General features: G+C 43.8%; 3 protein-coding genes across 3 annotated transcripts; 2 read left to right on the top strand and 1 right to left on the bottom strand.

Annotated features, from left to right (window-relative positions):
- The first annotated feature begins 27,275 nt into the window (after positions 1-27,275).
- LOC311241122 (venom protease-like) lies at positions 27,276-36,819 on the top strand. The gene is made up of 6 exons (XM_084329824.1): positions 27,276-27,400; positions 27,591-27,644; positions 29,826-30,000; positions 30,199-30,476; positions 32,055-32,182; positions 36,416-36,819. Exons 1-6 carry the CDS (start codon positions 27,355-27,357, stop codon positions 36,611-36,613), a joined length of 879 nt encoding a protein of 292 aa, XP_084185950.1. The 5' UTR covers positions 27,276-27,354; the 3' UTR covers positions 36,614-36,819.
- Positions 36,820-41,202: 4,383 nt separating this feature from the next.
- On the top strand, positions 41,203-79,581 carry LOC311240191 (serine protease 30-like). The gene is made up of 5 exons (XM_084328735.1): positions 41,203-41,385; positions 44,306-44,477; positions 62,601-62,872; positions 71,701-71,849; positions 78,630-79,581. The coding sequence occupies exons 1-5, from the start codon at positions 41,340-41,342 to the stop codon at positions 78,789-78,791; spliced, it is 801 nt and encodes a 266-aa protein (XP_084184861.1). The 5' UTR covers positions 41,203-41,339; the 3' UTR covers positions 78,792-79,581.
- A 1,288-nt stretch (positions 79,582-80,869) lies between these two features.
- On the bottom strand, positions 80,870-107,061 carry LOC311240990 (fructose-bisphosphate aldolase A-like). Its single transcript, XM_084329633.1, has 8 exons — positions 106,912-107,061; positions 105,968-106,086; positions 102,384-102,647; positions 97,069-97,229; positions 94,810-94,893; positions 86,365-86,539; positions 84,538-84,737; positions 80,870-81,595 (listed from the first exon to the last, which is right to left on the bottom strand). The coding sequence occupies exons 2-8, from the start codon at positions 106,077-106,079 to the stop codon at positions 81,500-81,502; spliced, it is 1,092 nt and encodes a 363-aa protein (XP_084185759.1). The 5' UTR covers positions 106,080-106,086; positions 106,912-107,061; the 3' UTR covers positions 80,870-81,499.
- Positions 107,062-114,079: the final 7,018 nt, after the last annotated feature.

Here is a 114,079-nt window from a genome sequence, read left to right as displayed (position 1 = left end):
GGGCTGTCGCTGCCACGGACTCCGATAACTCTCTGGAACCGATCATGACGCCGGAGTCAGCGTCATTGCCCCCATCATTCAAACTGGCGTCACGCCCTTGTTTTTTTTATTTGCATTCGGACGGTAGGGGCTGTACGCTTACGGGCGTCCTACCGACGCTTACGGGCGTCCTACCGACGCTTACGGGCGTTTAACCGACCTGTAGGAGTCGCTGTCCACAACGCCCGATGCCCACCCATCAGTTTCCCTCCCCCTAATACTGCCAATGTATATTAGTGCGGACGACCAGCTAAACTGAAAGCAATGTGGAGCGCTGGGCTCGAACAGGGAGATGATCTGTTTGAGCCCAGTCTCCAGTATTCGTGGTGAGCGCCTTGCCCACTGCACCACGTAGCCGCCCCGAGGGTCTCTACATTGAAGGAAATGTAGTTGCATTCTTCGAGGGGGAATATGGAGGTTTTTAGGCGTAAGAACTGAAAAACACCAGAGGGAGAGATAAGGAATTAAAGGGGAATACGGCTCACAGCCTGTCCCCCCTACCTGACGGTGTGTAACGCTCGAGATGCATCCAGCTGCCCGTGTATCTCTCTCCCTGGCGTGCTGCGTCCGCCATGAGCTCAGGACACGAGCCTCCTCTCCCGTCCGCTCGCAACTCTTGTGATCGGGGGCCACTCCATTTGGTAGGTGGGGGCTCCCCCGACGCTGCAAGAGCCTCGTCAGACCACCCGCCTAGCCGCTTCACCGCCGATGGTGGGAGCGAGCAGAGGCGGGGGGTTTGCACCTGCAACCATGCGGCGCGCACCCAGCTCTGCACGGAGCTCACCACAAGCGTGGGATTAGGGAGCCCCGTCGCGTATGGAGGAGGTCGTGACGGTGACCGCTGGCGTTTCCCAGGCGGTGGTGATGCCATTTTGACAAAAATAGCAACACAAGAACCTAAACTAAAATAAACTAATTATCACTGCTGACGTGTGCCTGTAGCAAAAACACTTCTGTTGTGAAAGAATAGGGAAGAGCGGAAGTACGGTCACACCCCTCTCTTAGTGCATGGGTGAGAGTGGGCGTGGCTGGACAGGTGCAGGTGCATTGTAGCTAAATTCTTTCAAGTAGCCCTATGCCGGGCGGCTAGGTGGTGCAGTGGGCAAGGCGCTCACCACCAATGCAGGAGACGCTGGGTTCGAGCCCAGCTCTCCGCATTGCTATCAGCTTGGCTGGTCGTTCATACTAATACAATTGGCAGTATTAGGGGATGGGAAGCTGATGGGTGGGGATCGGACGTTGTGGACAGCGACTCCTACAGGTCGGTTGGTGCGCCTGCGCAGCAGAATCAGGAAGCGACGGGGGCGGCGTGCCCTCCAAACGCAGACCCCCGACGCTGTGCAGGTGAAAAGATGCGACTGCTGCTTCCTCGAGTACTGGAGGGGACACATGATGTAAGGCTTAGTCCACATTGCAGCCGGCTTGTGGGAGGCATGGCCTAACAACATTCGAGACAGGGGAGGGTAGAATTGGACGATACGAAATTGGGATGGGAGAAAAATAGAAAATGGGAGAAAAAGTAGATAAAAATAAATAAGTAGTCCTATGCTAAAGGGGGATTTCCCATAGAGCAGAGCGGGAGCTATCTACGGAATATAACTGACAGAATAATATGCCTAAAAAGACAGACGAGAGGAAATGGAATCTGGCTAAAGGAAGCTATTTCAAATTACAATGCAATCTGCCTCCAAACCCTTCACTACATGTTTGAATGTCCTAATAGGAATCAGCTCATCTAGCTGCAAATCTGTCTGCAAGTGGTTCCAGGCTGCAGGGCAGCGAACATAAAGGCCTGTTTGCCAAGTTCAGTGAGAACCTCAGGGACAGACAGTGAGATGGTGTTGTTTGAGCGCAAACCATACTTACTAGTTTTATGTGAGATATACCCACTAACCATATGTAGCACCCTGAATATTCGACTATTATTCAGAAGTGCTGACTTGCCTTTTATCTCCCCTTTGTGCACAAAGACATGTTGACTAGTTTCCATTGATATTCTCTCGAACAATGATGCAAGTTTCTCTTTCTCTCACCGGCTGGAATATGGATTATAAACAGTAAGCTGAATCATATTCAATCCATCCAGTTCTCTTCCTGTTGGGGCTAGGTGGCGGTTCCAGCAGGGGGCGGCAGGTGGCAGGCGGAGCGCACGAGAGAGAGAAGCAAGCAACGAGGAAGAGGGAATCACCTGGAGGTGAGGGGAACAGGAAGCCCTCTTCGGCGTGGGATGTAGCCGTGAACGGTCGCAGCTACAACGGGAGGTGCTTTGGAATAGCCCCGTTAAAGAAGTGAAGCCAGAGAGCCCCGCCGGAGCGAGCGATGGGTGACGAGACATACTTGCTAGTGACGGGTTATCCTAGAAGTATCCGTGATAGCGTGTGAGTAAGAGAAACCGAACCCAAGGACTAACGTCCATAGATAACGTGTTATAGTAGCAGTGTGTGCGGTATATTTAGCATGCTGCTAACGGCTATATTGACTCCAGTATACACCGGGCGCAAGGCGCTGAAGAGACCGGTGGTGTAGCCAGCCACGTTGCGTAACAGTATAACCGAATAGCAGGAGGGCTGTCTGGGACCCACAGAGTAGCTTCAGTTAAGGTAGGGCTAGAGTATTGTCGCGCGTCGACCCAGCGCCGGCCGTCAACAACCAGTCTTCGCCGCGTCCGACATCTGCTCTGCACCGGCTGTCTTCAACCCAGCACGGGAGTTCGTCCCGACCAGCAGAGGTCGCCATCACCCAGCGCGCGCTCTCAGCCCGCTACTGCTCCCTCTGCTCCAGCCCCGCTGGCTGGCGCCCGTGACGAGAGCGTTCGACGCCATCTTGCTACCCGGACAGGGGTGGCGCGGCGAGGCCGCCATCTTGGTTGAGTACAATAGAGCTTCGATGCTCAGGATCTTATTGCACAGTACACAGTGTGATGCGGCCTACGGGTGAAGCTAACGTTGCTAACTACAGTTCATAGGGGTACCCCATAAACATTACATGCCGGCATTAGTATAGGACTTTTGTTTTGGTAAAGTGGGCCCACCTTTTCATTTTCTTTGAGTGTGATAACGTGTTTGTTCTTTAATAATATTTTCCCATCTAATTAACCCTTTCCCTGTGGGGAGGTTACAGACCTGTTGTATCATAAGTAAAGCCTTAGAGAGGTATTATCCCTACCATATAATTAAAGCCTGAGAGAGGTATATTATCCCTGGTACTAACCCAGGCGTGGGTGATGAGTCAAGCACATTGAAGTATATTATCCCTGGTACTAACCCAGAGGTGGGTGTATCATATAAGTGTCTATAAGGTATTGAGTTACAAATTGAGTAATAGTAGGACTTCATTCTATTTGACCCATTCCTATTAAATCTTTGTAACTGAACCGTACAATTAATATAAAGAATTAGATGGGGTTCTGTGTGTGTGTCCCTTCCTGAGCCTATAAACAACTCTTTTGGTGTGGGTAATGTTAATACAATTAACCCCTTCCTATCCAACTTTCCCCTTTTCATTATAAGGTTTCTAGTGGTCATCAAGGGAGGGTACTGCTTGCGGGAGGAACGAATCTATTCATCTATCAGTCACTAGGTGTGGGAGGGTTATGGAGGTATTGGGGGAAGTGAGAGCAAGTTGGGGAGTACTGCTGACCGCCCCGGAGAGGCGAGGAAGACCAGAGTACCAGACCAGGTTGGTAAATCCCGGGCCCCATCCACTCTCACTGCCGGCCTCCAGTTTGACGCTCCAGGCCCAAAGACGAGGGTGCAGTCAGACGGAGCTCTACTGTGTCCTGCTACCCAGTGACGGTGCACACCCGTTCCCACGAAGCAGGGATAATCCACCCTGCTACACATACTTACTAGTTTTATGTGAGATATACCCACAAACCTTACTTACTAGTTTTATGTGAGATATACCCACGAACCATACTTACTAGTATTATGTGAGATATACCCACAAACCATACTTACTAGTTTTATGTGAGATATACCCACAAATCATACTTACTAGTTTTATGTGAGATATACCCACAAACCATACCAATGAACCCTGGCATATAGGGTGCAATGATGAGTGAGAGCTTTACAGCCTGTGACAAACCTCAGAGGAGCACTGTGGTGCACAGTATCCAGCCAATACAAGCATTGAGCAGAGGCGTACAACAGATCACCACAGTTAAGCAAGGGAAGGGATTTTTCCCTGGCAACAAAGGGAGTAATATGTTTATATATATATATATTACTTATTATTACATATACTTATTATAGCTATATATATCATATTATAGCTATAAAGTAACTTATTATAGTGTGAAATTCTCCAGATCTCTCCTGGTGGAGCCTGAGGTGTGGCCAGCACCCAGACATCAGATCAAAACAAAAATGTTTATTAACAAAGTGCAATACCAAGAGGGGAACCATTGCCCAGGGAGCACTGTTTGGTGGCATTATCTTCAACGAATGAATTCACATGGATGCAGATAAAAAGAAAAGGAAAGCCATCATCGGTGTACAGCACCAACACAAAAGACTGATGACAGCTTGATGCTGAAATATATTTAATCTGCCTCTGTGTGATCAGGGGCACAGAAGTGAGGGGAATAGTGCAACTAATGATGTTAAATGCAGACTGAATTCACTACATCCCAAATTTTCCTATAGTATGCCCTTTCACACCGGCAGAGCACCGTGCCGGTTCTCTAACCTAATTTTTAACCGGTCAGCGCCTGAAAAGTTGGTTCTCAGCTGGAACCAAAAAAGAGTTTGTTTTTCCTTGCGAACCATGTCATCATCAGTGGGCGTGTCATATTCTAGGCTGTGAAGACAAGCGAAAGAACAGGAAGCGACAGAAGGAAGGAGACAACAACTGACGATGTCAACAATGTCAGTGGAAAAGAAATATTTGCAGTGGTTTGCCGTGGAAACAAAATGCTTGGTGGCGATATGGGCATCAACATAGTTCCAGGAAAAGCTAGATAGTAGTACCAGAAAGAGCAACCTGTATGCCGAACTTGTGGAAGAGATGGCCATGGCTGGGTTCACTAGAACATCAGACCAAATAATTAATACATTATTACAACTGCTTTGACGCATTTTGCACATCAGAGTTTCAATGTGCAAAACTCTTAACACAGAATGCTATACTGCTAATTTTGGGTTCAAAATGCAATATAGCATGCAAAATAAAAATACCAGTGTCAAATCAGAGAATAGTATATGCAAAAGCTTATAACAGCACCAAAACATTAGATATTTCCAACAATTAAGTGAACAACTGAACCAAATTAGATTATATGTCCTGCAAAAGTGTATCATAGTGTCAGAAGTCAGAACAGTGGATATGTTCATCTTTGAAGTTTAATTATTGGTGCACTTTTCAAATACAATGGTCATTATCAAATAATGCAGTCAAACACAATATACTTGTTACCAAAATAGACTATGCAATGGTCATTTCCTCATAACCCCTGTGATAGACTGCAGTATAGTGCTTGTGTCTTTATGAAAGACAAACAAAATATATGATTACAGTATTTGAAGTTTAATCATTACAGTAAAGAAAAATACATAATGCTCTGTATTGTACAGTAAAAACAAACAGTTACAGTAAACAAACTATTATAAAGTACAGTAAAAAAGGGTTACTTGGTGCTTTTTCAATGTTCACCCAATTGTTGTGAGGCTGATTGACTGGATATTTTCAAAGACTCCGTTATCAGCTATTACAGTAACACAGAATGCTATACTGCAAATTTTGGGTTCAAAATGTAATACAGCATGCAAAATTACCATAAAATACCAGTGTCAAATCAGAGAATAGATTATGCAAAAGTTTACAGTATCACAGCACCAGAACAGTGGATATGTGCATCGTTAAAGTTTACTTATTGGTGCATTTTCAAATACAACGGCCATTATCAAATACAGTAATGCGGTCAAACACAGAATACTTGTTACCAAAATAGACTATGCAATGGTAATTTCCTCATACAGTAACCCCTGTGATAGACTGCAGTATAGTGCTTGTGTTTTTATGAAAGATTATTTGATTTGAAGTTGAATGAATGAATGAAACTTTATTTAACAGATTGCAGAATGGGTACAATACAGTACGGCTCAATACACACAATTGTTAAGGGGATGCAGACCAGAGAAAGAAGTTTGTCTTGTTTACATCATTTTCAATTCATAGTGACATTTATGACATACACAACATATGACATCATGACATTTATGGCATAGGGACATACATGACATACAGGTATATAGTACTGTTACATTTGTGACATACAATATGCAAATATACAGTACTGTTACCCATAGATCCTGACAGAGAGTATATACATATGATGGGGAGGAGACTGTACATTAGGAGGGGGTGGGTGGGTGGGAGAGAAATATACATACGGTGGGGAGAGAATATATACATACGGTGGGGAGGAGACTGTACATTAGGAGGGGGTGGGTGGGTGGGAGAGAGATATACATACGGTGGGGAGAGTATACATACGGTGGGGAGGAGACTGTCTATTAGGAGGGGGTGGGGGGATTTGGACATTTACGGTGGCCATTTTCGAATTGCACCATTTTGCCACTGTTGTTTTTACTTCCATCTAGTAACGCACCCAGTTGATGACAGAGGACGGAGGAACTTTGGTTGTGCTTAAACTGGTGTGAACGCGGGCTGGAAAGCACCAAGGTTCTGAGACTCCAGAACGGAGCCAGAACCAGAAGAGGCCCTGGTCAGAGGCCCTGGAGAACCACTAAGAGGCCCTGGTCAGAGGATCTGGAGAACCACCAAGAGGCCCTGGTCAGAGGCCCTGGAGAACCATCAAGAGGCCCTGGTCAGAGGACCTGGAGAACCACCAAGAGGCCCTGGTCAGAGGACCTGGAGAACCACCAAGAGGCCCTGGTCAGAGGACCTGAGAGACCTTGCAGCACTATAAGGGCACAGCAGCTCAGTAAATAGTGACCATATGAAAATAACTTTCATAAAGATCTTAGAAAAAACTATTTTGTTTCCATTCCATATGCAGAAGACATGCAGTGGTATTAAATGCAATCCACTGTGAGATATACCCACGAACCATACTTACTAGTATTACGTGAGATATACCCACAAACCAATGTGCAATAGTGGATCCCACCTATTGGAAAGTATTTCTACATTAGAGTAAAATCAGCATTGTAGATTATTCATTTTTAGATTGTACTCAGACTTGTGCAGAACTAGACATATGCCTCGATATCCGTGGGTGTGTTATCCTAAAGGCAGATAATATGTCACACAGGAGAATATGTCTTATTTTTTTTTATAAATGTTTTTATTTTAATTTTATACACAGAACAAGACATCACAATACAATAACATTAACAATAACAACATTAGCAATAATAACAACAGTAATGAAAGTGAAAATAATAAAAACAGTATAGACTAAAAATGCATTAACACAGACATGACAAGAGACAAACAAACAAGAATATGGCTCAAGTACATGTTATATAAAACATGTATAGCAAGTGTGGCGTTTAAGGAGTCGGCTCCTGGCCAGTGTTACAACCCATTGGACTACGATAGACTGCGTGTGTGTGGTGTGTGCATGTGTGTTTTATATAATGTGTTTTATATGTGTGTGTGTAGACCTATGTGTGTGTGTTTTATGTGTGCATGTTTTTATGTGTGTGAGTGCATGTGTTGTGTGTGTGTGTGGATGTGTGCGACTGTGCGTGTACATGCATGTACTTTCACATACATTATAATACCCTCTGCAACGACACAAAGCACAGATAAAACAAGGCAGTAGTGATCTATAGGGAGGCTATGGGTAGTGGGGAAACCCACCGAGTACAGTGGCAGACAGTGCAGGTCCGATATGAGACAGATATGGGTCCCATATTTCATAAAAGGTGTCCAGTTTAGAGTGTAACATACACGTGATGTATTCACAGGGAATGCAGTCCATAATAATATTGTGCCACGATCTCTTTGATGGGACCTCGTCCTTGATCCAGAATAAAATAATGTTCTTTCTGGCAGCAAATGTCAACAAGTTGAACAATCTCCTATGTTTGAAGTTAGCAATATGAACATCTGGGAGACCGAGTAAAATGCATAGGGGATCCAGTTCGATGGGGGTTTGGAATATATCAGACAGTTCTTCCACAATGTCGAACCAATAGCTCTGAAGCTTTACACAGGACCAAAAGCATATGGTTTCCCATCTCTATCTTGCATTTAAAGCAGAGTGGGGACGCATTGGCATCCATTTTACTTTTGAGGGCAGGGGTTATATGTATGCGGTGTAAGATTCTGAATTGAATAGATTTGGTGTGGTTGCAAACCGAAATTTTCTTTGCATAAGTCCACGTTTCCTGCCAATCCTCGTCCGTAATCTGTGTGTCTAAATCTTTCTCCCAAGACTGTTTGGTGACAAGGGAGGATAAAGATGAATTGAGATTTAGCGTACTATAGAAAATAGAGATTTGTCTTTTGGAGAGCTGTAAGGAGAGGGCTTTCTCTACCTGCGAGGTGGAGCTATTGGTTAACAGTGAGGTGTCCTTGGTGATAAACTGTCTAATTTGTAAATATTTGAAAAATTCCGTTTTTCAGTAAGCCATAGCGCTGCTGAAGATGTAAGAAGGACATCATGTTCTGGCCATCAAATAAATCACCAAGATTGGTTATGCCCTGCGTATGCCAGATCCTGAAGCCACTGCCAATATGGCCCGGCTTGAAGTCAGGGTTGCCTACGATCGGGGTAAGAGGAGAAGTTAACTTAGCTCAGTCCTACACCTTACGGACGGACCTCCAGGCCTTGATTGAGCATAGCGTGATGGGGTTGGAACATATTTTCCTAACAGACTTAAAGTCTTTGATAAATAGTAGGTTCCACAGGGGGGATTTAGATTGTGAAGATTCAATGTCTAGCCAGATTGAGAGCGGGTCTAGTTTAAGCCAGCCAATAAGCACCCTAAGGTGTGCTGCTAGTTGGTAATGTTTTATATTAGGCAGGTCCAGACCCCCATCAATGCTATCCATCTGTAATTTGGCCATTTTCAGACGTGGTTTCTTCCCATTCCAGATGAACGAGCTTAGCCAGCCTTCTAGGACCTTGATAACCTTATTTGTTAACAGCACCGGAATCATTTGAAGAGGATATAACAGTCTAGGGAGTACATTCATCTTAACTATATCCTACCCAGCCAGGAGATTGGTAAGGGGGCCCATCTAATTAAGTCTGCCCTTATAGTGTCTCTTTAGTGAATCTAGAGCTTTTTTGAAGACCACCGTCGTCATCATCTTCCGGGAAACGGCCCAACTCGTAGTAAAAGACTTGTGAACTGAGAAAGTCTCAGTGGATTAAAGAGCCTAACGACTAACGCTGCAGACGGGGGGACGGGGGGGGGACGGGGGGACGGGGGGGGGGGGGGGGGGGGGGGGGGGCGCTCCGCTGAAAAAACAACCCAGTCGTACTCATCTCCATTCAAAAAGACCCAAACACTGTATTGTTCTACACATCTTATGTAACCACCAGCGCCAGGAAGAAGTTTGATGAAAAACAAACTCCCCTCATTAACCCTTTCACTACCACACTACAGAAGGTTAAGCCTTTCACAACCACACTGCAGAAGGTTAACCCTTTCACTACCACTCCTACAGTAGGTATACAAAACCGGAGGGTGACCAGCGAAATGGGAAGGGCTCGGGCAGGATCGGAATGGATTTCAGCGTCTCAAGTGGCATTGCTTCGGATTTGTGAAGTTAATTTTATACCCTGAGAAGGTTCCAATGTGGAAATTCGAGTCCGAAATTGAAGCTGTCGTATATTATCAAAATGAAACATTACTTTCCCTCAAGGTCTACAATCTACGGGATGATTCGGCTGTAAGCAGTGGTGCAGTCGTAATATGGGAACTGGTAACACGCCACGTGCACGCGCGCGCGCGGGTACATGCATGCGCACAGAACTGATTTACACACACACACACACGCACGCACGCACACACACACGCACACACACACACACACACAAGCGCATATACGCAAGTGCAATCTTTCTATCATACAAGCTCTTCTTGCTCTCTATTTGTGTGAATGTGCACGTGGAAAGCTGGCGCGCAGCACAGACGCTTGATTCAATATCATAAGCAGGTAGACCCCCATCAAGAATTCCGAGCCACATTAGTATTCACCTCCACTGCCTGTGTCACACAGAATGAAGGGGGAGATGCATTCAGATAGCCAACACCCAGACAAGTAGTCTACCTGCGCTTTTTGTTATGTAAAACGGTGGCCGGGTACTTAGTCACAATGAATGGATACAGCGCATTTTTGTGTGCGTGTACACGCGAGTACACATCCGTGCGCGATCGCGCGTACTTCTGCCTCAGTGATCTGGTAACACGGCGTGTAACCGGGTGTGACCACGACTGCACCACTGGCTGTAAGTGGTTATAGGAAACATTTAATCTGTATTTTTATATCTGGCCAAACCATAGGATTAAAGAGTGTAAAACGACTATAAAAGGTTAAATATTCAATAGACTTCGGTTAGAGACAAAAGTAATCACTTAAATTGATTAAGTAAAATGACATAATAACTAAAACATAGGATTGATCAGAGAAAACTGGACAGTAGTCATTTGTATTGAGCCTAGTGTCTGTCTCCTTGAGGACCAAAAGGTCAGTGGGAGCTACACTAGGTTGCATACTGTAGGAAAAAGAGCTGTTAGTAAATGCCTAAAGATAGGGTTATAAACCTTCCCCCACCAATCATACATTCTAAGGAGACGGTCACAAAGGGCCACGCACTATCTTTACACAAAGACACCTGGGCCCTCATTCATCAACGTGTCTTACGCACAGATATGTGCTTAAGCTGTGCGTACAACCATTTCTAAGCAGAGTGTGGGATTCATCAATTTCAACTTGAACTTGACTTCGTGCTTATATTTACGCACAGCTCGGAGCATGCGTAGCTGACGCCCAGTGGTAGAATATGGGGACTGCAGACGGACGGCATAGATCAGTTGCATGCATTAGTTTCAACGCGGAAATAATCTTGACTGACGTGTTCTGTATGACCCCCGTAATTCATTATAGTTCATTGTGAAATAGCGATATTAGTGTAATTATTGTCAAACCCTAAATAGCATGTGGAATAGGTCTTTCTCTCCGAATGAATGCAGGTTTATATATATAGCGTTATCGGGTGCACTGACTGCGCTCGCAGGAACTGTTTTCAGAGATAGCATCAGATAGGGATGAATGAATGAATGAATGAGGGGCAGTCTAATTGCAGAGAGAACATAATATTAACTAGAGTACACTACCCGAGACACCTCCGTCATTTGTACCGCAATTTGGGACCCAAATTGGAGCTATGAGCTTAAAAGCTTTTCCGTGCTTATTTGAGAAGGTCCAGCTGCAGAGCCGGAGAGACAGACAGCAGAGAGACAGACAGACAGACAGATAGACACTGTTCCACAGTGTGTGTGTGTGACCACTAGTCTCCTAGTAGAGACCCCCCCCCTCTGGACCACCTCCCAGTAGAGACCCCCCCCCCCCTCTGGACCACCTCCTAGTAGAGACAAGTTTTCTGAAATTTATGTTTATATATGCAAATGAGGCACTTCCCCATTAAATATGTGGACATTTATGGATGCAATAAGGCAAAATGAAGTAAAATGAACAACTAAATGTGTGTTATTGATGTTTTATTGTCACTAGTTTCATAGAAGACATGTTTAGGAAGCAAAATATAACAAAATCTCAAAATCAACAAAAAAAGTATATTTGCCTATTCACCTGCAGTGTCTCGCCTTAATCCTCATCTTCGTCTTCTTCCTAGAGAAGTCTCTACTAGGAGGTGGTCCAGAGGGGGGGGGGGGGGGCTGAGTCTCTACTATTAGACTAGTAGTCACACACACGCACGCACGCACACACACACACACACACACACACACACACACACACACACACACACACACACACACACACACACACACACACACACACACACACACACACACACACACACACACACACACACACACTGTGGAACAGTGTCTGTCTGTCTGTCTGTCTCTCTGCTGTCTGTCTCTCTGCTGTCTCTCTCAAAATAGTATAAGTGCTATCTTGGCCCTGAGAGTTGCTCTCCGGCTCTGCAGCTGGACCCTCTCAAATCAGCACGAAAAAAGCTATAAGCTTATAAAACGATTTAATATGCTAAACTTCGTTTTAAATTCCTTAATTCACTTTTGTTTATTTCATAAAGATTTTCCCGACATAATGCTACCTGCCCCGACCAGATCCGTGACTCTGTTGCGATACAGATGAATTATCTACTCAGAAAGCTTATAAAACGATTTAATATGCTAAACTTTGTTTTTAAATTCTTTAATTCACTTTTGTTTATTTCATAAGGATTTTCCCGACATAATGCTACCTGCCCCGACCAGATCCGTGACTCTGTTGCGATACAGATGAATTATCTACTCAGAATAGTATTATAAAGTGGCTATCTTTTATGCTGTAGATCACTGCTGGTATATGTGCGTGCAGAACCTTTATTTCAGCGGGGACTGTAGTATTTATTTGACTTTACTGTACAATATATGTGTATTAAAAGACGGAGCTGTCTTTTATTGTATTATAATAATTATTAATATTAAAAATAAATTAAGAAAGGCATTCTTATTCCAGTATGCATTAATGACACTAACGGCAACGGCAAAACAGTGGTTAATGGTCTTTATTAGTGTAATATCCGACAGTGTACAACACCATCGGTTTAGTCCATTCTTCCACATTTCATGGGGGTGTCCATTACCGTAGATGGTTAATCGGGGCGGTTCTGGTATGCAAATACGGTGAAAGTGTGCACGAGCCTCGGCGCAGGGCCAAGGTGATATTTATCATGACAGGTGTGCGTAGAACCTGCGTACGCACGTGTGGTAAATCCCGTTTATTTTGTGCGTGCACTCATTCTAAATTCTGTGCTTACGTGTGGAAATAGAACATTTTCTACGTCACGTTGATGAATGAGGGCCCTGGTGTCCTTCAGGTCTGTTTTTAGCATTTAGACCCTAGGGGTGATAACCACAGGAAAAAGGCTGAATAGGTCTTGTCAGCCAACTGTAGTTTATGATGAGTGATAAGCCAACTGTGTTCTATAGAAAAGTCTTAGAGCCGCCCGAGCTGGGGGGATGTAGGAATCACACCGGTTGCTACAGCAACTTCAAAGAAAGTGTCATGTGACTCTTGCTGGCACAAAATGCCTGTAGGAGGGCCCGCCTGTCTGCTGGGCAGAGAGGGGAATAGTACATTTGGATTTAACTTGGTTTAATACAAATAAGTTACCATAAGTACAGGATATTACCAGAAATATTCAGCCCATAGAATATCAATAATCTTAAGACTAATAACAATGTTTTTGCTATTTGGGAAACTAACTTAGATAAAAAAGATAGGGTTTACATTCGTGTTAAACTATTTAAAGAGATGTAGCAACTACCTAGAGGATAAAGAATAACGGCAAAACAATAAAATAGAAATATAGATTCTCTTTTGTTGATCTTAGAACCAAAAGTAGACAAATTCATGTATACTATGACTAGGAAATTCTGTAAAACAACTGAACTAATATAGATTAAATAATCAGAAAGTAATCTGTAAGTTTTAAATCCTTACAAGTGTAGCAGGGTGGATTATCCCTGCTTCGTGGGAACGGTTGCTGGCAGTCACGAGGTAGCTGGACACAGTAGAACTCTGTCTGACTGCACCCTCGTCTTTGGGCCTGGGGCGTCGACGGGAGGCTGGTAGTGTGAGTGGATGGGGCCCGGGATTTACCAACCTGGTCTGATACTCTGGTCTTCCTTCCCTGCAGCAGGGCGGTCAGCAGTACTCCCCAACACGCTCCCACTCCCCCCAGTTGCTCCTTAAACCCTCCCACACCTAGTGACTGAATTGTAATTAAATACTCTGAGTTCCCCCCGCAAGCAGTACCCTCCCTCAATGACCCTAGAAACCTTACAATGAAGAGGGAAAGGTGGAATAGGAAAGGGTTAATTATATTAACGTTACCCACACCAAAAGGATTGTCAACCGGCCCATGGATAGACACACACACAAATCTCCCATCCGATTCTTTAATGTTATGTACTGGTCAGTTACAATGATCTACTACTAGTGGCCAATTGGACGGAAGTCCCACTATAGTACCGTTGGTAACTCCATACCTCATAAACACGTATATTATACACCCACCTCTGGGTTAATATCAGGGATAATATACTTCACTGTGTTTGACTCATCACCCACGTCTGGGTCTTCACCCTGTATAATACCTTCAAAAGGCTTTAATTATACGGCAAGAATAATACCTCTCTAGGCTTTATTTATAATACACCAGGTCTGTAACTTCTCCACAGAGCAAGGGTTAATTGGATGGGAAAATATTATTAAACACACATGTTATCACACTCAAAGGAAAGGAAAGAAAACAAACGTGTGGGCCCACTAATACCTTGCAAAAGCCCTATTCTAATGCCGGCATATATTGTTTGGGGTCTGTAGTTAGCAACGTTAACTTCGCCCGCAGGCCGCACCACACTGTGTAACGTGCAATAGATCCTGGGCACGAAGCCCTAATGTACTCTACCAAAATGGCGGCCGCGCCGCTCCACCACCGTCCGGGTGGCAAGATGCCGTTGAACGCTCTCGTCGCAGGTGCTAGCAAGCGGGGCTGGAGCAGGGGCAGTGGTGGGTTGAGAGTGCGTGCTGTGTGCTGGCGACCTCTGCTGGACGGGACGACTCCCGTGCTGGCTGCTCCCAGCCGGTGCAGAGCTGATGCAGAACGCCGGTGAAGACAGCTGCTGACGGCTGGAGCAGACTGTTTGTAGGTCCACGCACGTATCTGGGCTCGCACTCTATACCGGCACAGTAACTACTATAACCCGACTACTAAGGACTCAGATATGTTATTAGCCGCACGCTACTTATACCGCACACAGTAACTACTATAACCCGATAGTGTTAGTACCTTGTTCTGTACCGTTTGCTCACACACTATCGCTGGTACTTCTAGGATATCACATCAACTAGCAAGTACTTCCTATCACCCGTCACTATTCCACGGGGCCCTCCAGCTTCACTTCTTCAACGGGGCTATTCCAAAGCACACGCCCGTTGTGGCTGCGACCGTTCACGGTCAAGTCCAAAGCCGAAGAGGCTCATCTTCCGTCTCTCACCTCCATATATCTTCTCCCATCTCTCTCCGACACTCTCTGCCTGCTACTGCCCCCTGCTGGTCCCGCCTACTAGTCACACAGGGGAAAGGATGGTAGAATAGAATCCAGTACTGCCGCTTATAATCCATATTCCAGCGATAGAAGAAGGAGACGCTTGTGTCATTGTTCGTGCGAATATCAATGAAACTAATTAGAATGTCTTGGTGCAGAAAGGGGAGACAAAAAGGCAAGTCAGCAGCTCTGAATAATAAGCAATATCTTCAGGCTGCTACATTTCCCCCCACTTTGAACTTGCTAAGTCCTCTGCAAGTTAACAACAAAACACCAACCAACGCATGCATGAAAACGGTCCTGAGACCAACAATTTCACACATAGATCGACAAGCACACATTATGCTAACAGTTTCACACACTCCTTCATGAGTTGGACACACTGTTCAACAAACACACTCTTGAGCACGTAGTCCTGGCGATACCGAGCGGGTAGCCGACCTCTGGTGCTCCTCTGGGGCCGGGCGGGCTCCACTCTGGGGAGTTCCACCTCTCCCACCTCCGACTCCGTGTCGGATTCTTCAGTGTCCGTCGGCGGGTCATGGACCACAGCCGCGCCCTCCGGGGCCTCTGAGGGGCCGCTCACGGCGCCCTCCTCGCCCCTGTCTCCCCTCCGTCGGCTTCCGGCGAAGCCTCTCGGGTCGTGTCTCGCTCCTGTAGCGCGGCCATGTCCAGAGGTGGCTCGTATCTCTTCCCGGTGACGCCGCGTATCATGCCCCTGCCGGCACCCCCTGTGGGGGGGAGGACCATCTCCTCTTCGGACCAGTCTATCGCCGCCATCATCAATTCGAAAAACGTCCACTCCCCATTCTCCTTTACGGACGTCCTCATTTCCCGTCGCAGCATCCCATCCTTCAGGCCTACCACGAACTGCTCCTGCAGCTGGGCGGCAGGATCTGCGACTCGTTGGGGTTCTCGGCCCTGTATGCGACGCATCTGCTCTTGTAGATCGTAAGCAAACTCCCTCACGGTCTCGCCATCTCTTTGTCGGCAGTCGAGGAACTCTCTCAGGCGGGCACTGACCGAGGTCTTGTCTCCGTACGTCTCCTGCAGCACTCGGAACACGGCGTCCGGCTCCGGGGCGGTCCCTTCTAGCACGAAGCGCACTGTCCGTTTAGCCTCGCCTTTTAGATGCTGTTTTACGAACTCCGCCTGTCCGTCGCCGGGCACTCTGCTGATCCGGAAATGCGCTTTCATGTCCTGGATCCAGTCCTCCACCAGCGGCTCTCCTCTCTCTTTTCCCCCTCCGAACTCGCTGCACTTTCGGTCCCGTTGGACGTACACGGTAGAGGGGCCGGTGCGGGGTTCGCGGCCGTCCCGGTCGAGAGCGGCTTGGGTCTTTTCCAGGGCCAGCGCCTGTCGGTCCAGGAGGCCGGCGTGTGTGTGGGTTCTGTTCTTCAGGGCCTTCACCTGTGCGGTCAGTTCCTCCATGCGTTAGGCCTCCACCTTCTTTACCTCGGCGGCGGCGTCCTCGCCGTCTCGTTGCACCTTTAGGACCGCCTGAGTGTAGCGATTCTCTAGGAGGGCCTGGTTGATCAACTCCGTAATCACTTCGGCTTGCCGCGTCAGTAGTGTCGCCTGCCTCCGACCCTCCTCCTGCAGCTCCTCTAACTCCGCCGCCCTTTCCTGCGCGGCGTGAGTCTCCCCTTTCTGTATCTTGGTGGCGGCGTCCCGGCCCTCTCGTAGCTCCTGTAGGGCCGCCTGAGTGTGGAGGGCCTGGTCAGTCAACTCCTTCATCGCTGCGGCTTGCTGCTTTAGCAGTGCCGCCTGAGTCTGACACTGCTCCTGCAGCTGCTCAAACTTCGCCGCCATCTCTTGCGCTGCGTGGGTCTCCTTCTTTGACATCGTGGGTCTCTCTACGGGTCTCGGTCAAGGGAGTAAGTTAGGATGTTGATCCTGTTCGTGACGCCAAATGTAGCAGGGTGGATTATCCCTGCTTCGTGGGAACGGTTGCTGGCAGTCACGAGGTAGCTGGACACAGTAGAACTCTGTCTGACTGCACCCTCGTCTTTGGGCCTGGGGCGTCGACGGGAGGCTGGTAGTGTGAGTGGATGGGGCCCGGGATTTACCAACCTGGTCTGATACTCTGGTCTTCCTTCCCTGCAGCAGGGCGGTCAGCAGTACTCCCCAACATGCTCCCACTCCCCCCAGTTGCTCCTTAAACCCTCCCACACCTAGTGATTGAATTGTAATTAAATACTCTGAGTTCCCCCCGCAAGCAGTACCCTCCCTCAATGACCCTAGAAACCTTACAATGAAGAGGGAAAGGTGGAATAGGAAAGGGTTAATTATATTAACGTTACCCACACCAAAAGGATTGTCAACCGGCCCATGGATAGACACACACACAAATCTCCCATCCGATTCTTTAATGTTATGTACTGGTCAGTTACAATGATCTACTACTAGTGGCCAATTGGACGGAAGTCCCACTATAGTACCGTTGGTAACTCCATACCTCATAAACACGTATATTATACACCCACCTCTGGGTTAATATCAGGGATAATATACTTCACTGTGTTTGACTCATCACCCACGTCTGGGTCTTCACCCTGTATAATACCTTCAAAAGGCTTTAATTATACGGCAAGAATAATACCTCTCTAGGCTTTATTTATAATACACCAGGTCTGTAACTTCTCCACAGAGCAAGGGTTAATTGGATGGGAAGATATTATTAAACACACATGTTATCACACTCAAAGGAAAGGAAAGAAAACAAACGTGTGGGCCCACTAATACCTTGCAAAAGCCCTATTCTAATGCCGGCATATATTGTTTGGGGTCTGTAGTTAGCAACGTTAACTTCGCCCGCAGGCCGCACCACACTGTGTAACGTGCAATAGATCCTGGGCACCGAAGCCCTAATGTACTCTACCAAAATGGCGGCCGCGCCGCTCCACCACCGTCCGGGTGGCAAGATGGCGTCGAACGCTCTCGTCGCAGGTGCTAGCAAGCGGGGCTGGAGCAGGGGCAGTGGTGGGTTGAGAGCGCGTGCTGTGTGCTGGCGACCTCTGCTGGACGGGACGACTCCCGCGCTGGCTGCTCCCAGCCGGTGCAGAGCTGATGCAGAACGCCGGTGAAGACAGCTGCTGACGGCCGGAGCAGACTGTTTGTAGGTCCACGCACGTATCTGGGCTCGCACTCTATACCGGCACAGTAACTACTATAACCCGACTACTAAGGACTCAGATATGTTATTAGCCGCACGCTACTTATACCGCACACAGTAACTACTATAACCCGATAGTGTTAGTACCTTGTACCTGACGGGCAGACCCCAGGTGGTAAGAGCAGGCAACTGCACCTCCTCATCCATCACGCTCAACATAGGGGCCCCCCAGGGCTGTGTTCTGAGCCCCCTCCTCTACTCCCTGTACACACATGACTGCGTAGCACAGCGGAACAACAACACCATCATCAAATTAGCTGATGACACAGTAGTGGTGGGCCTGATCTCTGCCAACGACGAAAGGGCCTACCTGGAAGAGGTAGAGAACCTGTCACAGTGGTGTCAGGAGAACTGCCTCTCCCTGAACGTCAGCAAAACAAAAGAGATGATTGTGGACTTCAGGAGGTCGGGGGTCAAGGACTACAGCCCCCTCAGCATCGACGGGGCACCGGTTGAGAGAGTGAACAGTTTCAAGTACCTCGGAGCCCACATATCCGAGGATTTGACATGGACCACACACATTGACAGTGTTGTGAAGAAGGCACGACAACGCCTCTACTTCCTCAGGCGCCTAAGGAAGTTCCAAGTCAGTCAGAAGATCCTTAGGAACTTCTACTCATGTACAATAGAGAGCATCCTGACTGGCAACATCACCTCCTGGTTTGGGAATAGCACTGCACAAGACCGTAAGCAGACTACAAAGAGTGACACGTTCAGCCGAACGCACAATTGGAGGGGGGCTTCCCACCCTCCAGAACATTTACAACAAGCGGTGCAAGGGGAAGGCTAAGAGAATTATTAAGGACTCGAGCCACCCGAACAACTGCCTCTTTGAACTGTTGCGGTCAGGCAAGCGATACCGGAGTCTTAAGGCGAGCACAGAAAGACTCAGAAGAAGCTTCTATCCCCAGGCCATCAGGCTGCTAAACGAACAATAAACACTATGCAACAACCATCAAATGCACACAGCACACACACCCACACGCACACACTCACTTAAACAAACAACACACTGCAGCACCCACTCTCCACACTTTAGATCACACAAACACACTTTATATTTATTAATAAAGGATTTGCACTACAACTCGTACACCTACTGTAAATTGTATGATGTGTGTCTCTGCTTCATGTGAGTGTTGCTTTGGTTTTTCTTTTGTTGATTTTTATAGATCTTCTTATAGAAATGTTTTCTCCCACACTAATTCTTAGTCTGCTTTTAACTTTAACTTTTGTATTTGTTTTGTTTTTTATAGATCTGACATGTCTCTTCACCAGTCGGACATAACTGACTTCACTATTCCTTGCTCCACTCGAACTCAATTGCATGTGCCCTGTCATCAGAATGACTCAATCAAATGTGCCCTGTCCTTTTACTTAAACTAAATGTTGATTAAACTCCCCAGAAAAGGGCTGAAAGTCGCCCACTTAAACATATGTAGTCTGAAAAATAAAGTAAATGATTTGAGTGCTATAATGTTTGAAAATGATCTACACATAGTGGCAATTTCTGAAACTCATTTGGAGGAAACAATTGAGAATACTGAGGTAACTATACAAGGGTACAATATAATTAGACTTGATAGAAACAGGCACGGTGGAGGAGTAGCCATTTATATACAAGAACAAATTCCAACAAAAATAAGAAAATATCTTAACTGGCCAGATGTGGAAGCCATCTGGATTCAGGTTCACCTGCCGCATCTCAAGCCATTACTTGTATGCTGCTATAGACCACCCAATTCCGACGTTGCATATTTTGAAAAAATCTGTACAATGCTTCAAAATGTTTCGGACACTGACGGAGAAATTTATTTGGTAGGTGACCTAAACATAGACTGGCTATCTAATACCTGCTCTATGAGAATAAAGCTTAATGACACGGTATGCAACTTATCCCAAATGGTAAACCTACCGACTAGAATAAATGTCAACAAATCAGGTGTATTATCCTCAACTTGTATAGATCATATTTTTACTAATTCAGCAGATAAATGTTCAAAAGTTGTTTCAGTGCCAATTGGATTCAGTGATCATAACATGATTGTTATGGCAAGAAAAGTCAAAGTCCCCAAAGCAGGTCCTAAAATCATACATAAAAAAATCTATAAAAATGTCTGTGATAATTTATTTATTCAAGACGTGCACAACATAAAGTGGGACAGTGTATTTTAGTGTATTCATACTGCAGAAGCCAAGCCCTAGGATAATTTATGAAGTTATTTTCCTCTGTCTGTGACAAGCATGTGCCCATAGAAAAACGTACTGTAAGATCTATCAAAGCACCTTGGCTAGACACTGACCTAAGGAGCAACATGAAAGAAAGAGATAAACTGAAAATAATCGCTCTAAATTCACGGAATTCAGAAGATTGGTTAGCACATCGCTCTCTAAGAAATAAAGTGACCAAATTAAATAAACAGAAAAAAAAGGCTATACTACCAATCCAGAATTGAAGAAACAAAACATGATGGTAAAAAACTCTGGAGTACTCTGAATCAAATCATGGGTAGACAAAATGGGTAAAATGCCATCATTTATTGAATCTGGGGATGGTTTCATCACTAAGCCCTTGGATATTGCAAATTATTTCAATAACTATTTCGACAAATAAAGTAAATACTATAAGAAACAACATGCCACCTGTAAATGGTAACTTATCAGATTCAATTATAAAAAGTCAGATCATGAAGGACAAAGAATGTGAATTTGAATTTTTGGTCACAAATCTTTCAGAAATTGAAAAGCTATTGTCTGAATTAAAATGTGACAAACCCTCTGGTCACGACAATCTGGACAGTAGACTTTTAAAGCTATCAGCTGGAAGTATTGCTGGTCCAATATGTCATATATTCAATTCAATTTGAGAAGGAATTTATCCGCAAATATGGAAGGTAGCTAAGGTCACTCCTCTACCAAAAAATAGAAAAGAATCATTCACTGGACTAAATAGGTTTTTAGGTATACTTATGGAAAGTATTACATTTAAACAAATTCAAAATGACTTCTCCCTTAATAACATAAATTCTGACTTTCAACATGCTTATAAACCTGGCTATTCAACATGCACAGCCCTTACACAATTGGCTGATGATTGGCTAAGAAATATTGACTGTAAATTATTAGTTGGTACAGTACTGTCATTGATCACGAACTGCTGCTTACAAAACTAGCTGATTATGGTTTCAAACACTCAGCTACTAACTGGATGAAAAGTTACTTATTCATGAGACAACAATGTGTCCTGTTTAATGGAACTTTATCAAGCGTTAAAACGCTACAATGTGGCATTCCTCAAGGAAGTTGCCTTGGACCATTATTATATTCAATATTGGTAAATGATATGTCACATAGTTAAAAAGAAAATGCAAGCAGTTCCGTTTATGCAGATGACACTACAATATGCTTTGGCAAGCAATGCCAAAGACCTCAGCAGTCTTCTTCTAAGTGATTTAATGCAGATTTCTGAATGGGTCACGGTAAATAAGCTGAAACTAAATGCATCCCAAACAAAATGTCTAATTATTTGTTCAAAGCATGCTCAGAGAGAGAAACACAGATTAAATATTTATTTGCAGGGTGCAGATATTGAACAAGTTAAGGAGGCCAGATTGCTCGGAGTTATAATAGATGAAACACTCTCTTGGTCAACTCACATTAACAATATTGTAACAAAAATGAGCAGAAGTATTTCAATTATTAGACGTAATGCCTATCTTTTAACTGACACATCTACCAAGCAAGTCATACAATCGCTAGTTTGGTCACATCTGGACTACTGTCCAGCAATCTGACCAAATGCATCTAAATAAGACTTAAATAAAATACAGCTTACTCAAAATAAGACTTGCATTGCATAGCTCAATTAGAAACAGTGTTGAAAAAATGCACAAGGAACTGTCATGGATGAGAGTCAATGAGAGACTAGTGTGTAGTCTTATTTTGTTTATGAGAAATATTTATACTTTACATAAACCTGTGTGCCTCTTTTCGCAGCTGGTGCTTACAAGTGATGGTCATGGCTGATTGATTGATTGATTGAAAAGTTTATTAACAGATTGCAGAATGGGTACAGTACAGTACAGCTCAGTACATACAATTGTTAAGGGGATGCAGACCAGAGAAAGACTTTCGTCTTGTTTACATCAGGGTCCCCCATTTTCAATTCATCATAACATATATGACATACATGACATACAGATAGACAGTACTGCTACATCTATACATTTATGACATATCAGATTTGCAAATACAGTACTGTTTGTGATACAAAAGTGTCCAGAAAAAGAGTGTATATACATTTGGCATAGAAACTGTACATTGGAGGAGGTTGGGTGGGTGGGGTGGGGTTGGGTGGGTGGGTGAGGGCTGTACATTGGAGGTGGGGGGGGGGGGGTTGGGTAGGGGACACACACACATTTTACACTGTACATTGGAATACTGACAAAGCCTTACTTGGTCATTTACTGTACAACTAGGTTAGGACATTTGTAGGGGCCAGTTTCGAATTGCAGTCTCACGTAGGTGTTTTTTTAGAGTGTTTTTGAAAGTGGGTAGTGATTCACATTCCTTTACAGCTTTAGGTAGGGCGTTCCACATTGATGTGGCATAATTGCGAAACGTGTTTAGTCCCTTGTTTGAGCCGAATCTGGGTTTTACATGATTTGTGGAGCTCCCTCTGGTGTTGTGATCGTGGTATTCACTGACCTTTGGGAAGTATTTTGACATGTACATGGGTACCTTGGTCGCGTAGTGTATCTTGTAGACCAGGCCCATTGCAAGTTGCTGTACTCTGTCGTCTACTCTAAGCCATCCTAGGTTGTCAAAGTGGGCAGGGGTGTGGCACTAGACAAGCCTTGAGGGGTCGGTTCGCCCTGCTGAGACCCAGAACTGAAGCCTTAAAGAAAACTGTATTGTACAGGGCAATGTCCTACTGGAATAGACTTCCACAGTATTTGGTTTCAATTACCAGTAAGGTGGGATTCAAGAGGAGACTAAGAGGGGCTGTAATGCAGAAAGAGATTGATTTTGGTTGGGTCTAATCTGTGTCTAATGATTGGGTTCTTGTGTTGGGTTATGCGTTGATTTGGAATGTCTTTGTCTTGTGGTTAAACTGGTTATGAGGAGTATTAGTGTATGGAATGTTGTGCTGTTTTTGAGCACGTTTTAGTTTTCTCTGAGATGTCTCCATTTGTTGTCTTATTGATATTTGTTGTTTTATTGATATTTGATTTGTTCTATATGTTTGTATATTTGTTATTGTTCTATATTTGTTTGTATGTCTGATTTTGATTTGTTTAATGTTCTATATTTGTTTGTATATTTGATTGGTGTTTTATTGATATTTGTTTTGTTTTTATGTTGTTTTATTGATTATTCTTGTTTGATTTTTATATGTTTGTATCCAGACCCCAGGAACAATAGTCGCTGCTGAGACTAATGGGGATCTGAAATAAAGAAATAAAGAGTAGACGGGTAGTCAGACAAGCGGGGGGTCGTAGATGGAACCAAGTTATCAGACAGTCCAAGGAGTAGGCGAGTAGAAGGGTAGTCAGACAAGCGGGGGGTCATAGCCGGGGCCGGGTTCTCAGACAGTCCAGGAGGTAAACGAGGAGAAGAGTAGTCAGGCAGGCGAAGGTCATACGCGGGATCCAGAACACGAGGACAGGGAGAGGAGCCAGGTAGAGGACTGTGGGCAAGGAGGACAAGACAGGGTTAGATAAGGCAAAACAGGTAAGGAATAATACAAGGATGAGCGCTAAATACTATGACTGACTGGTATGAATGAAAACTTTATTTAACAGATTGCAGAATGGGTACAATACAGTACGGCTCAATACACACAATTGTTAAGGGGATGCAGACCAAGAAAGACGTTTGTCTTGTTTACATCAGGGTCCCCCATTTTCAATTCATAGTGACATTTATGACATACACAACATACATGACATCATGACATTTATGACATAGGGACATACATGACATACAGGTATATAGTACTGTTACATTTGTGACATATACGATATACTAGAAGTTACGATCTGGCAGCATGGTGACATCATGAGCCAGGTCTATACTGTAGGTAGAGCAATCAGCAGGCAGAAATCAGCTGCTCCTCTGGTCTCCACACACCTGAACCCCATGCCTGTACTTAGAGGAGAGAGAGATAGAGTAGACAGGCCGGGGTAGAGTGGGGGAAAACAAAGGGGGTACAGCCTAAGGGGCCGCGTCCACCTAGCGCATATTTCTCCGTGAAACATGCTGGGAGTGCGCCGGCAGCGCTGGCATGCAGCGCATCTTGTAGATGACAGAACGAAATCTACAGCCATGCCGCGGTTTTGCACATATTATAGCATATTTGAATAACTTTATTGTATATTAATTATATATATAGTTATTGCCTGACACCACAGTTCGCCCTTTGCTTTTTATTAGCTTTTTAGTAGTGTATTCGTGTAGTTATTATTATTAGTTTTGTCGCGAATCTCAATGGTCTGTGGGAGACAGCCAGACAGCTCCGGTGTCAGGTTACAAACAGAGTGGTAGATGAATGGCTGTGATTGGTTGTCTGAAAATGAGCCCAGCGCATCGCTCTGAAAGTTGAGAAAGTTTCAACTTTCGGCCGCACAAAAAAGCTGAGAAAAGAAGCCGACGGCAGCGCACTTCCTAGAGGCGGCCGCATGCGGCCGCATGCGCTCCCTCCCCATTGGAATACATTGAAAACAGATGCGTGCGGTCAGAAATATGCGCCAAGTGGACGCGGGCCCTAAGGGGACAGGAAGCCTGGAGGCTTGGAGGTGCATGACAACAAGCCAAATGACTTATTAAAAAAAAAAGTTGATATTAGAATTCAGTCTACCTGTAAGTATTCCCTATCACTGCTGACAGATGAAGAACACATATCTCCATATTTTAAGTAATGAAAATAAATAACTTGTTTTCAGATGGACATGCATGCATATCAGTGGGGTTTGAATGGGTCTTACTACTACTGAGGCTACTAGGATCATGTAACCTTCCCTAGCAATGGTGGAGCTCACTGGGCTTAAGAGATGAAATGATACATCATGTTTAAAGCCATATAATTTTAACTGTTTACTATTTTTAAAACATTTTTCTACCCATGATTAACAGTAATAGCATAATCTCAATATATCTCTCAACAGATTACTCATATTTATGAATTATAACCACTCAAACCTGTGTTTGTTTGATACAACGTGTTTTTTCATCGAAAAAACGGATAAATGTTGTTTTTTACCATATTTCGCATATTTCTTTTTAATACATTACATTTAGAAATATCTCGACGAAATACCTCTGAATACGAATAAAAAAGAATATTAAAGATTCGATGACTAGTTCGGCCAGAAACGGCGTTGAGGCGAAACGTTACAAAGTTTTTTTTCATAGAAAAAAACGGATAAATGTTGTTTTTTACCATATTTCTCATATTTCTTTTTGATACATTACATTTACAAATATCTCTACGAAATACCTCTGAATACGAATCAAAAGAAATATTAAAGATTCGATGACTAGTTCGGCCAGAAACGGCGTTGAGGCGAAACGTTACAACGTTTTTTCTCATCGAAAAAAACTGATGAATGTTGTTTTTTACCATATTTCTCATATTTTTTTTTTATACATTACATTTAGAAATATCTCGACGAAATACCTCTGAATACGAATAAAAAAAAATATTAAAGATTCGATGACTAGTTCAGCCAGAAACGGCTTTGAGGCGAAACGTTACTAAGCGCTCAACTTACCCAAATCTGGTGCGGGCGGTTCCAAGTTGTTCTGCGGCAGAAATCTTGGACTCGCCTCGCTGTTGGGAAGAGAACCAGACCTGCTCCGTGCATGACACTTCCTCGGTGGCGCGCGCCGGCAATGGGGGGCTTGTATTTCGGCGTATGGCGCGCTGTCGACTGCGCGGTCCGGTTCGTCTCTGGTTCTGTCTCAGAAAATCCACTCGCACCCCCCCCCCCCCCCCACCACCCCAAACGATGTCTCCGGGTTTCAATCACTGGCAGCCCGGTACAGCCTGGTACAGCCTACCTCACCTCCCTTGAATTGTGGCAAAGTTATCCGTAGAGCGATTACGCCACCATGTGTTTTACATCGGTAACAGCACATCCTGACCTAGACGGGGTCCTTAGCTCGTGGAATATGCAAAGGTTTGGTAGATATATCGAGAATTGAACGAATGAGAGCATATTTAAAAATGGTTAAAAATGCCGTTTTAACATGGGAGCGGACGGAGAGTAGAAAAAGGGACCAGGGGTAAACAAGGCAGTAAATACTGTAACTATTTTTCTAGAGTGTTTCATGTTATAAGCTTTTAAGACAATGAACATATATGTAAAATTAAGATATTTACCCAATTTCATGAAATAATAATAAACACAGACACCGCTGTGCTCACACACACACTCAAAATATTTCAAAAAAGTAGAAAAAGGGACCAGGGGTACACAAGGGTTAAAAAACAAACATGAACATCACAGAAAGTTTAAAGCTTTTCTAAGGCACAAACTAGAAGGTTTATCATCTCAGGACTCCTAGAAGAGATAACACATAAGAATAGATAATTTTAGTGCTCTCTTATCTTCATTTAAGATAAGTGTCCTGAACGTAGCATCCTCCACACGCTTTATCAGATTGCTGATAGCAGTCGCCTCATATCAGAATGCAAAACACACGCATGTCGGCCCCTATGAATTTGTTAGTTGATAAAAGGAGAAAACATCTGACTACAGCCCTTGTATCAGCCTTCACTCTCTCCTAACTGAAGGGTCTGGTTGAGATTGCAGAGGAAAGTCTTGGACGGTGACAAGTTCAGTAATGTGGGCGATACTTGCTGTGGTTCTGCTGGTCAACAATGCAGCAGGTGAGTTGTCTTGATACAGATAGAGATATAATGACTGTTGAATAGTCATGCATATTATTATTCTATAGACAATGATACAATCACTGTTGAAACTGTATAGGCTACTTGAGTTGAGGTTGGTTGAAGATCATGAAAGATGATGTAGATGTATGAGTATTTGCGTTTCTCCACCAAAATGGTGTATGACCAGGTTCAGTGTTGCCTGAAGCTCGCAGCTCCATTGTGGATGGAGACGATGCAGCAGGTGAGTTGTCTTGATACACATAGAGATATAATGACATAATCAAATTGTAGTCATGCATATTATTATTCTTCCTTACTTAAATTCTCACTTCTAGACAAAATGCTTACAAATGACACTGAGTGGATTGAGAGACTGTTGAAACTGTATAGGCTAGTTGAGTTGAGGTTGGTAGAAGATCATGAAAGATGATGTACATGTAGATGCAGTGTTCGAGTTATGTGGGGGCCAATGGGGGCTCAGCCCCCATAGATAGAGTCTGAGCCCCCATAGTCATGTGGGGGTCTCTCAAAAAAACGATATAATTGTCTTTTAAATTTTTTCAATTTTAATGTACGAATTAGTATTATTTATGTTACCTAAATAAACTGTTAACACTTTGATTGCCCAAGCTTAATTCCATTTTACCCCCTTGAATGCCCAGCACCACTTCAATGTTAGCATTAATATCGCCTAATCTATGTTTTAAATTATGGCTAATGTGTCTAATCTGCCCGTCGCTTATCAAAGACTCATTTTCCAGTCAACATTGTCAAAGCAGATTGTTTTTTTATCGGTTCATTTCCGTTTTCTAGCATTTTGAAAAGCACTCGATTTCACGGAAAAAATAAGACATTCTATGATAATCGCCCTTTACTGGAATATTCTAGAACGTTGTAATTTTTCTGCCTATTTATGAATCGTTTTAAAATAAACGCTAGATTATCGATAGTATATGTGTGCGCATGCACACTCGTGCCGCGAGCTGAACATCGATTCTCCTAGTTACTAACCGCTCGCACAGTGAAACAGCCATATCACGTAATCACATAAAAGCTTATATCTCCGTGAAAACGGATCTGATTATCCTAAGCCTGGTAACATAGATTCCTTACCTGAGATCAGATGGTATCCAAATGGATTATTCCAATTCCTGATCGCCATTAGAAAAAATCGATCATTTTATTGATCCACCGAGTATAGTGTAAAAACACATAATCTCCACTGCTCTGAAGCTCCAGAGTGAAACTGGTCGACGGCGGTTGCATGAGTGAGAAGTAAAACGTGGATTCCGTTTTTTTTTTTTCTCATTCATTTTCATTGAGTTCAATCCAAAAGGGTGAATTACCATCTGGGAGACGATAGGGGGCGCTTTTTTCACATCTGAGCGCCTGGAGTGGTGGGCCTTCAACCAGCGGGGGGTAAACCCGAGAAAACTCGTGATGGGCAGTCAAAGTGTTAATAGATAATATTTTTCTCTTCAGTTTTTAAAAGAACCGAGTAATTAATGTTGTGGAATAGGCTGCATTTCACCTCCAAGCCGCTATGCGTCGCCCATGAGCGTGTCTACTAATACTACTCCCCCAACCCATTTGGTGAAGAAGCAGCAAGCTGCATAACGTGATGTAAACAGGAGGCTGCAGTGCTGCACATGGTCCTCATGTCCTGCAACTGCAACTCAAGTAAAAAGTAAACAGTACGCCACATGCCGCAGAAAAAAAGGCTTAACCCGCCACAAGGCTGGACAGCTTCGTCTTTATAAAAAGGCCAAAGACTAACGCTGTTAGCGCAGCAGCTCTCTCTGGCAGTGAAGTTGACACTGCTAGTAGTGTTAGCTCTGCTCCTGTTAATGTTACCGCGGCTGCCTCTGCCAGAACCGAGTCTCAACTAGACCTGGACTGCGCTGCTGCTCAACCACCACAATGCTGGGAACCGAGTCAGTGGACCTTTTGGAAAACGAAATACAGCTGATTATTTGCCAAGGAGTGATGCATTGGCTGCCTTCCATGTAAAAACGCCAAGACATTGCTAAATAAATCCTTTGGAATTTTTTAAGTGCAGAGACAAATAAATGTTCATTCAAGTTCATAAATGTTGTCAAATCTTTTCAAATTAAATTGTTGTATTTGATCAGATGCAAATAAGTAAATATGGCATTATATATCAGAGGTCAGTAAGAAAATGAACAAATATTGATGGTTAAGAATGAGACTGACATTTAATGATTAGACTGTTGTGTGATGTCATTAATTACTCATTAGTATTAGAATCTAATCCTAATGAGTTATTCCTCTAAATATGACTTCGAAAACTGCCACAATTTCAGGAAAAAAAGGTTTTAAAACAATTCAGGGGTCCCCCATAGCTCTCAGGTGATAACTTGAACCCTGTGTAGATGTATGAGTATTTGTGGTGTATGACCAGGTTCAGTGTTGCCCCCCGAAGACCGGAGCTCCATTGTGGGCGGGGACGAGGCTGCGCTGGGTCGCTGGCCATGGATGGTGAACCTGTGGATCACCAACGGCATTAAAAGCATGCAATGTAGTGGCTCACTCCTCAGTGATGAATGGGTGCTGACCGCAGCATTTTGCTTGCACACGTAAGTGTGTGTGTGTGTGTGTGTGTGTGTGTGTGTGTGTGTGTGTGTGTGTGTGTGTGTGTGTGTGTGTGTGTGTGTGTGTGTGTGTGTGTGTGTGTGTGTGTGTGTGTGTCCAATGTATGCAATAATTTCCATTTTGGCTTCAATTCAGCTAGCCAATGTATTCTTATTTAGTCTTTTTTTTTTTTTTTGTTCCAGAGAACATTTAGCTCAACCTCCACTCACTAAATTCTCTTTTGCTCGACTGGGCACCTCCGACTTGAAAGGTGTCTCAGAATTCTATATTGGCTTATCTGAATTTGTAATGCACCCAAAGTACAAATATAAAGGCTACCGCAACGACATCGCCTTGGTGAGGCTGGAAGAGAGGGTCGCCTTCTCCCCCCTGGTCTCCCCTGTGCGCCTGTCTGCAAGGGGGGAGGTGTTCTGGCGGACGGCGGAGTGCTATGTCACCGGGTGGGGCAGCAACGATTACGGTAAGCACAAAAAAACATATCCTTGGTGGTGGAGGAAGCTAAGCACAACAAAAACATATCCTTGGTGGTGGAGGAGGAGGGTAAGCACAACAAAAACATATCCTTGGTGGTGGAGGAAGCTAAGCACAACAAAAACATATCCTTGGTGGAGGAGGAGGGTATAAGCACAACAAAAACATATCCTTGGTGGAGGAGGCGGGTATAAGCACAATAAAAACATATCCTTGGTGGAGGAGGAGGGTATAAGCACAACAAAAACATATCCTTGGTGGAGGAGGAGGGTATAAGCACAACAAAAACATATCCTTGGTGGAGGAGGCACTTTCCACTCTACACTGTAAATAAAGTGTAGACAAAAGCGCTATATAAATGCAATGATTTGTTAATTAATTCATATATAGTCCAACTAAACAATGACCTCTGACTGTTGGAACTAACATGTTGTTGACTTTGTTCAGTCAGAGGGAAAACCAAGACGGAAATAAAGTTCTGGGGCCGGTTGCACAAATCACCTTAAGTTAAGGTTTTCCTTCAAATCTGAGTTAAAGTTTCCTTAAAATGTCCCCTTAAGTATCACTTTCACTGCAGTAAATGCCTTAATGTTTTTCCTTAACTAAGTAGTGTGGCAGTGAAAGGGGTAACCTGCTGCCATGTGGCAGTGAAAGGGTTAACCTTCTGTGTATTGCCGCAGTGAAAGGGTTAAACGTTTGGTAGTGCGGCAGTGAAAGGGTTAAGGAGAAAATCTAAGGTGTTTTGTGCAACCGGCCCCTGTTCTACAGTCAGAGGTCATAGTGGACATTGCTAGCCTAAAGGTTGCCTGTTCACATTTAGAATGAGAAGTATTCTCCTCTCTCTCAACAATTACCTGTACCCTCTGTCCTTTAAGTCCTTTAACCCTTGTGCCTTGTAAAGTAACTGACAGAGTTGTCACATTAGTGCATGAAAAGATTGCATCACGTTCAAGGTCATAAAAAACTTAATTTGTAATATTTCGTTCCAATTCTTTTTTTATGAATACCACTATGAACCTAACTCAACATATCTATCAAAGATTCCAAATATTTCCGTTTGTAGGGTTATGGTTAGGGTTAGGGTTAGGGTTAGGGTTGGGGTTAGGGTTAGGGTTAGGGTTAGGGTTAGGGTTAGGGTTAGGGTTAGGGTTAGGGTTGGGGTTGGGGTTAGGGTTAGGTTAGGGGACTGTTGAGCAAGTGTTGGGGTGGGCACGGGCACAGGGATGAGATTTTACCTTCTCCTAATCTTTCTGTCTGGGTAACCCTAACCCTAACCCTAACCCCCTAATGGCAAGAAATAAACCACTATGGACGGTTTGAAAGCTAATATTGTTAACTTTTGTGTTAGAGGGTTTCAAAATCTAATATTTTCAAATTCTGTGAATATATGGAAAATAAGCAAACGGATACAATTTCATGACATAATAATCAACACAGCCATCGTTGTACACAGAAACACAAAAAAATATAGGCAAAAAACACAAAATAGTCGCTAAGGGGGCAGAAGAGTTAACCTCCACCTCCCTCTCTCTCCTCCCCTCCTTCTGCCTTCTCCCTTTCCTTCCAGGTGACACCATGAGCCTGATGCAGCTGAAAACGCCAATCATTAAGCAGACTGTTTGTAAAGATCAAGTTCGCAAGCTCACCCCTGCCATGATGTGTGCCGGAAATCCGGAATACGGAGACGCTTGCGAAGTGAGTGCTGATGTGTTCTTGTAGCCTATATAACTTCCTCCCCTGCAGTGAGTACAGTATGACCTTGAAGATGTGACCAACCTGCTCTTTCAGACTATAAACCTGGGCAAAAATGTTTTCCAATAGGGTTGTGACTATTTGTATAGTATGAGGTCAGGTGTGCTTCATATTTCTTTCCAGACAAATACAAACAACCTAAAACAGCAGTAGGCAGTTAACACTTTGTATTCACACCATCCTTGTACTCAGTGTGCCACCGCTGTAAAATATAGGGATTTTCACTGTGCGTTGCGGTGTTTGCAGGGCTATATCTATATTCTATATTATAGCTATGGAGACAATACTATGGCTCATTTGACAGTAACTATCCCTCGTTCAACATGTGAAAAAGAATACATTTTTTCATGTATACGTTCATGTGTTATACCGTGGTGGTGGTGAATATTGTATAGTTTCAGAGTGATCCTGGCTAATTCCTGGTAACTGTGTTACGGAGCGATGTGTGAATTTTGCTAAAAGCGTTCGCATTGCTCGTCTGGACACGCTACTATTTCCAAATCAAAGGTATATAATGGGTATTATGTTTCATCATGAATGCATGAAAGGGGGGGGGGGGGGGGGTCGTTTTTTGATGCTTTGATCGCCAGTAACGGCATTCGTTTTGAATACTACATACGTTGATCGGCCGGATTGATGCAAAATCATTGTTGGATCAAAGTAGGATTGATGTCATAATGTCCTTACCTTTACTAGGAGGTATCCCAAAAAGAATATTCCAATTGTCTGATCGCGATTTCCAGTATTGATGTCGATCGGGTCTCTGACATGAAGTGGCACAAGATATGCCTCAAGTGTGCTCAACGCGATTCGAAGTGATCAGATGAAGCGATTTACTTGGCTTGGTCTAAATTATCTGCCCGGACAAATTAGATGTGACACACAGTGTGAAATAATGTTTCAAAGGGTGGGCGATACTGCCACATAGTGGGATGCGGCCGGTATTGCACTTTTAGGATCTCAGAATGAGATCCTATGGTAACACCAAGGTCCGTGACACTGCATAGAATAAAAAAATCGAATAAAAGAAAAAACGATGGTTTTGCCGCTCAACTGCTGGCGAGATAACCAGAGAAATCTCGGGTCTGGCGCCCAATGTGTTAACACATTCGCGGCCATTCTATTTCAGCATCTAGCTATAGCACGGCCAGGTTTTCATTACATAGTTTCACTGTGCGTCACGTTGTTTGTAGAGCTAAATCTATATTTTATATTATAGCTATGGATACAATACCATGGTAATTTGACAGTAACTATCTTCCATTCAAGATGCAAAAAAGAATAAAAAAATTTACGTTCACGCGTTATTCCGTGGTGAATATGAGTATAATTTCTGAATGATCCGGGTACATTTCTGGGAGGCTGGCTATAGGGCGCAACGTGAATTCTACTAAATCCATTGGCATTTCGTCCCTGTACACGCTACTATTTTCAAATCAAATGCATATGATAGGTATTATGTTTCATCATGAATGCATGAAAGGGGGGGGGTCGTTTCTGATTAATTGATTGCCAATAACGGCATTCGTTATTACCACAACACGCGCCGATCAGGGGGATGGGTATGAAAACCATGCATGATCAAGCTGAAATTGACGTCAGATTGTCCTTACCTGTGGTCGGTGGTATTCCAAAAATAATATTCCAATTATTTGATCGCAATCTGGTCCATCCTATGCCCATCTGGTCCACGACATAACCAACCACAACATATGGATCGGGGGTCCTGAAAACGATTCAATGCGATCGGGTGAAGCCCTAGGTTTCCCATTACTAGAAAAGTCCGTCCGGAGACATTTTGAGTGTTACACCCGGTCTGGAACAGGGTTTACTGCACTCTCGATACTGTCTACTAGCAGGATCTGGCCGGTACTGCACCTTCGGAGTCCCAGTATGCCTTTTAACGGCAACATACAGGTCCCTGACATTGAATAGGATATTAAAATCGGAAAAAAAGGGAAAACTATCAAATAACGTTTATACGTTTTTGGCCGTTAACCGCTGGCGCCCAATAATGTATATATACGTGAATGGCCCCGAAAGTGATAGACCAATGTCTTGTGTAGTAAGTGTAAATAAAATGCACAATAATAATAATAATAATAATAATAATAATAATAATAATAATAATAATAATAATAATAATAATAATAATAATAATAATAATAATAATAATAATAATAATAATAATAATAATAATAATAATAATAATAATAATAATAATAATAATAATAATAATAATAATAATAATAATAATAATAATAATAAAACGCTCAACTGGATGTCCAGATCTGCTGGACTGACAGGTAAACAATAAATTCCATTCAGCAATTCAGTGATGATATATTTGCTATAATAATACTAATAATAAGACAAACGGTGAAGCACAATTACATAAAAATCCAAAACAAAATCAAAGACGACCTTGACAGGTGGTCAAAACTTAAAAACTCAGTACAGGCACGGATATCAATAGTTAAGATGGACGTACTACCTAGAATCAACTTCTTCAGCTGAATGCTACCGTTACCCCCTCCAGAGGGTTACTGGAAAAAATTACACTCCTCCACATACAAATTTATTTGGAATAACAAACCACCACGTATAAAAAGATCCACTGCACAGAGAAACAAAGCAGATGGTGGTATGGCATTTCCAGATTTTTTCCACTATTTTAAGGCGTACACTTTAAGACCATTGACAACATGGTTTGATCCCCAAGCATTAGTATCCTGGAGAAATTTAGAAGAAAATATAGTAGCCCCACATAGACTGAAGGACATAGCATACACTAAATGATCAATTAAGCAATGCGAACGGAAATTTGGCCCCATAATTACTCATGCGATCCGGATATAGCGTGAAACACAGAAAAAATATTCTAACCCACATAAATGGCATAATCATACTCCCTTATTCAATAACAATGCACTCTTGATTGGAAAACGACCTATAAGATTCCCTATATGGGAAAAGCAAGGCATACACTCATTAGGGGATGTTTTTAACAAACAGGGTTTTTGTAGTTATGAAGAGATACGCAATTTTTTTTATCTCACCGAGTCCACACATTATTTTTACGCACAGTTATTGTTATGTTTGAAGTCTCACGGTGTTCCATTAAAGATACCAATTGAACACCACAGATACCACAAATTCTTCTATGAAAGAGAGACATCGAGAGGTTTTGTTTCAGATTTGTATCATCAATTACTAACGTCCTCGTATGAAACCCTCCACCTAGACTCTGTCTGGAGGAGGGATATACCAGACCTGGAAAGTGATTTTGATTGGCAAGAAGCCTGGGCAAATGTTCGATTTACATCAAGGAACCCGGACCATCAACAAATCAATCTTAACTATATTCACAGGACATACTTGACTCCTATAAGACTGAAAAAAATGGGTCTTAAACAAGACTCCAAATGCTCCTTATGTACAAATGGGGACGAGGGGACATTTATGCACATGTACTGGGACTGCCCACCAGTTAAGATATTCTGGAAAGAGGTGACCCAGCAATTATCAAATCTCTTAACTCTGAATATACCTGTACACCCCTCTGTATTACTGCTGAATGATGTTTTTGAGTGTGCAGTACATCCACAGCTAAAGAGATTGGTTTTATCGGGTATCACAGTGGCTAAAAAGCTGATAGCATCACGATGGTTCCAACCGGAAAAAATTTGCCGAAAGGTCTGGATTATTACATATCTCGATGTGATTTATCAAGAAATATCTACAGCAAGAATTTTGGGTCTCAATGAATCCAAAATGACAATGTGGTTAGAAGTGGTGGAGAGAATAAAAGCTAGCATATAATGGTAGTGTCTGGTTAGGAGCGAGGGATAATGGATGGATTATCCAATGGGGGGTCCGGGAGGGGGGGGGTACGAGCTAGAGCATATGTGTGTAGGGTATTAGATAGCAGGTATTAGGGGTATATCCTGTATAAGACATTTAACTAAATGGTGATTTCTTTGGATGTGCACTGTTAATAATGCTTGTATATCTTATCGTGTGTTGTCATGTTTGTTTATACGTTTGTTTAAAAAATAATAAAAAAATAAAATACAAAAAAAATAATAATGTTGATAAAGGCTTCTCCGTTTTGTTAATCTGGGTTTAGGAGCTACAGTACTTTTACAGTGTTTTTTGTATTTTTTGTTTTCACAGAACGATATAGGGGGTCCTCTGGTGTGTCGTGCTACCTGTGGCTTTGTCCAGGTGGGAATCGCATCTGGCCAGTTTGAAGATCACCTCTGTTGGCACCATATGGACAGCTCTCCTGGTGTCTACACACGGCTGTCCAAATACATGAACTTCATCAATAACGTCACTCAATGCAACCTGGAGGCTTCTTCTGAAATCTAGGCTGCCCTGGAGATTGCCTAGTTAAACACAAGCACTTATAGTCTAGTAGGAACGCATCCTTTCTCTTTCCTCTCTCATTGGTTTTCTGTGCACGGTTCATTTAAAAAACGAGACTTTGGTGTTATGGATGAGATGTGATCACTTACTGCCTCTGAGTATTATTTCACTTTTGTAGAAAAGCTTCTAGTAAAGGGTTTACGCATCAACTGGGAGTTTGTCTTTTCTCTTTACCTGTTCAGTGCTGTCCTAAAATACTACACAACTAAATGGAATGATTTTAGAAGTATTTTGTATTTTGTAAGTATTTTTATGCTGAATGATTGACTTTGAAGATTTGGGCATGGGGTGTGGGATCTGGCTAAATATACGATCAGACTCCTTTCAAAACATTCAAAGTGAAATTACAAATGAAGAAGTAATGACTGCAATTAAACTGCTCAATGTAGGACCTGACGGCCTATAAGCAGAACTACCTTTTGAACAAGTACTCACAAAAAGGGCCCAGTTATGACATTTCTATCATAATAAGAAACCAATATGAAATGAATACTGTAAACATTAACATTGCTTGTGTTTCAACTTGTGTGGTGCGGTAAAAAACATTCAAAAACAAATACACTCAAATTAACACATTGTTTTGCATCAATAATTAGCACATATTTTATCAAATCTAAACAGGAAATACAGAAACAGAAAAATACAATGAAATACAATTAACACCAGACAAAAAGGGCCCTGTTATCACATTTCTATCATAATAAGAAACCAATATGAAATGAATACTGTAAACAAACATTGCTTGTGTTTCAACTTGTGTTGTGTGGTACAAAACATTCAAAAACAAATACACAAAAATTCACACATTGTTTTGCATCAATAATTAGCACATATTTGATCAAATTTAAACAGGAAATACAGAAACAGACAAATACAATGAAATACAATTAACACCAGACAAAAAGGGCCCTGTTATGTTATGACATTTCTATCATAATAAGAAACCACAAACATTGCTTGTGTTTCAACTTGTGTTGTGTGGTACAAAACATTCAAAAACAAATACACAAAAATTCACACATTGTTTTGCATCAATAATTAGCACATATTTGATCAAATTTAAACAGGAAATACAGAAACAGACAAATACAATGAAATACAATTAACACCAGACAAAAAGGGCCCTGTTATGTTATGACATTTCTATCATAATAAGAAACCAATATGAAATGAATACTGCAACAAACATTGCTTGTGTTTCAACTTGTGTGGTGCGGTACGGTACAAAACATTAAAAAACAAATACACTCAATACAATTACATTGATAGAATTTGTTTTGTTGTCTAATATTGTTTGTTGTAGATCTAGTTGTCATGGGAATAGATTAACCCCATGGTTCCCACCTGTTATTTAGAGAAAGAAACAGCCCGGTCTCTTGCCAGACACTCTGGAGACCCTTCCCATTGGTCATTATTTAGGCAACTTAGAAATAAATCTACATCTGAGGTAAGGAATGCCAAATCAAACTACTATTTTAATTTGTAGATTCAAACAAGAGCAAGATTACTACTCCTTTACCTATGAATGTAGAATTTAATGGTTTAATATCTGAGCGGAAAGAGATTTGTCTGGCCTTTAACCTTCTGTAGTGTGGTAGTGAAAGGGTTAACCATCTGTAGTGTGGTAGTGAAAGGGTTAACCTTCTGTAGTGTGGTAGTGAAAGGGTTAACCGTCTGTAGTGTGGTAGTGAAAGGGTTAACCTTTTGTAGTGTGGTAGTGAAAGGGTTAACCGTCTGTGTTGTGGTAGTGAAAGGGTTAACCTTCTGTAGTGTGGTTGTGAAATGTTAACCGTCTGTAGTGTGGTAGTGAAAGGGTTAACCGTCTGTAGTGTGGTTGTGAAAGGGTTAACCTTCTGTAGTGTGGTTGTGAAAGGTTAACCGTCTGTAGTGTGGTAGTGAAAGGGTTAACCTTCTGTAGTGTGGTAGTGAAAGGGTTAACCTTCTGTAGTGTGGTTGTGAAAGGGTTAACCGTCTGTAGTGTGGTAGTGAAAGGGTTAACCTTCTGTAGTGTGGTAGTGAAAGGGTTAACCTGTAGTGTGGTTGTGAAAGGGTTGTGAATGTCACTTGTGTGTATAGGGGGGGGGGGGGGGTTGTTCATGTATGGACTGGATGGAACTGTCATGTGATAGTCTTTCCAAGTCTTTTGATTATTTTTCTTAGTTAGCAGTCTGATGGATGTAGGGACAAAGGTGGACATAGCTCATTTAGTTTTAAAAGGACGTAGAGAGGAATCTTCACCCCAGTGGCAGAAGTTCACACTCAGTGTGAACTATGAAGAATCCACAGCTATTTGTTGACCTTTTGTTGGCTTGTTTTTCATGGATGGTTGTGAGGTTGGGCTGTGAGGTTGGGCTGTGAGGTGTAGCTGTTAGCTTGGCTGTGAGGTTGAGCATGTTAGCTTGGGCTGTGAGGTTGGGCTGTGAGGTTGAGCTGTTAGCTTGGCTGTGAGGTTGAGCATGTTAGCTTGGGCTGTGAGGTTGGGCTGTGAGGTTGAGCTGTTAGCTTGGCTGTGAGGTTGAGCATGTTAGCTTGGGCTGTGAGGTTGGGCTGTGAGGTTGGGCTGTGAGGTCGAGCTGTTAGCTTGGGCTGTGAGATTGGGCTGTGAGGTTGGGCTGTGAGGTCGAGCTGTTAGCTTGGGGGGCTGTGAGCTTGGGCTGTGAGGTTGAGCTGTTAGCTTGGGGGGCTGTGAGGTTGGGCTGTGAGGTTGAGTTGTTAGCTTGGGGGGCTGTGAGGTTAAGCTGTGATGTTGGGCTGTGAGCTTGGGCTGTGATGTTGGGCTGTGAGCTTGGGCTTTTGGCCTACGACTCACGCCAAACAGAGATTCAAACCAGAGAGAGATTCAAACCAGGCTAGGATGCTGAACGTGAGGACGGGTTCAATAACAGTTGTGTTAAGGCGAGACACTGCAGGTGAATAGTCAAATATACTTTTTTTGTTGATTTTGAGATTTTGTTATATTTTGCTTCCTAAACATGTCTTCTATGAAACTAGTGACAATAAAACATCAATAACACACATTTAGTTGTTTATTTTACATCATTTTGCCTTATTTCATCCATAAATGTGCACATATTTAATGGGGAAGTGCCTCATTTGCATATATAAACATACATTTCAGAAAACTTGCAATATATTTTTTCTTAGTTTATATGTACATAACAAATTGGGAAAGTTTCATAGTGATATCTATTCAAATATTTTTTGCCTATTAGGGGGTACTACACTGTACTACACTGTTTGTAGCCTGTGTGTAGTTCTGTTCAGTTCAATAACATCATTATTATTATTATTCAGTTATCAGGCATGTGTTTAGGTTGTCTATTACTAATGGTTTGATTAGGTATTGTGTTTGTAAATATCTGTTTACAATACAGAACTTTGAAGGCGTTTTCCCAAAAATGAGTTTTAAGAGTTTTTCCTCATACTCTGAGCCAGAAATCTCCACTTCAGTAGCACTCACATACACCAAACCTTCCAGTTCTATTCATATCTATGTTCTGAAGGTATTTACAGAAGGGTTTGTTGATATCGCATTCATACCGTGATTTATATCACATTTTATTCCTAAAAACATGGCGAAATATGGAATTTTACCATAAAAATGGACTGAATGGAGTATTTTCTGATTTATGGAGTGATAAAAAGAGATATCCAAAATCCCCTCTGTAATAACCTTTGGCTCTAATATGTCAACAAAATGAAACTATCATTTTGAAAATGGCTTTATCCAATGTTCAGATTTCTGTCCTGGAATTATATGCAAATTAGTGCATATTTAAGTAGATCATGCCTAATTTGCATATTTAAACATACAATTTCAGAAAACTTGTAATACAAAAAAGTCTTGTCTTAATATAAGTAATCAACTGGGGAAGTTTCATTGTGATATCTATTAGTTAATTTTTTTACCCTATTCACCTGCAGTGTCTCCCCTTAAAAGAACATGCCAACATTTTGGGAAATTAGCTTATTGTCTTCTCCAGAGAGAGACTATAGCAGTTTTCTCTCTGTGCGTTCAGTAGAAAGCTATCTGGCTGCATGCACGTTAGGAACGCACAGGGAGGAAACTGGTATATCTTCTTGTCTCTCTCTGGAGAAGATGGTAAGCTAATTTCCCAAAATGTTGACGTGTTCCTTTAACCTCAAGTGGAGGTTGAGAAGATTTATTTAATATCGACACTTATTGCCTGAGCTACTGTATTATTTCCTAAATTTTACAAAAATTTATCAAATGTGTGTGAACTTCAGAATGAGAAAAATGTAATGGGAAAACTTTTTAGTTTTTGTTACTCAACCATCCAACATCTGATATCTTCTTCTTATGTGAGGAGATATTACTGAGAATTTTGTTATCAACGGCACACTATCTTGCAAATGTAATCAATGGATGAATAACTGTGGATGATTGACAAGTTTTGGACCAGAGGATAAGATCATTTCAACATCAGAATATGGAAACATTGAGGCATGCGTGTGTGTATATGATCTGAGGATTATAAGGCCATTCTCACACTTGCACGCAGGACTTGAAGGAATGGCTAAATGAGACTAACTCCCAATGTTAGGGGTGTGTTTTTTATCAACAAGATAGTCATTCCACAACATAAATTCTTAGAGTCTATAATGCAATTTTAGGTCTTCATAATACTTTTACAGTCTCAGCTACAGAATGTGGGTGTTCCTGGTTGTGATACTACTGGTCCATAATGCAGCAGGTGAGTGTTTAAACATACACCATAAATATAAATGTGACCACAAATGAACCAGTAAGTTAATACATCTAAATATGTATGTACATTTAGTAAGTGGCTTTCCATATTGAGTTGATTGTTTTGTATTCTTGTAATGATTGTGTTTTGGAGTACATTCAGTAATTATCATGTGTTCCAATTAAAGAATACATTGGAAAATAATTCACTTTTAGGCAATTAAGATCAAATAAATTCACATTGTCCGAAAAGCCGGAAAGCTAAATCTGGTTATTATTCAAATACCATCTTTAGCTGTTATTCAAATCCAGCTAAATCTGGAAGGTAGTGAATACCACTAAGAATATAAATGTTATTTCTCTGCCCACGCATGTAAATTCTGGTCAGTGCATATTATAATAATGCAGGACCTCAGTCTGGTTTCAGGGCTATAACCATAGCACCATCTCATCAGTCTGGTTTCAGGGCTATTGTGACAGCGGTGGATGAAAAGAAGCATTGTGCTGCTCTGTTTATCAACCTGTCAAAAGCAGTTGATGCAGTTGATCAGTCCCTGCTTCTACATAGACTGTTAAGTATTGGTTGTGACCCTAATGCTTATAGATGGTTCCACAACTACCTCTCTGATAGACAGCAGTGTGTGAAAGTGGGTCATGGTCAATCTGCATTTTTATGAATAAAAAAAGGTGTCTTTCAAGGTTCGATTTTTAAGACTGGCCCTTTTCATTATCTTTATGATATTTTCTGGTCTTTAAATACCTGTAATGTCCATCTGTATGCAGATGACATTTTTATATGGTTGGGTTGACTCCATACAATTGGCTGTTGAAATTCTGCAACTTTCTTTTAATGCTCTTCAAGAGGCACTTAAATGTTAAATGCTGATAAAACAAAATATATACTATTCATTCACAAGAGCTAAGAAAATCAATTATAGCAAATTAGCACCTTATTTGGTACAGCCATTGAAAGGGTCCCACATTATTATAAATATTTAGATAATCTGGTTCAAAAGCTGCCAACAAAATGTGGCTTTCTTTATAGAAATAGAACCTGCTTTCCCATGTTAGTAGAAAATAGTAGAAAAATAATAATAGTAAATAGTATAATAAAAATAATAGTTGAAACTGCATTACTCTCTGTCTCGGAATATGGTGACTGACCTAATTTATAGACATGCTGCTGTTACCACCTTTAAATATATTTTTTGCATTTTTGCCTGATCAAACTCCCCTGCAGCTGAAACGTAATGACACATAAGCGTCTATGTCTCTTGTTGCTCTATTTTCCCAATCCAGCACAAGAAAGGATGTGCGTGTAACTATTTTAAATAACAGGGTTATTGATTTGGTTTGATTACACCAAACATATTAGTTATGCTAATATAAGTGATGTCCATAGTGAATGTGCCTCTTTATAGGGAGGTGTAGTCTGACAACGTCACTGGTTGCTCCACCCGTATAGGGTTTTATTTGCTGAGCACCGAGGTTGCCACAATGTTATATTACTCTATGGTTTACCCATATATCAATTACTGTAATTTAGTTTGGGGTAGTACGCATCAGACCAAACTTGAGCCCATATACCGTCTGCAGAAACGAGCTCTAAAAATAATCAGCTGTGTACATCGAAGTCATTCTTCTCAGCCTCTATTCCATAAGTTAGGTATCCTCAGTGTTTATCAAGTGAATCATCTTCAGACTGGTTTATTTGTGCATAGTTCTTTAAACAGAGCCCTTCCCCCTTTTTTTCATGACATGTTTGCCCACAATCACCAAATTCATAATTACCCCACACGTAGTTCCTGTTTGCTTAGACCACCCTTTTCCCGCACTTCCCAATCTCAGTTTTGTTTGCTCTACCGAGGGTCAAAGTTGTGGAACTCTTTGCCTCCACATATTTTGGAATTTTCTTTTCTGAAATTCAAAAGAGCACTGAAATCTCATCTCCTAGATCACCAATATTTCCCATATGGACTTCCTTTACAAACTGTAGTCTGATGGCTTGATGTATTTTGTTATTGTATTTTCGTTTTATTATATATTCTTACTGTCATTGATTGTTTTCTCTATACCAGAAATCGTATGGCATGGGGTGCCTACTTCGGTGTCTATGTAGGCCTGCTTGTGTGTGTTTGTTTGTTCAGAGGGGGGGGGGGGGGGGGGGGGGGGGGGATTTTATTTTATATTTTATATTTATCTTGATATAATGTAATTTCGCTTCCTGGTGAATGCCACATGCAAGCCCCTTGAGGGTTTTTAGGCAATTCTCCTACACATCCCTTGTGACTATATTGTATTATATATGTAACTGTTTTTATATGTGTAAATAAACAAACAAACAAACAAACATAAGCGTCTATGTCTCTTGTTGCTCTATTTTCCCAATCCAGCACAAGAAAGGATGTGCGTGTAACTATTTTAAATAACAGGGTTATTGATTTGGTTTGATTACACCAAACATATTAGTTATGCTAATATAAGTGATGTCCATAGTGAATGTGCCTCTTTATAGGGAGGTGTAGTCTGACAACGTCACTGGTTGCTCCACCCGTATAGGGTTTTATCATTGGGAAAATGGATTATCGGCTATTGTAACAATTTTGGAAATTGAAAAGCTTTCCATTTTTACACAAAATGAGTTCCCTTCTATCACTAACATTATTTTTTACGCATTTTTAGTTGAAATAAAATTTGGCGATTTTTTTTTATGATTAATTGCGAATATTTTCATGTTGAGCTATAGATTGTGGATGAATAACCACAGAAAGGTACAGCATGCCAATGTTAATGCTTTATTTGTTTTAAACGAGACAATCTAGAAATGGGCAATAGGGAAATGCATTGTGTTCCAAAGACGGTGGAACACGAAAAACGGCAATGACGTAACCACTACACCTCCCTATATACTTTATATATTTCTCCAGGGTCTGTCAGGCCCCGAACTGGGAGCTCCATAGTGGGAGGCGAGGATGCTCCAGAGGGCCGCTGGCCGTGGATGGCCTACCTGCTGGTCACCACCGGTACTACGGCCTGGTCTTGCGGCGGCTCAATCCTCACGGAGGAGTGGATCCTAACTGCAGCTCACTGCGTGGTCGAGTATGTATGTGTGCATGCATGTACAGTACATGTACATGTGTTTGTGTGTGTATGTGTGTATGTGTGTGTGTGTGTGCATGTGTGTGTGTGTGTGTGTGTGCGTGTGTGTGTGTGCATGTGTGTGTGTGTGCATGTGTGTGTGTGTGTGCGTGTGTGTGTGTGTGCATGTGTGTGTGTGTGCGTGTGTGTGTGCGTGCGTGTGTGTGTGTGTGTGTGTATGTGTGTGTGTGTGAGTGTATATATCACACTGTTTTGCAAGCCAAATTATTATATCAATACAGTGACGGCAAGTATCGATATATAGTATAGAATCGTAAATAATACAATTAAAAACCTTTTTTGTTTTGTTTTGTTATCACAATAAAATACACATACTTTACGGTGAAATGCTTGGTTCTGTATGAGCCCCTGAGAGTGTGCATCATTACAGTGCACCATTACAGTCTGTATTCTGGGTAGAGCATACAGTGCACCATTACAGTCTGTATTCTGGGTAGAGCATACAGTGCACCATTACAGTCTGTATTCTAGGTAGAGCATACAGTGCACTATTACAGTCTGTATTCTAGGTAGAGCATACAGTGCACCATTACAGTCTGTATTCTGGGTAGAGCATACAGTGCACTATTACAGTCTGTATTCTGGATAGAGCATACAGTGCACCATTACAGTCTGTATTCTAGGTAGAGCATACAGTGCACTATTACAGTCTGTATTCTGGGTAGAGCATACAGTGCACCATTACAGTCTGTATTCTGGGTAGAGCATACAGTGCACTATTACAGTCTGTATTCTGGGTAGAGCATACAGTGCACTATTACAGTCTGTATTCTGGATAGAGCATACAGTGCACCATTACAGTCTGTATTCTATAGAGCATACAGTGCACCATTACAGTCTGTATTCTAGGTAGAGCATACAGTGCACTATTACAGTCTGTATTCTGGGTAGAGCATACAGTGCACCATTACAGTCTGTATTCTGGGTAGAGCATACAGTGCACTATTACAGTCTGTATTCTGGATAGAGCATACAGTGCACCATTACAGTCTGTATTCTATAGAGCATACAGTGCACCATTACAGTCTGTATTCTGGGTAGAGCATACAGTGCACTATTACAGTCTGTATTCTGGGTAGAGCATACAGTGCACCATTACAGTCTGTATTCTGGGTAGAGCATACAGTGCACTATTACAGTCTGTATTCTGGATAGAGCATACAGTGCACCATTACAGTCTGTATTCTATAGAGCATACAGTGCACTATTACAGTCTGTATTCTGGGTAGACCATACAGTGCACTATTACAGTCTGTATTCTATAGAGCATACAGTGTACCATTACAGTCTGTATTCTGGGTAGAGCATACAGTGCACTTTTACAGTCTGTATTCTGGGTAGAGCATACAGTGCACTATTACAGTCTGTATTCTGGGTAGAGCATACAGTGCACCATTACAGTCTGTATTCTGGGTAGAGCATACAGTGCACTATTACAGTCTGTATTCTAGGTAGAGCATACAGTGCACCATTACAGTCTGTATTCTGGGTAGAGCATACAGTGCACTATTACAGTCTGTATTCTGGATAGAGCATACAGTGCACCATTACAGTCTGTATTCTAGGTAGAGCATACAGTGCACTATTACAGTCTGTATTCTGGGTAGAGCATACAGTGCACCATTACAGTCTGTATTCTGGGTAGAGCATACAGTGCACTATTACAGTCTGTATTCTGGGTAGAGCATACAGTGCACTATTACAGTCTGTATTCTGGATAGAGCATACAGTGCACCATTACAGTCTGTATTCTATAGAGCATACAGTGCACCATTACAGTCTGTATTCTAGGTAGAGCATACAGTGCACTATTACAGTCTGTATTCTGGGTAGAGCATACAGTGCACCATTACAGTCTGTATTCTGGGTAGAGCATACAGTGCACTATTACAGTCTGTATTCTGGATAGAGCATACAGTGCACCATTACAGTCTGTATTCTATAGAGCATACAGTGCACCATTACAGTCTGTATTCTGGGTAGAGCATACAGTGCACTATTACAGTCTGTATTCTGGGTAGAGCATACAGTGCACCATTACAGTCTGTATTCTGGGTAGAGCATACAGTGCACTATTACAGTCTGTATTCTGGATAGAGCATACAGTGCACCATTACAGTCTGTATTCTATAGAGCATACAGTGCACTATTACAGTCTGTATTCTGGGTAGACCATACAGTGCACTATTACAGTCTGTATTCTATAGAGCATACAGTGTACCATTACAGTCTGTATTCTGGGTAGAGCATACAGTGCACTTTTACAGTCTGTATTCTGGGTAGAGCATACAGTGCACTATTACAGTCTGTATTCTGGGTAGAGCATACAGTGCACCATTACAGTCTGTATTCTGGGTAGAGCATACAGTGCACCATTACAGTCTGTATTCTGGGTAGAGCATACAGTGCACCATTACAGTCTGTATTCTGGGTAGAGCATACAGTGCACTATTACAGTCTGTATTCTGGATAGAGCATACAGTGCACCATTACAGTCTGTATTCTATAGAGCATACAGTGCACTATTACAGTCTGTATTCTGGGTAGACCATACAGTGCACTATTACAGTCTGTATCCTATAGAGCAGTGATTCCCAACCTGGGGTCCGCGGCCAGGGGGCGCAGGGGGTCCGCCAGACCACAGATGATTTGATTTTTTTTTTTTTTTTTTTTTTTTTATCATCAGAAGCATGAATAGTCTCTCCACTACAATAAAAAATAAAGATAAATAAATAAACATCTAGACATGATTTTTGAATGTTAACAGTAGGCTACCGGGTAGCCGCTAAAACGCGAATCAGTTGACTGTATCACTTTCTGTAGCTAGCCTAGCACGCTAGTTAACTTTCTCGGCTCGTCTGCAGTCAGCCGCCAGAGGCGAAAATGTGTGACAAACGAAAAGGAGATGATGGCAGCTCATCTGCAAAAAAAGTTAGGACCTACAGCAATCGCGAAAATTACATCACCATGGGCTTCACTGAGGGACCAGACAAACGACCTGAGTGTGTGATTTGTGGAGAAAAGTTGGCAAACTCGAGCCTGAAGCCCAGCAAGCTGAAGAGACATCAGGCGTCTAAGCACCCAGAAACCGTTGGGAAGGATCCAGACTTTTTTCGGAGGAAAGAACAATCTCTCAAGGCGAACAAGCCTGTTGATGTTAGAGTAGCGTGGAGCAGGGGTGGCAGTGATTTACAGAAGGCTACCGAAGCCTCCTTTGAGTGTTCGCTTTTAATTGCAAAAGCAAAGAAACCGCACAATATTGGCGAGCAGCTCATCAAACCAGCCTGCATCAAAATGGTTTAGAAACTGTGCGGCCCACAGGTGGCGGATAAACTAAAATCAGTACCACTCTCGAACAATGTAGTGAAAGACCGAATTGATAAGATGTCAAGTGATTGCGAGCAGCAGCTGTCAGAAAAGCTTAGAAAGGGTCCATTTGCCATACAACTTGATGAAACTACAACTGTCGCAGACGAGGCTGTGCTCATCGTTTATGTGCAATATATTGAAAATGAGGATCTGAAGCAGGACATTCTCATGTCAGTCAACCTTACTACCACCACTCGAGGTGAGGATATTTTTACTGCAGTGGATTCTTACTTCATTCAACATAAATGCAAACCGTTCACCATTAGGGCCTGATTTGAGAGGATGAATACAGGATTTGAATATTGGCCAAAATTTTGAAATACATAAGGTGCAAGATTAGATTTGTTGATTGAAGGCACAAGTCAAAGAAGCATAGTGGGTCTAATTATGATGCATATGCCTGTGTATAAGCAGTTTGTTATTCAAATGACAAAAAAAAGGTATTAAACCCAGCTAGGACAGATTCTCTCTGCTACTGATTGGAATTTCCTGTCTCATATTTAGTTTAATTTGTTGCATTGATTTGTTCCATAAATGCAAACCGTTCACCATTAGGGACTGATTTGAGAGGATGAATACAGGATTTGAATATTGGCCAAACATTTTGAAATGCATATGGTGCAAGATGAGATTTGTTGATTGAAGGCACAAGTTAAAGAAGCATAGTGGGTCTAATTGTGATGCATATGCCTGTGTATAAGCAGTTTGTTATTAAAATGACAAAAAAAAAGGTATTAAACCCAGCTAGGACAGATTCTCTCTGCTACTGATTGGAATTTCCTGTCTCATATTTAGTTTAATTTGTTGCATTGATTTGTTCCATAAATGCAAACCGTTCACCATTAGGGCCTGATTTGAGAGGATGAATACAGCATTTGAATATTGGCCAAACATTTTGAAATGCATATGGTGCAAGATGAGATTTGTTGATTGAAGGTACAAGTCAAAGAAGCATAGTGGGTCTAATTGTGATGCATATGCCTGTGTATAAGCAGTTTGTTATTAAAATGAAAAAAAAAAAAAAATTTATGGTATCTTATTAGGAGGGGGTCCGCGAATTTCATCAGAGATGTTTGGGGGTCCCTGGGGGGAAAAAGGTTGGGAACCACTGCTATAGAGCATACAGTGCACTATTACAGTCTGTATTCTATAGAGCATACAGTGCACTATTACAGTCTGTATTCTGGGTAGAGCATACAGTGCACTATTACTGTAACTGAGGGGTACAATTCCCTGACTGTATTGATAAGTATGGTATCATTAAACCACTACCGCTTTATGTACTTTAATTACTGGCCATACAGTACACGATATATGAATATGATGAACACTTCCCACAATGAAATCGGTTCCAGTCAAAGGTATTAATCAAGTATTTAATGGAGCAAAAGGTACATAGGATACTTTACATTATTCTTTGAATGCACTTGTAAGGCAAAGGAGTATGCGTAGGCAAATCAATAACGAATGTCCATTCTCTGGTTACGCAGGAGGTATTTATACAACCTGAATCTTAGGGAATTATATCTATGGTACACTAGTAAAAGCGGGAGATACTGGAAGGGGTTCCCACTGGTTGTAAGCCAGCAAGGGGGTAGAAGATCTGTCGGTAGTAGGACGTCTGGTCAACGATGACTAGGGAGACTTCAGGTACAGAAGCCGGTGCAGTAGTCTCTTGATCCACAGACGAATACAGCTTGGTTCTCTTGTAGACTGTAGCTCTACAGTGAAGAAAGCTAGGCGGCCTCAGGCTCTCTGAGCGCCGACTCGACTTGACTCCTCTCGGGGTAAATCCAACACGTGCAGGCGTCGGCGATTATCCGCTCCATAAATCATAGGACCAAAGCAAATATATTCCAGCCGCAAAGGCTATGTAGTCGTCGGGTAGATAATCCAGTGTACATGTCCATACGGTTCTCGCCTAGGTCTCCTCGGGTGAAAGCGCCATGCGGTCGGCCCAGCCTGGACAAGAACTCTAGCTAATACGAGAAAGCGTTGGAGATGCTACAGAATTCTAACCGCACGATACACTATACACAAACAGACTATTAAAGACTCAATAGAAATATGTCGCACTCGACGGTATAGTGCCAAACTCTGACAATTCAGTTACTAATTCGCACGCGGTCTCGATGCTCTATTCTGAGGCCAAACAGGCCATACTTCACCGCACGTTGTATCGTGGGTGAGGCTTCACTTAGTGGGTAACATACTAAATGGACGAAGGGTACGGAGGTAAGGGGCTAAGGGGCTTCTACATTCACCTGCGCCGTATTTATACGCACGGTGCACAAATAGTGCCACTCTCATTTCTGTCGCCGTATCCCTGGGCAGGGCCGGGGCAAGTACAGACATGTCGTGTCGGTGACTTTGAACTTGGCTCCGGGGGCCAATCCCTGGCGCCGGTGGACCGCTGTCCAATAGGAGAATGAACTATTATGGGCTGGACTAAAGGGATATTCCGTGTATATGTACAAGGAATATACAAGGGATATCAAACGATATACAAATACTATGCAATATATATCAATAAATAAATATATATATTCGGTTTAATCTGATCCTTTGTAACAGCCGCCCCCTAATTAGTCCCACCTAATTAGCTAAGCAGAGACAGATTAACCACACTGTCCACTACTCAATGTCTGCTGTGAGGGTCAGTCAGTTCACAAAGTCATGGGGTCATGGTCGTTATCGATAGTATCGGGGAGCCTTGGCAGTTCTATTAGCCTCGCCACGGGTCGGGTGTAGGTCCGCCCTTGGACGAGCACTTCAGCTGCTCGGACCTTTCCGTCGGCACCGGTGATCACTTTGCTTACGCGGCCAGCCGGCCACATAGCTCGGGGTAGTGACTGGTCGATAATCATGACGACTGTTCCTTCTGTCAAATTGTCTCTCTCTTTTACCCATTTCTGGCGGGTCTGTAGAGACGGTAGGTAGTGGAGTAGGAAGCTGTTCCAAAACTTGTCAGCCAATACTTGACTGTACCTCCACATTCTTCGGCCGTTCGCTTCTTCAGGCCTGTACATTGTCTGGGGTAGCGCGGGGTCCAGCCGCCCCATCAAGAGTGTGTTGGGGGTGACTGGGTCGACATCTGCTACATCACTTGAGACGTAACCGAGGGGCTTTGAGTTCAATACTCCCTCGATCTCCGTGAGGACTGTCATTAGGACTTCTTCCGCCACGGTCTGGGCCCCAAGCACGGCGTACAGGGCTGTCTTTATTGAACGTACTTCTCGTTCCCAAGTTCCACCGAAGTGAGGTGCGTTCGGGGGATTAAACTGGAAGTCAATCTGGGATGGAGCGAGGTGCGTCTTAAGTTCTGGGCCCATAGCTTGGAAGCTCTCTCTCAGCTCTCTTTCTCCGCCTTTGAAGTTTGTCCCGTGATCAGACAACAATATAGACGGTTTGCCTTTCCGCGATGTGAATCTTCGGAAGGCCATAAGGAATGAGTCTGTGCTCATGGTTGGAAGGAGTTCTATATGTATCGCTCGGGTGGTCATGCATTTGATTACAATACCCCACCGCTTCTCGGTTCCTCTTCCTTTCTTTATATACAGCGGGCCGAAACAGTTCATACCGGTGGAGTGAAAAGGCTTGTCGCCGAGTCGGAGGCGACAGGGAGGTAGGTCAGCCATCCGGGGTATACTGGGCTGCGCTCGCCACTTACGACAGTCTAGACAGGTTCGCTGGAAGCGCCGCACTGCTTCTCTCCCTTGCAGTATCCAATAACGACGTCTGATCTCCGCGAAGACTCTCTCTGCCCCTGCGTGGTGCACATCCTCGTCGTATTTCTTTATGATCAGCTCTGTGATCTTGTGTCGGCTGTTCAAGACTATCGGGTACTTGACGTCATCCGGTAAGTCTGGGGCTCTCCGCAGACGACCACCCACTCTGATGAGACTATGGGCGTCGCTCTCGGGTGCTAGGTGGAGCAGTCTGCTGTCTGATGGGACGGGCTTTGCTCCCTGTAGACAGTCTAGCTCATCGGGGAACGAGTCTCTCTGGGCTCGTTGTAGTAGAAGAAGTTCTGCTTCTTCGTAGTCAGCTGCTGAAATGTCAGTAGTGGGCTGAACCTCTGGGTGGTGCCACAGAAATGTCTTTAGCTGCGCACTCTCTAGGGTGAGGCAATCGTCTATGTCGGGGTCTGTGGAGACGAGTGTGTTCAATCCACAGAACACAGATTTCTTGTTTTCGGCCTCCTCTTTACTCGCCTCCCGTGGGGTGGGTGTAGGCCACTCTTCTTCCGGGAGCTTGAGAAACTCTGGTCCGTCACTGTATGGGTTGTGACGGGTGAGGTCATCCAGGGACATTCCCCGGGTGATGACGTCAGCTGGGTTGTGTTTTGTGTCCACATACCTCCAGCTTGCTACTTCTGTTAAATCTTGAATCTCTGTGACTCTGACCCCCACGAAGACCTTGTATCTGCACGAATCAGACCGGATCCATGTGAGTACTGTCGTGGAGTCTGACCACAAGATTGTTCTTTGCACCGGAATGGTGAGTTCACGTTGGATTAACGTGGCGAGGTGCGCTCCTGCTAGGGCTGCGCAGAGCTCTAGACGCGGGATAGATTGTTGCTTTCGTGGGGCTATTCTTGAGCGGGCCAGGATGAAAGCAGTATGTATTTCTCCTCCCTCCTCTCGGGCACGCAAGTAGGCCACCGAACCGTAGGCTACTTCGGAGGCGTCGCTGAAGACGTGCAGGTCCATCTGGCACGTCTCCGGCCTCACTGTGGGTGGGAAGTAGCTGCGGCGTATGTTAACACCTGGGAGTGAGCTGAGTTCCGTCTCCCACTCTCTCCATGTGGATGCAAGGTGTTCGGGTATGGGGTCGTCCCAGCCCTGGTCCTTGTCCCATAACGCTCTTACAATCATCTTTGCCCTGGTGGTGTAAGGTAGAATACATCCCAACGGGTCATATTGTCTGGCGAGTGTTCTGTATACACTCCGTCTGGTGGTCGGTAGTGCAGTCGACCTTCCCTGCTCCTTGGTCAGGGGTGTGTGTTTATAATGGAGCGAGTCTGTTTTGAAGCGCCAGACTAGTCCTAATGTCATTTCTTGGGCTTCTCCTGGGATGGTCGCCATCCAGGTCTCGCTGCTTGCTGCCTTGTCCTCGGGGGAGAGGCTGCGCAATACTTGCGGGTCGCTGCTGGCCCACTGCCTGAGATCAAAGCCGCCTTTGATCAGGGAGGCGCGGAGCTTGAGTAGAAGGGCCTTGGCTTCTTCTGGCGTCGAGACGCTTTGCAGACAGTTGTCCACGTAGAAACTATTTTCTACACTTTTTCGGACCTCTTCATCAGCTGCTGGGTCCTCTGCGACGTGTTTTTGCAGTGCAAACGTAGCACAGCATGGGCTGCATGTGGTTCCGAAAGGGAGGACTTCCCATTGATAGATGGCTGGTTGCTCATCCCCGATCCTCTCTCTCCATAGGAACCGCAGCAGGGGCTTGTCCTCCTCCACTAGTCTCACCTGCAGGAACATCCCTTTGATGTCGCCGCTGATGGCCACCTTGTCCTGGCGGAAACGTAGTAACACGCCTAGTAGGGAGGGGCCGAGTGTTGGGCCGGGCAAGAGCTCTTTATTCAGATTTTGTGATCCGATCTGGTAGCTGCAGTTGAACACAATACGATCCTTGCCGTTGTGGTGGACTTTGTGGTGCGGCACGTACCATGATTCGGTCGTCTGATCGGCCTCTTTAATGTCAATTTTCTTTATGTGTCCCGCTGTGATTAGCTTGTTAATCTCAGCGCGGTACACAGTCTCTTGAGTGGGGTCTCTGGCTAGGCGCCGCTCTGTGTTCAATAGATACCGCTCCGTCGCTTCTTTTGGGGCGTGGAAGGTGGGCATACCCTCTCGCCTCAAGAGTGGAGTTGCGTATCTCATCACTCCGTTGACTTTGACTCTCTTTGTCCCTTGCTCGAGGAGTGCTATGGCGTAAATGTCTTCCTTGGAACGAATGTCTTTCTTTTCGTTCTTAAAGGGCATTGTCTCTAGTGTCCATAGCCTCTCGACATGCTGTAGGAGGGTGGTGTCTTCTTCTGTCACTCTGGAGTGGAGGCAGCTAGTGGCTGCTGTTCGGTTAAGAGACTTAGCGAGGGGGCCTTGTAATGTCCATCCTAGGCGGGTCTCGACTGCTGCAGGACAGCCTCTGGGCCCTGTGTGGACCCAGTCTATCGGGACTATGAGGTCTGCATGGTCGGAGCCTATCAGCAGGGTCGGGGTGGCACCGTCTATGAGCGGGATAGGTAGTTGACGCAGGTGCACATATTTATCCATCAGCTTGGCGATGGGGTAGGTGTACTGCGACAGGCCTATTTCTTGGCTGGTGAAAGCATTAGTAATCCTATACCGTCTCTCTGGCTGCCCGCTTGCTGCGATAGTGAAGGAGACATTCTCGCCCTTTATCGTCTTTAGATCTCTTCTTATTGTCCGAATCGTCATCTGGTTTTCGCTCCCCCGCAGCCCCAGCTGGGCCGCAGCGGATGCGAGGAGAAGGGTCTTCTCTGACCCGTCGTCAAGGACGGCGTAAGTGTCCATGACCTTGTCTTGGTAACTCAGTGTTACACGGACCACCTTTAGGAGCACTCGGGCGCCCCCGCTGCTGGCGGGGTCAATGTACATAACACTTGCCTTTGTGCTGCTTGAGGGTGCGGGCTTTCTTCTGTTACTGTCGTGTAGGACATCTAGGTGGGCTCCGTCACACCGACTACACCTCTTCTTTAAGCGGCACTCGGCTGCCATGTGACTGCGCGCACATCGGTAACAGCGTCGGTTGGACTTTATCCATTGACCCACTTCGTCGGCGGTCATCTTCTTGAATGTGTCACATTGTGACAACCAGTGTTCTTTCTCGCAGTACGGGCACACCATCTTCCACTTCTCTTTCATCGAGGGGGTACTGTGGTTCTTGCTGCTCGGTACTGGTTCTGATTGGTGCATGACAGTCACCAATCTTCGGCCATCGTTTGCTCTCCTAGGTCCCTCTCTGGAGCTTGGTGTGCTCCGCACGAACGTATCCAATCGCAGGCTGCTGACTTCTCTCGCCAGGAAGTCGGCTAGGTCTAGGAGGGATGGCTCGGGACCGTTAGGATCACGGTGGTCTCTTTGCCGCCTGAAGCGCTCTTGTCGGGCGGGCGGAAGCTTCTCTAAAATCCTCTCGACATTAGAGTTTGCGTATAGTTCGTGCATACCCTTTTCTCGTTGCGCCCCCAGCATCCCTACCAGGGATTGTACCTTGATAGACAGGTCGTCTAGTGAGCGATTGTCTGTTGCTGGGGGTAGGCGGTCAATATGCCTTATCTCTTGTATTACGTAGTCCCATATGCGTCCATATCTTTGGTCGAGTGCTGCTAGAGCCGCTGTGTATGGGGTAGTAGAGGTGGCATAGGCCAGCGCTATATTGTGCGCTCGGGGCACCTTGAGGTGCTTCAATATGATAGCATACTTGTGGCGTTCATCAGCTACATCAGCCATCATTGTCTCTAAGCACATCCGTAGCTCCGTGTACTGTGCTCTGTTCTCATGGGTGAAGTCTGGAAAACGTCGGTGTGCCAATGTATGATGCCGTAGATGGCTGGCACATCGGTGAGCATTGGAAGAGAGGCCTCCTAGGCGAGTCTCCTCTTACGCCTCTCGGTGGGCTGGTACCGGCAGGGTACCATGGCCCGCGTATCCAGGTGCTATTCCTCGGGACTGGTCCTGCGTCAATCTCACCCGTGAATTGAGTCGGGGGTCTGTAGCGCAGAGCCGCGGGGGTAGAGCCTGGGCTGTACTGGACCTCCTGGTCCTGTGGAGTACTGTGCTGCTGTCGGGCTTGACTCTCCTCCTCTCCCTCTTCTTCTTCCTCTGGCAGGTCCTCTAGATCCTGTAGTCGTCTATTTAGCCTCTCCGCGGTGTATACCGTTCCTTCCTTGTAGCTGGGTCTCACTGGGACCGGTCGGGGAAGGAGTTCGGAGGGGGGTATAGGCTCTCTCTGGTGGTCGGGCTCAGGGTCGCTTGATCGGTTAGGGGAGGGTGCCCTTGACCCGTGTCTTGACGAGGCCCTGGAACCCCGTGCGGAGGGAGGGGGTGTTGCCCTGGCGATCAGCTGCTCCATTAGCTGCGCTTGTAATCGGTCGCGCTCGGCTTCGCGCTTGGTGAGAGCGATGTCGCGCTCTGCTTCTCTTTGGGCACCGGCAGCGGCGCGCTGGGCTTCGGCGGCGGCGCGCTGGGCTTCGGCGTGGTCTCTTACCATATTCTCTTCCGTCTGAAGGCGTCTAATCTCTAGACGTATACGATCTTCGTCGCTCCGTTGCTGCGCTTGGAGGCGTTCTCTTTCCATGGAAGAATGTTCGCGCTCACTAAGCGTCTGTGCTTGGAGTCGATCGCGCTCTGTTGAGGCTGCTAGGCTGGCGAGGAACGCCTGTGCCAGCATCTTGTCCGCCTCGCTGGGGGAAGACGCTGGTTGAGGTGATCCGCTCCTGGCAGTACTCGTTGGAGATGCGTTCTCCTGCGGGGAGTCCTGGAGCTCTATCTCCTGGGCGCTCTCCTCTTCTTGTACCGGGCAGAGTTCCATCTCTGGAGGGTTGTCTTTCTCCTGGAGCTCTCCGGGGACTACTTCTTCGGTCTTGGCGGGGGGTAAAGTCGTGTCAGTTCCCTCCTGGTCCCTACCGTGAGCTTGGTCAGTTACATTAGAACCCACTAGGGCCTCTGTTGGCGGGGTAGCCTGGTTGATAGGGTCGGACATAATTTTACTTTCTACTTTTTCCGCGTTTACCGTCTGTAGAAGGCTAGGTAGTATACTGGCAACGTAATCCTCTAAGTACTGAGGTGACTGCCGTCTACGCTGCGGGCGATCTACTTTAGGAGGACCGTTTTGTGGAGTGTTCATCATAGGCCATTTCAATATTAATACCACTATATTAATATTACACTAGTTACCCTCCGGCTCGAAGGACCAATTGTAACTGAGGGGTACAATTCCCTGACTGTATTGATAAGTATGGTATCATTAAACCACTACCGCTTTATGTACTTTAATTACTGGCCATACAGTACACGATATATGAATATGATGAACACTTCCCACAATGAAATCGGTTCCAGTCAAAGGTATTAATCAAGTATTTAATGGAGCAAAAGGTACATAGGATACTTTACATTATTCTTTGAATGCACTTGTAAGGCAAAGGAGTATGCGTAGGCAAATCAATAACGAATGTCCATTCTCTGGTTACGCAGGAGGTATTTATACAACCTGAATCTTAGGGAATTATATCTATGGTACACTAGTAATAGCGGGAGATACTGGAAGGGGTTCCCACTGGTTGTAAGCCAGCAAGGGGGTAGAAGATCTGTCGGTAGTAGGACGTCTGGTCAACGATGACTAGGGAGACTTCAGGTACAGAAGCCGGTGCAGTAGTCTCTTGATCCACAGACGAATACAGCTTGGTTCTCTTGTAGACTGTAGCTCTACAGTGAAGAAAGCTAGGCGGCCTCAGGCTCTCTGAGCGCCGACTCGACTTGACTCCTCTCGGGGTAAATCCAACACGTGCAGGCGTCGGCGATTATCCGCTCCATAAATCATAGGACCAAAGCAAATATATTCCAGCCGCAAAGGCTATGTAGTCGTCGGGTAGATTAATCCAGTGTACATGTCCATACGGTTCTCGCCTAGGTCTCCTCGGGTGAAAGCGCCATGCGGTCGGCCCAGCCTGGATAAGAACTCTAGCTAATACGAGAAAGCGTTGGAGATGCTGGTCACTACAGAATTCTAACCGCACGATACACTATACACAAATAGACTATTAAAGACTCAATAGAAATATGTCGCACTCGACGGTATAGTGCCAAACTCTGACATTTCAGTTACTAATTCGCACGCGGTCTCGATGCTCTATTCTGAGGCCAAACAGGCCATACTTCACCGCACGTTGTATCGTGGGTGAGGCTTCACTTAGTGGGTAACATACTAAATGGACGAAGGGTACGGAGGTAAGGGGCTAAGGGGCTTCTACATTCACCTGCGCCGTATTTATACGCACGGTGCACAAATAGTGCCACTCTCATTTCTGTCGCCGTATCCCTGGGCAGGGCCGGGGCAAGTACAGACATGTCGTGTCGGTGACTTTGAACTTGGCTCCGGGGGCCGGTCCCTGGCGCCGGTGGACCGCTGTCCAATAGGAGAATGAACTATTATGGGCTGGACTAAAGGGATATTCCGTGTATATGTACAAGGAATATACAAGGGATATCAAACGATATACAAATACTATGCAATATATATCAATAAATAAATATATATATTCGGTTTAATCTGATCCTTTGTAACAATTACAGTCTGTATTCTAGGTAGAGCATACAGTGCACTATTACAGTCTGTATTCTGGGTAGAGCATACAGTGCACTATTACAGTCTGTATTCTGGGTAGAGCATACAGTGCACCATTACAGTCTGTATTCTGGGTAGAGCATACAGTGCACTATTACAGTCTGTATTCTGGATAGAGCATACAGTGCACCATTACAGTCTGTATTCTGGGTAGAGCATACAGTGCACTATTACAGTCTGTATTCTGGGTAGAGCATACAGTGCACTATTACAGTCTGTATTCTATAGAGCATACAGTGCACTATTACAGTCTGTATTCTATAGAGCATACAGTGCACTATTACAGTCTGTATTCTGGGTAGAGCATACAGTGCACTATTACAGTCTGTATTCTAGGTAGAGCATACAGTGCACTATTACAGTCTGTATTCTATAGAGCATACAGTGCACTATTACAGTCTGTATTCTATAGAGCATACAGTGCACTATTACAGTCTGTATTCTATAGAGCATACAGTGCACTATTACAGTCTGTATTCTGGGTAGAGCCCATACAGTACACTGTTACAGTCTGTATTCTGGGTAGAGCATACAGTGCACTATTACAGTCTGTATTCTGGGTAGAGCATACAGTGCACTATTACAGTCTGTATTCTAGGTAGAGCATACAGTGCACTATTACTGTCTGTATTCTATAGAGCATACAGTGCACTATTACAGTCTGTATTCTATAGAGCATACAGTGCACTATTACAGTCTGTATTCTATAGAGCATACAGTGCACTATTACAGTCTGTATTCTAGGTAGAGCATACAGTGCACTATTACAGTCTGTATTCTATATAGCATACAGTGCACTATTACAGTCTGTATTCTATAGAGCATACAGTGCACTATTACAGTCTGTATTCTAGGTAGAGCATACAGTGCACTATTACAGTCTGTATTCTAGGTAGAGCATACAGTGCACCATTACAGTCTGTATTCTGGGTAGAGCATACAGTGCACCCTTACAGTCTGTATTCTAGGTAGAGCATACAGTGCACTATTACAGTCTGTATTCTGGGTAGAGCATACAGTGCACTATTACAGTCTGTATTCTGGATAGAGCATACAGTGCACTATTACAGTCTGTATTCTAGGTAGAGCATACAGTGCACTATTACAGTCTGTATTCTAGGTAGAGCATACAGTGCACCAGTACAGTCTGTATTCTAGGTAGAGCATACAGTGCACTATTACAGTCTGTATTCTGGATAGAGCATACAGTGCACTATTACAGTCTGTATTCTGGATAGAGCATACAGTGCACTATTACAGTCTGTATTCTAGGTAGAGCATACAGTGCACTATTACAGTCTGTATTCTAGGTAGAGCATACAGTGCACCAGTACAGTCTGTATTCTAGGTAGAGCATACAGTGCACTATTACAGTCTGTATTCTAGGTAGAGCATACAGTGCACTATTACAGTCTGTATTCTGGGTAGAGCATACAGTGCACTATTACAGTCTGTATTCTGGGTAGAGCATACTTGCACCATTACAGTCTGTATTCTGGATAGAGCATACAGTGCACCATTACAGTCTGTATTCTGGGTAGAGCATACAGTGCACTATTACAGTCTGTATTCTGGGTAGAGCATACAGTGCACTATTACAGTCTGTATTCTATAGAGCATACAGTGCACTATTACAGTCTGTATTCTGGGTAGAGCATACAGTGCACTATTACAGTCTGTATTCTGGGTAGAGCATACAGTGCACCATTACAGTCTGTATTCTGGGTAGAGCATACAGTGCACTATTACAGTCTGTATTCTGGATAGAGCATACAGTGCACCATTACAGTCTGTATTCTGGGTAGAGCATACAGTGCACTATTACAGTCTGTATTCTGGGTAGAGCATACAGTGCACTATTACAGTCTGTATTCTATAGAGCATACAGTGCACTATTACAGTCTGTATTCTATAGAGCATACAGTGCACTATTACAGTCTGTATTCTGGGTAGAGCATACAGTGCACTATTACAGTCTGTATTCTAGGTAGAGCATACAGTGCACTATTACAGTCTGTATTCTATAGAGCATACAGTGCACTATTACAGTCTGTATTCTATAGAGCATACAGTGCACTATTACAGTCTGTATTCTGTGTAGAGCATACAGTGCACTATTACAGTCTGTATTCTATAGAGCATACAGTGCACTATTACAGTCTGTATTCTATAGAGCATACAGTGCACTATTACAGTCTGTATTCTGGGTAGAGCCCATACAGTACACTGTTACAGTCTGTATTCTATAGAGCATACAGTGCACTATTACAGTCTGTATTCTATAGAGCATACAGTGCACTATTACAGTCTGTATTCTGTGTAGAGCATACAGTGCACTATTACAGTCTGTATTCTATAGAGCATACAGTGCACTATTACAGTCTGTATTCTATAGAGCATACAGTGCACCATTACAGTCTGTATTCTGGGTAGAGCATACAGTGCACCCTTACAGTCTGTATTCTAGGTAGAGCATACAGTGCACTATTACAGTCTGTATTCTGGGTAGAGCATACAGTGCACTATTACAGTCTGTATTCTGGATAGAGCATACAGTGCACTATTACAGTCTGTATTCTAGGTAGAGCATACAGTGCACTATTACAGTCTGTATTCTAGGTAGAGCATACAGTGCACCAGTACAGTCTGTATTCTAGGTAGAGCATACAGTGCACTATTACAGTCTGTATTCTGGATAGAGCATACAGTGCACTATTACAGTCTGTATTCTGGATAGAGCATACAGTGCACTATTACAGTCTGTATTCTAGGTAGAGCATACAGTGCACTATTACAGTCTGTATTCTAGGTAGAGCATACAGTGCACCAGTACAGTCCTTATTCTAGGTAGAGCATACAGTGCACTATTACAGTCTGTATTCTAGGTAGAGCATACAGTGCACTATTACAGTCTGTATTCTGGGTAGAGCATACAGTGCACTATTACAGTCTGTATTCTGGGTAGAGCATACTTGCACCATTACAGTCTGTATTCTAGGTAGAGCATACAGTGCACCATTACAGTCTGTATTCTGGGTAGAGCATACTTGCACCATTACAGTCTGTATTCTGGGTAGAGCATACAGTGCACCATTACAGTCTGTATTCTAGGTAGAGCATACAGTGCACCATTACAGTCTGTATTCTAGGTAGAGCATACAGTGCACTATTACAGTCTGTATTCTAGGTAGAGCATACAGTGCACCATTACAGTCTGTATTAATAATAATAATGGATTGGATTTATATAGCGCTCTTCTCTGACTGACTGTTGCTCTGACTCAGAGCGCTTCACAGAGTCCATTATTCTTTCATACACAGTCATACCGGTGGTGGTAAGCTACAATTGCAGCCAGAGCTGCCCTGAGGCTGACTCACGGAAGCGTGGCGAATAATCAACGCCTACGGCCCCTCCGACCACCACCAACATTCATTCACATGCATACACATTCATACGAGGCAAGTAGGTTAAGTGTCTTGCCCAAGGAAACAACGGCAATGGGATGGACATGGGCTTGAGCGGGATTCGAACCACCAACCCTTCGATCATTAGACGCCCCGCTCTACCCCTGAGCCACGCCGCCCCACACCATTACAGTCTGTATTCTAGGCAGAGCATACAGTGCACCCTTACAGTCTGTATTCTAGGTAGAGCATACAGTGCACCATTACAGTCTGTATTCTAGGTAGAGCATACAGTGCACCATTACAGTCTGTATTCTAGGTAGAGCATACAGTGCACCATTACAGTCTGTATTCTATAGAGCATACAGTGCACTATTACAGTCTGTATTCTGGGTAGAGCATACAGTGCACTATTACAGCCTGTATTCTATAGAGCATACAGTGCACTATTACAGTCTGTATTCTGGGTAGAGCATACAGTGCACCATTACAGTCTGTATTCTGGGTAGAGCCCATACAGTACACTGTTACAGTCTGTGTTGTGGGTAGAGCCTCAGCCTACTGCACTATTATAGTCTGTGTTGTGGGTAGAGCCTACAGTGCACTATTACAGTCTGTGTTGTGGGTAGAGCCTACAGTCATTTGTTTTCCAGCCAGTAAACAAGAGGACAGGCGCTCCTCCTCCTCCTCCACCTGTGACCACTTGTTCAACTCTGCTCCTTGCTCTTGTTGTATTAATACTTATTCCAGGTGACATGTCTGAGTAAAACTAAATGGAAGGGGTTGCAGGAAATGCCGTCACAAACACAAACACGGGTCTGTTAAAATTGTGTTGGAAATGTGTTGTTTGTGAATAGTTATTATGTTATTATGTCATGTGAGTAAAGTGTTGCCGTGTATGTGTGTGTTTCTGCTTCAGTGATCCGATGACCAAGTTCAGCTACGTGAGGCTGGGCACACACAGCTTGGTGGGGCCCTCTGTGCTCTATCGCGCCATCTCACGTTTCGTTGTGCACCCTGAATACCGTGTGACAGATGATGCTCTGGTGAATGATATCGCCATGATGAAAGTAGATGAGAAGATCCCCTTCTCTGCCCTCGTCTCCCCTGTGCTGCTGCCGCGGCACAATGACAGCTTCACAGCAGAGTCTGAGTGCTGGGCGACTGGCTGGGGAAACATTAAGTTCATGGGTGAGTCCAATATTATCATTATTAATCATTGTAAGCATCATTATTCATGAATCACCTTGATCCCTAATCATTGTCAAGGAGTTGTACGTGTTTTAATTGATTTGTTATCCTTGATTTTGTCTACCCCTGTCTTGTCGTCTTATTGTTGTGATTTTATACACTGTGATTTTTTTCTATGCTGTATTTATGATCGCTTATCATGAATATAGCAAAAGGCTAATGATGGTTGTATGTGCCGTGGTTACATATTTCTTTTTTTTTTTAACTTTTTTTTTTAGCGTTTATCGCTTTTCTGGTCAAGCATGACGGACAGATACAGGGTGAAACGGGATATAGAGCAGGGGAAGACATTCGGCAAATGACGGCGGGTCCGGGAATCGAACTCGGAGTCAACCAGAACCGTGACGCAGCACGGCACCTCCCGACGCAGAAATAGCGCCGAGATACGCGGTGAGCTACTGGAGCCCCCGATTACATATTTCTAGTTACCCCTTTAAAGGTGCACTACGCAGTTTTGGGTGAGGGGGATTTGTGTTACATTTGCATTTACTATACATTTAATCCTTAGAATTACTGTCATCTTATGTCTTCAGAAATCAAAACAATGGACCATGATCGAAAGTGTACGTAACTATTTTTGTAAGTAGTTGTGCACACTAAGCAATGTATGAAATAAATAAAACCAACAATAAATAATAACAATAGAGAACAAGACGGTATATGGAATATTAATACAGTCTATTCCACTATAGAGTTAGCTCTAGCTCTCTATCCGCGTGATTGAGTTTAGTTGTTATTTATTTATTTATTTATTCACTGTCATTTGCAGTGTTTGTGTAGTGCTTTTATTTATTTTCAGACATCACAATGCCTCGTTGAGTCATGACTAAATGTAAAAATGGTTAATGATACAAATATAATTATTTAATTCCGAGGAAGTCTGTATAATCGACGTGAACGCAATCACCAATGATTTCTCCCAAATGAAGCCCTTAACTCATTGACTGCCATGCTGTTTTTCCATCTGTACTCCCTGGTGCCAGCGTTTTATTTATTTACCATTTTCACGATGTTTGCAGACCCATCGTATATTCTATATTATAGCTATGGAGACAATAGTATGGCTCATTTGAAAGGCAATATTTATACTCCAACAGGGAACAAACCGTTTATTTCTACATACGTACGTTCCTGCGCAATCCCAGGCTAAAACCTGTCATGTTTAAAAATAATCCAATGTTGTTTCCTGGAATGCGAGATATTACATGTTTTCTGTGCAGCATGCACATTTCGTGCGGGTTGCTCGCTTGACACCTATATTATTTCTAGGTCAAAGGTAAACATGACCATACATAAAATGGTTCTATTCACACCATGGGGGGGGGGGGGGGGGGTCCTTCGCAGACTCATTGTCTGACGCTGGGATCATCACAAATGCATGTTTTATGATGGGGTTCGGTAAAATAGACGTTACCTTTGTCAGCAGGGCCACCAAAACCCTGTCCACTCTTGCTCCGAAGTGTCTGAGTCTGTCACAACCAAAGGTCTGACCAAACAAATGATACCTGGACCGGGCTTTTGTCCAGTGCGTGCTTTAAACACAGGTCCTGGTAGGAGGAAATAATAAAGCGTTTTCCAAAGGTAAATTATATGTTTATTAAATGAGGGGAATGAAACCCACAACACACAATCCGGGGAAATGTAGGGAAGAACAAACAAGGTAAGCACAATAAGACGAACACAAGTATCGGCAATAAGGCCAACACAGTATCTATTTCCACTCAAATGGAAAAGTGGCAAATGGTATAGAGGCCAACAATATATACATCCACTCAATAGTGGTAAATGGCACAGAGACCAACAATATATACACTCCCACACAATACTCTAATCCACACAATACTCTAATCCACACAAAGTGGCAATAGGCACAAAGAGTACAGAATAAAGCAAACACAATTGTAAGAAATAGGCAACCTCCACACTCCACTCTGGTCAGTGGCAATGACTCAATGAGGCGCCCGGATGTGTGTCACATGCCAGGCTTTATCCACCCGTCTCTTGAGGCTGATCGCCGTCAGCTGCCACTCATCAGGCAATCAGCATTCTCTAGAGGAGAGACGGGCGGCACCTGGGAAGGAGAAACAAAAAGAGATCAATACAAAGGTGACACACACCCAATACAAATAACAAATATTACCTATACTAACCTGATGTTCACATGGTGTCACAAATACAGTAATAATGATAATGACCAACCCTGACCTACGTCACAGAGTCAGAACAGGAACAAATATAAATAACGTTAGTTAGCTCTAGGCAATCGCCATTGCCGAACGTTAGTTGGCTCTAGTCTGGAGATAACGTTACATCCAAACAGCCTGTTTGAAAATACTAGAATCCAACATAGTCTGGTGAAAACGCACCTTATGTTATGGATGGATTGTCACCGTTTGTCCTCTTCATAATAATCTCCAATAGTTGGCTCTAGGCGATCGCCATTGCCGAACGTTAGTTGGCTCTAGTCTGGGGTGCTCTCAACTCGGCGACAGATAATGTTACATGCTCGGCCGGTTTGACTATAGTATTTTATTTTTATGATTTACCAGAAGTGCTGAGTCCAATGTAGTGTAATGGGAAATATTAAAGGACTAAACGATGAGCCGTTTACAAATCATTCTGAGTCATTATTAATAATAAGAAGAACGTTTATTTCACCGTGGCCACATATGAAAGGACAGTCTATAGTCAGAGACAATATGTTAACCCACTAGCGTCTGGCCATAGACTGACCCAGAGCGCTGTTCACACGTATGTTAAATACACAGTTGTCAGACATAACATAATATATCAGATATGATGACGAAGGTAAACAAAAATGGTTCTCAGTCAGTGGGAACAACAACAAAGAAGTTATGGCTGGCGAGATGTCAGTCCATTGGAGTCTTCTTAAAGAGACATACACACATTAACCAGTCAACCTGGTCACACTGAAAGTCAAGCTGTATAACATGATATCTCAACACAGATCTATAAGAACATGATAATATATTCCACGACAGTTCCCCCGTCTGATAATTAATCACAAACATTATCACTTCATAAAGACAACAAAAAATATTATCATCATTAAACCAAAAATAACACAAATAATAAAAACTCAGCACAAATATTTTTATTATCTAAAAAAACAAAAGGTCCTCTGCATAGACCCCGTGTCACGTGCAAAAGAGAAGTTGCCATAACAGCCAACCATCATTAGCGTCTCTTTGCAAATGTACAGACGGTGGTCGGAGGACTCAATAGTACAGTCCAGCCTCTGGTTTTGTCAAGGCCATATTTCTCCCACCACCAAGCTGAAAAATAGAATCACAAAAAAAAACAGGAGAGTATCTTGCAGAAAAATTATTTCCCTTATTCAAAACAAAAACATTCTCACAAAACTCTTTCAGTAGAGCGAAAACAGAATAACAGCAAGAACACGTGACTGCAAACTGCAAACCAAAATTTGCAGACTCTTCACAAAGAATGAAATATAATCTCAGGGAAGTCACACATAACCCAAGTTTACCATTGCAATGCACAGCATATTCAAAAACATCTTCATCCTGAACCAAGTTCAGTACATTATTACCTAATATCTCTTAGGATGATACCGTAATATCTGTATGTGTTTTGGTTCAAACTTGCCTCATTTATCATCTGCGACGAATCCCGGAACGGTCTCTCCTCCTTCCTCTGCCCGAAGGTCCAAACACCACCCTCTACCTCAGTCCATGGCTCCGATGCAAGGAGCGGCTCGGTGAATGGCCCAGACCGGCTGGCTTAGATCTTTGTCATCAGTTCATGCCCACTGAGTCTGGTCGAAAGCCTGATGGAAGCCGTCTCTCAGATCTCTATCTCTGGACCACCGATAATATCAGGCTGGCTGTCAGTTGATGTTCTTAGCGTCCCATCAGCTGGGTGTATGCTTTCACCAGCCGATAGGCCTATTTCTGCAGCAGACTGGGACAGCTTACTTTCCCCGTAATCAGCTGTAGTCGGTTCCCCCACTCAGGTTCTCGGTTGTGCCCCTGATGGAACAGGCCTGCTGGAAACCGTCTCACAGATCTTTGTCCCCGGCTGATGGTCACGGAGAACTGTCCAGTGTCATAGCTGTAACTGCAGAGCAGAACCCCGGTACAGTAGAATAGCTGGGCCAGCACCTGTCAGTGGTCCTCTGCGCCCCATAGCTGTGTGTCCTCTTCTCGGGCAGAGACGGGGTACTTGGACCGCACAGGAGACTGAAGAGAGACACGCCCAGCGAGAGACTCACAAAAGGAAAAGAGAGAGAGAAAGAAATAAAAATAAAAAGCTGTCCGGTAACATTTTACACACTAAAATAGTAAAAAGGTGTCCACTCAGGGTTGAAGTTAGGACATTCTATACTATACCCTCAAGAGTCTCGTTGGCCAAAAAAAAATATATATATATATATAATATTGAAGCCCACACCCCTCTGATGCATCTGGGACGTACCAATATCGAGAAACCTACAGAAAAACCACCAAAAACAATATCTTAATATACCCAAAACAAATAGTTAGCTGTCACAGACAAAACATGCTCCCTGTAGGCCATGCTAGAGAATTTATGCCAGTAAGCTGGTTTATCATCAAATGGAGTGACGGAATATTACACTAGAAATATAATGGTAGGCATGTCTAAGAACATAACTTCCCCTATTTATGTAATATAACTGTTTGATTATGACACATTCTCAGTGACTCGATGTGGGCTGACAGTGGGTAATGTACAGGTTAACATCTTTTGCTTCGAAATCCAAGACTTATCTAATTGCAGATTGCTATCAAACTGTATTTGATCATCAATATAATGCATTTGGGGCTATAAATCACGTTCTGGAGAATGCTGCAGAAAACGATAAAAACATACTTATACTTTAGACCGTATTCTAGTATGAATATGCGAATGAAAAAGTATAACGTTGCTACACCCTGAACAATAGATACTTGACGTTGAATGGGCCCCAGTAATGTCAATTTAGCCATACAATTTAAAAGATTATAGCCCTGCAAAGAAGGGGAACTTCTCCATAGACAAATAGAGCTGGCGTGGGATGGTAAAAATGTGCCTGCATTATCCCACTGTCCCCCCTAGATGGTGGCAAACTCAGTCTAGAGTATTTTAGCTGACGTGTCACTCCCTGGTTCTAATCTCCTCGTGGCTCTGCGCAGCTATCTTGTCTTGGTGCAAATTTGTTGACCTTTCCTCTGCCCTGCACTGTTCTGGGCACACACTCGCTATCAATGTTTTGTCTTACATTGGAATGTAAACATTCAGCCGTGCTAGTTGTCAACTGGCAGCTGCACTAAATTGGTATGTGTTCCATACAAGCTCTCGCCAGAGGCACCAAGCTCCCAGTAGCACCGCAAAAAACAACAACTTGAATACAAAAACATTTCATACATTTATTTATAATATTAATAATAATATTATTTAATCTCCTGACAGCCGGGCTGCCCCCCAAAAAATTGAATACCTGTGCAAATTAAATTTAATATCTTTTAAGGCCTTAATTTTTAGCATTTTTTGCATTTTGTACTTAGTTTGTATAATATAGTATATTTTGCAGTGTTTGGACTTCCTTTTACGGCATGAAGCACACTCTCAGAAGGCTCACACAGAACCAAGCATTTCACTGTAATGTACATGTTTGTACCTTATATGTGACAAATCAAATAAAACTTGAACTCAAATGAAGAATTATGAATTTAAAACCCTTTTCTCTGTACCACTGTACAGTCATGTGACCACACACATTAGCCTATTATCTGTTCTGTTTCCGTTTTATTTGCTTCATTGGCGTACACAGATTGTGTTATTGGCCGAGGTAAACCCTGCATGTGCCCACAGTGCATGGAGCATGTGCAGCGGTTTGCTTTTGGAGATGCCAAATATTGTGCATCACATTTGGCACTCTGCTATCTTTGTCAAGCTTAATCTGGGAGTATTAATACATATCCACTCTATTATCCACAAGCAGACATTATTTGTGAACGCCTGCACTAAAGGTTTCTACTCTGTACCGACTTTTATTGATTTCTCCACTATCTGTATGTAATGTTTTACGTTTGTGCATAGGACCCCCTCTAAAATGAGATGCATCTTTATCAAACCAAAACATCATTTTGAGGCCGCGCGTCAGCATGCACTTCGACCTCTTCTGGCACCGTTACAACGGCTAATAACCTTTCACACATTTTCAAAACGTTTCTCTACTGTTTCATTAAAGATGTCACCCCTCCCCCTCGCTCTTATCAATTTGTTTTTACAAGGAATGTCAACATTCAGCTTGCTGGCAGTGAGCTGCCAGCCACTAGACTGCTTCCTTCACCGTTCAAACCACCATTATCACCATGCACATTTCTGACCTGTCTATCACCGTCTGCTAAGCCAAACACATTTCTGCCCTGTCTGACCTGGCACCGTTAGATGCTACCATCTCCCCCCCAATCTATACATCACATACATTGAATTTCTTGATGTGTTAATGTCTAATTTACCACAGTAATACATACATATTTTTTGTTATTTTATTTTATTTATGTTTCCCTCTAGCCCTCCCCAGAGCCACTGTGCATCTGTCCGTGACAGAGGAGAGTAATAGAGAATATTTCACCGCTCAAACGGTCACCTCCCCCTATATATATATATATATATATATATATATATATATATATATATATATATATATATATATATATATATATATATACACATACATATATATATATATATATATATATATATATATATATATATACACATACATATATATATATACATATATATATATAGCGGCTTCTTGTTTTCATTCCTGTGTCTGATAAGATAGGCTCACACATTGTCAGATGCAATCAGGTTCATTCTTATTTTACTAGGTTAGCTGATGACGGACAGATTATGTTACCACGTCCAAAATCAAATGCTTTAAAGAGGACTGTTGTTTATTGTGCCATCAATCATTGGAATAACTGCCCACTGAACATAAGTAAATTGAATAGTAAAGTGTCTTCTGTTGTCTTTCTATGTGGACCCCAAGAAGACTAGCTCGCCAAAAAACTCTCTGAGGTCCCTGTTAAACATACTGTTTAGTATAAGTACATGGGGTTACTATCAAATATACGGCAAACTGTATCTTAGGACCCTTTATCGCTTCTCTTCAAGCCCCCTCTCTCTATAAACTCTCACTATAGACCTTTCTCTATAGCCCTCTCACTACAGACCTCTCTCTATAGACTCTCTCACTATAGACCTCTAATCACCCTTCAGAATCATATTATCAAAGGGCCAATACAGGAAATAGACAGTTTTGTAAAGCTCAGTTGATATAACACAAGCAAATTGTCCTGTAATTTGTTAGTGAAGAATACTGCTGTCCTTCATATTTTGTTAGGTGCTCTTTGAGAGCGGTTTTGAATGTGGGTAGGGATTCACATTCCTTTACAGCTTTGGGTAGGGCGTTCCACATTGTTGTGGCATAATTGCAAAACGTGTTTAGTCCCTTGTTTGTGCCGAATCTGGGTTGCACATGATTTGTGGAACTCCCTCTGGTGTTGTGGGCGTGGTATTCACTGACCTTTGGGAAGTATTTCGACATGTACATGGGTACCTGAGTGGTGTAGTGTATCTTGTAGACCAGGCCCATTGCAAGTTGCTGTACTCTGTCATCTACTCTAAGCCATCCTAGGTAGTCAAAGTGGGCAGGGGTGAGGTGGGTTTTAGGAGTAAGGTCAAGCAGTAGTCTGACCAGTTTGTTTTGTGATGTTTGTAATCTTATTTTTAGCGCCTTTGAGGTGCGTTGGTACCATGAGGTGCATGCATAGTCGTACTGTAGTACCCTTGAATGAGTGCTCCTGCCAGAGTCTTCAGGGTATTCTTGTTTACCAGAGAGGAGATCCGGTACAAGAATCTAGTTCGTTGGTTGACTTTTTTTTATTACATTGGATGCCATTTTGTCACAGGAAAGATTTGCCTCTAGGTATGTAATTTCCTCTTTGCTTGTGACAATATTGTCACCCAATGTAACTGAGAAGCCGTCGGTCTTGCTGAGTTTGTTATTTGATCCGAAGAGATTCTGCCGAGTTCCGAGCTGAGGGTTTTTTCAACCTGTAACTTGTTCTTGTCAGAGACCAGCAGGGCTGAGTCGTCCGCGAACAAGAACAAGTTGCAGTCACAAGCTGACAACATGTCATTTGCATAAATTAGGAACAGTAACGGTCCTAGTATGCTTCCTTGTGGAACACCACAGCTCACTGGGAGGGGGGGGGGGGGGGGGGGTGTAGAGTACCGTTTACCTCCACCATCTGTTCTCTCCCCTCCAGGATTGCATCCAGCTCACTGATCCAACCAATTGCTTTTAGCTTGTCAATCAGAATGGAGTGATTGACAGTGTCGAAGGCCTTTTGTAGGTCCAGCATGACCATGCCGCAGTATTTGCCTGCGTCCACCTCTTGTTTGATGTGGTCGTTCAAATAGAGAAGGCATGTGTCAGTGGAGTGGGATGTTCTGAAGCCAGATTGGAATTCGTAGATTAGATTTTTTTTCCGCTAGGTACTTTTCGACCTGTTCGTAGACTATTTGATAAGGTTTTATATAATACAGTATATGACATATAGGCTATTGTGCAGGATTTGTAGGTGTTGTACTACCGTATGGGAAGGCACTGTGAGATGAAACACTGCTCTTTCATCTCCCCTGCCTCTGTCATTACAGTGCCACTGTCTAGCCACAGTGAGTACCTGACCATGCCTCTGTCATTACAGTGCCACTGTCTAGCCGCAGTAAGAACCTGACCCTGCAGGAGGTGAAGGTTCCTCTCGTTGAGAACGATGTCTGTGCCGACGCCATTCCTGGAATCACTGCTGGAATGATCTGCGCTGGTTACCCAGAGGGCGGGAGGAGCACCTGCCACGTCAGTAACATTAATTGTGTTTACATTGTAATAATAATAATAATGATAATAATAATAATGATGAATAATACATTGAATTTGAAGTGCCTTTTCACGTAAGCCAAGGAGCGATTTACATTTTGAAAGAATCATTATTTTAAATAATAATGAATACATAATCATAATACTAACCAGAAGGGCACTCTTCTGTGCCTACAACCACATGAGCAGGCAAAGCTCTACCCATTTGGCTATGTACACCCGCTACGAAAATGTGTTATTCAGGCTATATCTACATTTACATGTAGTATATATAGATGTCAGGGACTGGGAAGGTTAGTTGTTAGTGTTGTGACAAAGTTAGTGACAATGTTACAATGAATATTGCACTAATGTACAAGTTGATATATTAAAGTTGTGGGATATTTGTAGATATCCTGAAGAAGAATGTTCTCAGTCAACCAAGGATTGGATAATAACAAAGGTTTATTAACCAAACAGATAGAATACATAGAGAGAATGGCTGAGGGCTTCCCCCCAGGTGATCAGCTGAATTTACCCAGGTAAGAAGACCTGGATAGATCTCGGGAGGAGATCTATATAGTTAACAGGGGGGGGTGTGGTCCCATTTGATAGGTCAGATGGGGGGGGGGGGGTACAGGTAATGGGGACACAGGGGAGGGGAGTGTCTTATTCCACAGAGAGGGGGGGGGGCACAGGTAAGGGGATATAGGGGAGGGGACTATATTTACATGAGAACATTAGATATTATACCACAATACTCACTTTTCTTTCTTATAATGTGGGTGAGATTAATGTATAATATACCAGGATTGTTTGGAACAGGTAAAAGTGAAAATAGAAAACAATTAAAATAATGAAAATTTTGGCCAATGTGATCTGGTTGTTGGCATAATAGTTTAAAATAGAATTATTTACATACATGATTCATGACATGATCGACTGGACTGCGGTCTGTGTTATTTTGATATCAGAGATGTGGGAATAGATATCACCCTTTTCTTTTATTAATCGCTCAAAATATCTATATCAATGAGTGGTCCTCATCTCTGATATCAAACAACAATTAACATAATCATTAGAAGCTATCGCTGTGCAAATATCTTGGCATACCTTCAGTCGTTCATGTCGTGACTGACGGGGAGCTAATGTGATTGTTGTGCATACAGGCATCGTAATAAACCAATTAAATACATGCACTGTCTCTGTGTGGTCAGAGTGCACAGGGTGAAAACACAAAATCGTGTGCATAATTATTAGGAATAGGATTTACACATAAGGATTAACTTAGTGGCTAATGTGTACAAAAACATTTAAAACCGTTAATCTAGTGGTTTGTATAAAAACTGATATAAAAGGTGATTATGATAATCGTTATGCATTGTTCTAGTATTTTGCTGTGGTGTATACTATCAATGGTCAAAACAAACTTGGTGACTTGGAATAAACCAACTGGTTCTGTCTTGTTAACAATATAATTTTCAATGTGACTCTGTGATCATTCCTTATTGTTATTATAAATTGGTTATTGCAATCTTATTGGTTGTATTTCATCATATTCTTAGTTCATAATTTTCTTGATACATATGAACTTTGTGAAACAGCTCTTGTTTGTGAATCTGACAGTTGCTGCGTCGCTGTTGACCATCTGTTCTCTGCCAGGGATGTGTCCTTCTGTGGTGACCTGTTGTGTGTTGAACGTATCGTACATTCAGTTGATGTTTCTGTGAGCCTGTCGTGTGGCAGTAAGACAGTAAAAAGTAAATAAATACATAACAATTTGGACAATGTGTGTTCAGAAGTCTCTTGGTCCACAGGTCTCATTTGCTATGTGTCTCTTCTTGACGATGCAGTCGGGAATATTCACTGGTCGCCGTCCATTCCCTGTCAAGGGTCACTTGTAGCAGTCAACTATAGTGGTCTTGCAGACTCTTTTCCTAGAGCCTGCGCTGCTCTCCATCACCACCGCACATCCGCCACTGTGCTCACGCTTGGCCTTTATCAGGCTTTGAGGCATGGCGGTAGGGTGGTCTTGAACGTGCTGTGTGGTGGTTGGTCCCCCGCTCCCCGTCATCGCGGTACCAGAGGGGCGAGGGTTTGCTGGTGTAGTGGCCTGTCTGTAGGACGCTCTCTCTCACACGGATGGTGGAGATACATGGCGTTGGCCTTGGTTTGTCGTAGGCTGTCGGAGTGGCGCAGCATGTCGTCCTTTCTGTCTCTGCTCCCCCTCCTTTGGGGTCGTCTGTGTTGTGTGTGCTGGTGGTTCTCCCACGGTTGTTGTCGTCATCCTGGTTGTGTCCGCAGCTCCTTGGCGGCGTCCCTGGTGGTCCTCTGCTGTCGTGGGTCGCTCAGGTCACTGGGTTGTGTTCCTCTCTGCCTGGTCCTGCCGTCGTTCGTGGTTCAGGTCACGCGTTGTCTCACTCGTCCTGTCCTCTCACCAATTTGTGATCTGAGGATGATAAAAACTGTCTTAGAAAACTCCTCACATAAATGATTCAACGCCTTTCTGCTACAGAGGAAAATCATTTTGGGTTAATTCATTTCATTGTGTAATACCATCGTGCATTTGATATCGTTTGGATCCGATCTTTGCATGGAATCAGAAACATTTCTTTTTATCTTTATAATCTGTGATGTCAAATTTAATTTGATCTTACCTCAGGATGCGTTGGGTGTACCTCAGGATAATTACCTCACCATGACTACTCTGGCGTTCTTCACATCTCAGTGTGGCTCATCATAGCATAGGGAAAAAACATAAAACCTAGACAGCCAGTTAATTTTGCATGAAAAACAATCATTCGTTTTGTCATCTAACCCTAACTAACCTTACTGTCATGCATTTGTCCTAATAAACTAACCTACACTGTAGCACTCAACACTTTGATGACCATTGTTACTCAGCTGATAGAGTTGTGCCCTGCCTGATGTTCTGTCGCACAGAACCTGTGCGTCGCTTTGGATAAAAGTGTCAGCTAAATGACCAATATTGATGTTTCACTGGTGTTCTTGATATTTGCAGTCATAGAAATGTATTAGTTTGTTAAAAGGAAGAGTCATGCATGTTATTAGTTAGTGGAAAAATAGAGTAATTTTCTGACTGCATTCATCAGGTACCAGTGAATCATGGTGTGTGCTATGGCAAGCTGGTCTTAAAACATTTCATTCAGTGCATTTTGTGGTTCTCTGTTGTTATCCATTGTCTGATGGGTCTCTGTGGTAACAAAGAGAAAATCTGCATCTAAAGCGATACTTCCTACTATACTAAGTATAGTGGAGATACTAAGTTGAGTCTCTATAGGTGTGGTCAGAGTCCTCTCTAGGCATTTGCATTGTCTTTCAGCTCCACATCGTCCTCAGCTGATTTTCGTGTTCAAATGTAGATTACTTTGGGGTCTCAATTTAAATGATTGTAGCTGGTCTCACTTTGTGTCTTGTCTGTGTTCAGATGCAAATCACTGGAGTTTCAACTTTTGTGATACAATGTGTTTACACCCCATTCTGCATCTTGACCCAGAGCCAGATCTCTTGGTTGTCTGTAAACACAAACACATGTTAATTTCCCACTCTTTTCTTTTATTCTGGGTGAATCCTCTTTGACTGTCTGTGTGCTCAACAAACATTAGCTAGTCCTTCTCTATTTCATCATCTCACTCATCAATGTTACTGTGGAAAAAGAGGAGGCATGATTTTGGCCTCATTTAAACATTATCTGCATTTATTCATTATCTCTAAAGAAAGGTTGTTATTCTTTCTTTAGCTTTTAGATCAAATATATCCAATTGATTAGAATCCTATTTAAAACTAGCTTTATGTGACTTATAACATGTAAATTAAAGCAACATAAACACTCAAGTGATCTGAGATAGTTGTAATTTACTGTAACTGAGATGATAGTTGTGTATGTACAGTTTCTACGTCAAATGTATCTTTTCTTGACTCCTTTTGTATCACAAACAGTACTGAATTTGCAAATCTGGTATGTCATAAATGTATAGATGTAGCAGTACTGACTATCTGATGAATTGAAAATGGGGGACCCTGATGTAAACAAGACGAAAGTCTTTCTCTGGTCTCCATCCCCTTAACAATTTGTGTGTATTGAGCTGTACTGTATTGTACCCATTCTGCAATCTGTTAATAAAGTTTTCAATTAATCAATCAAAGCATCTATATTTATGATTTTCATACTCACCGGAGAAAGCTGTTGTGTTGACGTCGTATATTATAATCGAATAGTGGTTCCAGAGGCTGTAGCACGTTACGTGTTGTCAATGCAATGTTCGGCTCGTTTCTCCGGTGGTCTGGGATAATGCAACCCGCATCTCGCCACCGCAACTCAACATTTTCCAATAGCAGCGCGCACATACATATACAAATAAAACATATACTACACGTGGATTTCACGCACCCTTGGCATTGGGCACATTAAACTTTACGTTCGCTTATGGATAGTTTCATATAAAATCATAACTTCACGGCGCGCATAGCGTGACGTCATCGCTCCAAGCGACGTTCGTGCGTTCTCATTCGCCTCGGAAATAACGCTTTGCAATTCATACAGTATTTTTCCCACGAGCTCTCAATAGCCTGGAATTCCTAAACCAGCGTTTTGTTACCGAATGAACGCGCCTGTGCATATGTGAAACGTAAACAAACTGAAACGATAAAACTATACTTCCCCAAATGGTCGTTCCCGTGGGCCGGTTTTGTTGATTCCGGAAATTACTATCCTAGTTTGTCGCGTGAACTGCACCTCAATGTTATTCTTTGTGTATAACGGTACTAGTCTCTCAATGCTCGTCGTGCTATCCGCAGCCGGTTCTTGACTCAATAAAGCAACGCGACGGGTCCTATAATACTTGTGCACATACAAACGAGACTTAAACAGACAAACAAACATTAATACATATAAGTTAACATGTGTGAATATCTGACTGTATTGGATCGCTGTACGTTTAGTCGGCCAGCACTCTGCTGCGACAAGGCATTTATACCCTTGATCTATCTATACATCGTTTTTTAAAACATAACGACCGAATCCTGAACTTCGAAATTTAATAGCGATATATTAGATTATATATACCGTTTAATCATTACTCTCGGTCTCTTTTACTCGCGACTAATGTCCTGTTTAATGTACTTTCCGCGACTGATGTCCCGTTTAATGTACATTCACGTACTTCCGGGACATCGCGTAATCATGTACTACTAGGACATCGCGTGATCATCTTCCCGCTATCTGTATTGATCAATTGGTTAATTTAATCCAAAATACATCGTTTTCAGGAATGGAAGAGATTGTGGGCTTAGTTTGAGGTTGAAACAATGAATATTATGACGCTACTCTGGTAATTTCTAATTATGATTCCATCAGCTTCTCGGTCCTAACTTCCCGCCTCTTTGCAAAGGAATCACAGAACGTTTTTAACAGAGTAGCGTTTTCAAGGATATCACATCATAATAAGCTCACGTATCTTCTTTTGTTGCCTATATTTTTAGTCTGAATTAGACTTGGGTTAGCAATCCGACAACCTTACTGTGTGCCTTAGCTTTTGGTCGGCTCCGACTCGACCAGGAATAGCACTTCAACCTTTGTGCCTAAACTTTTGGGAATAGCACATATAACCCATCCTTTCAGAACCGCCTGATAAGGACCCAGGTGCACGCGCGCCCTGGTAACGATTCTCAATACAGATCAGATATATTAATGCACATTATTCTTACTCAGCCATGATCTCAATATTTGACAACATTCTGTAATATTCACCTGGCACAGAGAAAAGCGGGAAGGTTTTAATTCCTTGCCATACAATTTTGGTCGACCATCCTATTATACTCACTTTTCTCTGTATAGTTGAAATGATACAGCACGCCGGGAGGACGCAAAAAGGTCCGTCACAAGTTCGTAGACGCCAATTGTGGGATATTTGTAGATATCCTGAAGAAGAATGTTCTCAGTCAACCGAGGATTGGATAATAACAAAGGTTTATTAACCAAACAGATAGAATACATAGAGAGAATGGCTGAGGGCTTCCCCCCAGGTGATCAGCTGAATTTACCCAGGTAAGAAGACCTGGATAGATCTCGGGAGGAGATCTATATAGTTAACAGGGGGGGGGTGGTCCCATTTGATAGGTCAGATGGGGGGGGGGGGGGGTACAGGTAATGGGGACACAGGGGAGGGGAGTGTCTTATTCCACAGAGAGGGGGGGGGCACAGGTAAGGGGATATAGTACAGTTAGTATAGTATAGTATAGTTTTTGCACAAAGTACAAAAACATGAAAGTATAAAAGTACAAGTTAAATAATGCACTAATGTTACAATAAAGTAACAATGTTGATGGTTGTTGTTTTTTGTCTTTGCTCTCAGTATTCATATCAGTATTGTATAAGGGTTTTGATATAAAATAGTCACACTAGAATGTGATGGAGCATTCTTGTGGCATTCCTGGGGACTGACTGCCAGTGACAGAATTGTAAATGTGTTAATAACTGGGTTGGGATATATATATTATTTGACTGCATAGGAGAAATATGTTCATTCAGTCTATAAATGGTCAGTACAATGCATTATCCCACAAAAATACACATACTGTAAAAAACACTTTTTCACCTACTTTTCCATGAAAAAAATAACAATTGCCAATTGGGATTAATGATGAGTTCACTCTTTATTTCCTATTTATTTGCCAAGGTACCCTTTTAAAAACTGCTTATCACAGCAAAACTGACTGAATAGTGAATAGTGTTGCTTTTGTGGTTTGTCTGCTTCCCAGGGGGATTCTGGCGGTCCGCTGGTGTGCCGGGCTAAACGTGGCTTCGTCCAGGTGGGCGTAGTGAGTTTTGGGTATGGCTGTGCTGAAGCAGGCTCCCCAGCGGTCTACGCCCGTGTGGAACATTTTCTACATTTCATTGAGATGACCATTCGCATTTTATGATGAATTGAAAATGGGGGACCCTGATGTAAACAAGACGAAAGTCTTTCTCTGGTCTGCATCCCTTTAACAATTGTGTGTATTGAGCTGTACTGCATTGTACCCATTCTGCAATCTGTTAATAAAATTTTCAATCAATCAATCAATCGCAATGTCTAAGCAAGCTGCACACCCAAACCGCTCTGTCTGTCAAGAACACTGACATTCTCTTTTAGCCTATGTATCAATTAAAGCTGCAACAATTGTTTCCAGACCACTAGAGGGCAGACCAGCCCTCAAATCTTAGAAAAAGAAATATAAATTACATTCATTCGGTCATACTGTTATCATTCATAAAAGTTTGTATCAACAGTTACTAGTCTTAATTGCCATGTTAAAAAAACTAACTTTACTTTTACTATTATAATAAATTTTATCAAAATGTGAGGTAACTTGAGATTTCATTCCACCAATGGAAGATTACTGGAGATTGGGTGATTTCCAGTAGCTATGCATTTCCTGGCTGCCAGCTACAGGAAATCAATTATTGCAGCTTTAAGCAATGTTTGATCTCTAACTTGTGGTGATACTTGCAATGTGCTTATTAAAGGAACACACCAACATTACAACATCTTCTCCAGAGTCAGACAAGAAGATAAGATACCAATTTCGTCTGTTAGGCCTTTCACACCGTGCCGGAGCCGGTTCCCGAACGTAATCTCGAACCGGCCTGTCCGGCCGGCACGTTCACACCGGGAATAATTGGTTCGGAACATGACGGAGGCTTTAGTTCGGCCCTCTAAGAAAACACTGAGCACAGATTTTTCATGTTCCGAACCAATTATTCCCGGTGTGAACGCGCCGGCCGGTTCGAGATTACGTTCAGGAACCGGCTCCGGCACGGTATGAAAGGCCTAACAGTGTGTTCAGTAGAAGGTTATCCGGCTGCAAGCTAGCCTAGCTTAGCACAAATGAATGGAAGCGGATAGCCTACAGACCAGCTAGTCTTTATCTCTTATTAAAACTTGCAAGCATAAAAATGTGTCATCTTTTTCTGAGCCCTCCACAGAACCTGTTTTCAAAGTGTCCACTAGGAGGAGTGAGAGCTCAGGTTCACCGTTTTGTGAATTTAATGAATGGTCATGGACTCTCATCTCTCTCTCTCTTGCATGGTGATGATGTTGATGTCTTGCATAGTTGCATCATCTAGTAATGAGTCACATCTATTCATGAATCCTATGCATTTCTGTTGTGATTAAGATATATATATATATCTGTCCACTGATTTTCTCCTGTGGTAAAGAAAGGATCGTAAACATGGGATTTGGTTGTAGATAAATTCGGATGTTTAGGCACTGATAGATGAATTACTAAGATTGCTTAGCAAAATACCAACATACCAAAATGCACAATGAAAGCCCATTGTGGAATAGGAGATATTTTACCACAATTTACTCATTTACAGTATCTTGCCAGCAAGCATTACACATGAATGGTGGGAAGAATGATAGGGCATAATATTCCAAAATTCCAAAATCAAGTCAAAATCAAACCAGTGCTGTTGAAGGTATAGTGCACCACTAGGTGTGAAAACCCTGCACATTGTTTCCTGTATGTGTGTGTGTTTGCAAGTGAGTTGGTGTTTATGATTAACACAGTTCACACAAGGTATTTACACAACGTAAACTTTAGGCCATTCGTTTGAGTATTAGATTAATTTACAAGGAGTAACACAAGTTCTTCATGTGAAATAGTTTACTGAAATGTAGACAAAAGCCTATTCATTTAAGAGGTATGACGAATAGCCTGCTTAAGAAGTGTCTCAATGATGTGTGTGTGTGTCAACTACTACAGTGTGTGTGTCAACTATTAGTGTGTGTGTGACGTGTGTGTCAACTACTAGAGTGTGTGTCAACTACTACAGAGTGTGTGACAACTACTAGAGTGTGTGTGACAACTACTAGAGTGTGTGTGACAACTACTACAGTGTGTTTGTTGCCTCACGAAGCTCTCTGGAACAAGCGTTGGCTAAGAAACATGAAAAGGTGTTTGTGTGTCAATATTCACATGTTGGGTCAAATACACCACAGAAGAGCGGTCAGTAGTAGTGAATAGGATAACTTTATTTCTCTATCCAGTGTATATACTGTAATAGACTACAGTTACTATAATATACTCTAGGGGGGGCGGGGCTTCCTCCGGCAGGTTGGTTCAGTCGAGAGATGAAGGCACTCAGGGATTTAAGACCATGTTGCACACAATCACAAGGGGTTCGTGGGCGGGTGGGGAGGAGGAAGGGGAGGGGTTTACAGAGTAGTAACATTGAGGGGGGGTGGTGGCTGTGGGAGGTGAGGGGGGGGGTCTTCTCTCTCGTTACAGGAGGGGCCAATTCTCTCTTGTTACAGGAGGGGCCAATTCTCTCTCGTTACAGGAGGGGCCAATTCTCTCTCGTTACAGGAGGGGCCAAGTGCTCAAATACAAATAAAGTGACTCACACAACACATTCAACTACTAGACAGTAAAACGACCGTTACGAGTGCAAATTAACAACTAATAAAAGTAGTCATGGGGGGGGGGGGGGGGGTTGTCATGGGGTGGGGGAGTAACAGGAATGAAAAGCCCATGCAGTAAGGGGGGTGAGGGTAGGAACGTTATCGTCTGATTGGACCACGTGGTTGAATGGAAGCGGACTGTGGATGAGGGGTGGCGTTCGGGGGCCGTCTGCTGTGCGCTCAGTAGGCGTGGTTCTCCACGTAGAGGGAGTCTGCGCCGGCGGCACTTGTGTCTCCAGAGGACACGTACTTCCCCTCAGCCGCCTTGCTGTTGTTCTGCGTGAGGGAGGGAGAGAAGTGGAGAGAGAGTCAAGTCACCTTTATTTACAAACGACAGGAATCATTACAATAAAATACATAGCAATAACAAAGACGAGACGACACAGCACCAGTGTAACATGTGACAAAGTACGAAGTCAATAGAATACAGTACAGATATACAATAAAATAATAAAATTAGATAAGATAGGATAAAAAAATGTGAATTTAGATGTGATTTCAATATTTCAATAGTGGGACAGGACTTAATGTGAGACGGAGACTGTGGAAGAGCTGGCTACTGCTCTCGCTTTCTGGCTACAGAGAGAGAACTTCATCATGTTCTCTTGTGGGTTTTCTTTTCATCACACTGTCATTTGCAATGATTGCAGAGGACGTCTCTGATCTTAATCTGCCATCCCCGTAATTACTAAAATAAAAAATTCCAGCGCAAATTACCTACCATAATATATGTCATTAAACACAGAGGTCATCTGATAATATTAGTCCTGTGTGAATCAACAGCTCAGTCATTTGGGGTCATAATTTGTTCTTATAAACCAATTGTTTTTCTAAATCCAATACAGGAAGGTTTTTAATGCATTTTCAGTGCAAACGTCAAGTCTGTTTCACCTCAGGATGGAGATCGATAGGCCTACAGTTGCTTCTTGAATATAGTTACATTCAAAGTAGGTGCACTTACTGTAACTGTCCAGTTCATTATTTCCCCCCCGCTGGATTGTCATATTGTTATCGTTAAAAGAAATATTGAAGTACTCTGCATGATTAAATGATTGCATCGGGCAGTGCATTTGCTGCTATAAATAGGTTTGAGGTGCCATTTGAAACAATAATGTTTGATCACGCACCCCAAGAGTCAAAACTATGGGGTGTCAAGTTAGATCTCAGGACAATCTGGATAAAGACGTATTACATGTGAATGCCCATCTGGAAATGGTCATTTTGTATTACCATGGGTCCCCACCTACAGTAATACCAGTCCCGTGCACATAATATGTATCCTTTCAACAATTGACATTCACTCAGGAATGCAAACCATCTTTCACATGCAGAAATAAATTATATTTTGCACCCCCTACACACACATTTCCCCCCCTATATTCAACAAATGCTCTGTCAAAATAAAATGACAATTGTTTCAATTTCACTTTTAGAACTGAATGAACTGGAAGGGTATTATGCTGCATTCGTTTATGGTCGGAGGTGGGAAGTGGGAAACACGTCATCTCCGACCCACGTGCGTTTGAGCTACAAAGTCGGAAAAACATGGATGCTCACACTAAACCTTTTTTGGCAGCGTTTTCTTCAACAACATATAGCTAATATACTTACAAATGTACTCTTAAAACAACTAATAACAACATTAACGTATATACAATGTGAGTGGCCATGTTGAAATTACATCAAATGACACTGAGGCTTGAGCGGGGGAGTTGAGAAGTCATACCCGAATTTACGACTATGAACTCCGAGTTGATGCGTTTTTTATTAGTTGTTTCCTAGTAGGAAGTCGGAATTTCCGACCTTCAAGTTAAAAAATTTATGCAGCATTAGCCCCAGTTGGGATCTTTGGGGTTAAAGGTCCTGTGCATTATAAATGGCTTTTTCCAGTGTTGATGCGTTTTTTATTAGTTGTTTCCTAGTAGGAAGTTGGAATTTCCGACCTTCAAGTTAAAAATTTAATGCAGCATTAGCCCCAGTTGGGATCTTTGGGGTTAAAGGTCCCGTGCATTATAAATGGATTTTTCCAGTGTTTAGGTCTGTGTCTCTAATTACCATATTGGTGGATTGCTCTAATTCAGTTGAGACAATTTCCTCCTTCAGTGAATTAGGTCATTCTGATTTGACTCGCAAGGTGACGTAGCAAGGAGCTGATGGAGCTGATTGTGATCTGATTGGCTCTATGGTTGTAGCGCATAGTGTAACCCGACACTTCCTCAAACGGTTTTTGACTGCGAGGCAGAGAACAAGCGAGCGAGAGAGGGAGAGAGAGAGATAGAGAGGGAGGGAGAGAGAGGCATAGTGTAACCCGACACTTCCTCAAACGGGGTTTGACAGAGGCAGAGAACAAGCGAGCGAGAGAGAGGGAGAGAGAGAGAGATAGAGAGAGATAGAGGGACCGCGCGTCTTCTCTCACACACGGAGCATTTATACAGGTTGTGTGTAAAATAAATGCTCTGTGCCTCCGTGTGTCCCTCTCTCCCTTCTCTCTCTCTCTATCTCCCTCGCAGTCGGGAGCACTAGCATATCACTGTAATATCATAGCGCATGCTCCCACGCGCACGCCCGTATTCCGATCCGTACAATAATACTCACAGAGGTATATATTGTCATTTGAAACAAGTTACCAATGCATTGTCCCGTGGGATTATGCCCCCCCCCGCGGCCAAATTCATTAGTATCCCCCTCCTCTATCTCTCTCTGTGCCAGTCGCAGACTATGTGGATGACTGTCACTCAAAGTGCTTATGGGCGGAGCCAGGCCAACACAGCCTGAAATCCAAAGGGAGAAAAATGATGGTTTTGAGTACTTGATTAGAAATATAAAACAATGCATTTAAAAAAAAATTAAACCTTACAGATGTGTTCAATAGACTCACAGGAATTGTGTAAAGTTGCCCAAATAGTGCAAGGAATAGCAATGCACGTCCCCTTTAAGATATGATAATAAAGACATAATCTCCATGTAGTCTCCTCTTTCCCCTCATGCTCATTGCTCATACCAAAAATCCACATGATTTTCCCAATTCTCATTTTGATCACATACTTTTCCAATGTGTCTTCAGAACAGTCCAGATGTAATTTACACAAGTGTCATTTTGTGTGTAATTATTATTATTATTATTATTATTATTATTATTATTATTATTATTATTATTATTATTATTATAATTTTTTTAAATAATGGTACAAAAACACTTCCTCCTCCTCTGTGCTCACCAGGGCTCTCTTGATGTACTCCTCTTGGCAGGCCTTGCCATTCTCCTTCTTGCCTCCCCAGGCCTTGAGTGCGGAGGCCTGCAGGGCGCGGCCATAGGAGAAGGTGAGGGCCCAGGGCCGGTGCAGGGGACACTGGTTGATGGCGTTCAGGTGGATAGTGGCCTCCTCCTCGCTCTGGCCGCCTGACAGGAAGGTCACACCTTGGAGGAGGAAGGAGAGAGAAAGAGAGAGGGGGGGTCAGATGGGATAGGGAAGGTGGAAGGAACGGGTGTATTTGTTTGTGTAAGAGGGGGGCTTTACTTTGGGAGGGAAATACTTTGGTTTAACTCTTATCTTGATAAAAGGTGTTCCCCAAGGATCAATCTTGGGACATTTATTATTTTCTATATTCATCAATGACCTTCCTTCAATTTGCTCTAATTGTAACATTCAATTATATGCTGATGACACAGTGATTTATACATCCCAGTCACAGTTATTGCATATTAAAAACCAGTGGTGCAGTGCTGGTATAACTCGGTATAACGGCGTTATACCTCGGTCACTGAGGCTGAAGTACGCGCAATCGCTTTTTACATGGCATTATCCAACCGGACTCCCGGAGAAGCATGCAGCTGCAGAGCCGCAGAGCCAGCGGCGCTCTCTGGGCCGCGCGCTGACGGCCGCGCTGTGAGGCAATAGTATCCAGCTGCAGGACGAGAGCAGCCAAAAAAAACTGTGCATGCGCGCGCACGCGCACGCACGTGGAGCGTTTGACCTACTGTCAATTTACTGTTAAAAACATCAACTTGATTTCAACATGGTTCAGAATTGGCTGTTAATTACTTAACATAAATTAAATATTGTGCTTTTTGTGACAAGGGAAATTCTTTGGTCTGATAGTCTGTCCATTATTTGTGACAATGTTCTTCACTTGTATTTATTTCAATTACCCCTGTTATCTCAAGCAGTTGTTAGAACCATATCGATCAACATACATTGTTATCTCAAACAGTTGTTAGAACCAAATCGATCAACATACACAGTTGTTAAAACCGTTCAAATAGTTTCCTCAGAAATTGGTCAAATGGATAACATTTTTAGGGCTCCTTCTGATTGGAATAATATATCAAATAATTTATATATTAATACCATAATATCTATCTTAATTTGGTATATTATAAAATCACTTTATTTTACCATCTTAAAAGAACACACCAACATTTTGGGGAATTAGCTTACCGTCTTCTCCAAAGAGAGACAAGAAGATAGATACCAGTTTCCTCTCTGTGCGTTCAGGTAGAAAGCTATCTGGCTGCATGTTAGCCTAGCTTAGCACAATGAATGGAAGCGGACATGACCGGTTTGCCTTCGGGAGAGGTGTTAGTTGGACAATGCCTAGGCTAACCGGTCATGTCCGCTTCCATTCATTGTGCTAAGCTCGGCTAACATGCAGCCAGATAGCTTTCTACTGAATGGACAGAGGAAACTGGTATCTATCTTTTTGTCTCTCTCTGGAGAAGACGGTAAGCTAATTTCCCAAAATGTTGGCGTGTTCCTTTAAAACTAGCTGCTCATTCTTTCAAGTCAAGTCATAAGTCAAAGTCATAATGTTATGTTAAGTGTTTTGGTTTATTGTTGTGTCATACTGTATTGTGTTTCATGTTGCAGGACCCCATTGAAAACGAGATGCTACATCTCAAGGGGTTTATCCCATGAAACAAACCAATAGAAATTACATTTCCACACAAATTTAGGCCACAGGCCGTACTTTGGGTAGCCTCGGTTTACAATGAGCCGATGTAACTGTGTGCGTGAGTGATGTAACTGTGTGCGTGAGTCTCTCACCAGGCACAGCGGGGGGGACGGTGCGGCGGAGGGCGGTGACTGTAGCCATGGCGACCTCCTGGGCACTGTACTTCTGTGGGCAGGAGTGTCCGGCTGTCACCATGTTGGGCTTGAGCAGGGTGCCCTCCAGATACACATGGTGGTCAGACAGCGCCTTGTAGACCGCCGCCAGCACCTGGGGAACAGGCAGAGACAACTTGTTAAAGGGGAACAACAGCCATTTAATAAATCAAATGTATATATCAGGGGCTGGCAACCCGCGGCTCTTCAGCCACTCTGCTGTGGCTCCCTGTTGCTTTAGCCTCTTAACGTTATGGCACGCCCATGCACGGGACGCGCACACGTCGTGGCACTTTGCGCTCGTCTGCCGGCTCGGATTTTTCGTCGATCATCCAATACACCGTTCGAAAGTTTCATTTGCTGCCTTTCGAACAATTGCGTGCTTCGGGTCTCGACTCGAGTTACATGACGATATATCCGGCGAGCTTAATTTGACAGGCCGCTCTGTCAAATGACCACATCCGGTAATGAACGGTCCTGAACTGACCAATCACCGCTGATGGCAAAATAGCCAACGAGCATCCGCTCCAAAAGAGATCCCACACAGGCGGGTGAGAGTGGGGGAAGGAGCCACAAGAAGACGAAGAAGTCCATTGTTTTGACTTGCGCATCTGAATGAATGGCAGCGGTACACACATTACCAAACCCTTTCTCAAACAAAATCTTTCCGTGGGATTTTTATCAAATTTGGACCATAAGACTTCAGACTTCAGGCTATGGAACCGCAGTGTTTTCCAGTTCCTACCTCTATGCTGGAACTTAAAAACAGGCATCTGGCAACCATTAAACAGAAATGTGAGTACACACAACTTTTACTTCAGTGTGTTCAAACCTCTATTTCTCTTATACATTAGCAGATTGTTATTGACTTAGCAACTTCAGAATGTTACCTTTCAAAAGAGACCAGACTTGTGCATGTGCTATAAGTATAAAGTATAAAGCTAAGCTTTGCAAAAAAGGTATGCAGTCGTCAAAAACTAAAATGGCCCCGTTTTTGCCTGATGCTTAACTCATCCGGTGCCGTTAACGTAGAACTACGTTTCTGTCGCCCGATCGTTGAGTGCCGGAAACGTAGACAGGGCTCTACAGTGCGACCATATTGCTTGCATATGCCCCTAAAAATAAGTGTGTGCGAACCTGAAAAATCAATTACTCGCACGGCGTGCGACTGAGTGCAGATTACAGCCTCATTCGTTATTTTTTTTCTCCGCTGTGAGAATCGTTAAAAAACTACAAGTCCCACAGTTCACAGCCGCATAAACGTTCCAATCACAGTAGTTTCCTGTGGTCACGCGACTGGAAACTGAAAGTAACGATCAGCGTCACTGTCTTGAGTCAGACAATACAGCCATGTCGAAGCCCATTCATTTTTATTTTGCGCGAAAGATACCGGTGAATGAGAAGTCAGGCGAGGCAGCTCATGTTACAGAGGTGATAGTTAACGTTAACGTTAACTGTTACAAAGGGTCAGATTAAACCGAATATATATATTTATTGCTTGAGATCCCATGTATAATATTTGTATATCGTCTGATATCCCTTGTATATTCTTTGTACATATACACGGAATATCCCTTTACCTGGTACAGGCCAGACCATAATATTCGTTCTCCTATTGGCCACGGCCATACCCCCAATGTCTAGTTCAAAGCCACAGCCAAGGCTTGTCTCAACATGCCCAGGTTTGCGCAGTAATACGAGACAGAAATAAGGTTGGCACTAGATTATTCACCTTACGTATAAATACGTCGCAGGTGGATACAGCAGTAGTCTTGTCTTATCCTAAAACGTTCGTTCAACGTATCGTTTGTTCCTTACTAGTAAAGCCTTCATCACGAGTCAACGACCAAGTGAAGTGAGCAACCTTGCATCTAAATAGAGCACTTAGAACCGCGTGCGAATAGGATAGTAAAAGTGTCAGAGCTTAGTGAAATAACGTCAAGTTCGACCTAGTTAATGTGAAGTACCGTGCATAGGAGAATCTACACCGGTGAATGCAGAGCCCTTTCCGGCTGGATTATTGCTTTGGTACTGTGGCGGCTGGAGCAGAGAACCGTCTACCCCCACTGCTGTGTGGGATCTACCCGTGAGGAGCATCACTCGAGCCCGTCTCTAGGAGGAGGCTGGCTGGCTTTCATCCAGGCTGTCCCGCATACTTGGATTATAGTTGCTGCTTTTGTCTGCCGATCGAGGGGAGTATATGTACCGCCTCCCGTAGCTGGAGCTTATTGATTCCTCGTTGATCCAGACTTTTGCTCCCGAACATTCCTCCCCCCTGCTGGCTTACAACCGGAGGGAACCCCCTTAGTATCTCCAGCTGACCTACGAGTGTGCCTTATATAATTCTTATGCTACAGGTGGTATTAATTATCCCCTTCGTAATATGCTCATGGACTTACGCTCTTGACCTATTCATGCACATTCTTCGCCCTACAAGCGCAACTCTCATTCTTAATAAATGTAAGATAATCTTGGTGCTCTTCTAATAAATATTATAAACAGTACTTTCTTGTTAAGCCGTGTTATTGTGGGGGTGTTCATCTCATATACATGTGTACTGTATGGCCAGTAGTAATGTACATAACGCAGTAGTGGTTTAATGATACCATACTTATTCAATACAGTCAGGGAATTGTACCCCTCAGTTACATTAACCAAGATACTGACGCTAGCCAGCATGCTAGCGAAGTTGGCCAAGCTAGCGAGGCTACACCCACTGTAGCACCCAATATACCCACTGTAGCTAGCGAAGCTACACCCACTGGAGCCGGAGGGAAGACATACAAATTTAACGTGAATTGGCTAAACATTTTCCCATGGCTAGAGTTCGAAAACAATGTCATGTTTTGTAAATATTGCAAAGTAGGATCGATGCATTGCGATGCATTGTTAACCCCTACACCAAAGTAACTGGCCCACTGTGTATGTGTGTACAGCTAACTTGGCTAGCGTTATCAACCGCAGAGGTGGGCAATAGGGTCCAGCTGCAGCGCCGGACGGCCAGAGTGCAAGCGGTGTGACGTCGTAATTGGCAGAATCGACTGTCAATCAATGGTCTACCTGACACGCAAACTCATAAACAATGTTTCTGTACTGGAGGTGTACAGTATTTTAACACTTTGGCTGCCATGGGTTAAATTCATTATCAACCGTAGGTTGCCGGTTCTATTTGTCTATGGAGAAAGTCCCCTTCTTTGCAGGGCTATAACTTTTTAAATTCTATTGCTACATTGCCATTATTAGGGCCCATTCAAAGTCCTATATGTATTGTTCATTGTGTAGCAACGTTAAACTTTTTCATTCACATATTCATAGTAAAGTATGGTCTAATGTATAAGTATGTTTTCATCTCTTTCTGCAGCTTTCTCCAGAACGTGATCTATAGCCCCAAATACATTATATTGATGATGCAATACAGTTTTATGGCAATCAGCGTGATATAAAAAATTCCAACTAGACGTACTTCTAGAAGTTACTACACGTCATCTGATGTTGACCGGATGGGCTAGGGGGCGTTTATAATTCCGTGGGCAGCGTTATACCAATCATCTAATGTGGGTCAAATGTTGATAATAGCAGTTAGTATCGAAGACGGTAACTTTACACGCTAAAACTCACCCCAGTCTCCGCTCGCCGTTGGGCGATCATCGTAGAGTAGAAATTTTTTCATTATGGGATGTAGATTTACCCGGTCCATCTCCAGCTTGTATAATGGTATATACGTCCAAATCATGTTGTTTATCGAGTTATTGGCAATCGATCGCTGTGTATTGTGACGAGCTAGAATGCCGGGACCTATAGCGAGTGCCCGGAAGTAATACGGCCGTCCAGCACAACCTCTATGGCACTTCCTGTTAAGCGATTGCGCCGATCGGCCACCAGATGGCGCTCCTGAACCGCCAGAGAGCTCAGTGGGTCCTCCTGGTGGATCTCAGGCCAGCGGAGGGGAAATATGAATCCGGTCCCAGATTTTTGAAATATTGATATCAAAGACGCTGTAAAGCGTCTTCGGCAACTTGAGCATGGCCGGGAATTACGTGTTTAAGCGTTTCCCGGCACCCAAAGTGTTAATAGGCAACCCTGAAAGGATTATTTTTCTAGAAGAGCAACACTAGCTCCCCCCTCTACTGATGACCCTGGTGGTAATGCCAGTGTTTTCTTTTTTGTTTAATGTCACTGCCTTTCTTATTAGGCAGAGTTGTTGGCTACAACTTTGCCACAGTAGGCATTAATCACTTAATTAATAGTTCAAATGTCTGTGTCCCATTCCCGTTTGCACACGCAGATGATACACACACACGCACACAGTGGGCCAGTGACTTTGGTGGTATGTGCTATTGCACAGATGTGTGTCCCGTTCCCGTTTGCACATGCACGCACAGTACAAATATACATTTCTTTTTGAAAAAATAAATAAACTGTTACTTGAAATATTTTCACTGTGCTCCTAAATATTTTTGGGTGCTCCTAAATTTCTTTGTGTGCTCCTACATTTTTTCATTTAGGAGCAGGTCTGTGCCCCTAGTGAAAAAGGTTAGCGTAGAGCCCTGGTAGATCTACGTTTTTCTCACAGTATTTCTTTTATTCGCTATTGCCATTCATAATTCAGCGGGGCACCTTGTGCATGCTGTACTGAATGTGTCTGAGCTGGCAGACGGTCTTACACCGCCCTCTAACGCCTTCGGCCATTATTGCACCCAGTTAGAAACGGGTTAGTTTATTTTCTCTACCGAGCTGCGGTGTGGGGGCGGGTCCTAAACACTCCGGCAAAACACACGCTTGTAGGGATGGTTTTGACTACTGACCCGCCCGCCCGTTGAAGTGCAATGCCCAACAACGTCGCGCTGGTCTAAACAACATTGCATGCGTGCACAAGGAAGGATAATAATTATGATCTAGCATTGATTTCAGGAAGATCCGATAATCAGGTGAAAAATTACAACGTGTTTATTGAATTACACAAAAACACAGTTTTCGCGTCTTTTCCCTGGAATGACTCAGAAGCACCCAAACTATATTCATATTCAAACCGGTATAAAAGGGAAATGTACGGATGAAAAAAGAATCTGTTTTTTGCATGTTGACCAGAAGCAAGTCACTGAGACTCGACGGCGTTATTAGACCCATAGCTATACTATAAAATATAGGTTTAGCTCTACAAACTACAACTACGTTTACATGAGATTAATGGACGGCAAGGAAGGGGTCACTTCCCGGAAGCGGCGTGGCACTCAATGTGTTAAGAGGTTAAGGGGATAACTATATATAAAAACGTTATACACTGTGTTATCTTCATTTTAGGGTAAATAGTAGGCCTGGGCGGTATAATTTTTTTCACACCGTCATAATCTGATGACCTAATACCCCGGTATACGGTATATGACGTATGACTTTCATTTTCATCAGCAGGGGGGGGGGGGGGGGGGGGGGGGGGGCGGCGCAGCTAACAATATCCTCGTTATTATCACCATACATAACGCTTGCTTATATTGAAACACGTTGAGATTAGGGCCGTTCTTTCAACCTGAAAGTGCACTTTCTTCAACCTCAAGGTAAACAAATCACAGAAGGTAGGCACTGCCGCCTGCCGGCACCATCCAGGTATCGATGTGAGCTAACGGTAGCTAGTTAGCCCGGCCGGCAGCCCGGCACCATCGTATCAACGTGAGCCAGTTGCATTAGGATTAAAAAATGTCAACACTCACTCACCCCGTTTTATATTACATTCCCAAAGAAGTGCCTCCGTCTCTCGTAGTCTTGTTGTGCTGGATGAAGTCACTGGCGAGTCGACTCGTGGCGCAAGGGTTTTGCTTAAATCCGAACAAACTCCAGTCCTTTAATTGTCCAAATGCGACAGTAAGGGGACGAGCATCACAAATCAACCCCTCCATGCTCTGTCTCAGCGGTTTGCACTGTTGCCTTCTGGCCGCCGTTATGACGTCCCACCAAGTAGGACCAACCGCTACGCCAAATCTTTTGTCCCCTCGGCTATCAGACTTTTAAACACAGACAGTAGTCATTTTAAGTAGCCTTTTGCACTTGGTTGTCTGTTTTTACTTTTACTTTTATTGCTGGATTGTATCACATGGAGTGTTTCTCTTTTTATTTGCCGTGCTGTCGTTGAGATGTTTTGTTGTTTGTTTGTCTTTGTTGCTTGTAAGCTGCAAATATGAATTGCCCCACGCGGGACCAATAAAGTTGTCTGAATCTGAATCTGAAACAGTGTGTGCAAGTTTAGCTCTTGTTTGACAAAACGTTAGCCATCTGTGGTCAGGGAGCTCATCGTGGGCTGGAGTGACGGTGGTTAACTTCGACGCTTCATCGTTCAATGGTAACATATTATTATTATTGCTTAAGCTTTAGCAGCTGCTCAGAGATAGAGGAAATGCATACAGGTTAGTGTATGCTCAGCTCAGCTCTGTGCGGGGAAATACGGACCGCCTCCCCTGCCCTCTGCTGGCCGTGCTGTGTGTGTGTGTGCACGCACTTCAACCAACTCGAAAGTTAACTCCGTTTCACTAATGGAAACCGAAACCCAATGCCGTCCCTGTATAAACTCTGTTTCAGTGGAAATAGAAACTTAAAACCAACTGTGATTTTTTGACTGTATTGATTTTCAATACCGTCGGTATTTCTAAATACCCCGGTATACCGTAATACCGTCATACCGCCCAAGCCTAGTAAATAGGTTTTGCGGCTCCAGATGAATTTTATTTCGCGGGAGGGGGGGGGGGTGGCTCTTTTGATAGTAAAGGTAGCTGACCCCTTGTTTAGGGGGCAATACAAGATGTTAGAAGAAAGCCTACACTGTAGTCATGCCTGTTTGTGCATCGAGAGCATGCTTCAAAGCCTTTTGGGGAGAGCGTCAAATAATCTCACCAGGCAGCTCAATGAGGAAATTAATAGAGTGTGAAATTACAGTGAAATTAAAACTTAAAATACATATTCAATAATAGGGAGGTGTAGTGGTTACGTCATTGCCGTTTCCGGCCGGTCCACCTCGCGAAATCGCTATGTATTTCCCCATTGCCCATTTCTAAATTGTCTCATTTAAAACAAAAATAAAGCATGAACATTTGCATGGTGTACCTTTCTGTGCGTATTCATCCACAATCTATAGCTCAACATGAAAATATTCGCAATTAAAAAAGAATCACAGAATTTTCAAACAAAAATGCTTAAACAATAATGTTAGTGATAGAAGGGAACTTTTCAAAAATGGAAAGCTTTCCAATGTTCATGAGGCAGAATTGTTACAATAGCCGATAATCCATTTTCCCAATGATAAATCCCTATACGGGTGGACCTCGCGGGCGGTCCAAAGTGACGTCAGACTACACCTCTCTATTGGCAGAGCAGCATTTTCTGGTAGATGAAAAACGTGTAACCTAGGGCAGGTATATCTTACATATCTGAGTTTGTTCCTTTTACTGCACGGTCGTGGCTTGATACATTTAGCAGTTACCGGTACTCTCATGTGCTGTTCCTGACTCTAAATGACAAAATATTAATTTGTGACCGATCACCATTGCTACTCTCACTCAACCCTCCACAACACTGGTAAACATGACTTCTGAATCTGACTTGTAAACAAAAAGCAAATCGGCCAAATTGACGAGAGCACCGCTTGTCTGATGTAGCCTGCATACTCTAACCATGCAGCCCTCTGCCTGCACCGTTCACACTTTCCAGAGAGTAAGCTCACAAAATCAATGGCTACAGGAAAGCGACCAAACTCATAAATGTAAGTTACACCTGTCCTAGCTTTACAAGCATTTCCTCTTCCAGAAAATGGTAATCAGCCTGTTATTGAATCTGTATTTGACATTTTTATTTTGCATTCATTCCATTAATTTTCTCGTTGAGCTGCCTGGTGACGAAGCTCTCCCCACAAGGTTTTGAAGCGCGTTCTCGTTTAATGCACAGTAGTGCAGGCTTTTTTCTAACATGTTGTAGAACCTATTAAATAATATATATATATTTATTTTAAATGGCCATTGTTCCCCTTTAACTGTTTCACAACCTACCTATATAAGAATCAACATGGATCTTTCAGAGACACAGTCTAGGTCCCTATTGACTTCCACATTTTATACTTAGTCCTTTTTGGGGTGGACTAAAATAACTCAAATCAGACACGTTTCTTAAACGTCTCGGCTTATCCCTTGAATGTTGCCAGGTTATCGTGACCCGCTTTTGTACACACCGACCTTCGCACCACCGAGCACAATAACCGACCAACTGAGCAGATGGATGGATTACACTGTACACCTATCAGCCCCCCCCCCCCCCCGAAACGGAACGGTCTCTCCTTACTGCATTGTTGCACAGCAGCTCTGAAAGAGCAACAGCTCCAGTTCCCACACCGCCGGCACCATCACTCACCTTCTCAGTCACATACTGGCAGCGCTTCAGGCTGTGGTCGCCGTCGGGGAGAATCTCGGGCTCAACGATGGGCACGATGCCATGCTGTGGAGGAGTGGAGGGATAGAAAAGAACATGGCAACCAGCGTCATGACAACAGACAATACCGCTTCTCCTCTATGGGGGGGGGGGGGGGGGGGGTCATGCCTGGAGTATCAATTGCGCCAGAGTAAGTGCTTGAGCTAATTGGCCACGATGCAGTGGGTTGTGTAACCACTGCTATAGAGGAGTTAGTCTGTGTTTCGTCGAGAGAGAGAGAGAGAGAGAGAGAGAGAGAGAGAGAGAGAGAGAGAGAGAGAGAGAGAGAGAGAGAGAGAGAGAGAGAGAGAGAGAGACAGTGAGAGGGAGAGAGATAGAAAGAGACAGTGAGAGGGAGAGTGTTTGCACATCTCTGTTTGACTGCTTTTATTTCCAAAAATGTCCCATGTATTTTGTATGTGTTGATTTTGATCTGCGAGAACCGACTCTTGACAGACAGCCTTCAATATGAGGACATTTTGGGTTGTGAGGACATTTTAAAATGCTCATTATGGGGTTAAGGGTTAAGGGTTATGGTTAGAGTTAGGTTAGCTAAGGGGGATGTAAATCAATGCAGTATCCTCACAAATATTGTATAACCAACCCGGGTATGTTCACTAACCATCCATAGCAGTTGCTGATGTTACACACGTACAGGGAGCGAAATTAACTTTTTGACTCACCGGCCAGTGGCGGGTAGATGGGAAGAGTCTCCCCGCCAAGCATATTTCTTACCTGCCAATATATATTTTATATATACAATTTTTTTTTAAATAAAATATATATTATATAATCATACTTGTTGTATTATCTGCGAGACATCGCCACCACGCAATAAGTCAAAATGCTTGCTATCTGCAAACAGCTCCACTGTCTGTTTTGGCTGTGTTGCTCTTCTAGAAAAATAATCCTTTCAGGGTTGCCTATTGAAATACTGTACACTTTCCTACTGTACACTTTCCTGATTAATTGAAATGGGGGACCCTGATGTAAACAAGACGAAAGTCTTTCTCTGGTCTGCATCCCCTTAACAATTGTGTGTATTGAGCTGTACTGTATTGTACCCATTCTGCAATCTGTTAATAAAGTTTTCAATCAATCAATCAATCACACCTCCAGTACAGAAACATTGTTTGAGTTTGCGTGTCAGGTAGACCATTGATTGACAGTCGAGTCTGCCAATTACATCACATCGCTTGCACTCCGGTGCTGCAGCTGGACCCATTGCCCACCTCTGCTGTTGATAACGCTAGCCAAGTTATTATACACACAGATACACAGTGGGCCAGTGACTTTGGTGTAGGGGTGTAACAATGCATCGATCCTAAGGGGGAAATTCAACTGCATCGATTTGAAAATGTTAGAATAGATTATCGCAATTTTAATGTGTACACAGTGTTATGTTGTTATCATGTCCGTTACAGTCAACACAACGACATACGCTACTGCATCAACGTTATGATTAACAAAGCAAGGCATTCGTTTTGTTGCATTAACGTTATATTACTATTGCTATCGATAAATCTAGGTGTTCTAAAATCTATTGCTATTGGTAAGAGAGACTATAATAAGTTGGTGTCTCGGAAAACGAGAGCCCTGATCGTGGAGTTTCAGGAAGTAAACAAGAAAAATGAGAGCTTCCGATTGGTCATTTGCTTTATTTCCCATGAAACCAGTCACTTCACTCTACTGTGATTGGACCGTTGGCTTGAGTGCAATGTGGGACTTGTAGTTTTTTAACGATCTCGCAGCGGAGGAAAAAAAAGACGAGAGAGGCTATAATCTGTATTCGCACAGCGTGCGCGTAATTGATTTTTACCGTTCGCATACAAATATTTTTAGGGGCCTGCTTATGAACTACACGTCTACACGCCACACGGCGGGCAGCCCTCTAAGTGTCATGCGCCAAAGGTAAAAACAGACCGCCCCTGGCGGGCGGCGGGCTTTAGTTTCGGTCCCTGCACACGTATAAGGCTGTATTATGTAGCCTACGTGTGTGTGTGTGTGTGTGTGTGTGTGTGTGTGTGTGTGTGTGTGTGTGTGTGTGTGTGTGTGCGTGTGTGTGTGTGTGTGTGTGTGTGTGTGTGTGTGTGTGTGTGTGTGTGTGTGTGTGTGTGTGTGTGTACATTGCCATAAGTCTACATGTGTGCTTTCCAAATGTTTCTACATCTACTTGTGTGTGTGTGTGTGTCGAGGGCTAACCATCTGGCAGATGCTGGCGTAGCGAGCCAGGACGTTGGCGTTCTCCACGATGGCCAGTTCAGAGGGGGTGGTGTCGGTGATCTTCAACACGCAGCGCCACTTGGCGAAGTCAGCGCCATCCTTCTTGTACTGAGCACAGCGCTCATACAGCCCATCCAGACCTGAGAGAGAGAGAGAGAGAGAGACAGACAGACAGAGAGACAGAGAGACAGAGAGACAGAGAGACAGAGAGAGGAGGGAGGAGTAAGAGAGAGAGGAGGAGGAGAAAGGAGGGGGAGGAAGAGAGAGATTGACAGAATCAGAAGAAGGGAGAGAGGAAGAAAAACAAGTGTGAACATTATTTTTTATTTAGTTTGCGTGTGTTCTGGTGGGAGAGGTGAAGAGAGACAGGAGGAAACACAGAGGGACAGACACAGAGAGACAGACACAGAGAGACCGACACAGAGAGACAGACACAGAGAGACAGACATAGAGAGTGAGAGACACAGACAGAGACAGGAGGGAACACAGAGAGACAGAGACAGAGAGACACAAAGAGAGAGACACAGAGAGACAGGAGGGAACACAGAGAGACAGACACAGAGAGACAGACACAGAGAGTGAGAGACACAGAGAGACAGACAGAGAGACAGGAGGGAACATGGAGAGACAGACATAGAGAGTGAGGGCCCTTTCTCACTCACTCTATTCGTTTCTATTTCGTTCCGTTCCGCCCGTGCCGAGATCTGATGCGAACTCCCCCCCCCCCTCTCCCCCCTCTAGTTTGTGTACACACTTCAGTCTGGGTGCGCTCTGGGTTTTGTTTACGGTTTGCGTTTTGAGCTTGTAAGCTTGCCGTAGTCGATGATGTCACGCTCGAAATGTAAACACAGGAAGTGTTAACACGGAGACTGGAGAATGGATGTTGATATAAAGAAACAAATAACTAATAAATATGAAGTTATATTTGAACCTCTGTTGTTAAGCCTTGTCAATATAACCCACCCCCCTTTTCTCACGAATGGAACTCTGTTGTAGAGTCCGCTTTTGATCGTTGCAGGGTTAACAATAACGCTAAGCTAATGGCTAAGGCTAACGCTAACGTTACTACATGCAACATACTAGTAACATTGCTCGCATCGATTATATTGAATGTCATTGATCTACTGGTCGACCGAAAATGTAAACGGGAATGTCTTAACACGACTGCGGACTCTGGATGTTGATATAAAATGAACAAATTGCCAATAAATATGAAGTTATATTTGAACCTCTGTTGTCAAGCCTTGTCAATATAACCCACCCCATTTTATCACGAATGGATGGTGTTGTAGAGTCCGCTTTTGAGCGTTTTGAGCGATCTACTGGTCGACCACGGCCGACTGGTTGGGCACCACTGGTCTAATAGAAATAAATGCATTCGAACAATGTATAGACATAGCAATGGCAAACAAAATTTATGACGTTATGTCAGCACCAGGCGCCACGCCCGTGAAAAGGTACAAGCTCGCAAAGCCACACCCCCCGTTCTCCCGGGACCGACCCCGAGACCACCTCTGCCAGCTGATCCCGTTCAGCGGGGGGTGAAACGATTCAGTGCCGTTTCGCACCCCAAAAAGGGTGAGTGAGAACACTGCCCCCCGTGCTCCGGGACGGTGATTCGATACAAAAGGCTGAGTGTGAAAGCCCCCTGAGAGACACAGAGAGACAGACAGAGAGACAGGAGGAAACACAGAGAGACAGACAGAGAGACAGGAAGGAACACAAAGAGACACAGAAGGAACGTTTTAAGGGTGCGACGTCGTGCGCCTCGAGTCACACTTTCGTTTCGTTTCGTTTTTGTCACCCGAGCACACTGATGTAGTACACTGCCAAAGCAGTAGGTGGCAGTAGGTGGCAAACATGAAGGCAATTTCAACCAATCAGAACTTGAATGTGCCAATACACTTCCTGGAAGCTCCAGCAAAGAAAATGTCAATAAGGCAGGCGCCTATGCCGCGCCACCATCTTGCCTATTTACTCAATGCAGCAATTCTTTTTCAGCAACGCCTAATAAAAGTGCAATAAACAAAACGGATACATTCACTGTGTGTTCTGCCTGTCATTTGTTGATGAAACAAAACTAACATCAACACAAGTGACCACCAAGAGCGGATAGTTTAGTCTAAAAAACGATCGGTAGCATTGTTAGCTGCATGCTAACGTCAATGGAATTTGCCATTATAACAGTATAGCATTGTGGCTAGAAGCTAACGTTAGCTCACGCTACTTAGCCAGCACCAAACTGATGATATCGGGAGCTATCAGTGGTTAGATAACATTAGAGACAACGCTGTGTGTATTAAACAAAGGTGAATAGATGACTGGGCCATTTTGTTTAATGCTTGTTAAGTTGAAAGAAGAGCTTTGAGCTAACAGGGTTTGATAGCTAACACTAGCTCATGTTATCCAGTGGCAGTGCCAATCGGTAATGCTAGCAGAATGAATGGATGTAAACTTTCTTTAACATATTGCATATGGGTACAATACAATACGGCTCAATACAAACAATTGTTAAGGGAATGCAGACTGTTGTAGCTTGGACTGGGGTCCTTATAACAATAACTTGACAACACATAGTAGCTGCAGCTATTTGGTTTGGGACAGCTCTCTGTCACCGGAAGGGCACGCAGATGGTATCTACTGCGCATGGGCGTTTTCGCAACAACGGCTCATGCCTCATGCAGACTACACGCTGTTGTCTGCGCGTTTTTTAGCGTTTCTCCAAAACGCAAACACAATTTTGCGTTTCAGCCGTATCCACAAAAAAACGCCAAAAAACGCATTTCTGTGTAATAGGGACATGAAACGTATTCAAAAACGTATAAAAAAAACGCCACAAATACACTAGTCTAACCATGGCCTAAGTCATGAGGGGTGAAGGGACAGAGAGGGCGTGTTCTTGTGAGGTAAGAGACAGAAGAAGGAGGTAAGAGGCTGCAGGAGGAAGTGGGTGATTACTAAATAAGCATGACTTGCATATTTTCACAGTATACAGGAAGCTAAGTACAGGAGAAGCTAAATACATATTACTACAACCATATTACTTCACTGTTACCAACCGTTGAAATTACAACTAGCTGTGTTTAAAATCTAAATGAGATCAGGAAAGGACATGTGCAGCTAAGTAATCAGAGAAGACTAAAGCCTGATATTCCATTCCAAAATCCTAACCAAATTGAAATGGTGGTAGACTCCACACATAATGTCATAATTCTTGTCTTTCATTTGTTAGAGCTCTCACACATTAGACGATTTTGTGAGCACCATGAAGCTTACACTCAGGTCCCGACTCTCTGAACCTAGAATCTTGCAAGCACTACAGGGCTTGATATTAACACTGCCACCCACCAAAAAGGCTTTTTGGCCTTTCTGTGCCAAAAGAAAACTGAAAGTGAAATTGAGACTGCCATCATGTTCGTAAACAAAAACGACCCATAGGACTGCTCTGTCTCTTGGTTTGGACCCCCATAAATATTTTTTATATTTAAAGAAAGATGTTGTGCATCAAGAGAAAAGTGAGAAAGAAAAGGCAAATTATTTGGTGTTTTCTCTCATCTCTGCAACATTTTGATGGCTTTCTAAACCCTCTGGCCACTGAGACCCGGAAACGAGGCATTGCACTGCCCTGGATTGGCCAACTGTTCAACTCTTTGGTTTCTCTGTGGTTCCCCCACACACTACAGGAATTTGATTTGTAAATATATCCAACATTTGATATTCCCGAATGGCTAGCGAGCAGATCGTTACGCTTCCGACTGAATCTGTCAACACCTCGGACTACAGAATAATCAAGCACATAATCAGTTCCAACCAGCCTGAAATCGGGAACGCCCCGTGATTGATGGAAGGGGCGAATTTGGCCTAAAATTGGTCCAATTCTTCTCTAATGTGTGTCAGGCTTAAGGAGTGACCTTAAACACCCCAGAGTTCAAGGTTCATAGGTAAATAAGTTATATTATTATTAGTAGTGATGATAATAATAATAATCCTGATGTAACCTGTACCCTCCAAAGGCCATACTATGGAGAAAACTGCCATGGGAGTAGTTATTGGAACTGGAAGTACAAATGTTTTGAATCGTATTCAACTTTACAATATGTACTGCTAACTACCTAGACACTACAGTCTGGGTTTCTACACTGTTTTGCAAATCAAATTCAATTACTTTTCCATTCTATCACATATAAGTGATAGACTGCCATGTTTCCTTCTATGATGACCCTACCAGCTGCCAGGCTTGATTTTAAGAGACTATGCGCTAATTTACATGATTATTATTTAAGTGCAGAGGGTTTCACACACACTAAAGGATGCCTGACCATTTATTCAAATCAAAATAAGCTTAATCTTATTTTGGACTACAGATGTACAGGTATCAGTGTTCAGCTTTCAGTCGTGAGCAAAAACCCTCTACACTTAAAGGTGCTATAGATAACATTCAGCCACTAGATGTCGCACTAGACATTCAGGTGCATTCCACGTGAGGAAAAGGGAAGTAGGGAGGGGATACATGCACGCAACATGTAAACAACATTCATTTTTGACCTGCCGCATTTTTTTATGATAAATTCATTAATCAATCATTATTTTGGGGGGGAAAGCTATATTTTTATCCCGCACCTTTCTAAAAGCTCTGTGGATTTATAGTTTTAAAAAAAATAGCACCTTTATAGCCTATGCATGTTGAAATGCAACTCGTGTAAGCCTTGAGCGCATGCCGCATGTAGTGGGACATCACCCTTTCAAGATCCAAATTGCCATGACATTTTCCAAAACTGGCATAACCTGTCCTTAGCGTGGAAAACACAACTCACATTCCTTGACTTTTGCCGTTTTCGATGACCGCAGAAACCATGTCCAGTAGCCTGGAGGACATTTATTATGCAAATTATGGTATCATTGTATCCTGTGTGGTAAGGTTGGGTGGTCCTCCCTGGTACAGAGTACAGACGTGACTTGCACTGGCATCTGTTTCTGTATAAAGCTTTTATGATGATCTTCCACCATACATCACTTCATTACTGGGCTGGAACTGTGGACCTTATCACACTCGCTCTGGCTTACGCTTAAGGTCCCCAGAGTTTGCACTGAATTAGGAAAATCTGCTTTTAGCTTCTTTGCCCCTGACATGCGGAATGTTTTGCAAAACACTTTAAAACTCAATACTTTAGTTTCCATTGGTCAGTTTAAATCTATAATAGCGACCCATTTCACCACTTTTCTGTTTGTGATTGAATGAATTTCCTGTGTGGTGAGGCTGAGGTTTAACCCCCAGGTGTCTGCCTCTGTCTCACCCTGGGTGGTGGTCTCTCCATTGGTGCCGGCCAGGGGCACCACGCCCTTGTCCACCTTGATCCCCACCACCATGCCCCTGTCCTTGATCAGCTCGGGGAAGAGCTTTCCGGCATCCGTCTTCTGGTAGAGCGTCTCGTGGAAGAAGATGACGCCGCCGATGCAGGGTCCCACGCGCTCGGCGGTGAACAGGAGCTGGCGGTACAGGCGGCGGTTCTCCTCTGTGTTCTCGGCGTTGATGCCCTGGAAGCGCTTGGCCACGCTGCCTGGAGACGCCAGGTGGGGAGGAGAGAGAGACTGTGGTTATTTGGTAGTTTGGTAGTCAGTTCACAACATCAAATCACTGTTGTTGGGTGAAAACCTTGTAACTCTTGTAATAAAGCCTTTATTAAAACGGTTACATCTTAAACATTTTCAAATGTTTACTTTGAACATTTACATGATCTATTGTACTAGGGAGGCACCGATATGAACATTTTGGGTGATAGCGATAACCGATATTACCACTGTCGAGTCGATATGATCTGTATTAATAAAACTAATTTCTACGATTATCAAATTTTGTACATACTGAAACCCCAATGTTAGCCCCCAATCCTGTGCTGCGGCATTGCCACATGCAAGTAACGTTACCCAAACAAACTGTACGTATCGGCCCAGAATCACTAGCACCAGCCGATATGTAGTGATGCACCCCACCGATGTGAAAATTGTGGCCGATACCGATAACCGATATTAATATTGCTGTTCTGGCCGATAACGATATTTACCGGTGTCGATATCTCTGTATAGAAAACACTTTTTTTATGATAATCAAATAAAGAGCTATTTTTCAAAACGCTTTTATTTTTTTTACTTATTTTCAGAAATGACTGATATTTTGAAACTATTTAAAGGCCAACTTGCAGGTTAAACCCTACTCTTCAATTATGGGTAGTTTACATCATTGGTATCTAATTTCATTATTTATTTTCTTCCATTTGACGCCGGAAATGCCACTCAGAAAGGGTTAAAAAGGTCCACGCACGAAGCGAATCAAAAAGCTTATCAGACGCTAGCAGGGCTGTGACGTCACTCGAGGCAACTTATGCCTTATGCCCGTCCGGGTCATAGTACTACTGGCTATATGGCTCTGGCTAACATTACCCTGCTAACGTTAGCATTATGTCTACTGTCGTGAACCATTTTAAATGAGTAAAATGTGCAGGTCCTCTTCTCAGACCTGTGGGGCAAAGCACTGCACACACATCATGCCAGCTAGCAAGCTACACGTCCCGGCATGTTGATACGATAGTAGCCCCTTTAGCTGCAGTCGGTGCATCACAGTCACGAAACGGGCTACCACGATAGCTATTAGCTAACTAGCGTTAACGTTGCAGGCTCGGACACCTTATGACTGACTACTACTGTTGTCGTGTCCGTGAGTTCCCTGGCAGAATACTTGTGAGGACGGGGGTGTGCAGGGAGGAGAGAGCCATTTTGAATCGGGCATTCGTGCCGGCTGGCGGGCTGCATGTCACGGCATGTTGATGGGCATGAACCGGTTGGGATTCGAGTGGACGCGGCCCCGCTCGGTGCATCAGTCGCGAAACGGGCTGCCACGATAGCTGTGGGCTAACTGGCATTGACGTTGCAAGCTCAGGCACCTTATGACTACTGCTGTTGTCGTGTCCATGGGTTCCCTGGCAGAGTACTTGTGAGGACAGAGGTGTGCAGGGAGGGGAGAGCCATTTTGGATCGGGCATTGTTGGGAGTTTCGAGAGTGCTGGCTACCAAGCTAAGCTAAGCTACGTTAGCTGGCTTAGCTACTAACGTTATATACACAATATGTACAACGACACAATGATTTACATTATTACAAATATGGTAACGTGGTTCATGGTTGTGGCGTTTACAAATAGTGGTTAGCTTTAGAGATGAATGGCTATGATCACGGAGCAATAGTGTTAGGTGAAACAGATATTTTCATTCATCACTCCTCGGCTAGTAGTAACAAGGCTCTCTGCTTCCTGCCTGTGACTCTCAGAGCCCCTCGCTGCCCTGCACCTCATGTGACGTCATCATTAAGATGACACACGCACGTTATTGAACCATGGATTAAAATATGCATGTGCGTGGAGCTTGTGGTTTGGTCGACAAAATGTTTGATAAAAACGCTAAAACTGGGTCAACTTCAACTTTTTTTCCCCTCTTCATGAAAGTCACTGTTGCCCTAGTCACATTGTTTATTGAACAAAAATACAACCTGCAAGTTGGCCTTTAAGGCCAAAACATGTCAAAAGGGGAAAAATTTATTTTTGGCCCATATCGGCCCTATCTTAATATCGGACCGATACCGATGTTTAAAAAAACGGCCATATCGGCCGATATTATATATCGGCGGCCGATATATCGTGCATCACTACCGATATGTTTGCCAATATATATCTGCCCAGTTTTACTCATCGGACCGATATATGAAAAGATTACCGATACCAATATAGTCTGACATATCGTGCATCATTCCCTACTAAGTATGTTTCGTGACTCTGGAGCCCTGATTCAAAACCCACACTGTCATACTTTCACAAATGGCATGAGTTAAATCTGAAAAAAAATAAGGTTGTTTTACTTGGATGACTTCTTGGAGATACCAGGTTTTCATCTGACAAAGGTGAGTATGGTTAAAAGTGAGATACGGGTGACTGGTTGGATGGATCAATGAATGGAAAGCAATAAGAACAGACTGGTGGAGGGAATCGGGATGGATGGATGGATGGATGGATGGATGGATATGGATGGCTGTATAGATTCAGATACATTTCCATGACATTTGTTTCCAATGGAACCAGAAACTGAAATAGACCATAACAACAAGCTATGTGTGTGTGTGTGTGTGTGTGTGTGTGTGTGTGTGTGTGTGTGTGTGTGTGTGTGTGTGTGTGTGTGTGTGCGCGCGCGCGTGTGTGTTGTAGTTTGTGGTTATACAGGCGTTGTTGAGCCAGCATGCTGCTCCGGGGCATGTGGTCGCCCGTGTGAAAAGGTGGGGATGTTGCCATGGTAATGGAAGTGTGTGAACAAAGGTGCCTCTGCTTGTATGTTACGCAATAACAACACTTTCAATGCATCATATTTATCCTTGAAGACTTGTGAGATGGTCACTGAGTAAATTAGAATCAAAATCCAAATGTAATCTGTAATCAGTGATATAATCCGATTAATTTCAGTCACAGTACATTTAGATCCAAAATGCCTCCAAAATACATACAATATGAGGTATTTTACTATACTGCTGAGACGATGTCTTCTATAGCTGAGACTGTGTCTTCTATAGCTGAGACTGTGTCTTCTATAGCTGAGACTGTGTCGCTGAGACTGTGTCTTCTATAGCTGAGACTGTGTCTTCTATAGCTGAGACTGTGTCTTCTATAGCTGAGACTAGGTCTTCTATAGCTGAGACTGTGTCTTCTATAGCTGAGACTGTGTCTTCTATAGCTGAGACTAGGTCTTCTATAGCTGAGACTGTGTCTTCTATAGCTGAGACTGTGTCTTCTATAGCTGAGACGATGTCTTCTCCTATAGCTCTCTGCTCTCGACAGCATCCTACCTGTAGATTCATCAGCTGCTAGGATACCCTTTCCAGGGGACACAATCCTCTGAGCAATGTCACTGAGCTCCTTCTTCTGCTCAGTGCTCAGGAATGGGTAGGAGTGAGGCATCTTGGCTCTGGGAGAGGGAGAGGGGGAGAGAGAGAGAGAGAGAGAGAGAGAGAGAGAGAGAGAGAGAGAGAGAGAGAGAGAGAGAGAGAGAGGGGGGGGGAGACGAGAGGGAGAGGGAGAGAGAGAGAGAGAAACAGTGTTACAAAAATCGAATCATTAGATGTCTAGATTCTAGAACACCTGGGAAGGATATATGGTTTTACGAGCTGAATGGTTACTTATCTTCAATCGGCTTTCAACTCGCATGTTATGCGCCATTTATAGCAAGGGCTTAGGCGTGGACAGTTCTCTGCCTGTTGCTCCCTATAGTCTCCGAGGCTCGAAGAGACGGTGACATAGCGCTCATTTCATCCGTGAAAACTGCGACTTTGCACATTTAGGGAATTCCTGTGTGTAGAAACCCCGCACACCCAGAGTGCGCATTTGGGATGTGATGCGTACGTGAGGATCTCGCGTTTGGTATAATAAGACGGGGCGTGTACAGAATGTTCTCCCAGATGTCAACGTGATGATTTCACTTCACAATCGCAGTGCATAGTTTACATAAACATAATAAAGGCGCATTATTATATGCACTCAAAATTGTACTTCCGCGTCTGTCCTTGCCCTCCCATCCGAATGACCTTGTGTTGCATTGGGGGAGTTGCCGGATAGGAACGGGGGCCCGCCTCACCAAAACTTCCAGCTAAATGAAATAGCTTTTATATCCAGCAACATCAACATCCTATCTCGTATCTACGCCTTTCTCCTGGAAAAAAAATAACTATGCATGTATTTCACTCCAATTACATCTCTGATGAAGTTATTAATAGAAGGAGAAGAAAAATCTTACCAAAGTATTTGTGCGATTAATGATGCGAGCAGAGTAGAGGAGGAAGCAGTGCGCTCTGTTGCAATGTCAGGCAATGGAGGAGGATTGTCCGGTATGTCGGTTAATGTCAAGTGGCAGAGGATGTTTTTCCGACAGTGTGACCCTCCAATCAAAACGCACTTTCCCATAAGATTGACGCACAGGTTCCGCCAATAAGGACACGACAATTTGCTCTATTGAGTCGTGTTTAGGCCCGTCTGCTTGCAGTGGGCGTGGCGTCTTGCTGACTGTGACAAAGAAGGCGTTCTTGAAGTAACGGGGTGGAAGAATTTGTGTGATGCTTGTACGTGACGAAACTCACGTGCACGATGTCGTGTGTCCAATGCGTGGTCGCCGGGCTGTCACACAGACGAAATGCAGGGACATTTTATAGGCTGACGTTACCGCAGTAGGTATTCTGTGTCACGACGCACTAGTAGCGGTCCGGGAAATTTCCATATAGGCCCATATAGGTGGACGATTGTGATACACTTGGATTTAATTATCAAATTAAATACATTTGATACAGTCTGTTGAACAGATTGGTACAAGTCAGCACCAGCTCTGACATCCAGACCCAGGTCTATGTGCGTTCCCCTCCCACCCGTCATGTGCTACATGATCATCTGCTGTGCCTGTTGCATAGCAACACTGTCCATTCGAAAGTATTCACGCATCAGGGACAGTATTTAGCTTGTTGCACTGTGAATAAGAATGTGATGTGCAAAGATGCCCCCATTTCCCAAAGCAATTGTCCAGACTATGGAATTGCTTACAGCCTGTGACCTTCCTCAGTCATTCAGTTCATGTTACATAACACTGTAACATCCTCACTGCAGGCCCTGGGGATGACTGATGCTTTTTCCACTGTGAGAAGATTAAAAAATGGATAGAACTATGGGGGGGGGGGGGTAAAGAGGAAGCAGAGGACAAGATATAGAGGGTGAATGTTCATAGATTATGAATGTTCAATCTATCAGCAGGCTTACAACACAGCAGTACAACTTTGTTCTCTGTTGAGTCCTGTGCCCTGTGATTAATATGATAGACACGACTGTCTGCCAATTCCCATTCCAGCTGTCTAGCCATTGTCCCTCCCTATCCTTCACTGCTTCAATTACCATTTTGCATCACTGGACCATAGAGCGCACACTGACTGGACCTTAGAGCCCTGCTGGTCTCTGACAAGAACAAGTTACAGGTTGAAAAAACCCTCAGCTCGGAACTCGGCAGAATCTGCACCTGGCTCGCTGATAACAAACTATCATTACACCTGGGTAAAACAGAGTCCATTCTCTTCGGATCAAATAACAAACTCAGCAAGACCGACGGCTTCTCAGTTACAGTGGGTGACAATATTGTCACAAGGAAAGATGAAATTACCTGCCTAGGTTGAAGTAGGTTCCATCCTAGAGGCAAATCTTTCCTGTGACAAAATGGCATCCAAGGTAATAAAAAGAAGTCAACCAACTAACTAGATTCTTGTACCGGATCTCCTCTCTGGTAAACAAGAATACCCTAAAGACTCTGGCAGGAGCACTCATTCAAGGGTACTACGACTATGCTTGCACCTCATGGTACCAAAGCACCTCAAAGGCGCTAAAAACAAGATTACAAACATCACAAAACAAACTGGTCAGACTTCTACTTGACCTTACCCCTAGAACCCACCTCACCCCTGCCCACTTTGACAACCTAGGATGGCTTAGAGTAGACGACAGAGTACAGCAACTTGCAATGGGCCTGGTCTACAAGATACACTATACGACTAAGGTACCCATGTACATGTCAAAATACTTCCCAAAGGTCAGTGAATACCACGACCACAACACCAGAGGAAGCTCAACAAATCATGTGCAACCCAGATTCAGCTCAAATAAGGGACTAAACACGTTTTGCAATTATGCCAAATCAATGTGGAACACCCTACCCAAAGCTGTAAAGGAATGTGACTCCCTACCCACATTCAAAACCGCTCTTAAAAAGCACCTACGGAAGGCTGCAATTCGAAACTGGCCACCGTAAATGTCCAAACCCCCCCCCACCCCCTCCTAATAGACAGTCTCCTCCCCACCGCATGTATATATTCTCTCCCCACCGTATGTATATTTCTCTCCCACCCACCCACCCCCTCCTAATGTACAGTCTCCTCCCCACCTTATGTATATATTCTCTCCCCAATTATGTATATTTCTCTCCCTCTTATACACGGTTTGCTGAACATTCAGTGTCGGGTCATTTTGGTCACCACCAGCTACTGCTTGTTCCTCTTGTGTGTTTCTCCAGTACGCCCTTGGAAATTGCTGCTGTTTCCTCTCTCTGCCTCCGTGGACCCGTGCCTCGTATTTACACTTGCCCTTGGTGAGTTTTTGGATATCTATTTTTGAGTTTTCAAGTTTCAAGTTTCTTTAATAGTTGTCATACAGAAGTACAGAATACTTTCATACAAAATGCTTCTTACTGTTACGCTCCAGAGACTGTGCTAGACAAGATAGTATCAAACATAGTATACGTGTAATTTAGAAGAAGAAAAAGAGGTCACAGTGTTCGGTATAGACATATGTACAATGTTCTGAGTTACCATATAATATACAATACTATGCAGTGTACTAATGTACAGTACTATCTAGTGCAAAGCAGAAATGGGATGAGGTACAATTTAGGTACAATTTACAGTAAGGTGTACGAGTTGTAGTGCAATCCTTCATCAATAATATAAAGTGTGGGGAGTGGGTGCTACAGTGTGTTTGTTTAAAGTGGGTGTGTGCTATAAAGTGTGTGGAGTGGGTGCTACAGTGTGTTTGTTTAAGTGAGTGTGTGCGTGTGGATGTGTGTGCTATGTGCGTTTGGTGGTTGTTGTTGTGTAGTGTTCATTCATTGTTCGTTTAGCAGCCTGATGGCCTGGGGATAGAAGCTTCTTCTGAGTCTTTCTGTGCTCGCCTTGAGACTCCGGTATCGCTTGCCTGACCGCAGCAGTTCAAAGAGGCAGTTGTTCGGGTGACTGGAGTCTTTAATGATTCTCTTAGCCTTGCCCTTGCAACGCTTGTTGTAAATGTTCTGGAGGGTGGGGAGCCCCCCTCCAATTGTGCGTTCGGCTGAACGTGTCACTCTTTGTAGTCTGCTTCGGTCTTGTGCAGTGCTATTCCCAAACCAGGAGGTGATGTTGCCGGTCAAGATGCTCTCTATTGTACATGAGTAGAAGTTCTTAAGGATCTTCTGACTGACTTGGAACTTCCTTAGGCGCCTGAGGAAGTAGAGGCGTTGTCGTGCCTTCTTCACAACACTGTCAATGTGTGTGGTCCATGTCAAGTCCTCGGATATGTAGGCTCCGAGGTACTTAAAGCTGTTGACTCTCTCAACCGGTGCCCCGTCGATGCTGAGGGGGCTGTAGTCCTTGACCCCCGACCTCCTGAAGTCCACAATCATCTCCTTTGTTTTGCTGACGTTCAGGGAGAGGCTGTTTTCCTGGCACCATCCCGCCAGGACCTTGACCTCTTCCAGGTAGGCCCTCTCGTCGTTGGCAGAGATCAGGCCCACCACCACTGTGTCGTCAGCAAATTTGATGATTGTATTGCTACTCCGCTGAGCCACACAGTCGTGTGTGTACAGGGAGTAGAGGAGGGGACTCAGAACACAGCCCTGGGGGGCCCCTATGTTGAGGGTGATGGATGAGGAGGTGCAGTTGCCTGCTCTCACCACCTGGGGTCTGCCAGTCAGGAAGTCCAAGACCCACTGGCAGAGGTCATAGTTCAAGCCCAGGTCCCTGAGCTTGGCTATGAGTATGGAGGGGACTATGGTATTGAATGCCGAGCTGTAGTCGATGAATAGCATGATGAACTAATATCCTCGTTTTATCCTGGACTCAATACCTTCATCTGTTTTTGTGTGTTCCTTAACACTGAGGAATTGTCGCTTTGTTTTGTTACCAGACTCTGTCTTGTTACTGGACTCTGCCTCGTAGATTTCTACGTTTCTATTACTGACATTCTCCGTTTTCTTTTTCTCCACGAGTGGATTATTATCCAGCTGCAGAGCCGCAGAGCCCTACTCGGCTAAAAGATTATCAAGCTGCAGAGCCGCAGAGCTCTACTCGGCTAAAGGATTATCAAGCTGCAGAGCCGCAGATCCCTACTCGGCTAAAGGATTCCCCTCGGATGCATTTACTTGATTGTTGCTCATTTCTGTTTGTGAAATAAATACGGCCATCGTTTTGGCTAACTCTGAACTACCCGTCTGTGTCGTGCTGTTGGGGTTGTTTACAAACCATAACATTACGACCCAACCATGTCGACCCCAGCCGACACAGACGGTGTTAGAACAGCCTTGGCAGGTCAGATCCAGCTGACCAATGACCACACCCTACAGCTAGACGCAGCTGCGGCTGCTGTGCAGGGCCTCCGGGCCCAGGTCCAGCCTATCCAGATTTCTCTAGACACTCTAACCACCGAGCAGACTGCGCAGGGTAATCAGCAGGCGGAGATTCTACACCAGCTGCAGACTCTCAGTGCAGCATTTAACACCCTGCTTTTAACCCCACCAGTGGCAGGAGTCCCAGCCGGACCACCACCTGCCGCCGCGACTAACCCTGCACCTCCCGACCCCGCTCCTCGGGAGCCCCATCTCTCCAGCCCACGACAGTTCGACGGTAACTTCAAGGACTGTGCCACGTTCATCATGCAATGTGAGTTCGTTTTTATTCATCAACCCAGCAGATTTACCACAGAGGGAGCCCAGGTAGCTTACATGACTAACCTGCTCACAGGCCGAGCAGCACAGTGGGTTACTGCTTCCTGGTCCATGAGGGCTGACTTCTGTTTTTCCTACACAGATTTTGTGGCAGAGCTCCGAAGGGTTTTCCACCACCCAGCTCTAGTGGCCAGGACCCTGGAGCCCGGTTGGGCACCTTCCAGCAGGGCAGTGGCAGTGTCACCGACTACGCGCTGGAGTTCAGACTGGCCGCAACCGAGAGTGGTTGGAATGACCAGGCGCTTCATCTCACTTTTCTGAAGGGGCTCAACGACGCTGTGAGAGAACCAGCTCGCCACCCGGGAGGAGCCCGATTCGCTCGAGGCCCTAATCAGCCTCGCCATCCGCATCGACGGACGCCTCCGGGAGAGAAGGCGCGAGCAAGCCCGACTGGGACCCCCAGCCGTTCCCCAGACCTCCCGCACTCGTGACTGGACTGCTGCTCGTCCTGCCTCCTCCGCGACTGGTGGTCCCTTCCCCTCCCGGCCTGTGACCAAGGAGGAACCCATGCAGCTGGGACGCACACACCTTAGCCAGGCCGAACGGGAGTCCCGGCTCAGGTCCGGCCTTTGCCTCTACTGCGGCCTTGATGGACACCGTATCTACAATTGTCCTACCCGGCCAAAAGACTAGGCTTGCTGGGACCCCGGGAGATCCTGGTGAGCCGTTTTTCCTGTTCCCACACCCATGCACCACCTAACCATCTGACGAGCGTCACCCTGGCCTGGGCGGACCAGCGGGCGACGGTGGGTGCACTCGTTGACTCAGGGGCTGATGAGAGCTTCCTGGATTTTGAGTTTGCCACCCAGGCCAACATTCCACTTGAGAACCTCGAGAGGCCCTTGGAGGTCTTCGCGTTGGATCAGCACCGCCTGGCCGACATCACTCAACGCACCTGTTCTGTCCTCCTCACCATTGCTGGTAATCACGTTGAGAGACTCCAGTTCTTTATTACCAGGTCCCCTTCAGTCCCAGTAGTTCTGGGTCGTCCCTGGCTCGCGCTGCATGAGCCCCACATCGCCTGGTCCTCCGGCACCATCATGGGGTGGAGCTCCTCCTGTCATGCCCAGTGTCTTCAGGCTGCGTCCAGTCCGTCGCCCCGGAGTTCCCCTAGTGTGCCGCCCCCAGACCTCTCAACCATCCCCCCTGAGTACCACGACCTCGGGGAGGTTTTCAGCAAGTCCCGGGCTCAGGCTCTTCCTCCTCATCGGCCTTACGACTGTGCAATCGACCTCCGCTCTGGGGTTCCCCTTCCCGGCAGCCGCCTTTACAGTCTGACCGTCCCTGAGAAGGCAGCGATGGAGGAGTACATCTCTGAGTCCTTGATAGCAGGCCTCATTCAGCCCTCGTCCTCCCCGGTGGCGGCCGGCTTCTTTTTTGTTAAGAAGAAGGAGGGAGGTCTCCGGCCCTGCATTGACTATCGCCAACTCAACGAGATCACCATCAAGAACAAGTATCCTCTTCCTCTCATGAACTCCACCTTCGAGCCCCTCACCCAGGCTACCGTCTTCACTAAACTGGACCTCCGGAGTGCCTACCATCTGGTCCGTATCCGAGAGGGCGACGAGTGGAAGACCGCCTTCAAGACTCCCAGGGGTCATTATGAGTATCTGGTAATGCCGTTCGGCCTCACCAACGCTCCGGCGGTATTCCAGGCGCTCATGAACGACGTCCTCCGTGACATGCTCGAGGAGTTTGTGGTGGTCTACCTTGACGACATCCTCATCTTCTCCAAAACTCTCGAAGAACATGTCCATCATGTCCGCCGAGTACTTGAGCGCCTTCTCCACAACCGGCTCTTTGTTAAGGCGGAGAAGTGCCGTTTCCACTCCGATTCCGTCGATTACCTTGGCTTCATCGTGGAGAGTGGCCAGACCCGAGCCGACCCCCGCAAGATCCAGGTTGTGGTAGAGTGGCCGGAGCCCTCTTCTCGGAAGGAGCTACAAAGCTTCCTCGGTTTTGCAAACTTTTACCGGAGGTTCATCCGGAACTACAGCCAAGTGGCGGAACCACTTACCAAGCTGACCTCTCCCTCCCTGCCGTTTGACTGGTCTCCGGCGGCTTGCACTGCGTTCTGTTCCCTCAAGAACAGATTCACCACCGCCCCGGTCTTGCTCCACCCAGACCCCAAGAAGCAGTTCATTGTGGAGGTGGACGCCTCGGATACTGGACTAGGGGCCATCCTGTCTCAGCGGTCGGCGACGGACCAGAAGGTCCATCCGTGCGCCTTCTACTCTCGTCGTTTCCTTCCTGCTGAGAGGAACTATGACATTGGGAATCGGGAGCTGTTAGCAGTGGTGGCTGCCTTGGAGGAGGGGGCCGAGGAACCGTTCACCATTTGGACAGACAATAAGAACTTGACGTACATCCGCGCATCCAAGCGCCTCAACGGCCGGCAAGCAAG

This window comes from Notolepis coatsorum, assembly GCF_963971535.1.
Source record: "Notolepis coatsorum genome assembly, chromosome: 14".
Lineage (NCBI taxonomy): Eukaryota > Metazoa > Chordata > Actinopteri > Aulopiformes > Paralepididae > Notolepis > Notolepis coatsorum.
Note: the sequence above shows the minus strand (reverse complement) of the source record. Positions and strands in the feature narration are given on the sequence as shown.

Bases quoted from the DNA above. Each gene is read 5' to 3' on its own strand.
- LOC311241122 (XM_084329824.1), top strand. From the start codon at position 27,355: ATGTGGGCGATACTTGCTGTGGTTCTGCTGGTCAACAATGCAGCAG. The intron at 30,001-30,198 runs GTAAGTGTGTGT...TTTTTGTTCCAG, and splicing joins GCAGCATTTTGCTTGCACAC to AGAACATTTAGCTCAACCTC. The intron at 32,183-36,415 runs GTGAGTGCTGAT...TTGTTTTCACAG, and splicing joins AATACGGAGACGCTTGCGAA to AACGATATAGGGGGTCCTCT.
- LOC311240191 (XM_084328735.1), top strand. From the start codon at position 41,340: ATGTGGGTGTTCCTGGTTGTGATACTACTGGTCCATAATGCAGCAG. The intron at 41,386-44,305 runs GTGAGTGTTTAA...ATATTTCTCCAG, and splicing joins ACTGGTCCATAATGCAGCAG to GGTCTGTCAGGCCCCGAACT. The intron at 62,873-71,700 runs GTGAGTCCAATA...CTGTCATTACAG, and splicing joins GGGAAACATTAAGTTCATGG to TGCCACTGTCTAGCCGCAGT.
- LOC311240990 (XM_084329633.1), bottom strand. From the start codon at position 106,079: ATGCCTCACTCCTACCCATTCCTGAGCACTGAGCAGAAGAAGGAGCTC. The intron at 102,648-105,967 runs GTAGGATGCTGT...TGGCGTCTCCAG, and splicing joins AGCAGCTGATGAATCTACAG to GCAGCGTGGCCAAGCGCTTC. The intron at 81,596-84,537 runs GTGAGCACAGAG...TCCCTCACGCAG, and splicing joins AGTACATCAAGAGAGCCCTG to AACAACAGCAAGGCGGCTGA.